The sequence below is a fragment of the Aethalodelphis obliquidens genome, unplaced genomic scaffold, assembly GCF_003676395.1.
Source record: "Aethalodelphis obliquidens isolate GAN/ISIS:26980383/991018 unplaced genomic scaffold, ASM367639v1 scaffold1, whole genome shotgun sequence".
Lineage (NCBI taxonomy): Eukaryota > Metazoa > Chordata > Mammalia > Artiodactyla > Delphinidae > Aethalodelphis > Aethalodelphis obliquidens.
The window spans coordinates 11,556,373-11,700,551 of record NW_020837945.1 but is presented as its reverse complement, the minus strand read 5'-3'; the positions used below and the strand labels follow the sequence as shown (position 1 = coordinate 11,700,551).

Here is a 144,179-nt window from a genome sequence, read left to right as displayed (position 1 = left end):
GAATACCACCATCACTTGGTTTTCTGAAAAGGTAGCTTACTCTGGAAAACAGCTGCAGATGCCAGAAACATGGTATGGTCCTTACAGATTCTCCAGGGGAATTCTATCCGTTTTACCAATTACATTGGCTTCTACATCACAGTTACCTATCCCTTCTACGGTTTAGGATTAAAACCAGATAATCTTTTGCTATATGTCCATGAAGCCTTCCTGATTCAGAACATTGGAACAATAGCTTCTGATTACAGTGCATAATCACTAAAATGACAGAGAAATGGGAAACTATCTGAGTAGATAGCTTACTATTATCTTTTAAGATATGGGAGTATGTGACATTAGTCACAGCGGATGTAAGAAGTCTTGGGACCAGAAAGTGGTACTGAGAGAAGAGACAGAGTAAGAAGTAGAGTCATTCAGTAGGAAAGAAGCAGGTGACTTTAGCGAAAAACAAGAATAATGTGTGTAATCAACTGTTGATGACTAACTTCCTGAGGGCGGTTTGTTTTTGTGGCGTATCTGTATCGTTTCTAACGCCAGGCCAGCTTTTCTACGCCGTCCGGAAGTATTCAGGTACCCCTTCTGCTCAGCCTACATGCACTCAAGAAAATGCAAATTATATGTTACCAAGGTGTGGGAGGAAATGTACCTGGGAAGAAAACCTAATTCTTAAAATATGTAATGCCTTTCAAAGGCATCTATAGCTTATTTTTAAATGATTCGCTATTTGGGATTATTCATGGAGATCCTGCAGAGGAGGGAAGTGTAGGAATTCTGGCGGCCTCTGAGGCCGGGTTCTCAGCTTCAGTCGTTGCAGAAGGACCAGTGAAAGGGAAGGGAGATGGAGCTACCCAGAGCATCACGACAGGCCAGTCTTATTTACACAGTGGTCCGCTGTGGTCTTCTGGGTGGAAGAAAAGGTTGAAAGCAGCTGCCCTGGGAAGGGCTGTGATGCTCAGCACGTCCTCTGCAGAGCACACCGTGTGCTTCCCTGGACCTCGGTCCGGCTCCTAGGGGAGCATACAGTATGGGCCAGGGATCCCCGCCGAGGCAGTTCTCTGCTGCAGAATCCCTACGGGGACCCACGCACACCTTTGATCCTGCTGACCGGAGGCCTTTGGTTCAAAGCAAATCTGGGTTGGCCCTTCGCTTGTGAAGGCCCTGTCAGTGGGAATTTGCCTCTGTAGCGAGGAAGTGAGGAACATGCCAGGACCCTGTCAACCCGGGCTTCCACGCTGTGTCAGTGCGACAGGCCTGGTCAGCACGCGGGCCCGGGATTTACCACAGGAAGAAGGCTGCTTCAGAATGGACATCCCAAAGGGAAGCAGCGCCTTCATGGGATGTGGAAGAGGGAAAACTCGGGCATTAGGATGAAAAGACACCACACAAGTCTCCAGGTCCCTGGATGTGGGAGTCTGTGCGTCTTTGGGGTTTAGGACCCCCTGTGGTTTTCAGCGAACAAGCATCTGAGCAGCAGCGAACAAAAAACCCTCGATTTTTGCCTTGTCTTCTGACCTAAAAATGCAATTCCATCCCCTTCTTCTTTGTGGTCCACACGTAGCTTAATCAGGATGTGCTTGTAAAGGGACAAGTATTTTTTCTGAAGCATAGTTTACTTGGAAATACCATATACTTGGGAGCACCAATAAATTGCCTCAGAACTACAATATTGATAGTTCTTGGAGAAGCTGGGTACAACCTACGCATTTATGTAAAAGATTTGCATCATTACAGCCAGAAATAATGTATTCATACGTAATGTAGATTAACATATACGTAAGTGGTGACACACGTCTGTAAACATACGTGCATACTTATACCTACACGTGCACATGCATGATGTGGGCCATACTCCAGTAGTACAGCCATAAAGACTTAGCATAGCTTCTAGTTAGAAAAGTATAAATGCTGCTCGAGAACCATGAACTAAACAGTCTGACCAGAAATTTGCAACCTATAAAAAAGTTATTTCAAAAATATAATTGAGAGTTTGTATCTTTTTCCCAAACTATGACCTTCAAAGCAGCCTCTGATGGCTCCTAAGAATTTGGAGAGTGTACAGAAACTTTGCCTACCTGCCTGCTCCTCCCCGTAACCCTTTGACTACCTGACATGTTTGTTTCGTGGTGTCTGTCTGCCCTCCAGGGGACTGGAAGCTCTGTGAGAGCAGGAATTTACTTTCACTTATTACTGTATCCCCAGCACCTACCACAGTGCGGTGCCTCACACGGAAAAAGTGCGCAGGAAATCATTGTCAAATGACTGAAATCTAAAATTTGAACCAAATGGGTGTTTCTGACACTGTGTGTCTTGCTGAGTTGTGGAAGGACACAACCATGTCTCCAATGTTTCTATGCAGTGAGCTTTGTATCTTATTTCATTTGTACTTTGTCTTAACCCCCATTGCTGTTTTTTAAACAGTTTGTTAAACAGTTTTCTGTAATAAGCACTGAGGCCAAAAGTCTTGGGTGTTATGGTGGTTCTGCTTGAACTGATTAAACATGCATCACAGGAGTGGCAACTGCTGTCTTCACAAGGTATTCACAACTGAGGGGGCTGGTCCCTGTACCCGGTGTGCGCATGCCCGGTGTTGGTATCCTGAAGGGGGCCCCACTGCCGTCACCGCCCCACGGAGCTCCTGGACAGGGAGCTCTCTTGCTTGCCCTTTGCATTTTCACAGCCTCAACTTTAGACTTGGCCGGAGCACAGCCTTGACCCAGTGAGTCTGCAGTGTGGTGCAGACTCTGCTCCGTCGAACTACACTGCTTCCTTTTACCAACATTTCTTCTCAGGATAAGCTCTTTAAGGAGACTCCCTAGTCCCACATGTAAATTGATCTGCCTTCTAGACACGTTTGAATCTGAAGTTAAACACCACTGTCATTCAGGCTGGGAACCCTTCGTGTGTTTTTAGTAAGCTTCCGCAAATTTTTTTCAAACTGTAGAGGGAAGTAAATATGAGTAAATTCATCTCTGACGCCCGGGAAATGCCTTGTTACTTAACAGTAATGACAAATACCAGTAACATCCAGTTTTTTCACCTGAGTGAAAAAAAGGCAAGAAGAGAGAATTTGATACGTCTTTCATGGAAAGGATATACCTTCCCTTCCCACGTTCTGTCCCCACTAGAACTCATGTTGTAGCAGAAGATACCTTCTGGGCGAAGAAGTAGTAATTGATGCAGACCAAGAAAAGAAAAAGTGGGCAGAGTCGATACGCTGGCTTAGAAAAAGGTCTTGGGAAGAGGGAGGAAATGGAAAAATTCTCTCAGGAGCAGGTTGAAATTAAACATTTCTCCTCACGGTGACTGGCCACTCCTGGTCCTCCATCCCCAAACTTCCTGCATCCATCAGAGAGGAGGAATTGAGGGGAAAGGGAATGACTGAAGAAGAAAAGCATTTTCCTATCTCTCCTATAGAAAGATGGTCCATTTTTTCCAAAAGACTGGAATTAGTCCTTAACTGCATAACAGATAGCAGAGTGCATTTTGTGTACTATTGTCTGTTCCCAGATTTTATAAGGCTTTAATACCCTGGAATTTAACTTTTAAAAAGAGCTGGAGAATTCCCTGGCCGTCCAGTGGTTAGAACTTGGCTCTTTCACTGCAGTGGGCAGGGTTCGAAGCCTGGTCGGAGAACCAAGATCCCGCAAGCCGAACAGCATGGCTGGAAAAAAAAAAAAAAATGATGATTGGGCTTCCCTGGTGGCCCAGTGGTTAAGAATCCGCCTGCCAGTGCAGGGGACACAGGTTCGAGCCCTGGTCCGGGAAGATCCCACATGCCATGGAGCAACTAAGCCTGTGCGCTACTACTGAGCCTGCACTCTGCAGCCCGCAAGCCACAACTACTGAGCCCGCATGCCACAACTACTGAAGCCCACGCGCCTAGAGCCCGTGCTCCACAACAAGAGAAGCCACCGCAATGAGAAGCCCGTGCACGGCAACGAAGAGTAGCCCCCGCTCACCACAACTAGAGAAAGCCTGCACGCAGCAACAAAGACCCGATGCAGCCAAAAATAAATAAGTAAAGAAAGTAAAATTTTTTTAAAAAAAGATGATTATGAGTGTTTCAGAATAAAAGTGCACCATCCACTCTGAAATCTTCCTAGAAGACCTCCACCACGTACACATGTAGAAGTCGCCTTTGTGCCCATCTTACCTTCATGTCTGTCCAGCAGAGACATTGCCCTTGGAGAGACTTTATAGCACTTGCCAACATATGTATCCCCTTCTGCTAGATAACACGCTCCATGAAAGCAAGGACTAGCTTTATTTATTTTTTTAACTTTGTAGCTGACACTTGGTAAGTGTTTAGTAAGTGATTAAGTGGGCATTGAATTACATACATTGACTGGACTCGCCACTAGGGGAAGATAAGTCATCCTATTTAGGTTCACAGCTAGCTGGTATTTTCGAAATAGATTCCTAAACCGCTGTGTCGTGAGGAAACACAAAGAAAGCAATGTGTTGCTGAAGACGGTGTATACCGTTTAGAGTTGCTAGATTTAACAAAAAGACAGGACACCCAGTTAAATTTAAATTGAATTTTAATTTCAGGTAAACAATACATAATTTTTTAGTATATGTCTGTCCCAAATATTGCATGGAACATAAACTGAAAAGTTTTTTGTTATTTGTCTGAAATTACAGATGGGCCACAAAGATGACTTCTACATGTCTATGTGACAGAATTCATTTAGAAGATTTCAAAACTTGTTTTATACTAAAAAATTCATAATCATCTCTATGTAAAATGCTAGAGTATTCAAAGCATTGTACAACAACAAAATTTTTTTAGTAATGTCCCATGCAATATTTGGGACATACACTAAAACATTATTCATCTGCTTATGTGAAAGCATAATTTTAATTGTGTATTTTTATCGGGCAACGCTGAGAATGTTAAGTTTCAAAAATACTACTAGCCCTCCCAACACCTCCCAAACCAATATAAATAATGTTTCGTACAGAAATGTATACTAGCTTCATCACACATAACATGTTTTATTCACAATTTAAAACAATGTTTAAGGGACTTCCCTGGTGGCGCAGTGGTTATGAATCTGCCTGCCAATGCAGGGGACACGGGTTCGATCCTGGTCCAGGAAGATCCCACATGCTGTGGAGCAACTAAGCCCGTGTGCCACAACTACCGAGCCTGCGCTCTGGAGCCTGCGAGCCACGACTACTGAGCCCGCGTGTAGCAGCTACTGAAGCCTGCGCGCCTAGAGCCCGTGCTCTGCAACAAGAGAAGCCACCACAATGAGAAGCCCGCACACTGCAACGAAGAGTAGCCCCCACTAGCTGCAACTAGAGAAAATCAGCACGCAGCAACGAAGACCAAACGCAGCCTAAATAAATAAACAATGTTTAAGACAGTCAACATTGCAAGCATTGCAAGCCGAAAAAATGAATGCTAATCTAATTCTGTCCCAATATGAAGGCGTTGAGGGAGGCAGCTCCGTGGGGTGGGGACCTTCTGAAGAATCTGGCCAGCTACCACCTTCCACTCACTTCTCAGCTGGTTCTGTTCACATGTTCTTTCACATCACAGTTACTCACATGCTTGTCTTTCCTGCCGGACTGTGAGCAACATGAGGTGAAGGGCTATATTCATTTGTCTTTTATTCCTCAGGCCAAATGGTGCCCAACATACCGTGAGTAGTTGCTCAAAAAAGGGATCTGTTGAATTGAAATGAATTCACTGTTTCATTTAGAGTTATTTCTTTCATATCACTCTCTAAGAGTAGGATTACTTGGTCAAAAAGCCAGAATAGGACTTCCCTGGTGGTCCAGTGGTCAAGACTCCACCCTACCTAAGCTGGGACGAAGTGAGAGAGTGGCATGGACATATATGCACTACCAGATGCAAAATAGATAGCTAGTGGGAAGCAGCCACATAGCACAGGGAGAGCAGCACGGTGCTTTGTGACCACCTAGAGGGGTGGGATAGGGAGGGTGGGAGGGAGACACGAGAGGGAGGGGATATGGAGATATATGTATACGTATAGCTGATTCACTTTGTTATACAGCAGAAACTAACACACCATTGTAAAGCAATTATACTCCAATAAAGATGTTAAAAAAAAAAAAAAAAGACTCCACCCTACCAATGTTCCCCTGGTCGGGGAACTAAGATCCCACATGCCACACAGCGTAGCAAAAAAAAAAAAAAGAATATTTTTGCCAGCTGAATTACTACCTTCCATGTATTGGTCTGCCTTTCTTTCTTGCCCACTAGACTGCCTTCCTTCAGGGCAGGGACAGCCTTTTACTCTACTCTTTTCAGCACCTCCATGTACTGACCTCTTCCTAAGAAATCAGTAAACGTAGATGAAGAAATGAACCTCCAGGCTCCCCTCCACTGCACTCTGTGCACGCTCAGGAAATGGATCCATCCTTTTGCTCAGACTGGAAACCCACAAGGTGTCCTTGACCCTTCCTTCCTCCTCACTCCTTATCCAATCCTTCCCCAAGTCCCATTCCTTCCACCTTCTCAGCTGCTCTTGAATCCTTCCGCTTCTGTGTCCGTCACCCCTGCCCTAGTCTACGCCGCCATCTGGTCCCCACACACCACCTCCTAACCGGTCCTGCTCCTCTCTTGTCCTTCTCCAAGTCATTCTCCTCACAGGAGAGAGTGGCCCTTTAAAGACAATATTTGGGACCTATCAGATGCTTTCCCATTGCTCTTAGGTTAAGCCCTGAATCCTTTCCTCGCCTAATGTGGCTCCTTTTTCCAGCCCGACCCTCCCGGCCTTACTCTTGTTCCTTGAGCTGTTACCCTCTGACTAGGCTATGTCCTTCTGTTACAGGCCCCTCAGCACTCCGTACTTCCACATCACCCTAGAAAGAACTCGTATAATGACCTTTCCCCTATTAGACTGCCAGCTCTCTGGAGGCGGGGACAGTGACACTTGCTCACTACAGTGACCCCAGTGCTCAGCATCACACCTGGTACAGGGTGGAGCTTAATACATGTTTTTAAATGAACGAATAAATTACATGCCTTTACTTGTACTCATGAATCGACCAAATGGCCTGGAATAAAAGAAATTAGAAAATCATGGACAAACAGGTCTGGGGAAGGGGCAGGTCTGGGTGTCTGTTACCAGTGCTCACCAGAGAGCTTCCACCATGGGGGAGCCCTGGGCCACTGGGTGGAGAGGCCCACTCATCCTATAGAGGTCAACCAGTCTCCATCTTCAGCCCCCATGGTGTTTGCACAGTGCGCCCAGGACTAGAGCAGCCATGAAAGAAGCTATGCACGGGCCCAACAGCCTGGGCTCCCTGTCACCAAGGCTGGTCGTTCAACCCCACATCAGCCTAGACGGATGCTGAATCCTACACAGTAATAGCCTTCATCCACCCACGCTCCAAGCATCTGACCACTTCCACCTGGAGGGCTAGCAATTCACTTTACTGGGATTAATGCTATTTCTTACATGCCCGGCAGTGCCTTAGTCCCCATCACCATCCAAAGGTCAAAAGACTGGGTGGCATTTTAGTGTCAAAATAGCTATGCAGAAGCTACATTTCCCAGAATTTCCTTCTCTGTATTGTTGCAGGTTAGGAGCCCCCTGGGAAGCAATTTGCCGAAGATGTTTAAGACAGAGGCAAGCATCCATCATGGCATTGGGCAGCTGGGCAGATGGTTGCTGACTTGCTTGTTTGCCTTGCTGGTGTGGGACAGCAGCTGGTCAGTTCACGTTCAGCTTTCCTTCCTGACAGCATAACAGCCAAGGGTCTAATCCCTATAATAAATATCAGTATTAGTTGTCCATTGCTACTCTAACAAATTACCACAAACAGTGGCTGAAAAGAACACAAATTTAGGGACTTCCCTGGTGGCGCAGTGGCTAAGAATCTGCCTGCCAATGCAGGGGACACGGGTTTGATCCCTGGTCCAGGAAGATTCCACATGCCACAGAGCAACAAAGCCCATGCACCACAGCTACTGAACCTGTGCTCTAGAGCCCACGAGCCACAACTACTGAGCCCATGTGCCACAACGACTGAAGCCCATGAGCCTAGAGCTCGTGCTTCGCAACAAAGAGTAGCCCCCCTCGCCGCAACTACAGAAAGCCTGCGCGCAGCAATGAAGACCCAGCACAGAAAAAAATAAATAAATATAAATAAATCAATAAATTTATTTTTTTAAAAAAGAGCCCAAATTTATTTTATGACTGATTTGTAAGTTCTGTGACTCAGAAGTCCAAAATGGGTCTCACTGGGCTGAAATCAAGGTGTCACCAGAGCTGTGTTCCTTTCTGAAAGCTGTAGGGGAGAATCATTTCCTTGATTTTCCAGCTTCTAGAAGTCACCCATATTCCTTGGCTTGTGGTCCCTTCTTCCATCTTCAAAGTCAGTAACAACAGGTCAAGTTCTCACTTGGCATTGCTTGACCTCCTCTTCTGCCTCCCCCTTCCACATTTAAGGACCCTCGTGACTACATTGGGTCTATCCAGATAATCCAATTTTAAGGTCAGCTGATAAGCAACCTCAATTCTATTTGCTACCCTAATTCCCCCTTTGCCACCTAAACTAATGCATTCACAGGTTCCAGGAATTGGGATGTGGACATCTTTTGTGGGGGGCATTATTCTGCCTACAACAATACGTTATTCTACGTAATTCAGGGTGGTTCTGCTTCTCTGGTTGAATCCTGCCACATTGCCTCAGACCAAGGGTTCCATTTTATGTCAAAGTAGGTACAACAATGGGCACATGATCCTGGGATCCGGTGATCCTACTGTATGGAACATCACCTAGAAGCTACCAGTCTGATAAAACATTGGGATGGTCTGAAACACCACAGCTAAGGCACCAGCTGGCAGGTGATTGCTGAGGGATTGAGGGTTTGGTTTCTGATAGGTAGAATTCAAAGAGATGGAAGTCTAGAGGCATCTCTCACCATCACTCCCAGGGTCCCCCTGGGGAATCTTCACTTTAGGTTTGGCTGGACTAGAGGTCTCAGTTTCCTGATGGGGGTAAGGGGGTGTTTTGCAAAAGGATATAAGACTCCACTAAACCTGAGTCTGTGGCTAAAATTTAGTTATTTTGAGCTCCTCATGCCAATAGACCAGAAGACAGAAAAAGGAGATGCTGTAAAGGCAAGCGTAATTCACCCCAATTATTATGAGGTGATAAAACTACATGATGGGACAAGAAGGAGTGGTTCTGAAACACAGGGAATTCCCTGAGGCATGTCTTCATGCTTCCATGCCAAGTCATGACTGGGAATGGACAATTAAAGTAATGGCCTGATAAGGGCACAGTCATGGGGGTACAGATCACTCAGGGATAAAGGTCTGGGTCATCCCATCAGGCAAGCAACCCAGATCAGAAGTGCTGGCTTAGAGTGAGGAGAATCTCAAATCGGTGGGAGAAGAGGGGAAGATGAGTGTCTATTATGGCCTTAAGAACATCTTCAGAAATAGGGACGGTAGCTGTCCCTCTAATCTCCCTATTATGATGATTTTTAAAACTCTTTTTTAATCGTGACCAGCCATCACCTGGAAGAACCAGTTACAGTATAAAGTGAGTTAATGTGGGGCAAAAATTGTTCTGATGGTATAAGGTTTAACTATAGCAGATGCTACTGGTGCCTCCCCATATCTCCTTTGCATTTAATGTTTCCAAGCCTGAGGAACTTCCAAATCTCTAGTTTCCAAAGCGCATTTTACCTGAGGATTGATGAGAGTTGACATCAAGCAGGCAGAGGCCAGAGATGCTGCTAAATATCCTACAATGCACAGGACAGTGAAGAATAAATTTTGGGATCAGCTTTTCAATTTCTGCAAAACAGCCAGCTGAATTTGATAGGAATTGCATTGAGTCTCTAGACCAGTTTAGGGGAATAGTGCCATATTGACAATATTAAATCTTCCAATCCATGAATATGGGATAGCTTTCTGTTTATTTAAGTCACTTTTAATTTCTTTTAATATTTTTTAGTTTTCAGGGTGAAAGCCTTGTACTTCTTTGGTTACATTTATTCCTAACTGTTTTATTCTTTTTGATGCTACTGTAAGTTGAATTGTTTTCTTAATTTAATTGTCAAATTGTTCATTGCTAGTGTATAGAAACAAAATTATTTTTATATTTATCTTGTATCCTGTAACCTCACTGAATTTATTAGCTCTTTGTTCAGCAAGGTTTTTGTTTGTTTGGATGGGTGAGTTTTTTTTCGTGGATTCCTTAGGATTTTCTATGTTCAAGATTACATCATCTGTGAATAGAGATAGTTTTACTTCTTCCTTTCTAATCTGGATGCCTCTTATTTGTTTTTCTTGCCTAATTGCCCCAACTAGAACCTCTAATACAATGTTGAATAGAAGTGAAAGAATGTCCTGTTCCTGACCTTAGTGAGAAAGCATATGGTCTTTTACCATTAACTATGATGTTAGCTGTGGGGTTTTTTATAGATGCCCTTTATCATATTGAAGAAGTTCCCTTCTATTCCTAGTTTGCTTTGTGTTTTTATCATGAACAGGTGTTACATTTTTGTCAAATGCTTCTTCTGTGTCTGCTGAGATCATCTTTTTTTTTCCTTTATACTGTTAAAATGGCACATCACATTGATAAGTATTTTTGTGTTAAACCAACCTGCAATCCTGGGATAAATCTCACTTGATCATGGTGTATAATCCTTTTTACATGTTGCTGGATTCAGTTTGCTAGTATTTTGTTGAGGATTTTTGCATTTATATTCATAAAGGATATTGACTTGTAGTTTTCTTCTGATGCCATTGTCTGGTTTTGGTATCAGGGTAATGCTGGCCTCATGGAATGAGTTGGGAAAGGTTTCCTTCTCTTCTATTTTTTGGAAGAGCTTATGAAGGATTAGTGTTCATTTTTCTTTAAATGTTTTGCAAAATTCAACAGTGAAACCATGCTGATTTGAGCTTTTCTTTGTGGGAAGTTGGATTGTAATTGCCTTCTTTGGCATCTCCTAATATTGACAATTTTTAAATTATAATATTCCTTAAATATGTGTGAATTTAAAACCAAATATAATCTTCAGTTTATAGCTCTCACACAACCACAAAACCAAATCAAATTTATAAATGAATTCTAATCAAAACTGAAAAACAATAAAGTTAAAACAAAAACATTAATTCAGTATTTAAAATAATGTTATTTTGATCGAGTTAAATTGCCACTGTCAGAATGAATCTGGTCAGAGAGAAGGTTCTTCTGAGTTCAGCATGGCTTGTCTCCCATGCACCCTATAATTAACCAATTTAGCCATTGCCTTTTTTTAAGATCAAACTACCATGACTCTCTGATTATACAGTATGGTTAATACCATTTGATTACATTTGGCTGGAATAGAACATATTAAGTCTGTCTCTGTTTAGGTCCCATTATCTGGAAATGATCAAAATAGTGCTAGTACATCTCAAGGAGACCCTAAACAATAGGTTTATTCTGATGATTCCAGAATATGCTTATATTGGTTTTTTAAAGATTACCACCAAAGTGAAGGCAAATTCTTAAATTTCTGGAAGCGAACTAGGATACCCTACAAATAAACCTGTAATTTGAAAAACACTGGCTTAAGACTTTTCTTAAATGGTGTGCCTCAATCCTTTCTAAAGGGCTTCATGGGAATCCTTTGGCACTATTACCCTCAGAAGATAGTTCCTCAAAGTATGGTTACACAGGGAGCTTTGTGAAGTTCTTCTATTTGTGAATGCCTCATCTTGAACAAGGAGGAAAGGAAAGAAAAAGTAAGAATCTTGTGCTGGTCACCACAACCTGCCCCAGAAATGGTTTGGTTGTTGGTTTTACTAAGCAAGATAAAGCAATTGAGCAAGTACGTAGCCACCACCTCCCTTACTACAACCACCTTTGCCTTTTAATAAGTAGGACTTTGTAGTCAATGAATCATTGAGAAGGAAGCCCCACATCCGTAGAAATACCCTTAGAGAGGATGGGAAGAAGTAGGCCCTGCTTCAAAGCTGAGTTGGACCTGAAAGGAGATGGCCCTGGCCCCTCCTGCACACTCTTCTGACTGAGTTGATTCTGACTCATCCTCTTTCACCTCTTGAACAAGCTACTGAAGACAGGGGTGGTACAGAACAGTTGGAGCTATTACCCAAGACAGATAGCTAACACTGTTGCTTCTCCTGCCCCATCACCCCAGGGAGAGGCCAGACCATGCCAGGTACAACTTTGAGGTTATGGGTAGAGTGCAGTTTGGGGACAGAGTTTGGTATCACTCCTTCCTTCTTTGTCTACTGAACCCAATAAAAATTTTGAGTATACATATGCTCAAATGATCTTTGACAAGGGTACCAAGACCATGCAATGGGGAAAGGACAGCAGCCTCTTCAACAAATGGTATTGGGAAAATTGGATACCCACATGCAAACAAATGAAGTTGGACACTTACCTTATACTATCTACTAACTCAAAATGTATTAAAGACCTAATTGTAAGACCTAAAACTATAAAACTCCTAGAAGAAAACATAAGGGAAAAGCTTCATGACATTGAATTTGTCAATGATTTCTTTTTTTGGGGGGTGGAAGTGACACCAAAAGCACAAGCAACCAAAACAAAAATAGACAATGCAGGTAACATAAAACTTTAAAATGGCTGCATATTAAAGAAGAAAATTAACAGAGTGAAAAGGCAGCCTACAGAAAGAAGAAGATATTTGCAAATCACATATCTGTTAAGGGGCTAATGTCCAGAACATATAAGGAACTCCTACAACTCAACAACAAAAAAATCAAATAACCTGATTTAAAATGGACAAAGAAGGGACTTCCCTGGTGGTTCAGTGGTTAAGACTCCACACTTCCACTGCAGGCGGCATGGGTCCAATCCCTGGTTGTGTTAGGGGAACCGCTGACTGAAACCCCCTGCTCTGGCCAGGCAAGATAATAACCACTTGCATGAGTTATCTTACAACAGGAGGTCCTGGTAAGGAATGCAGAACTAACAAGCTACTACCAACTGGAAGAATTCAGGGAAGGTCAAAAAGATAGAGGAGACGCCAGTCCGTATGTCCCGCCAACCTCCCAGAATCCTTCTCACTGGAATCCATCTTGGCTGAGTGATGCGCACGCCACCAGGAAGGATCCTGAGTCAGAATGATTGGCCAGAGACAACCTGGAAACTAACCCTGTTACTGTAAAACCTGAGCCTGTGAGCCCCGTGGCAGAGCAGTGCTGGGTTCCCTCACCCTGCTGCTCTCTGCCCGGGCGCCCCTTCCCAGTAAAATCTCCTGCTTTGTCAGCACGTGTGTCTCCTCGGACAATTAATTTCTGAGTGTTAGACAAGAGCCCACTCTCAGGTCCTGAAGGGGTCCCCCTTCCTGCAACAGCTGGGGAACTAAGATTCTGCATGCCACACAGCATGGTCAAAAATAAAATAAAATTAAAAATAAATAGGACAAAGTATTAGATACTTCAACAAAGATGTACAAATGACCAATAAGCATATGAAAGATGTGCAGGGCTTCCCTGGTGGTGCAGTGGTTAAGAATCTGCCTGCCAATGCAGGGGACACAGGTTTGAGCCCTGGTCCAAGAAGATCCCACATGCCATGGAGCAACTAAGCCCGTGCACCACAACTACTGAAGGCCACACACCTAGAGCCCGTGCTCCACGACAAGAGAAGCCACCGCAATGAGAAGCCTGCATACTGCAACAAAGAGTAGCCCCCGCTTGCTGCAACTAGAAAAAGCCTGCGTGCAGCAACAAAGCCAAAAATAAATAAATTAGTTAATTAATTAATTAATTAATTAAAAAAAAGAAAGGTGCACAACATCACCGATCATTAGGGAAATGCAAATCAAAACCACAATGTGAGGGCTTCCCTGGTGGCGCAGTGGTTAAGAATCCACCTGTCAATGCAGGGGATAGGGGTTTGAGCCCTGGTTTGGGAAGATCTCACATGCCACAGAGCAACTAAACCCGTGCGCCACAACTACTGAGCCTGTGTGCTGCAACTACTGAAGTCTGCGCACCTAGAGCCCGTACTCTGCAACAAAAGAATCCACCGCAATGAGAAGCCCGAGCACCGCAACGAGGAGTAGCCCCATTCACCGCAACTAGAGAAAGCCCGTGCACGGCAACGAAGACACAACACAGCCAAAAAAATAAATCAATAAAATAAATAAATTTTAAAAAAACCCACAATGTGATATCACCTCACAGCCATTAGGATGGCCACTATCAAAAAGCAACAAGAAACAAACAAAACCAGAAAATAGCAAGCGTTGGTGAGAATGTGGAGAAATTGGAACTCTGTGCACTATTTTTGGGAATGTAAAATGGTGCAGCTGCTATGGAAAACAGTATGGATGTTCCTCAAAAAATTAAAAATAGAACTACCATATGATCCAATAATCCCACTTCTGTGTATATATCCAGAAGAACTGAAAGCAGGATCTTGGAGAGAGATTAGCACAACCATGTTCACTGCAGCATTATTCACAACAGCCAAGAGACAGAAGCAACCCAGATGTCCATTGATGAATGGATGGATAAAGAAAATGTATTGAATATTTACATATGATGCACCTCCTGCTGGAGGAGCACGTGACCATCTGTGGACTACTCTAGCCAAAAAAATAAATCTTCATCTAATCCAGCCTTAGGTCCAATTACTAACTTATACGAAGTACAGGGGACAAAGAAACTTCCTATATACAGATGCAATTAGCAAACCCCAGACTCTGATCAAGTCTCCAAGACAAGTTGTCTGGTGTCATTAATAAATCAATGCAAGGAAAAAGAGAGAGTTCATCTATTTTCTATTTTGACTTAAACAAGCAAACTTGAGAGAAATGGGGGGTGGGGGGGAGAGTCATGACACTTATGAGACAATTTAAATAAAAAATTAGCACTAACTGCATTTTTATAATATGAATTATTAATTTAGTTTGGATGAGATAAGGATATCATGGTTTCCTGTATTTCGAAGACAGACTGAAATGTTTATAGATGAAGTTATATGATATCTTGGATTTAATTCAAAATATTACAGGATGAATGGGAGTGAGAGGGGAGTAGAAATGCAGTGCAATGCAAACACTGTAATGTATCAATCAGAAATGAAAAGTTTATTCCCTTACCTCCTACTGTCAGCATTTTCAGGGAGAACCTTGCTGCGGACTGCTGCCTTGCCCTCAGAGAACCCCTGCCTGGGGCAACCCACATCTAGGGTCTTGCCCATGCAGGGCTGCCTCACCTTGAGACACCTCTGAAGGACCATCCCAGCTTCTGCCTCCCTCTTCGCAGCCCTACCTCAGTCTCCTCCCTTGCATAGCGCTGATCCTGAGAGCGCTCTCACTAAGCCTCCTGCAAGTTAACCTTCATCTCAGCCAGCACCTGCTTCCCAGGGAGCTGATTCTGCAACAAGAGGAAACAACTTTGGCCATGAGTTCCTGAAGCTGGATGTGGTGGGCAGAATTCAAAGATCGTTCCCAAGATCCCCACACCTGGTGTAAACACCCTGTATGATCCCCAGCCCTGTGAGGATAATGGATTTTACTCCTATGGTTAGGTTGTATTATAGAGCACAGTTGACATTGAGATAGGGAGATTATCCTGGTGGGCGTGACTTATGAGACCTTTAAAAGCAGAGCGTTTTCTCTGGCTCATCATAGCAGAAGAGGAAGTCAGAAATTTGAAGCACAGAGATTCAACACCCTGTTGCTGGAGGGAAAGAGCCCCATGGCAAGGAATACAGGGGGCCTGTAGCCATTGGCTGGCAGTCAGCATGGAAATACGGTCCAAGTCCTCAGTCCTACAGCTCGAGGACTGGAATTCTGCCAACAAGAAGAACAGGCTTCACGGAGGGTTTTCTCCCCCAGAGCCTCCAGACGAGAACTCAGTCCAGCCAACACCTTGATTTCTACCTTATTATATGTTGAGCAGAGCACTTGGCCATGCCTACTTGCTGTGGTCAACAAACCTGCAGGCTTAGACATTGGGAGAATTCATCTTAAATGACCAATGACTTAAAGGATTTGAGTACATATTTACCCTGAATGAGACGTGTTCATTTGATTTTATTAAAATCATAACCATATGGAAAATAATAGATGTATTTTGATTTTTTTTTTTTAAAGAAAGAGGATTTGGTAAGATGAAGCATTTATCTTGCATATTTGTTTTCCTTGGAAACTATACGGAGGGTGTACCCAAAAGCTTTCTTCTGTAACTGGCCCTGTACTGGCTGGTATCTGCCTCCTGTAACTTACATCTTGATGACGCTGACCATCAAGAATAAATACGTCAGCCGGGCTTCCCTGGTGGCGCAGTGGTTGAGAGTCCGCCTGCCGATGCAGGGGACACAGGTTCGTGTCCCGGTCCGGGAAGATTCCACATGCCGCGGGGCGGCTGGGCCCGTGAGCCATGGCCACCGAGCCTGCGCGTCCAGAGCCTGTGCTCTGCAACGAGAGAGGCCACAACAGTGAGAGGCCCGCGTACCGCAAAAAAAAAAGAATAAATACGTCAGCTGAAGACTGGGTCTTCCTAGTTCTGTTGCTGTCTGTCATTTCAGGGAAAGGAAGTTGAAAATAAAAAGCCAAGAACATTCATTCATCCCACAAACCTCGATTGTGTACTGTATGCCCCCTCACCATGCAGGTCTCTTCATTACCATGTTCAGGGATCATCGACTTAGACTGATTACAAATTAAGATGTATACTGCTTTTGAGTTGTCCATTCAGTTTTAAACAATTATTATGGAGAAGTGTGAATTTCTCTGATTCTTTGTTGGCCTCTTGGGCAATGGCCTGTTAACCCACTTCCTCAAATGTATACTGTCTTTTATTTTGAAAATTTCCCCTTGACTAAGCATGCAGTTATCTAGCTACACTTCCTCTAACGCAGGGAAGCTTATTTTTTCAAGTGTGGATCTCAGGCAAAAACTCAAATGCCCTAAGAACAAATAACTTACTGAGTTCGCTGTTCTCAAGCGTGGGAATGGATAATTCAGAATTACTCTCAAGCACTTCTTTCCGACGGGGCACAACATTCAGTTTTGCAGTTAGGCACCAAATTGTGTGTCAGACGGATAAGAGCTTCAGGGTCCAGCAAACTGGTTCAGATCCCACCTACTGGCTGGATGAACTTGGGCAAACAGCTCCACCTCTGCCTGAAACACGAGAAATGCTCAGTATGTATGAGCGATCATTAATTACAACACAGGTGTAACATAACACATCAGACAGTAATAAACAGAAATTTGGCAGGTGACAGCATGTCACATGGATGTGCTAAGATGAGCAGTTACTGAGCTAAGCAGTGACGGATGTACAGTTTTTAGGACAATTTATGGGTTGCAGGATCGTCTAGAAGATCCTGGAATCATGTGCCTCAGACACAGTATCTCTTTTTTAAAAAGTCTTCTGGGAATTCTCCAGCAGTCCAGGGGTTAAGACTCCATGCTTCCGCTGCAGGGGGGCTCGGGTTCGATCCCCGGTCAGGGAGCTAGGATCCCACATGCCACACGATGCTGCCAAAAAAAATTTTAAAGTCTTGTTATAAAATAAGATATGCTTATGCTGATGTGAAACCAAATCAAACTTCCTGCCCCCCCAGTCTTCCCCTTCACAGTAAATGGCAACTCCCTTCTTTCGTTTTTTTGAAGCCAAAAAGCTTGTGCCACTCTTGACTCCTGTCTCACATTCTATCTGTTGGGAAATCCCACCAAAACATCTCAGTCTGACTACTTTTACCCACTCCGCGGCTACCACCTGGTCTAAGCCATCATTATCTCCTGGTAGATGATTGCATTGCTTCCTAGTTGACCTTCCTTCCTCCTTCAGCCCTTTCCCCTATTCAATGATTTTAGGTGACCATTCAGCATTGTAAGCCAACCACACTACCCATGGACTCCAAACCCTCCCATGGCTCCCTTCTTAAAGCAAAGTCCCAAATCCTTCCAGTGATCTATGGGGCACCTCATCACCCCTGTGGCTTCATCTCCCCCTTTGCTCCCTTCTCTCCAGCCACATTGGCCTCCACTGCTCCTCAGGCACACTGGGCATGTTCCTGCCTCAGGACCTTTGCACTTGCCAATTGCTCTGCCTAGCATGCTTATCCCCATGGCTCACACGTTCACTTCAGGCTTTTTTTTTTTAAATAAATTTTATTTATTTATTTTTTGACTTTTGGCTGCATTGGGTCTTCATTGCTGCGCGCCAGCCTTCTCTAGTTGCAGCGAGAGGAGGGCTACTCTTCATTGCAGTGCCCGGGCTTCTCATTGTGGTGGCTTCTCCTTTTGCAGAGCACGGGCTCTAGGCGCACGGGCTTCAGTAGTTGTGGCCCGCAGGCTCAGTAGTTGTGGCGCATGGGCTTAGTTGCTCCGTGGCATGTGGGATCTCCCCGGACCAGGGCTTGAACCTGTGTCCCCTGCATTGGCAGGCAGATTCTTAAGTACTGTGCCACCGGGGAAGCCCTTCACTTCAGGTTCTGACTTAAATGTTATTTTTTCAGGGAGGCCTGTTCTGCTCAGTCTACTTTAAATTGCACCCCCGCCCCCACACACACACATTTCCTAACCCCCTTCCCTGATTTATTTTTCTCTGTAGGAAAAAAAAAATTATCTTATATCTCTTAAATATTTTCTGTCTCCCCCACTAAAATGTAAGCGGGATAGAATTTTTGGTTTTTTCTTTTAATCTCTTTTGATCACTGCTGTATCCCCGATCTTAGAAATTACCTGGCACATCTACACAGTAGATGCTTACTAATAATTTATGGTTAAGTGATGAATGAACAGATGAATGATCTATTCACTAAATTACAAAGTGTTACGAGAAGCTAAAAGTGTTAAGCCCTATTTGTTGACTTTACTTGGAGGGACGCGTAGGAGGGGAAATCAGACTGGGAGAAATAAAATCTTCTTTACAGAGATTTCAGTTTACTCCACGCCTTTGAAAACTCAAGCAAACACAGGCAGCCACGGCCACAGTCATTCTCCAGACATCATCACTTTGACAAGAATGTTAAGTCAAACCCTTAACGAGCTCACATGATTAAAAATTAAAATTTGACTTTCTAATCTGGGTGCTGTGGACTGAGTATTTGTGTCTCCCCAAAATTCATGCATTGAAACCTCACCCCTCATGACGGTATTAGGAGGTGGATGTTTGGGGAGGTGATTAGGATGAGATGAGGTCACGAGGGTGGAGCTCTCACGAATGGGATTGGTGCCCCTATAAAGGTCACCAGAGAGCTTGCTTCCCCTCTTTGCTCTCCTCCGGGTAAGGACACAAGAAGTCGGCAGTGTGCAACCCGGAAGAGGGCTTCCACCAAAACTCAACCCTGCTTACATCCTGATCTCAGACTTCCAGCCTCCAGAACTGTGAGAAATAAATTTCTGTTTATAAGCTACCCAGTCTATGGTGTTTTGGGTATATCAGCCCAAACTGACTAAGACACTGGGTGAAACTCTTTTTTTCAAGTGAATGTCTCAAGAGGAAAAATGATAAAAGAAATTCAAAGGAAGTTAGCCAAGTAGCCTAGCTTTTCATCTGCTACGGGCTGAATTGTGTCTCTCTCCGTCCCCTAAAAATTTAGATGTTGAGGCCCTAACACCAAGTACCTCAGAATGTGACTGTATTTGGAGACAGAGCCTTTGAAGAGGTAATTCTGGTAAAATAAGGTCATTAGGGTAGACCTTAATCCCATAGGACTGCTGTCTTTATGAGAAGAAGAGATTAGGACACATCTAAAAACTATCTTCACAGAAACATCTAGAATAATGTTTGACCAGATATCTGGGTGTCATAGCCAAGCCAGGTTGACCCATAGAATGAGCCACTATGTTATGCTTGATAAAATTTTGAATAGTTGATTGATTCATTAAAATGAGTTCAATTGGCTTAGTTTAAGCTATTGTCACTGAAAGCAAAAACACTACTTTAAAAGACTTTCAAATTTCTGGGTTTTTAAAAAATAGATATCCATATTTTCTCTAACACTAATTGTACTTAAGGTGTTTTTAAGAGTTAAACAAAAATGAGCAAATATTCTGGACTGCAGTAGTGGTTGTACAACTCTATATAATTACTAAGAATTATTGAATTATACACTTAAGATGGATGTTTTATGGCATATAAATTATACCTTAAAACCTATTTTTTTAAAAATTAACTGGGCAATAAATGAACTGTTAGTCATAAAGCATTTCTATTTCATGAAAAAACATCCAAACAAGAGAATTCCAAGGCTGCAACAAAACTAGATGCCATAGTATTTCAACATAATTAAGATAAAGTCTGGGGACACTTGAAATATAGTACCATGAAGAAAATTCTGACAGGCATAGAAAATAATCATTTAAAAAAACGTTTTTTTCTGTTTACAAAGGAAACAAGTTTTTTTTGTTATAAATTTGTATGACACTGAAAATGTCCACTGCTTTGGGATAAGGGGACTAAAAAGCATCTTTTGGATTTAACCACAAAGAAGTCATGGGTCTCCCGGAAGAGGTTGGGTCTCCCTTCATGCTAGAAGGACATTCACACTGGGCTCCCAGCAGTGTCTGGAGGAAGGAGCTTCCTTCCTGTCTCCTCTGGCAAAACCTTCCAGAAGACTCGGACACTATTGCTCACCTGGCCCCTTGTTTTCTTTCTTTTTTTTTTTTCCATCCTACTGAAATTTCCCACCCTCACGGCACGACTGTGTCTTCCCAGCCTTTTGACATGTGTCAGATGAGACTCAATTGACCAAGGCCACTGCCTGCTCAACTGACCTTCTGAAGGGCCCTGGACTATGTGAGGACACAGACACAGATACCCAGTCACACCTACTGATTCACATGAGGCTCAGGGACCCACCAGATGGCAGCTCCTGGAAGGGAGATGAACTGGAGGAAGAGAAAGCACTGCCCCTTTGAGACATGCTCCATGAATGCAGAGGTCTGGCTGGTGGGCCAGAGTGCCAGAGAGGGTGGCAGATCCCAGAGATTGTGAGGTGCCTTCCTGACCACCCCTTGGGCCAACCTCTCAATCACCTGCTCCCCTCAGTGCCCAGGAGCCATGGGAAGATCAAGGCAGCACCAAGAGAAGCATGGGATCCTCTCTGCAAGGCCTGGCCGGCGGGTGTCAGCAGTACAGTGTGGGGGAGGACTTGGAGGGAGGGCCAACAGCACACAGTAGGGCTCCTCACAGCAGGCACAGCTCTGATGATATATGTGAGCCCTCATTCTCTGCCTCCGCATCTTGTCTGCCCTTTTTGCCCCATCCAGGAGCCCTAGAAGGAATGGCTAGGGAAAAGGAACACTTGAAAAGCCTAGACTCCCAGCAACATGAGCCATGGATTGTTAAGATTCCAGATTTGCTATAAAGGTGACACAATGGACACACACACACAACACACACTGTGTTGAGCCTGGGACATTCCAGAGATGCTGGTATATGGGAAAGTGATTTGTCTTCATATATTTATCATTTATCCAGCCACTTCAGCAAGCTAATAGATACTAGTAAAGCTTTTAACTGAGTCTCTTGAGTGTTCCAGAACAGCTGTTCTCAAAGTATAGTCCCAGAAACACTTTCAGGAGGTCCGCAAGGTCAAAACTATTTTCATAATGATAACCAAGAGGTTATTTGCTTTTTTCACTCATTCTCTCATGGATGTGAAGTGGAATTTCCCACTGACTGCATTACGCATGACAGTGCACCTACTGAGTGCAGAGCAGACATGAGGACCCAGCTGCCTTCCAGCAGGCCTGAGGTTAAAGAGGTGTGTGAATCTACAAAAGAGTAGCACTCTTCTTACCAGATGCTTTTTGTTTGGGAAAATATAATCATTCTTCTTAAGAATTCGTTGCATTAACACGTAATTGGTTTTTTTTACTTCTGAATGGATAAGTAAATATTTTAAAGGTTTTTTCTCAGTCTTAATTTCTAATATGGTAAATATATATATATATCACATTTTTAAAAAGCCATTTTGTAATTTTTAAGAGGGTAAATGTTAAGAAGGTAAAGGGGTTCTGAGGCCAAAAGGAGAACTGCTGTTCTAGAAAAAGTATTATACTACACGCAAATAGTGGTGATTTTGTATTCTTATTTCTAGCAATTATACGTCTTTTTTAGTTTTTATCTTACTTTCTTAGCCAGAACCTTCAGAACCATGATAAATAATGGCCATGAGAGAGTGGGGAGCTAATTCCATTCCTGGATGAAATGAAAAGCCTCCTAATGTTTCCCAAAACCTGGTAGTATTTTCCAAGCCAGGTCCTGTTCTGGGACATGTTGACAGGAGTTCTAAAAGAACAACAGTTTGGTATGCACTGCTCTGGTGTTTTGGAATTGTTTCAAGGGAAAGGTTTTTCTTTTGGTATAAAAAAAAAAAAAGGAGCCTTTGATTGCCAGTTACTGTGTGATTTTGAGCAAATCTTTATACCTACCTGAACCTCGGTATTTCTGCTCTGTAAATGTGGCTATTGGACTGAATCGCTGCTTCTAAACGACGGTTGGTTGACATTAAAATCATCTGTGAGGGCTTCCCTGGTGACGCAGTGGTTGAGAGTCCGCCTGCCGATGCAGGGGACGCGGGTTCGTGCCCCGGTCCGGGAAGATCCCACATGCCGCGGAGCGGCTGGGCCCCGTCAGCCATGGCCGCTGAGCCTGCGCGTCCGGAGCCTGTGCCCCGCGGCAGCAGAGGCCACAACAGTGAGAGGCCCGCGTACCGCAAAAAAAAAAAAAAAAAAAGTCATCTGTGAAACAACAAGGGAAAGCTTTCTTCATAGGAGAATTCCAGACAATAAAGGCAAAATGAGTGAAAGAATCATACAATTAGCATTTTGCAACTCCCAGTGGTGTAACTGACTCGAGAAAGGAACACCAATGCTTGTTAAAACCATTCAGTGAAAAGTTGGGGAGTGGAATGTTTGCACGGTGACAACATACTCCTCCACTGACTGCTTGCTAATTGCAACGGCACAAATGGATCTTTACAGTGGACAGATCTGGCTTGTCATGCCTTAACTGAGTGGTCATTAAAATTGAGACACACAGACATTATGGGAGCACTAATGTGATATATGTGTGAAATATTCTTGCCAAAATGTTAAACTTGAACCTAAGTGAGCCTTTAGACGAGAAGCAGACCCCAAATGTTTTGGGGCATAAAACTCATAGAATCTTGGGAGTCCCTTTTTGAGAAAAAGAATACAAAATTTGGTGCAAAAGTGAACAGCTGTGTAGAATGAGAAAATAAAATGACAATTTACAAATCTCAAAAAGGAATCAAATATCTTGGACATCACAAAACCTAGGAAAATAACACAGTATTTGTATTAATTCACTGCCTGAGACATCTCTGGAATACTTTCTCATTCTGTTTTGCCTGCATGCACTTTGATCTATTCTGTAATATTTTCTGCAGAAGAGGGGTTCTCATCCTGGCTGTACAGTCAAGGTGTGGGTGTTCACCACCCACCGCAACTGACTCAAGAGACTTTGGGTACAATCCTGGGCGTTGCTAGTGTTTACACAGACCCAGGTATTTCTAAAGTGCAGCCAGAACTGAGAGCACTGAGCTGGGCCGTCTCTTGGCCTCCCACACCCCCAGTTATGACTTGTTCTAACTCACACGAAAGGATGGCAAACAGAAGCTTGGCAAGAGACAGGAAACCACAACTTCAGGGCAAAACTCAGCTCTGTGACACAGAAAACCCACATTTGAGCAAAAGAGACTGAGAGCGTCGAGAGCATCTGGGCTGTGTTGTCCTCCCTCCCCATCACCTCCATGCGTCAGAGACTCCTTCACAAAGCGCTGGTCTTGAAGCATAAACAGAGCCCATGGATAATGGGCCCCGCAGAGGTTACACAGCATGACTCTGGGAGGCACACTGGTAGAATGTGTGACCCCCCGAGTTGACCTTCTGTACCCTGCAACTGTCCCTCCCCATCCCCCTCCTCCCATCCACTGGCATCCGTTAATCTATATTCTGTCCATGGATTTCCTTATCTTGTACATTTCATATAAAAAGAATCATACATGTGACCTCTGACTGGTTCCTCTCATTTGGCACAAGGTTTTCATAGCTAATCCACGTTGTAACGTGCACACTTTGGGTTTTTTTTTTTTAGCTGTTTCTTTGGTTTTTGTTTTCTAATTGATCTCTCAAAGAACCAACTTCTGGGTTCATTGACTTTCTCCATTTTTCTTTTCTTTTTTTAAATGTTATTTATTTATTTATTTTTGGCTGCACCAGGTCTTAGTTGTGGCACGCAGGATCTTCGTTGCGGCATGTGGGATCTTTTAGTTGCAGCATGTGGACTTAGTCGCGGCATGAGAACTCTTAATTGCATCATGAGAACTCTTAGCTGTGTCATGCATGTGGGATCTAGTGCCCCAACCAGGGATCGAACCCAGGCCCCCTGCATTGGGAGCGCAGAATGTTACCCACTGGACCACCAGGGAAGTACTTGGGGTTTTTTTTATTTATTGCTGAATAATTTCCGTTATACAGTTAGACCAGTTTCTTTATCCATCCATAAATTGATGGGTATTTGGGTCGTTCCCATTTTGGGGCTGTTACGAAGAGTGCATTAGTGCCTCCTTTTTTAAAATATTTATTTATGGATGTATTTGGTTGCACTGCGTCTTAGTTGCAGCATGTGGGCTCCTTAGTTGCAGCATGTGGGCTCCTTAGTAGCAGCAGGCGGGCTCCTTAGTGTGGCATGCATGTGGGATCTAGTTCCCTGAACCCGGGCCCCCTACATTGGGAGCGCAGAGTCCCATCCGCTGCGCCACCAGGGAAGTCCCAGAGCCCACTTTTGATTCACACACAACCACTTCCCAGAAGGCACCCCACAATGCGCTGGTGGTCGTGTCCCTCATAGGTTGACCCAGACTAACACTCCTCCCCAATGACTTAGGCTCCAAGACCACTGTTCAGATCCCCTCGGTCCTAACCCCTTCACACACCCGGCCCTTAAGGTGAATCAGGACCCCCACTGATCTTTCTTCCATCAGCCTCAGTTAAGCTTCCCCACCCTCCATGCATCAGATGGGCTCCAGTAACACTGAACTTCAAAGCAAAACAGTAGAGTCCCAGTCACTCTCTCTCGGAGCCTCCTTGGCGTCTCAGTAAATCTGCATCTCCCAGGTTGAGGCATCTCCTAATTTCCCCCACTGACTGCATCTAAGCCCCAGGTCCTTGTCCAGCCCTAACGGTCCTGCCAAGGTCCTCTCACTACCATTAGCGTAATCCTCGGGAGTTTGCCTTGCATCTCTGTACCTTGCAACCTGACCTCAAAGTGGACCTCAAAAGAAATTCCAATTTCCACTACAAAAGGAGAAACTGATCCAGCCCCTAATCTAGTGCTGGTTTGGCTTCACTAATCTTAAGATCCAGCCTCCTGCCCTGGCCCACGGGAGCCCTGTCACACATCTGTAATGTGACCCTATGACTTCAAGAGAAGACCATCTCAGGATGAGAGAACCTGGGACTGTCCCCCAAAACTGGAGAGATCTTAGTCTTGACTTCTGCAAATCGTTTGACCAGAGCACAAGATAAGGCAATCACTCATCCCTGTTTACCCGGGACTTTCCCAGTTTCAGCACTTGAACTTCCCTCTTCTGAGGAAATGCCCCATCCCTGACTAACCAGGACGGTGGGTGCCCCTGCAGAGCCTGGTACATTTCAGCCACAACATCGGCTAAAGACTGAGATGCAATGAAGCTTTGGGAAGGGGCACGCAATCCACGCCGTGAGGAGGACAGCAGGAGATCAGCTGGGGTCACGTGGTGCCAGGAGGTTAATTGCCCTAATGCATGTTAGGATCCCTATTTCAGAGACCAGCAAACTGTGGACTGGGCTGACTTGCAAGGCTAGTGAGTAACAAACCCTTGAAGGGAAGAATGCAGAGTCCAGCAATGGGCAGCGCCCAGCATCATTCTGAGCTGTTTTTTGTTTGTTTTTTGTTTGTTTTGGCCGCACTGCACAGCTTATGGGATCTTAGTTCCCCAACCAGGGATTGAACCCAGGTGCTCAGCAGTGAAAGCACGGAGTCCTAACCACTGGACTGCCAGGGAATTCCCTGTTGTTGTTGTTTTTAATTGAGATAAAACTCATATAACATAAAATTAGCCATTTTAAAGTATATTATAATTTCAGTGGCATTTTGTATATTCACAATGTTGTACAACCACCACCTATACCTAATTCCAAAATATTTTCATCACCCCGAAAGGAAACCCCGTACCCGTTAAGCAGTCACACCACACCACTCCTCCCCGAGGTCTCCGGCAACCACCAATCTACATTCTGTGTCTTTGGATTTGCCTGTTCCGGACATTGCATATAAATGGAATCGCACAGTATGTGACCCTTTGTGCCCGGCTTTTTTCACTTAGCATAATGTTTTCAAGGTTCATCCATGTTGTAGCACGTGTCAGTACTTTGTTCCATTTCACAGCTGAACACTATTCCATTATATGCATAGACGTTTATTTATCCATAGTTGTTATGTTGTTATTGAAGGTCTGAGCTGAGCTCAAACTTGCCCTGAGCCCCTCCGGGGAACAAGGTCGACCTCAACAAACACCTGTTCTGGCTGTTGTTTTTAACCTCACAAGTAGGATATTAATAGGTTCTCATTGTAAAGCAAACAAAACTCAAAACAATACTCATTAAGCGATGAAAGACCCGTGCTCTGAATGCCTTCCAGCAGTTATGAAGCGCGGCTAGGTCTGCATACCGGGCACGGAGAGAGCTTGGTGATCACTCTCACGTGTTCGGCATCTTTAATCCCTCCTCCACTGGTTCCTTCTCCACATCTATAAACATCCTCAGGTCTTCCTCTACGTAAGAAAAATGACACAAACTTCCTGCAGCCCCACCACTTCCTGGGCTCACCACCGTACCTCAGCACCACACTTTTCTCGGCTTCCTCACACCCACTCATTGGTGAATCCCTCTCAGTTTGGCTTCCCTGCCTGCTGCTCTCTGAAAGCCACTGCTGTCCCCGGCAACCACACCCCAAGATTTGGTCCAATCTCTCCCATCTTTTTGCTCTGCAGCGGTGGACCCTGTCGACCAGCCCCCTCCTACTAAGAACTCTCTTTGCTTTCCTCCTCCTCTGCCTTATTTGAGTTCCCATCTTATTCTGCTATTTGATTGCAAGATCCTGGAGGCAGAGTCTATGTTATCATTTTACGTCCTTTGGAATGTCACATGCCTAGTCAGTTCATCAGTATTTGTTGATGTGAAGTCGCTTGAGCTGTTTGTTACATCTATTTCCAGAAGGAGACAGAGTCCACCTATCCTTCTCTAAACTACCCTGCATCTCAGCGACATGATTAAAAACCTCTCTATCACTCTTCTATGGGACATTAGAATGTACCAAGTACGTATATACAATGGAAGGGTACTCAACCATAAAAATGAACGAAATAATGCCATTTGCAGCAACATGGTTGCACCTAGAGATTATCAGACTAAGTGAAGTAAGTCAGAAATATGTGGAATCTAAGATATGGCACAAATGAACTTATCTACAAGACAGAAACAGACTCACAGACATAGAGATCATACTTGTGGTTGCCAAGGGGGAGGGGAGGTGGGGGGTATGAATTGGGAGTTTGGGATTAGCAGATGCAAGCCATTACATATAGAATGGATAACCAACAAGGTCCTGCTGTATAGCACAGGGAAATATATTCAATATCCTGGGATAAACCATAATGGAAAAGAATATAAAAGAGAATGTATTTATGTGTATAAATGAGTCACTTTGTTGTACAGCAGAAATTAAAACAACATTGTAAGTCAACTATATTTCAATTTTAAAAATTAAAAAGAAAGAATGTACCAAGGAGACTCGTTCACCAGGGTCTGATTCCTCGGCACCCTGAGAGGGGGTTTCAGCACATGCAAGAGCACATGACCTTGATCTGAGAAGAACGTATTTGATTTTTGTGCAGTACTGGATGTATTCAAAAGGCTTCGAGGAATAGTCTCCTAAGTTTCTTGATGTTTGCCATGCTTACTATTACTTTCACACTTAGCTAAGTAACCTTTGATACTGTGTGGTTATAACATAATAACCACATGTCACTTTGTCTTCTCAATCAACGGTGAAAAATCCGAAGGGCTTTAACCACTGATAAAAGTGTCTTCTCACATCAACCACATAGCAGCACATTGTATGATGTGAACCAGACGGCTATTTTCACTAAGCGAGTTGAGTACAAATTACAAGGCAATTGCAAAATTGCCTGGGCTCCGCTGAGTGTAGGCTAGCCAAAAAACATTGCTCTGGGAAGCTAACTCTCCTCTATCGTCTCTTTTCTGTTATTCTTAAGCAACCCCGGGGCTGATTCCAGGATCTGAATGATGATGCCATTAGGAAAGTCCAATCTGTGTTTACCTAAGCATGTTCAGGGCCTTCCCAGCTGCAATCATGCTTTCTTCCTTTGCCATCTGTCCTTTCCCCAGCTTTAGTGGAACATGCTCCTAGGAGGGCAGGTCCTGCCCAGTGGGCGTGTGGGGCAGGGAACTGGCCACCAGTATCAAGGGTTTGGGCGCACCTCCAGGCCACGACGCTTCTCTCCTCTCCTGGCAGGAGCGCTCCCTGCCCAGAGAGTCTACCTTCCCCAGGGGACCTCAGCCCAGGCCACTTCACCACCCTACAACACCACCTCTGGGAAACTCGCTCTCCTCTCCTTCTGGCCCCCAACGGGGGTGACTCCTCTGAGTGAACTACCAGCTGAGAAACTCGAATCCCCTCCTTCACGAGGCATCTCTCTCATTCGACTCCTCTCCCCTCCTGGGAGAATCGTTGAAATCCTCAATAATTTCCAGGCTTTGCTCTGCCATTGTTGTTGGTGAAACTGACCCCAGAGTTACACTGAGAAATCTGTCCTGGGGGGTCCCCCACGCCAGCCTGGAACCTTGGCATCTTTTCAGGGCCCCCACCCCCTTCCAGGCAACAGCTAGGACTCTTCGGAATCCTACTGCTCACATACCACATCCCTGTGGGGTGGCCCTGCCAGCTCTAAGGGGAGATGCTCTACGTAAACAGTACCATTAACTGGCAACCAAGCCACCCAGTCTAAATCCTGTCCAGGGCCCGGAAGATAGAGGAGCAGCTATCTGCTCAGGGGCAGGCTGGGTAAGAAGGCAAGATCGCGAACGCTGACCGCGCTAAAGCCTTAGCCCGGGTCCACCCACCAACCGAGGTCGTGCCGCTGTTTATAAACACCAAAGCATCATCAGGGTCTGTGCATTTTTAGGTCTCTGGAAACAACACCTCAGAACATGGGCTCCATCTGAATGGTGTGTGATGGCAGGTGAAAGAGGAAGCAAAATCATTCCCATAGAAGATGATGTGAGAGTGAAGGTGAGGAACCGAAGACCATCAGTGGGAAAGGTATTAGAAACAAACAGGGGATTTAATCATGGAACACCTTATGAAAGTAAGCTATACAAAGCAAATTTCCTGCAGAGAAACAAAAACCAGTCCTACAGACATCATGGCTACAATGGAATACTATTCGTCCATTAAAAAGAAGGAGAGCCTGCCACTGATGACAACATAGGTGAACTTTGAGGACATCATGCTAAGTGAGATAAGTCAGAGAGAGAAAGAGAAATACTGTATGATCTCACTCACCAGTAGAATCTAAAAACAAAAAACAATACAAAGAAGAAAAAAGACCTCATAGATACTGAGAGGAGATTGGTGGTTGCCAGAGGCAGGGGGTGTGGCTGGGGGCAAAATGGGTTAAAGGGGATCAAAAGGTACACACTTCCAGGTATAAGAAGAATAAGTCCTGAGGATATAATGTACAGCATGGTAACTATAGTTAACCGTACTGTATTGTACATTTGAATGTTACTAAGAGAGTAACTCTTAAAATTTCTCATCACATACACAAACAAAAATTTGTAACCATGTGTGGTGATGAGTGCTAACTAAGCCTATGGTGGTGACCATTCTGCAATATATACATATAACAAATCATTATGTTATACACCTAAGAGTAACACAATGTTATATGTCAATTATGTCTCAGTTTAAAAAAAATTACTTTCAATACCTATGCCTTCTTTCAGAAGCACAAACACATTCAAAAACACTGCCTATCAGAAAAATAAAATAATATAATGAAAGAAAAGTTCTCTTCTACAATCACGGCAATAACACATCAAAAGATGAGAAGCAGGAACTTCCCTGGTGGCTGAGTGGTTAAGAATCCACCTGCCAATGCAGGGGACATGGGTTCGAGCCCTGGTCTGGGAAGATCCCACATGCTGCGGAGCAACTAAGTCCGTGTGCCACAACTCCTGAGCCCGCATGTCACAGCTACTGAAGCCCGTGCACCTAGAGCCCGTGCTCTGCAACAAGAGAAGCCACAGCAATTAGAAGCCTGCGCACGGCAACCAAGAGTAGCCCCTGCTCGACGCAACTAGAGAAAAGCCCGCGCACAGCAATGAAGACCCAACGCAGCCAAAAATAAATAAATAAATTTTAAAAATTAAAATAAAAAGAAGTTCTTTAAAAAAAGAAAAAGATGAAATGCTGAGGCATAAACTTAGCAAGAACTAGAAGGGATTATTTTGAGGAATATAAAAGAAGATGAATAAATAGATCCACTTGGTTGTAAAATATGTCAATTCTCACCGTGTGATTTTCTAAATTCAGGACTATCCCAATTAAAATGTCAACAGGAAGAAAAGCACTGAGATCCTAACTTTATTCTTTACATAAATATGAATTACAATTAAATAAATATGAAACGAAGTCCTAGAAGAAAACATGAATGGATCTGTTAACAATGTTAAACTACAGATTCTCTTTCTTTCTAAGGAAAAAAAAAATTCAGAAGCAGAAAGGGAAGTAATTATCACTTTAATTACATTAAATAATTGATTAATCGTTTTTTTGGAAGATAACACATCCACAGTTCACAAAATTCAAAAAGAACATTTGTCTTTTTTAAAGGGTATATATACACACAAAAGCAATGCATGTTCATGTATTGAACCATCATTAGTGTTTTCTTGTGTATCTTTACGGAATATAGAGTACATGCACAACCATATTTTTTAAATAAGAACGGGAGTGCACTAAACACACTCTCATGCCCCTAAGATTTTTCACTTGCTCCAAACAAGAGATCAACCTCTATCTGTCAATTTGGTTCTGACTCATTCATTTCCAGTTGTATAATATTTCGTTGTTCTGCATAAAAAGTATGAATTTCTATATGGGAAAAATGACCACAAACCAATTCAAAAAACAAACTATGATCTGGGGGACACACATGACTAAAGAGGGCTAATATCACTAATACAAATCAACTTTAAGAGGGACAATAACCCACCCAAAGAGAGGCTAAAGATGCGATCAGACAGTTCATAGAAAAGGACATTCAAATGTTCTTAAACAAAAGGTAGTCAACCTATTCATGGTCAAAATATACAAATCTCACAAGTTTTTTTTTTCCTACCACATGGGCAAAAATCACCCAGTTTAAAACCTTGGTGCTGGTGAGGCTGTAGGAAAAGAATGTGCCCAGTAGAACCGCCCACAGGTGATGTGAAAACCCTTCCTGTCCATGGGGCCCCCAGGCCTGGTTTCTGGCTCTTCAAGGATTCTGCTTCCTGATACCCTTTCAGACACTTGTTTTCTACTTGAACTAGCTAGGGTGGGTTCTGTTGTTTCCAATTTAGACTCTGACTTCCAATGTAGAGTAAGAAGGTAAGAAGGGGATACCAATTTCCTCTTTACAAGTTGGTTGACAAGATTTCCCAAGATACCAGGTACTGATGTGTGGTCACTGGGAGTGGTTATCAGCACAGAAGCGCAACCTTTTACCTGGAAACCTTGGGCCAGTCATATTTTGCAGTTTGGGGTTTTAGAAAGGTGAGATGCTGCAGGTGATATCATGTAGCCCCTGCGGCAGTGTACGGGCCAGCACCCTGTAATCATACCATTGATCATCCTCAAGGGAAACGTGTAACGTTCGCATTTTATGGCATAATTAAAGGGTATATATAGCTTCATGTTAACTCAGGTCATAAATTACGAAAGCTTGTGATTTTCAGACTCTTTGGATCTTGGAGTTGTGGATTGGAATTGTGCACCTGTATTGTATCTACTATATTTTCCCATGGCCTAATTATTTTGTTCTGTGATACTTGGTTTTTTTAAATCCTTCAACACCAGCCTGAAATATGACACATCCAATTCTCAGTGGAGACAACTCTGGCTTCTTGGCACATTTTCACTTCTTATCAGCCCCAGTGACCTTTGGCCAGGCAGGTGGAGTGAGGCCCAGTTTGCATGTGACATCACTGTGTTGTTGGTATTGCCAAGTCCAAAGTGACACTGGAGTCTCCCCAGTGTGGAACCACCTTAGGAGATCAGAGCCACTAGCATTGAATGGGGATCATTTTCTATATGGGTCCTGGTCTCATTTCCAAGGGAGAAATTCCTAATTCACATTAAGGATGGAATATCTTTACAGTTAAAATTCTCTCTCACTGAGGTTTTCTAAAAGGTAGAATTTGACTCCTGGAATATATAGATTGATCTGATGCCTCGATAATCATCGACTAAGCATTTTGCAACCCTATTTTAAGATCTTAAACATGACATGCAATTTTTTTGTTTCTTTTTTTGCAGCTTGATTGAGGTATAATTGGTATGCTTTTTGCTGTACACATTTGAAATATACCTTTGGATGTGTTTTTACATATGTGAAACCATCACCACAATCAAAATAACGGATATCCATCACCTCCAAAGTTTCTTCATTGTGCACAATTTTTAAGTAAGGCATGTTGAAATTATCAAGAAATTTAAAGTTTTCCCCCTTAGCAAACGCTTGCTTGTAAGGGACAAATCCAGGTGTTTGTCTTTATGATCTAGTTTATTTTCAAAAAGCAAACAAAACTCAAAACGAAAAGTGCCCAGATTTCAATGGTACCAACAAGAAACCATATAACTAACTCTACACTTTTTGTAATCCTATATCTGCCAGTTCAAAACGAATCCAGTGTAATGTAAGGTGGTACCCTGGACTTGACTCCAGGAACAGAAAAAGAACATTAATGTGGAAACTGGAGAAATCCAAATAAAGTCTGGGGTTTAGTTAATATTAAGGTGTCAGTTTGGTTTCTGGGTTTTGACAAATGTAAGATACTAACCTTAGGAGAAACTGAAAACAGGATAAGTGGCATACAGAATACTCTGTACTATCTTTGCATCTTTTCTGTAAATCTAAAATTATCCAAAATATACACTGTATATAAAATGAATCCAGTGATAGTTACTCAAAAACCACGTTTTAAACATAAAAGATTTCATTGTACCTCTTGGACTTTCCTGGTGGCACAGTGGTTAAGAATCTGCCTGCCAATGCAGGGGACACAGGTTCGAGCCCTGGTCCGGGAAGATCCCACATACCGCGGAACAACTAAGCCTGTGCGCCACAACTACTGAGCCTTCATGCCACAACTACTGAAGCCCACACGCCTCAAGCCCGTGCTCTGCAACAAGAGAAGCCACCGCAATGAGAAGCCCGCACACCACAATGAAGAGCAGGCCCCACTCGCTGCAACTAGAGAAAGCCTGTGTGCAGCAAACGAAGACCCAACGCAGCCAAAAACAAATAAATTTATAAAGAAAAAAAAATACTTGCATATGGAGGAGGGATACTTTGGGAGCATGGGATTAACAGATGCACACTACCATATATAAAATAGTATACACCACCATATAGTGTATTTATTATTCTAGGCTGCCTTAAAATTCTACAGAACGAGGTATGGAATTTTTTTTTTCTTATTGAGTTCTAGAAATCAGCTGATGTTTCATAGGTCCTGCCCAAGCTAAGCCAATATGCTGATCCAGGTGACGCATTATTACATCAAACACCAGCTTTTCCTGGAAGTCTCAACTCTGGCACAAGCCTTTTTAAGGGGAATGTGTACCCAGAAAGAATTGTTAGTGTTGAGGAAGGAGATAAATGAAGAAGCCTGTTGTTCCCAGTAACGCTTTCTCTTCCCTACCAGTACAGTAAGTCCCCTACATACGAACGAGTTCCATTCCGAGAGCACATTTTTAAGTCCAATTTGTTCGTAAGTCCAACAAAGTTAGCCTAGGTACCCAAATAACACAGTTGGCTGTATACCCACTGCATTTACTCTTGCTTCCAGACATCCTGGGCTTGAAACAAAGATACTGTACTACTGTACACTATACAGTACTGTAAAGTACACAAAAGCACAACCACTTGTAGAGGAGGCACGCACGTGACAAGGTACACCAGACACATGAACTTACGTGATTGGACATGCGAATGCACATTCGCATCTTTGAAAGTTTGCAACTTGAAGGTCCGTAGGTAGGGGACTTACTGTAGACTTAATGACTGGCCAGCACTACCCACATCATGGCCCAATGAATGCTCTTTTGCAAACAGAAAGTCATAGCCTATTTCACAAATGAGTGTATACAGATTACTGGAGAAATGCAGCCAATCCTCTCCACTCTCACCTGCTGCAACCCCAAGCTCTAGAAAACTAAGTTAATTCTTCTATCCCTTCTTTTTTTTTTTTTTTTTTTGCAGTACGCGGGCCTCTCACTGTTGTGGCCTCTCCCGTTGCGGAGCACAGGCTCCGGACGCGCAGGCTCAGCGGCCATGGCTCACGGGCCCAGCCGCTCCGCGGCATGTGGGATCTTCCCAGACCGGGGCACGAACCCGTGTCCCCTGCATCGGCAGGCGGACTCTCAACCACTGCGCCACCAGGGAAGCCCTATCCCTTCTTTTTTTAAGGTAGGCTTTTACACCCACCAAGTTAACGGTGCACTGAGTTTAACAAGAAGAGGGTGAACGCCAGTCTTAGGAGGCAGAGTCCTGCAAGGTCCACAGCTTTCAGATTTTGAGAGAGAGGGAGTGTGGTGTAGTGGCCAGCCTGGGGATGCCAGGATTTAGAGGTGTGGGTGTGCTAGGTGAGGGGGCGTGCAAGGCTGAATTGGTGCAAGAGCCCAAAGCAGAGGTGCTAAGAGCAGCTACCCACCTGTCTGGTGTCATTCCGTGCAGCTCCTCTGGTGTGTTCAGTAATGGCCCCTGAAAGTGTCCACATTCTAATCCCCACAACCTGTGAATATGTTACCTTACTTGACAAGATGGACTTTGCAGGAGTGATTAGATTAAAGATCTTGAGATGGGGAGATTTTCCCCTGTTATATATGTGGGCCCAACGTAATCATAAGGGTCCTTATAAGGGATAGAGGGGGCAGGAGTGTCAGAAAAGAAGATGTGTCCATTGATGGATGAATGGATAAGGAAAACTGCAGTATATATACAACGGAATATTATTCAGCCATGAAAAAAGAAGGAAATCCTGCCACGTGTGACAAGGATGGGCCTTGAGGGTATGATGTTAAGTGAAATAAGTCAAACAGAGAAAGACAATTACCATATGATCTCACATATATATGGAATCTAAAAAGAAAAAAAAGGAAAAAAGGAAGAAAGAAAGAAAAAGCTGAACTCATAAATACAGAGAACAGATTGGTGGTTTTCAGAGGCAGGGGGTGGGGTGAAATTTGTGAAGGTGGTCAGAAGGTACAAACATCCAGTTATAAAATAATTAAGTCCTGATTATATAATGTACAGCATGGTGACTATAGTTAATAATATTGTATTGCAGACTTGAAAGTTGCTAAGAGAGCAGACCTGAAAACTTCTCATTACAATGAAAACAATTTTGTAACTCTGTGTGGTGACGGATGTTAACTAGACTTACTGTAGAGATCATTTTGCAATATATACCAATATTGAATATTATGTGGTACACCTGAAACTCATATAATGTTATATATCAATTATATCTCAAATTTATTTTTTTATGAAAAAGAAATTTTTTAATTTTTGGCCACACGGCAAGGCTTGCGGGATCTCTCAGTTCCCTGACCAGGGATTGAATCAGGCCCCAGCAGTGAAAGCCCGGAATCCTAAACACTAGACCACCAGGGAACTCCCGCAAATTTTAAAAAAAGAAAAAGAGATGTGATGACAGAAGCAGAGATTGGAGAAAGAAAGGTTGAAGGCACTACATTGTCGGCTTTAAAGAAGAGGAAGCGTCCACAAGTCAAGGAATTCAGGCAGACTCTACAAGCAGGAAAAGGCAAGGACACAGATTCTCCCCTAGAGCCTCCAGAAGTAAGGCAGCCCTGTCAACCTATTTTGGAATTCTGGCCTCTAGACTGTAAGAAAATAAATAAATAAATATATATATATATATATATATATATATTTATATATATATAATTATATATAATATATATATAAATATAATTTTTTTCTTCATTGCTGCATGTGGGTTTTTTTGGTTTTTGAATTTTATTTTATTTTTTTTTATACAGCAGGTTCTTATTAGTTATCCATTTTATACATATTAGTGTATACATGTCAATCCCAATCTCCCAATTCATCACACCACCACCCACCGCCCCACCCCCACTGCTTTCCCCCCTTGGTGTCCATACTTCTGTTCTCTACATCTGTGTCTCAATTTCTGCCCTGCAAACCCGTTCATCTGTACCATTTTTCTAGGTTCCACATATATGCATTAATATACGATATTTGTTTTTCTCTTTCTGACTGACTTACTTCACTCTGTACTACAGTCTCTAGATCCATCCACGTCTCTACAAATGACCCAATTACATTCCTTGTTATGGCTGAGTAATATTCCACTGTATATATGTACCACATCTTCTATATCCATTCATCTGTCGATGGGCATTTAGGTTCCTTCCATGACCTGGCTATTGTAAATAGTGCTGCAATGAACATTGGGGTGCATGTGTCTTTTTTTTTTTTTTTTTGTGGTACACAGCCCTCTCACTGTTGTGGCCTCTCCCATTACGGAGCACAGACTCTGGACGCGCAGGCTCAGCGGTCATGGCTCACGGGCCTAGCCGCTCTGCGGCATGTGGGATCCTCCCAGACCAGGGCACAAAGCTGTGTCCCCTGCATCGGCAGGTGGACTCTCAACCACTGTGCCACCAGGGTAGCCCCATGTGTCTTTTTGAATTATGGTTTTCTCTGGGTATATGCCCAGTAGTGGGATTGCTGGGTCATATGATAATTCTATTTTTAGTTTTTCTGAGGAACCTCCATACTGTTCTCCATAGTGGCTGTATCAATTTACATTCCCACCAACAGTGCAAGAGGGTTCCCTTTTCTTCACACCCTCTCCAGCATTTGTTGTTTGTAGATTTTCTGATGATGCCCATTCTAACTGGTGTGAGGTGATACCTCATTGTACTTTTGATTTGCATTTCTCTAATAATTAGTGATGTTGAGCAGCTTTTCATGTGCTTCTTGGCCATCTGTATGTCTTCTTTGGAGAAATGCCTATTTAGGTCTTCTGCCCATTTTTGGATTGGGTTGTTTGTTTTTTTAATATTGATCTGCATGAGCTGTTTATATATTTTGGAGATTAATCCTTTGTCCGTTGATTCGTTTGCAAATATTTTCTCCCATTCTGAAGGCTGTCTTTTGGTCTTGTTTATGGTTTCCTTTGCAGTGCAAAAGCTTTGAAGTTTCCTTAGGTCCCATTTGTTTATTTTTGGTTTTATTTCCATTACTCTAGGAGGTGGATCAAAAAAGATCTTGCTGTGATTTATGTCAAAGAGTGTTCTTCCTATGTTTTCCTCTAAGAGTTTTATAGTGTCCGGTCTTACATTTAGGTCTCTAATCCATTTGGAGTTTATTTTTGTGTATGGTGTTAGGGAGTGTTCTAATTTCATTCTTTTACATGTAGCTGTCCAGTTTTCCCAGCACCACTAATTGAAGACACTGTCTTTTCTCCATTGTATATCCTTGCCTCCTTTGTCATAGATTAGTTGACCATAGGTGTGTGGGTTTATCTCTGGGCTTTCTCTCCTGTTCCATTGATCTATATTTCTGTTTTTGTGCCAGTACCATATTGTCTTGATTACTGTAGCTTCATAGTATAGTCTGAAGTCAGGGAGTCTGATTCCTCCAGCTCCGTTTTCTTCCCTCAAGACTGCTTTGGCTATTCGGGGTCTTTTGTGTCTCCATACAAATTTTAAGATTTTTTGTTCTAGTTCTGTACAAAATGCCATCGGTAATTTGATAGGGATTGCATTGAATCTGTAGATTTCTTTGGGTAGTATAGTCATTTTCACAATATTGATTCTTTCAATCCAAGAACATGGTATATCTCTCCATCTGTTGGTACCATCTTTAATTTCTTTCATCAGTGTCTTATACTTTTATGCATAAGGTCTTTTGTCTCCCTAGGTAGGTTTATTCCTAGGTATTTTATTCTTCTTGTTGCAATGGTAAATGGGAGTGTTTCCTTAATTTCTCTTTCAGATTTTTCATCATTAGTGTATAGGAATGCAAGAGATTTCTGTGCATTAATTTTGTATCCTGCAACTTTACCAAATTCATTGATTAGCTCTAGTAGTTTTCTGGTAGCATCTTTAGGATTCTCTATTTATAGTATCATGTCATCTGCAAACAGTGACAGTATTACTTCTTCTTTTCCAATTTGGATTCCTTTTATTTCTTTTTCTTCTCTGATTGGCGTGGCTAGGACTTCCAAAGCTATGTTGAATAAAAGCGGTGAGAGTGGGCAGCCTTGTCTTGTTCCTGCTCTCAGAGGAAATGCTTTCAGTTTTTCACCATTGAGAATGATGTTTGCTGTGGGTTTGTCATATATGGCCTTTATGATGTTGAGGTAGGTTCCCTCTATGCCCACTTTCTGGAGAGTTTTTATCATAAATTGGTGTTGAATTTTCTCAAAAGCTTTTTCTGCATCTATTGAGATGATCATATGGTTTTCATTCTTCAATTTGTTAATATGGTGTATCACATTGATTGATTTCCATTTATTGAAGAATCCTTGCATCCCAGGGATAAATCCCACTTGATCATGGTGTATGATACTTTTAATGTGCTGTTGGATTCTGTTTGCTAGTATTTTTTTGAGGATTTTTGCATCTATATTCATCAGTGATATTGGTCTGTAATTTTTTGTGTGTGTGTAGTATCTTTGTCTGGTTTTGGTATCAGGGTGATGGTGGCCTCATAGAATGAGTTTGGGAGTCTTCCTTCCTCTACAATTTTTTGGAAGAATTTGAGAAGGATGGGTGTTAGCTCTTCTCTAAATATTTGATAGAATGCACCTGTGAAGCCATTTGGTCCTGGACTTTTGTTTGTTGGAAGATTTTTTTAATCACAGTTTCAATTTCATTACTTGTGATTGGTCTGTTCATATTTTCTATTTCTTCCTGGTTCAGTCTTGGAGGGCTATACTTTTCTAAGAATTTGTCCCTTTCCTCCAGGTTGTCCATTTTATTGGCATAGAGTTGCTTGTAGTAGTCTCTTAGGATGCTTTGTATTTCTGCGGTGTCTGTTGTAATTTCTCCTTTTTCATTTCTAACTTTATTGACCTGAGTCCTCTACCTCTTTTTCTTGGTGAGTCTGGCTAATGTTTTATTAATTTTGTTTATCTTCTCAAAGAATCAGCTTTCAGTTTTATTGATCTTTGATATTGTTTTCTTTGTTTCTATTTCATTTATTTCTGCTCTGATTTTTATGATTTCTTTCCTTCTGCTAACTTTGGGTTTTGTTTGTTCTTCTTTCTCTAGTTCCTTTAGGTGTAAGTTTAGATTATTTATTTGAGATTTTTCTTGTTTCTTGAGGTAGGCTTGTATTGCTATAGACTTCCCTCTTAGAACTGTTGTTGCTGCATCCCATAGGTTTTGGGTCATCGTGTTTTCATTGTCATTTGTCTCTAGGTATTTTTTTTATTTCCTCTTTGATTTCTTCAGTGATCTCTTGGTTATTTAGTACCGTATTGTTTAGCCTCTATGTGTTTGTGTTTTTTACGTTTTCTTCTTTGTAATTGATTTCTAATCTCATAGCATTGTGGTCAGAAAAGATACTTGATAGGATTTCAATTTTCTTAAATTTACCGAGGCTTGATTTGTGACCCAAGATGTGATCTATCCTGAAGAATGTTCCATGTGCACTTGAGAAGAAAGTGTAATCTGCTGTTTTTGGATGGAATGTCCTATAAATATCAATTAAATCTATCTGGTCTATTGTGTCATATAAAGCTTGTGTTTCCTTATTAATTTTCTGTTTGGAAGATCTGTCCATTGGTGTAAGTGAGGTGTTAAAGTCCCCCACTATTATTGTATTACTGTCGATTTCCTCTTTTATAGCTGTTAACAGTTGTCTTATGTATTGAGGTGCTTCTATGTTGGGTGCATATATATTTATATTGTTATCTCTTCTTCTTGGACTGATCTGTTGATCATTATGTAGTGTCCTTCCTTGCCTCTTGTAACATTCTTTATTTTAAAGTCTATTTTATTTGATATGAGTATTGCTACTCCAGCTTTCTTTTGAATTCCATTTGCATGGAATATCTTTTTCCATCCCCTCACTTTCAGTCTGTATGTGTCCCTAAGTCTGAAGTGGGTCTCTTGTAGACAGCATGGGTCTTGTTTTTGTATCCATTCAGCGAGCCTGTGTCTTTTGGTTGGAGCATTTAATCCATTCATGTTTAAGGTAATTATCAATATGTATGTTTCTATTACCATTTTCTTAATTGTTTTGGGTTTGTTTTTGTAGGTCCTCTTCTTCTCTTGTATTTCCCACTTAGAGAATTTCCTTTAGCAGTTGTTGTAGAGCTGGTTTGGTGGTGCTGAATTCTCTTAGCTTTTGTTTGTCTGTAAAGCTTTTGATTTCTCCATCAAATCTGAATGAGATCCTTGCCAGGTAGAGTCATCTTGGTTGTAGATTCTTCCCTTTCATCACTTTAAGTATATCATGCCACTCCCTTCTAGCTTGTAGAGTTTCTGCTGAGAAATCAGCTCTTAACCTTATGGGAGTTTCCTTGTATGTTATTTGTCATTTTTCCCTTGCTGCTCTCAAGAGTTTTTCTTTAATTTTTGCCAATTTGATTACTATGTGTCTCGCCCTGTTTCTCCTTGGGTTTATCCTGTATGGGATTCTCTGCACTTCCTGGACTTGGGTGGCTATTTCCTTTCCCATGTTACGGAAGTTTTCGACTATAATCTCTTCAAATATTTTCTCGGGTCCTTTCTCTCTCTGTTCTCCTTCTGGGACCCCTATAATGCGAATGTTGTTGCGTTTAATGTTGTCCCAGAGGTCCCTTAGGCTGACTTCATTTCTTTTCATTCTTTTTTCTTTATTCTTTTCCACAGCAGTGAATTCCACCATTCTGTCTTCCAGGTCACTTATCCGTTCTTCTGCCTCAGTTATTCTGCTATTGATTCCTTCTAGTGTATTTTTCATTTCAGTTTTTGTATTGTTCATCTCTGTTTGTTAGTTCTTTAATTCTTCTAGATCTTTGTTAAACATTTCTTGCATCTTCTCGATCTTTGCCTCCATCCTTTTCCTAGGTCCTGGATCATCTTCACTATCATTATTCTGAATTCTTTTTCTGGAAGGTTGCCTATCTCCACTTCATTTAGTTGTTTTTCTGGGGTTTTATCTTGTTCCTTCATCTGGTACATAGCCCTCTCCCTTTTCATCTTGTCTACCTTTCTGTGAATGTGGTTTTTGTTCCACAGGCTGCAGGATTATAGTTCTTGTTGCTTCTGCTCTCTGCCCTCAGGTGGATGAGGCTATCTCCGGGTTTTCTTTAGTTGCAGCAAGCGGGGGCTACTCCTCCTTGCGGTGCACGGGTTTCTCATTGCAGTGGCTTCTCTTGTTGCAGAGCATGGACTCTAGACGTGCAGGCTTCAGTAGCTGTGGCTCACGGGCCCTAGAGCGCAGGCTCAGTAGTTGTGGCGCACAGGCTTAGTTGCTCCATGGCATGTGGGATCTTCCCGGACCAGGGCTCGAACCCATGTCCCCTTCATTGGCTGGCAGATTCTTAACCACTGCACCACCAGGGAAGCCCAAAATAATATATTTTTATTTTAAGCCATAAAGTTTGTGATAATTTGTTACAGCAGCAATGGGAAACTCATGAAGCCCCCAAGAAGAGGGGGTCCCAGGCAGGCCTCCACGGGGCACACGGACAGGAGGGTCCCTTGGTTCAACCATCTGAGAGCTGAGGGTTCCCAGCCTGGGTCTGAGCATCACTGGGAATCTTTGATGGAAGGAATGAAGGCCCCCAGATTTGTCTCAACAATTCACAAAGCCCCAGAGAAGTCGTTAATTTGCTCCCAGTAAGGCTTTTCAGGTGGTTTAAAACATCAAATTTCTTTACTTGTGGGTGGAATTGTACCCCTGCCATGTGGCAATATGGTTCTGCCATCAGCAATGCTGACTAGCAACTTCTGAGTGACCGTAAAACAGGAACTGCATTATCCGGGACTTAGTTATGCGGGGAGATTATGTTCTGACAGTACAAGCACAGACTTTTCAAAATGTGACTCTTGCTATTCCGTAAACAATATCTCCATAAAGTGAGAGGATCATCCCTCAGACTGAGGCCAGGCGACTTATTCAGTTCAGTTCCTAACACCTGTTTTATGAGCTTTCTTATACACATTGTCATAGCCAGAGATCAAGACCCCTTGTCTTAGCTCGGGATGCCATAACAAAATACCATGGACTGGGTGGTTTAAACAACTGAAATTATTTTCTCACAGTTATGGGGCTGGAAGTCTGTGACCAGGGTGCCAGCATGGTCAGGTTCTGGTTAGAGCTCTCTTCCAGGTGTGAAATGTGAAATAACATGGAGTTATTTATGTCAAGGGTTTTTTTTTTTTTTTTTTTGCGGTACACGGGCCGCTCACTGTTGTGGCCTCTCCCGTTGTGTAGCACAGGCTCCGGACGCGCAGGCCCAGCGGCCATAGCTCACGGGCCCAGCCACTCCGCGGCATGTGGGATCTTCCCGGACCGGGGCACGAACCCGTGTCCCCTGCATCGGCAGGCAGACTCTCAACCACTGCGCCACCAGGGAAGCCTGTCAAGGGGTTTTTTAATGGAGGCAGGAGGCCATTAAGGAGGTTGGCCTTTACACACATCCTCACCAGGTGGAACCATAAACTTTTGAATTGGGCAAACAATATAAATATGCTAACGACTCTGCAAGAACACCTGAAACTTGTCACAGTGGAGAACTCTTACTTGTTTAGCCAAGACTAGCTTCTGCCTCCACTTCTAATTAAACTTCTTTGTAATGCAATCTTCCTTCTTTGCCTTTAAAAGTCCTTGACTTTCAGTCTCTAGCGGGAATCTGTATGCTCTGAATTGCCAGTCTTTGATCCCAAATAAACACTTTTTGCTGGATTATTGACTCCTAGGTTTATTTAGGTTGACACTGGCTTGCAGAAAAGTCGCTAATCCCATCAGGGGGGCCATGTCCTCATGACCTCATCTAACCCTAATTAGTTTCCAAAGGCCCCACCTCCAAATTCCATCACAGGGGGCGTGGGGGGGGGGGCGCGTGGGCTAGGGCTTTGACATATGAATTTGGGGAGGACATTCAGTCCATAACACCCCTCCAAACACACACACAGGGAAGGATGATCCTTGTTTCTCCCAGACAAACAAACATACAGTATACATCTGACAAGAGGTTCCAGTACACATGTTCCAAACACAAAGAGTAACAGTAATCAAATTAGAATGATGTTTGAAAAAAAATTCAAGTATATGTTTTAAAACAAGGGAAATCTCAGTAAACAAGGAAAAGAATATATCTGAAAGGATATTCTATAAATGCTTGCAAAGAAAAAGAGTTAGAATAATATGTTCGTTTTGTTTTGTTTTTTTTAGTTTTCATTCTAAAACTTTAGTCAAACACCAGGCAAAATACAAAACTCACTAGTTTATAAATATCAGTTGGAATAAATTGTTTACTCACTCTGAAGTCTTTTATTATTTGTGGAAGTCTTTCAAAATCTGTATTTGCCTTTGGCAAGCAATTTTAAGGAGGCTGTGATTATTAAAATTTGGGCAAAAGAGTCCTTTTAGCAATTTGTGTTTTAAAAGCCTCTTTTCCTTTTTTCTTTTTTTTTAGTTTTTTTTTCCAAAAGATGTATTACAAGGACAATAAGCATTTATGAGTGTGAAATAATGAATTCTAAAATAAGTAAGAATAAAGTAAAGAACAAAACCTTTTGGTGACTCAGTTATAGGCCAGCTAGGTGGAATAATACGTGTTTTTAACTTTTAAGATACGTAACATAAAATTCTTTTGATTATATGGGACTAATTTCCCTCATGAGAAATTACTGAAGAACGGGAGTCTGAGAGGGAACTCCTGGTGGTTCTTGGAGGTGAAATTTTTCATGATTTTTGGCTCAGAGAAGGTGTCTAGTGATGGAGGCTTGACTCAGGCTAAGTAACAGGGCTGTGAGGGAGGCTGGGACCTGGAGTTTTCTGGAAGGGGGAGAACTCATAAGGCTGAGAAGTCCCCAGATATACCAAGGGTGCTCAGAAGGTGCTGAGCAAAACAATCACTGCCCTGACCTCATAGGCTTATAATGAGTTGGAGGGATGACCTAGGGCAGGGTCTCTTACAGGAGGGTGTAGGCTTGACTCCCGCTTTGCTAATGGTGCTTGTGGTGACTCATCAGAAGCTCTGCCTGCCACTTCCCAGCTGCACTGAGCTACTGCCTAGTCTGAGTCTGTCTGTTAATGAACCACTCTTACTCATGTACAACCTGCCAGGTTTTTCCTGGAAGTCTACAGGACCCAGATGGCAAATTTAAACCCAGAAGGATAATGATATGATCTTAATCTCTACAGAAAACAGGACTCCTTTTGAGTTCCTCTGAATTAATCACACAAATCCTGCCCTGAGAACCCGTGAAGACACCTCCCGCCTGCCCCTGGCAGTTCCCACTGGCAGCTTCCTGAAGCCCTGGGCCCCTTCCCTGGAACTCTAGGGGCTTTCCCAGGGGACTCTCCAGGGGCAGGAATATTAAAGCTTTGGTATTTACCTAACATGTAGCCATAGTGTCTGTTTCTATAGGGGTTAAAAGGACCTGTAAATTTCCTTCTCTCTGCCTACTCTCTCTCTTCTCCCTGCCATACTTCTGGATATTAACCATCCCCTGTTTTACAGAGGAATGAAATGCAGAATGTCATGTTTTGAAATAGTTACTCTTGCAAGGGTCCTTCATAGGGAGGACTAGAGGAGAAAATAGTATGATTTTTTGAATGGGGCTTTACGGTGCCCCACTGGGGAAGCACAAATGCAACACTTGCATGGAATTGAAAGGAGGGCGGTATGGCCTGTGATAGACACAGTGAGGAGACAGGACCCTGTCCCTAGAGACCTGCGGTGAATGTGTCCTTTGACTTATATGCCAGTCCCTCCGACCTTGCTGCTCGAATTTCTTAGAACACCCCATCAAGGCCCCACTTAGCAATGCTCAGGGCCTATTTTGGGTTCAGAGCTCTTGCTGCTCTGTTTGAATCGATGGGGGTCACTCATCTACCTACACTTTGGGGGCGCCCATCTCAGCAGAGATCAACGGTGACATGAGATGGTGTTGAACAGCAGAAGATGGTAATCTGGGACAGCGACACAATTCTCAGGAAGTGGAAGTTCAGACAAGAAATGGAGTTTTAGAATTGAGATTGTGGGTTTGGGGAGTGGGGGAGTGGTGAGAGGTGAAGGAAGGAAGAGGGGTATATGGGTGGGGTGAACTGCATCAGAAAAGAACTAGCACATTCATGGCTTTCGTGAAGTACATCTTCAAAGACTCATGGATGGTGGGGGGATAAATTAGGAGAGCGGGATTAACAGATATGCACTACCATACAGACAACAGATAAACAGAAAGGATTTACTGTATAGCACTGAGAACTATATTCGATATCAGATATCTATCTATCTATCTATCTATCTATATATATATATATATATATCTGAATCACTTTGCTGTACACCTGAAACTAACACAATATTGTAAATCAACTATACTTCGATTTAAAAAATCCTTAAAGACTCACAGATGGAACAGCAGGGTCCTGTTGGAGAGCCTCAGAAAGTATGATGGGGCGGGCAAAGCCGGGCCTGATTTTAGGGGGAAACAGAAATGTCAAGATAAGAAGTTTGGCGTGAGTTGCAAGGGGCTTTGGCGCTAGACAGGGCTGGCTAGGAGCTCACCACACCATGTATCAGCTGTGCAGTTTGGGGTATGATCAGTCAGATTTTGATCAGAGAAGCAGAACCACTGTGGAATTTGTGTGTGTGTGTGTGTGTGTGTGTGTGTGTGTGTGTGTGTGTGTGTGTGATAGGGATTTGACCCTAGAAATCATGGGAGTCGGCTACACAGTCTATGTGAGACCCTTTTTTTCTATGGCTGGTGCTGGAGCCTGAAGTTCTCAGGGCAGGAGGTGGGGAAGAGAAGGTGGACGAGCGGAAGAGGATGCAGGGACAAGCCGGAACCGTGAGTCTCTCACCACCTCCAAGCCTCCAGCAGGGTGTCCTGCAGGAAAAGCTGGTGTCCTTTGCCGGGGAGCTAAACATGCACCTGGCCCAGGAGACAGGGAAGCTGTAGCAGAGGATCTGGCAGGTGCTGGAGGAGTCTCAGGCCTGGCTGCTTCCCCGCCCTCCAGGCTGCGAGCAGATAAGCCACAGTGTTGTGAATTGCAGCAATGTCCCACTCCCTGCCCCAGTCTCCCGAGAGTAGAGGAATGTGGCTGCACCTTCACTTCTTTTTTTTTTTTTAATTTCTCTTATTTATTTTTGGCTGCGTTGGGTCTGCTACGTGCAGGCTTTCTCTAGTTGCAGCGAGCTGGGGCTACTCTTCGTTGCGGTGCACGGGCTTCTCATTGCGGTGGCTTCTCTTGTTGCAGAGCACAGGCTCTAGGCACACGGGCTTCAGTAGTTGTGGCACGTAGGCTCAGTAGTTGTGGCACACGGGCTTAGTTGCTCTGCGGCATGTGGGATCTTCCCAGACCAGGGCTTGAACCCGTGTCCCCTGCATTGGCAGGTGGATTCTTAACCACTGTGCCACCAGGGAAGCCCCTGCACCTTCACTTCTACCTTCCAAATCCTGTAAAAAAAAAAAAAACCCTTGGCCCATGCTAACTCAGAACTATGCAAGAAGGGAATTCTAGGAAATGCAGTTATGACTTAGCTAAATTGATACCCTACAAATCCACCGCAGGGCGAGTTACTAAATGCTCTGAGCCTGGGTCTCCTCATCTGTGAAACAGCAGTCATGAGGGCCCTAAGTGTGAGGGCTGAGTGGTGTAACACATGCAGAAGTACCCCTGGCCATCAACCAATGTTGGCTTCTTTCTCCACCCCTCATCCACCCTCCTGAGGAAGGGGAGGGGAGCATCTCTAGATTATTTGCATGAAGATCAACTAGTCAGAAGGCAGCAAATTAACGGAAAGGAATGGGGTGATTCAGGTTTTGTAAGGCTTAAGTTTATGTTTATATAAATTTGTAAAAGACTACACAATTAAGAGCATAAAATTAGATACAAAAGTATTCATTTAGGGCTTCCCTGGTGGCGCAGTGGTTGAGAGTCCGCCTGCCGATGCAGGGGACACAGGTTCGTGCCCCGGTCCGGGAAGATCCCACATGCCGCGGAGCGGCTGGGCCCGTGAGCCATGGCCGCTGAGCCTGTGCGTCTGGAGCCTGTGCTACACAACGGGAGAGGCCACAACAGTGAGAGGCCCACGTACCGCAAAAAAATTAAAAAATAAAAGTATTCACTTAGAATGAGAAAATAAATCACAAGTTACAAATTTTTAAAAGCTGCCCAATACCACTAACATTGCAAAATTCAGAAAAATAAAATATTTGTCTTAGCTCACTGCCTGACAAACCTCTCTAATATTCTTTACCTACATATTTGATTGTGTAATCTTTGCGTCTACATACAACCTTTTCAAATCTGCTCTAGGGAATTCCCTGGCAGGCCAGTGGTTAGGACTCTGTACTTCTGTTGCAGGGGGCATGGGTTTGATCCTTGGTCCAGGAACTAAGGTCTTACAAGCCACTCAGCACAGCCAAGAAAATAAAATAAAATAAAATAATATTAATAAATTTAAAAATACATAAAATATGCTGTAGAGAAAGAATAGAAAGTTAATTCAAACTTTCCTCTAGAATGATTTATCAAAATGTTTCTTCTTATTGACAATTTAGAAAAGTGTCTTTTAACTTCACAGTCTGCTGTTGCTATATCATGTCAAGACATTTCTCGAAAACACCAGAGTCTCCCCAACACAGCCATACAGGAGAAGTGTGTTAAAGGAGAAGTCGAAGAGGAAAGAGACAGAGGTCTGAATGACTGTGGTTAAAATCTCTTACTTGGCAGATTTCACAAAAGCATATGACCATGTGAACACAGTGTGGGGAACCCCTTCCATGGCCGTGGAAGAGGTTGTGTTAAGGAGAGTCCCTTTCACACTTTTACTGAGGTGTAAGCTTTCAGTGGTTTCTCAGTGAATCTGCCTCCAAAGGGGAGCAGTTACAGAAGGGAACCCACTTACAAAGATTATTTGCAATAAACGGAGCTACTGCATGGGCTCTGAGGGGGATAGATGGAACCAGACAAAGGGCAGTGGGTGCTAGACATCCTTCATCAAAAATGCCAGTGAGACTGTCTTCCTGTTCTCTTCAGACTGAGGATTCCGTAGAAAGCAGAGTCATCTATCCACGACTTCACAGTCTCTCAGCCAGGAGGAAGAGGAAAAGGAAAGGCCAACCACAGAGAGAAGTGGCCTTTCTATGGAGAGCTGCCCTGGAATCGGGGGACAGTTACTTGCTTTGGGGATACTCTGCCTGAGGTGACCGCAGGATGCCCACCCAAGTGGCAAACTGGGAAGGGCTCCTTTTAGTACTCTGCCAGGAACTGTAAGGAAAATGTAAACCCCCTACGTTTTAGCAGAGAAGAGCTCTGGAAGGAGATTCTCCAGCTGAGGAGAAATACTCTGGGGGTTTTCAGGTACCCCTCGAGGACCACAGGCTTCATTGCCGCTGCCCCTGAGAATTCTACATCAAGGGAGATCATAAGCCCTCCCTAGCCTGGGCTGAGACACATGAACTTGTGTCCTTTTCTTTAACTTGACTTTTTTTTTTTCCTGATTATAAAAGTAAAATATGCCCATTGGGGGAAAAAGAGACAAGCATTAAACAAACAAACAAACAAAACCTGTTACCATTCATAATCCCACACCCTATTTCACATCGGCGTTTAGGCATATTCCCTCCAGTCTTTCTCAATACGTCATTTTTGCAAGGACTCTGCTTTTTTTCACAACATACAAACATGCCTTTGTCTTAAAAAACTCACTCAAAGTACCATTCAAATACTGCTAGATATTTCATCACATGTGTGAGCAACAGTGGCTGTAGAACTCCAAAGAGTTCTACAGTAAGGAAATAAAATGCAGAAAGTCCAAAAGTAAAGCTGGATGTTGCCAAACACTACGTGGCCAACTAGCCCAGCAGGGCCCCCCAGCGGGACCGACAACCCTCTTCCTTCACTCTTGGTCTCCCCGCCCCGTCCCATCCCCACAACTCCCTCCCTTTTTTGCCCCCCTTCCTTCCCTGCTGAACTTGCTTTATGGCTCATCCTGGGAGAACAGCAGAGACTCAAATCCTTGCTGGCATCAAACTGGAAACAGCGCAGACTCGGCCTGAGGGCAGGCCTCCCACACACACCCCCGCAGCCCCAGCACCTGCGGTTACTTCCTCATACACTCCTTCACAGCCTGAAACTGGGCCAAACCCACAGGCCGTTTTGAAATGTAGGACATTTCTCTCCCCCTCCGCGATACTGGGCGCCCATTAGCCCCGAAGCCCCACTCCTTCCTTCTCGCAGGCTCTTTCAATCCACTATACCCTTAAAACCTATTTTCAAAAAAGGGTTCAAAGCTGAGTAGGTACTTTAGTGACTAATAAGCAAGCAAAAGCTTCAGCTCAAGGGAGGAATGCTCCAACTGTGCAACCCCTGGAATCAGGGAGCAGTGGGAGAAGACGGGGTGGGGTGAGGATGGAGGGCTCCGCGCGAGGCCCACCGAGGGCCTTGGGTTTCGAGGGGGTCGCAAGGCCCCCGAAGGTGGCGTCTGGCAGGGTTCCCTCTCCCCGCCCCCCCCCGCCCCCCCCGCCGTCCTCTGTGCCAGGCCCAGGCCTCGCTTCGGGAGACCCCAGCTCGGGCGGCCGCAGAGGTCGGGATCGGGCCGCGCTGGGCGCTTCGGCCGCGGGTAGACGGGGTGGGGTGGGGGGGGCCGGGAGGCCCCGGGCCGCGGTTCCCGGGAGCGCCGGCGCGAATGGGGGGCGCCGGGAAAATCCCCGCGGCGGGCGGGGCGCAGGAACTTGGCGGCCTCGCTGGGCGGGGCGCGGGCGCCGGGAGGGGCTGGTCTGGGCGCGGCGGCCGAGCCGGGCTCTCCTGCCGCCCGGGACGCGCCGCCGCCGCCGCCGCTCTGGAAGAGGCAGGCCCCAGCGCCCTGCGCTCGCCATGGCCACCTAGGCGGCGACGTGAGCGGCTTGGCGACCCCGCGCCGGGGCCGGGCCGCGCCCAGAGTGCCGCTGAGGCCGCAGCGCCCAGAGCCCCGGGCCATGCGGCCGCCGCCTCTGTTACTGCTGCGGCTGCTGTTACTGCTCAGTAGCTGCGGCGCAGCGACGCCCCCGGCAGGTAAGCGGGGCCTGGGCCCCCCACCCACCCAGAGGCCGGCCGGAACCGTTGTCGCACGGGTGGGTGTCAGCGGGGAGCCCGGAGTAGGTGGGGTGCCCACGGGATCCCCGATAGGTTGGGGGTAAACGGGGGTGTCCCTAGCGGCTGGGATCCGCAGGGAACCTGGATCGGTTGAGGGGCTACAGGGCTGCCCCGATCGGGCGGGGTCCGCGGGGAGCCCGAAGTGGGTGTGGGGTGGTAGGGGAGAATTCCGGGCAGTCTCGGGGCGTGGAGCTGGCGCAGCGGGAGGAGCCGCTGGACGCCGTTCGCCTCTCCCGGCGCCCTGGACATCGCTGGCAGGAAGGAGGGGCCCAAGCTGCCCCTGCCTGAATCTGGACACACTCTAGCTCCTTCTCTCCCACCCCCGCGCCGCCGCCCAAACTCCAGCGCGGCCCGACTCCGAATGTCTCAAAATGAACAAAGGAAAAACCGAATCCAGGGCTCGAGGAAAGGCCGCCTCTGCGGGCCACAGAGTCTTCTCCTGGGCCGCCTGAACGTAGCCCCGTCTGGCACGTCCTCCCCAGTGGCCTGAGCTGGAAGCAGGTCCCAGGCCTGCCTTCCTGGCAGCTGCGTGCCGTGGAGGCCAGCCACCGGCAGGGACCTCCGTCTTGGAGGTTGTGACTGTAACTCAGTCTTACTGTGGCCGGGTGTGTTTGATATCGGTGTGAAACCCCGATGGGGAACGGATAGATGGGGGGGAAGGGGGCGGGGCGGGGCTGCGCTCAGGGCAGGACCCAGAAATGTCGCGTTGCGTGCGGGTAAGGAGGTCGGTCAGCTGAACCAGACTGTTAATCCCAGCTCCGTTCCCATCTGGACGGCCCTTTACCTGAGATCGGCCATCTGCTTACCTCTGACACTAACTGACCATACTTATGAGCGAAAGAGAAAAACTACAAAAAAAAGAGAGAAAGAAAGAGAAAACAATGACAAAGGTGGATGTGTGAGAACATTCTGTGCATGTCCACGTGTTTGTGTTTTGCTGGGTTCTTTCCTGTAGAAAAGCCGGTATCATAGATTGGGTAACACTTAAGAAGTCTCAAGAATTTAGAAATTTCCTCCCACTTGAATTCTCAAGGTGTTGTTTGCGTTTGTTTCTTTTATCAGCATCCCTTGCTAAAGCCCTTAAATGCCGTAGATCCTGGCTGAGGGGAGCCTTGCATATGGGGATGTGTGCTCCTGGTTAAATGGCTGTTTCCCCTGGGAGTCGGACAGATGGGTTTGAATCTCGACTCCGCTCCTCCCCAGCTTCAAGCCTTGAACAACCTATGTCTGCCCCTTCCCTGCTTCCTTCACATGAGATTTGGGCACTCGTAAAATGTTAGTAATTGCCCAAGGTGGTCCTAGGTCCATCTTTCTAGTGATTATCTTTTTTTTTTTTTTTTTTTTTTTTTTTTCGGTACGCGGGCCTCTCACTGGTGTGGCCTCTCCCGTTGTGGCATTGTGGAGCACAGGCTCTGGACGCACAGGCTCAGCGGCCATGGCTCACGGGCCCAGCCGCTCCGCGGCATGCGGGATCTTCCCGCACCAGGGCACGAACCCGCGTCCCCTGCATCGGCAGGCGGACTCTCAACCACTGCACCACCAGGGAAGCCCCCTAGTGATTATCTTTGATTGTATTCTGCAAAAGTTTGGGTCTCTGTGATGCATTGGAAATAAACTGGTCCTTCACCACAGATTCTTTGCAAAGCAGCACCACATTATACTAATCTGTTTTTTGTGACTATTTGAAATTTTGCATAATAAACAATTGAAAACTAACCGGGATATTTTTAAGAGAAACTCTTTGCTGGTCAAAACACAAAGTGAAAAGATTAACGATTATATAGTAAACGGGTAGTAAGTAGAAAAATTTCCAGACTTCTCCATAATTTACAGGTGTCCTTCAGTAGTCACGTAATTGCTTTTATGGTCAGAGGGGGGAAAAATACAAGTACTGGAAACAAAATTTTTAAAGGGGCACTTGCAATATCTACCCCTTCGAGTTGTTAGAAGGATAACATATGTAAAATACCGGACCTGACCCAATCTGTAGTAGGTGGTGCTTTAGATAGAAGCTAATCAAAGCATTAAAGTGCAGTAAGTCAACCCACTCTTTAGTAATTTAATTACCCGAATGTTGAAGAATTAAGGCTTCTATTTGTAATTGTCATAGCTGCTGCTTATTGTCTAGCAGATTGGAATGTCCTTAGGCCACAAAATTTTCTCACCATGACTTGCTGGCTTGAACATCCAAAGCTTCTGAGAGCTTAGAGACCACTGAGAAAAACCATAAATCCCCGACCACATAAAACCCATTGCAGATAAATGTGTATTAAGTAACTCCTGTTTGTCCATAATCTCAACAGTGGAAACTACTATGTAACTGAAATGTTTGGGGGCAAACTCTATAAATGATAGTAATGTCCACCATTTATTGGGCTACTCTTTTAACTCAGACAAGCTGTTAAGTGCTTTCTATGCATGATCTCTCCTAATTTCCTCACCCATATTTTGAAGTGGATAAGAGCCCCATTTTACTCCCTGGGAAACCAAACCATCCTTTATAGGAAGAGACAAATGGTCTAGGTAAATAAGCTGATGTCCAGTATTTACAGACGAGAGCAGCTTCCTGGTTATGGGTGAGGATTCAGGGAATGTCTTTTTGACTTCTCCTCATCTGCAGGGAGGTGAGATCATTGATGTTCATAATAATGACCCATCCATGGGAAGATTCTGAAGGGTGTTCGATTGTCAAGATTAAATGATTAGGGCTTCCCTGGTGGCGCAGTGGTTGAGAGTCCGCCTGCCGATGCAGGGGACGCGGGTTCGTGTCCCGGTCCGGGAAGATCCCACATGCCGCGGAGCGGCTGGGCCCGTGAGCCATGACCGCTGAGCCTGCGCGTCCGGAGCCTGTGCTCCGCAACGGGAGAGGCCACAGCAGTGAGAGGCCCGCGTAACGCAAAAAAAAAAAAAAAAAAGATTAAATGATTAATTTTGATGTTAGCAGTACTTTATTATCTGTGTGTGATGTGTGTTTATCAAACTATGCTGTTAAGACCCAGGAGAGACTATTCTTAAAAATGTATAAAATCTCAAACACCTGGATCCAGGGTGGATCGGAGGTGGCCGGTTGGGGCAGGAAGGTGGAACAGAAGGAGCTGTGGTTGTGAGGTACAGAGGACACACTTGGCACCTCCCTAGGTTATCTCTTCTTACCATTAACAGTTAGTGAACCATTGCCCCAAAGACCGTGGAGAAACAAGTAGAGTGGGGCTTTGTACACGCTACTTAGGACTGTGAGCTTTTATCTTGTAGGAGCTGGGGTGTCATTAAAGGCCTGGTGTCCACCTCCAGGGACTGTATTAGTTTCCTGTTGTTGCTGGAACGAATGACTACCAACTTGGCACCTCAAACATGTTCGTCGCCTAACTAATTGGCCATCAGGCGATTTTGCTGTAAAAGATAAAATAACTGGTTGATAGTTTGGTTTCAAGCGGTTGAAATGTGTCAGCAGCGTTTCTTCCAGTTAGTGATGACTTTATCGAGCTGACCGATGATGATGATTTTGTTTCTGATTTTGAAACACACTACCCTGGAAGAGAAAGAGACCAACGGCCTTAAAGGTGCAGCGTTGAACCAACGTTTCCCATAGAACTAAACGTTTCTCAAGGGACACGTGACAGTATGCCAAGACCACACAATAGCGTAGAGGCTTTCACAACGCAGTACAAAGCTCAGTTACAAACATGCATCCCAGTGTTCAGAAACTGACACCTCATATTGCTTAATGCAATATGAAATCTTAGTGAAAAGGAGAAAGCATGAAACAAGTCAATAGGAAAAAAACAAAACAACGTATAATATGATGAACGAAAGACTTTGAAGACAAGGGCTTTGTAAAGCCCACAAAATAAAATCAGTTGTTTGCGCAGTATTGCCATGCATCTACACACATTTTCAATGGATTCAAATATTTTGTATTTTGCAATAAAGTCTTCTAAGTTTTGTCATCACTTTTCATGTTTCATTATGTCTTATGCACTGTCTCTCTTTTATTTTTCATTATTTTACTTTTTAGAGCTAAATCGCCTGATGGCAAATTAGTTACTTGGCAAAAATGTTTGCAGTGAAAATGCTGTGGCAAAAATGTCTACGGCAAAGAAGCTTATGGTGAAGATGCCTAGAACCAAATTTAGTGTCTTACAGTTCAGGAGGTCAGCAGTCAGGTGCAGCTTTCACTGGGCTAAAATCAAGGTGTTGTAGCGATGTGCTCCTTTCTGCGGGTTCTAGGGGAAGAATCACTTCCTTGCCTTTTCCAGCTTCTAGACAAACATACTTATGGTGACATCGGGTCCACCCAAATACTCCAGGATAATCTGTTTTTAGGTCTTCTGATTTGGACCCTAAATTTCTTTTTTTTTTTTAATTTTTTTAACATCTTTATTGGAGTATAATTGCTTTACAATGGTGCGTTAGTTTCTGCTTTATAACAAAGTGAATCAGCCATACATATACATACATCCCCATATCTCCTCCCTCTTGCGTCTCCCTCCCTCCCACCCTTCCTATCCCACCCCTCTAGGTGGTCACAAAGCACCCAGCTGATCTCCCTGCACTATGCAGCTGCTTCCCACTAGCTATCTATTTTACATTTGGTAGTGTATATATGTCCATGCCACTCTCTCACTTTGTCCCAGCTTACCCTTCCCCCTCCCCGTGTCCTCAAGTCCATTCTCTACATCTGCGTCTTTATTCCTGTCCTGTCCATAGGTTCTTCAGAAACATTTTTTTTTTTTAGATTCCATATATATATATATGTTAGCATATGGTATTTGTTTTTCTCTTTCTGACTTCCTTCACTCTGTATGACAGTCTCTAGGTCCATCCACCTCACTACAAATAACTCAGTTTCGTTTCTTTTTATGGATGAGTAATACTGCATTGTATATATGTGCCACATCTTCTTTATCCATTCATCTGTCGATGGACACTTAGGTTGCTTCCATGTCCTGGCTATTGTAAATAGAGCTGCAGTGAACATTGTGGTACATGACTCTTTTTGAATTATAGTTTTCTTAGGGTATATGCCCAGTAGTGGGATTGCTGGGTCATATGGTAGTTCTATTTTTAGTTTTTTTGAGGAACTTCCATGCTGTTCTCCATAGTGGCTGTATCAGTTTACATTCCCACCAACAGTGCAAGAGGGTTCCCTTTTCTCCACACCCTCTCCAGCATTTATTGTTTGTAGATTTTTTGATGATGGCCATTCTGACCGGTGTGAGGTGATACCTCATTGTAGTTTTGATTTGCATTTCTCTAATGATTAGTGATGTTGAGCATCCTTTCATGTGTTTGTTGGCAATCTGTATATCTTCTTTGGAGAAATGTCTGTTTAGGTCTTCTGCCCATTTTTGGATTGGGTTGTTTGTTTGGGGTTTTTTTAAAACTAAATTTATTTATTTTACTTATTTATTATTTTTTAGCTGTGCTGGGTTTTCGTTGCTTCATGTGGGCTTCCTCTAGTTGCGGTGAGCAGGGGCTACTCTTCGTTGCAGTGTACAGGCTTCTCATTGCGGTGGCTTCTCTTGTTGCAGAGCACAGGCTCTAGGCAGACGGGCTTCAGTAGTTGTGGCACGCAGGCTCTATAGAGCAGGCTCGGTAATTGTGGCACACGGGCTTAGTTGCTCTGCGGCATGTGGGATCTTCCCAGACCAGGGCTCGAACCCGTGTCCCCTGCATTGGCAGGCAGATTCTTAAGCACTGTGCCAACAGGGAAGCCCCGGTTGTTTGATATTGAGCTGCATGAGCTGCTTGTATATTTTGGAGGTTAATCCTTTGTCAGTTGCTTCGTTTGAAAATATTTTCTCCCATTCTGAGGGTTGTCTTTTTGTCTTGTTTATGGTTTCCTTTGCTGTGCAAAAGCTTTTAAGTTTCATTAGGTCCCATTTGTTTATTTTTGTTTTTATTTCCATTTCTCTAGGAGGCGGGTCAAAAAGGATCTTGCTGTGATTTATGTAATAGAGTGTTCTGCCTATGTTTTCCTCTAAGAGTTTTATAGTGTCTGGCCTTACATTTAGGTCTTTAATCCATTTGGAGTTTATTCCTGTGTATGGCATTAGGGAGTGTTCTAATTTCATTCTTTTACATGAAGCTGTCCAGTTTTCCCAGACCCACTTATTGAAGAGACTGTCTTTTCTCCATTGTATATTCTTGCCTCCTTTATCAAAGATAAGGTGACCATATGTGCGTGGCTTTATCTCTGGGCTTTCTCTCCTGTTCCATTGATCTATATTTCTATTTTTGTGCCAGTACCTTATTGTCTTGATTACTGTAGCTTTGTAGTATAGTCTGAAGTCAGGGAGCCTGATTCCTCCAGGTCCGTTTTTCTTTCTCAGGATTGCTTTGGCTACTCGGGGTCTTTTGTGTTTCCATACAAATTGTGAAATTTTTTGTTCTAGTTCTGTGAAAAATGCCATTGGTAGTTTAATAGAGATTGCATTGAATCTGTAGATTTCTTTGGGTAGTATAGTCATCTTCACAATGTTGATTCTTCCAATCCAAGAACATGGTATATCTCTCCATCTGTTTGTATCACCTTTAATTTCTTTCATCAGTGTCTTATAGTTTTCTGCATACAGGTCTTTTGTCTCCTTAGGTAGGTTTATTCCTAGGTATTTTATTCTTTTTGTTGCAGTGGTAAATAGGAGTGTTTCCTTAATTTCTCTTTCAGATTTTTCATCATTAGTGTATAGGAATGCAAGAGATTTCTGTGCATTAATTTTGTATCCTTCTACTTTACCAAATTCATTAATTAGCTCTAGTAGTTTTCTGGTATCATCTTTAGGATTCTCTATGTATAGTATCATGTCATCTGCAAACAGTGACAGTTTTACTTCGAATATGTTGAATAATAGTGGTGAGAGTGGGCAGCCTTGTCTTGTTCCTGATCTTAGTGGAAATGGTTTCAGTTTTTCACCATTGAGAGCAATGTTGACTGTGGGTTTGTCATATATGGCCTTTATTATGTTGAGGTAAGTTCCCTCTATGCCTACTTTCTGGAGGGTTTTTATCATAAATGGGTGTTAAATTTTGTCAAAAGCTTTTTCTGCATCTATTGACATGATCATATGGTTTTTCTCCTTCAATTTGTTAATATGGTTCATCACATTGATTGATTTGCATATATTGAAAAATCCTTGCATTCCTGGGATAAACCCCACTTGATCATGGTGTATGATCCTTTAAATGTGCTGTTGGATACTGTTTGCTAGTATTTTGTTGAGGACTTTTGCATCTATGTTCATCAGTGATATTGGCCTGTAGTTTTCTTTTTTTGTGGCATGTTTGTCTGGTTTGGATATCAGGGTGATGGTGACCTTGTAGAATAAATTTGGGAGTATTTCCTCCCTCTGCTATATTTTGGAAGAGTTTGAGAAGGATAGGTGTTAGCTCTTCTCTAAATGTTTGATAGAATTTGCCTGTGAAGCCATCTGGTCCTGGGCTTTTGTTTGTTGGAAGATTTTTAATCACAGTTTCAATTTCAGTGCTTGTGATTGGTCTGTTTATATTTTCTATTTCTTCCTGGTTCAGGTTGTCCATTTCTTCCAGGTTGTCCATTTTATTGGCATATAGCTGTTTGTAGTAAGCTCTCATGATCCTTTGTATTTTTGCAGTGTCAGTTGTTACTTCCCCTTTTTCATTTCTAATTCTATTGATTTGAGTCTTCTTCCTTTTTTTCTTGATGAGTCTGGCTAATGGTTTATCAATTTCGTTTATCTTCTCAAAGAACCAGCTTTTAGTTTTATTGATCTTTGCTATCATTTCCTTCATTTCGTTTTCACTTCTTTCTGATCTGATCTTTATGATTTCTTTCCTTCTGCTAACTTTGGGGTTTTTTTGTTCTTTCTCTGATTGCTTTAGCTGTAAGTTTACATTGTTTATTTGAGATGTTTCTTGTTTCTTGAGGTAGGATTGTATTGCTATACACTTCCCTCTTAGAACTGCTTTTGCTGCATCTCATAGGTTTTGGGTCATCATGTTTTCATTGTCATTTGTTTCTAGGTATTTTTTGATTTCCTCTTTGATTTCTTCAGTGATCTCTTGTTTATTTAGTAGTGTACTGTTTAGTCTCCATGTGTTTGGTTTTTTTACAGACTTTTTCCTGTAATTGATATCTAGTCTCATAGTGTTGTGGTCAGAAAAGATACTTGATACAATTTCAGTTTTCTTAAATTTTCCAAGGCTTGATTTGTGACCCAAGATATGATCTATCCTGGAGAATGTTCCATGAGCACTTGAGAAGAAAGTGTAATCTGCTGTTTTTGGATAGAATGTCCTATGAATATCAATTAAGTCCATGTTGTTTAATGTATCATTTAAAGCTCGTGTTTCCTTATTTATTTTCATTTTGGATGATCTGTCCATTGGTGAAAGTGGGGTGTTAAAGTCTCCTACTATGATTGTGTTACTGTCAATTTCCTCTTTTATGGCTGTTAGCATTTGCCTTATGTATTATGGTGCTCCTATGTTGGGTGCATAAATATTTACAATTGTTATATCTTCCTCTTGGATTGATCCCTTGATCATTATGTAGTGTCCTTCTTTGTCTCTTGTATTAGTCTTTACTTTAAAGTCTATTTTGTCTGGTATGAGTATTGCTACTCCAGCTTTCTTTTGATTTCCATTTGCGTGGAATATCTTTTTTCCATCCCCTCACCTTCAGTCTGTATGTGTCCCTAGGTCTGAAGTTAGTCTCTTGTAGACAGCATATGTATGGGTCTCGTTTCTGTATCCATTCAGCCAGTCTATGTCTTTTGGTGGGAGCATTTAATCCATTTACATTTAAGGTAGTTATTGATATGAATGTTCCTATTACCATTTTCTTAATTCTTTTGGGCTTGTTATTGTAAGTCTTTTCCTTCTCTTGTGTTTCCTGCCTAGAGAAGTTTCTTTAGCATTTGTTTGTAGAGCTGGTTTGGTGGTGCTGAATTCTCTTCGCTTTTGCTTGTCTGTAAAGATTTTAATTTCTCTATTGAATCTGAATGAGATCCTTGCTGGGTAGAGTAATCTTGGTTGTAGGTTTTTCCCTTTCACCATTTTAAATATGTCCTGTCTCTCCCTTCTGGCTTGCAGAGTTTCTGCTGAAATATCAGCTGTTAACCTTATGGGGATTCCCTTGTATGTTAATTGTTGCTTTTCCCTTGCTGCTTTTAATCTTTTTTCTTTGAATTTAATTTTTGATAATTGTATTAATATGTGTCTTGGTGTGTTTCTCCTTGGATTTATCCTGTATGGGACTCTCTGCATTTCCTGGACTTTATTGACTATTTCCTTACCCATCTTAGGGAAGTTTTCAACTATAATCTCTTCAAATATTTTCTCAGTCCCTTTTTTTTTCTCTTCTTCTTCTGGGACCCCTGTAATTCGAATGTTGGTGCGTTTAATGTTGTCCCAGTGGTCTCTGAAATTGTCCTCAACTCTTTTCATTCTTTTTTCTTTATCCTGCCCTGTGGTAGTCATTTCCAGTATTTTATCTTCCAGGTCACTTATCTGTTCTTCTGCCTCAGTTATTCTGCTATTAATTCCTCCTAGAGAATTTTTAATTTCATTGATTGTGTTGTTCATCATTGTTTGTTTGCTCTTTAGTTCTTCTAGGTCCTTGTTAAATGGTTTTTGTATTTTCTCCATTCTATTTCCAAGATTTTGGATCATCTTTAATATCATTACTGTGAATTCTTTTTCAGGTAGACAGCCTATTTTCTCTTCATTTGTTAGGTCTGGTGGGTTTTTCCCTTGCTTCATCATCTGCTGTGTATTTCTCTGTCTTGTCATTTTGCCTAACTTACTGTGTTTGGGGTCTCCTTTTCACAGGCTGCAGGTTTGTAGTTCCTGTTGTTTTTGGTGTTTGTCCCCAGTGGCTAAGGTTGGTTCAGTGGGTTGTGTAGGCTTCCTGGTGGAGGCGAGTGGCACCTATGTTTTGGTGGATGTGGCTGGATCTTGTCTTTCTGGTGGGCAGGCCCACGTCTGGTTGTGTGTTTTGGGGTGCCTGTGATCCTATTATGATTTTAGGCAGCCTGTCTGCTAATGGGTGGGGTTGTGTTCCTGTCTTGCTAGTTGTTTGGCATGGGGTGTCCAGCACTGTAGCTTGCTAGTCGTTGAGTGGAGCTGGGTCTTAGCGTTGAGATGGAGATCTCTGGGAGAGCTTTCGCTGTTTGATATTACTTGGAGCTGGGAGGTCTCTGGTGAACCAGTGTCCTGAGCTTGGCTCTCCCACCTCAGAGGCTCAGGCCTGACACCTGGCCGAGCACCAAGACCCTGTCAGCCACACGGCTGTGCACGCCCTGTGTCCTCCTCAGAACCCTAAGTTTCATCCCCTCCCAAAGATATCTGTGTCCTGTGAATACATTAGGACACAGACATCTTTGGGAGGGGCCACTGTTCTGCCTACAGCAGGGTCAGACCATTGAATGCAGTGATCAGCATGGGGCTGGGCCCTCTGTTGCTGATCACTGAAGGCAGGGTCTGGGTATCGGGTTGCGGCTCGCCACCTGCAGAAGCAGCCATCCATCAGATCACCCTGAAATGGGCACGTCTTAAAAATCACACTTAGGCAGCAGTGTCTGGTTTGCCTTTCATTCGTGGTCCTGCATTTGCCCCTCACTCCATCTCTGGGAGAGATGGTATCATTTCATTATTCATGGGAAAACTGAGGCTCAGGTGGGGTCGTGGTAGGATCCCATGGCTCTAGGTGGCAGGATCAGGATTCCAGCCAAAGCCCTTTGTCCAGAAATTCTCTTCCCTTCCCACAGAGCCTTTGTCAACACTGTTGACAGAAGGTGCTATGGCCCTAAATATATTGACCCTTTAGAGCCATCCAGATAAGTCCATGGTCCAGAGTTATACCCACTCCCTGCCTCAGCCACTGAGACCAGAGAAAAGGCAGGACTTACACATAAAGCAAGGAAGAGAAAGAGAGACTGAGATTAGCGTGGGTTTCGGGTGGACAAATGCAACCCTGAGGACACAGAAACTGGCTACATAATCCCTGAAGCAACTCAGGCCGCTGGGCTGCAAGCCACTCGCTCCCCAGATCCTGCGTGCCTGGTCCTCCAGGCACTAGGGATGAAACAGCCCCCAAGTGTGGCAACACCCAGCCCTCCTGGAGCTTGCTGCTCTAGTGTTGGGGGAGACTGTCAGTGAGCTGCTAGCAAGGAGGAGAGGAAACGATCACGTGGTGCTCGCACTGTTCTCAGCACCGCATGTGAAATTAACCCACTCATTCCTCATAATAACCCTTTGAAGTCTGCACTGTTTTCGTTTCCATTTCGCAGGGGAGGCAACCAGGCACAGAGAGGGAAATAGCTTGCTCAAGGTCCCGCAAAGCACGCGTGGCTTTGAACCCAGGCAGTCAAGTTCTGGAATCCATGCCTCTCACCACCGGGGTGTAAACAAAGGACTCAGGTGGTGGGAAAGCTAGGAGAAAAGGAAAGCAGGGATCGGGAGTGGCCTGCCCTGGGCTTCGTAGGCAGGAAGCTGCTCTGATAAGGTGGCATCTGAGCAGAGACATGAAGGGAGCGGGGGAGAGAGCCTGGCACAGGGGGAGAGAAGGGCAGCAGCAAGGGCAAGGCGAGGTGGGAGGGTTCCCGGCGCTTCCCAGGAACAAGGAGGAGGCCACGGGAGGCCGTGGAGGGACGGGCCTCCTGAGAGGCGTGCAGGGCCGGGGTTGAAGCTGTAGGTGTTAATGAGTGGGCAGCCTCTGGTACTTCACTGTGAAATCTACAGCCGTAAGACTCATTTTCTTCTCTGAATGTGGTGAGACAGGGGAGTCCAAGAAACTCAAATACGAGAGCAAAACTGCAGGTCCTCTCTCCACACCTCAGTAAAATGAAAGTTGAAGAAAGTGGAAGACTTATCTGGAGACCCCAGCTTTTCCAGAAGCCTTTCTTCTGGTCCACGTGCCAGTTGGGGTGGAAGACTTCACTGGTCCCCTGTCGCTCCCTTTCTCAGCTGAATGCTTAGACGGGGGAGAGCGTGCCAGGAGAAGGGCGGAGGGAGGGGGAACGCCTCTGGCCCCTCCCCAGAGATGGGGAGATGGGGAGGAGCCCTGGGGCAGGCCGAATAAGGGTCCCCAAAGGTGTCCACATCCTCATCCCCGGAACCTGTGACCACGTTATCTTACATGGCAGAAGGGATTTGGCAGACGTGATTAAATTAGGGGTCCTGAGCTGGGGAGATTATCCTGGATTGTCGGGCTCTGTGGGCCCAGTGCAATCACAAGGGTCCTTGGAAGATGGGAGAGGGAGGCAAGAGAGTCAGAACCAAAGAGACGGCAGCACAAGAAAGACTCAGCCCAGCATTGCCGGAGGCAGAGGCCATGAGCCAAAGAATGTGAGCAGCTTCTAGGCAAGGAAAAAGGCAAGCTTCCAGAAGGAACAGAGCCCTGCCGACACCTTGACATGGGCCCAGTGAGACCTACTGCAAACTTCTGACCTCCAGAGCTGTAAGAGCATAAATCTGGGTTGTTTTAAGACACTACATTTGGGGTCATTTCTTTCAACATCAGTAGGAAACTGGGGACTTCCCTGGTGGTGCAGTGGTTAAGAATCCACCTGCCAGTGCAGGGGACACGGGTTTGAGCCCTGGACCGGGAATATCCCACATGCCGCGGAGCAGCTAAGCCCGTGCACCACAACCACTGAGCCTGTGCTCTGGAGCCCGCGAGCCACAACTACTGAGCCTGTGTACTGCAACTACTGAAGCCCGCGCGCCTAGAGCCCTTGCTCCGCAACAAGAGAAGTCACCGCAATGAGAAGCCCACGCACCACAACAAAGAGTAGCCCCAGCTCGCCACAACTAGGAGAAAGCCCGCATGCAATGAAAATCCAATACAGCCAAAAATTAATTAATTAATTAATTATTTAAAACTAGGAAACTAATATAGACAGTAGAAGGTCTCCGGTATGCTCTGATGGGTGCCCAGCCCCAACCAAGCACTCACCCCTGAGACCCTGCACATCCCTCCCTGGAAGCAGAACTTCATTTCTCAGCTCAGCTTTGGCATCCACTGGGCTATAGCAGCCACAGTGAGCGGGATGGGCCTGACCAGGAGACCAGCCTCCCGCCATGCTGCGCCTTTGGCCCAGCTTCCATGAGGCCTGGTATGAGTTGGCAGCAGTGCTGGTGAGCTGCTTGAATTAAGATCTAGAATGGAGGTCAGCCCAAGGTCATAGCTGTGAAGACAGTGGACATTCTGTAAGTAAACAAGTGGCCACAGACTCTAGGTAATGTACCTTTCAGAAGAGAGCAGCGGGCCAGGCTATCAGCTGATCCGGGCATCCTTCTTTAAGCTTGGATGCATTTACTGAAATTGTGTGGTTTGAGTTTCCTGCTTTGAATTCTGGAACGGCATGTTTTTCAAACTTCACTTTCCACCTCTGGGTGTTTCTCATTAATGGTTTTTTTTTTGTTTTTTTTTTTGTCTGCTGCGTCGGGTCTTTGTTGCTGTGCGTGGGCTTTCTCTAGTTGCAGCGAGCGGGGGCTACTCTTTGTTGCACAGGCTTCTCATTGCGGTGGCTTGAGCACGGGCTCTAGGCATGCAGGCTTCAGTAGTTGCAGCACACGGGCCCTACAGCTCACGGGCTTCAGTAGTTGTGGCGTACAGGCTTAGTTGCTCTGTGGCATGTGGGATCCTCCCGGACCGGGGATCGAACCCATGTCCCCTGCGTTGGCAGGCGGATACTTTACCACTGCGCCACCAGGGAAGTCCCCATTAATCTTTAAATCTCAGAGAAAGTCTATCATTACGGTCTGTTTTCTAACTAGAGCAAAGGCTCCCGTGCGGGCAGCCTCTAGCCCAATCCTGTAAAGCACCTGTTTGGAGTTGTGTCTCCCAGGTCACCCCGAAAAGGGGGATTCAGATCTTGGTGGCAGTTCCCTGGGGAATGTGTTATTCTATCGTTTGTAGTTCTCAAACTTCAGTGTGCATGAGAATCAGCTGGGAAGCTTGTTGAAATGCAGAACTCCTGGTCTGGGGCGGAGCCTGGGAATCTGCATTTTAACTTCAGTGCTTGTGATGTTGGGGGGGGTCTTTGAGAAACACAGCAACTCTGATGAAGCTCAGAAGACAAGTCCTCACCCTCCCAGGTGTCTGTGGGCTTTGCACGCCTGGTTTGGGGTATGTTTCTGTGTGTGTGTGTGTGTGTGTGTGTGTGCACGCGCACCCATGTTTGTGGACGTTTACCAGACACTCCTTTGGTATAAGTCTGGGTCTAATGCATGTCAAGTAGTCATCAAGTTAATTTTCTCCACGGCCTTCTGCAGTCTACTGTTACTTATTCCTTACTCCTGACGAAGAAACAGAAGCCCGGGCTGTTAAGTTACCCACACTTACTAAACGTAAAACAGGCATTCTGGTTCAGCCAGACCCCATACCCAGGACCCATTCATAAGGACTGGAACCTGCAAGTGGAAAGGCATCCCCAAGCCCCCCTTTTTCCCACGGTCTGTGTCAGTGGTGCCGTCTTTAGTCAAAGGCTAAAGGAGTAGGGGAGAACGGGTAATACCAAAAACCGAGGCGTAATGGGAAGGAAATCCAAAAGAGGGGATATATGTATATGTATGGCTGATTCATTTTGCTGTTCAGTAGAAACTAACACAGCATTGTAAAGCAACTATACTCCAATAGCAATTAGTTAAAAAAAAAAAAAAAAAACCAAGGTATAGGAATGGTCTGGTAGAGTGCATTGGAATATTTTTGTAATCGATTTTTCTCCTCTTGACCCTCCCTTTCTCTCCCGCCTCTCCTCCCTTCTCTTATTCTCTGTCCCTGTCAAGACACCCCCTTCCAGCTGCCTGCTCCTCGAAACCTGAAGGTTCACCTGTACAACGCCCAGCAGGCTCTGAGCTGGGAGCCCGTGTCCCTGAACAATGACGCAAGGCTGGTGGTCTACCAGGTGCAGTATAAATAGTAAGCGACATTTCTGTTGGCATTCTTACTGGGAGCTGGGGTTGGGAGGTTGTTACGGAACCTGAGGCCAGCTGCCTGTTCTTGCCTCTTGGCAGGATTGTATGCAAATCCATGGGAAGCAGATAGTTCTCTTGTACTTTTTACATCTCCAAGGACAGAGATTTCACAACACCCCATGTATCTGAAGGCTGAAAGGACACTGGCCATCAGAGAACTCAGCTGTCTAACCACATGACTGCTTAGTTTGGTGAAAGTTGATTCATCAGTTTCAAGAGAAGATGTATAAAAAGCCTTCCTATCTTGAAAGGGCAAGAGGCATCGTTTGGTCTTCATCTCTTTCAAGTGTCAAAATCTGGTTTATTTAGGCTTGTGGGCCAAATTTGGTCTAATAAGGAAGTTATTCATCTAATGAACTATTAATTCTCAGTTTCTAAGCTGGTGTTCCATTTTGCATTTTTTTCTGGCCCCTCATTCTGTCTCTCACCTTCTTTTCAAGCTTTTTTACAGTTTGCTATCACTTGATTTGCAGTATAGACACATAGGGGAAGAAGAAAGGCAAAATCCAAGTCCTTGTTTACCCTGTTAAATGAATTAAGTGGAGACTAAGTTAAAATTATTGTGGGAATTCCCTTGCGGTCCAGTGGTTAGGACTCCACTCTTCCAATACACAGGGCGTGAGTTCAATCCCTGGTCGGGGAACAAAGATCCTGCATGCCACACGGTGCACACACACACAAAATTATCGGCTAAGTCATTTTTAGATTACTAAATAAGCAAAATTTTAAAAAATAGGAATGCTAGGGGCTTCCCTGGTGGCGCAGTGGTTGAGAGTCCGCCTGCCGATGCAGGGGACACGGGTTCGTGCCCCGGTCCAGGAAGATCCCACATGCCGCGGAGCGGCTGGTCCCGTGAGCCATGGCCGCTGAGCCTGCGAGTCCGGAGCCTGTGCTCCGCAACGGGAGAGGCCACAATAGTGAGAGGCCCGGGTACCGCAAAAAAAAAAAAAAAAAAAAAAAAAGGAATGCTCAGTGCTTTTGAGAATGTGGCTGGTGGATGCAGTGCTGGATCAGGATCAATTATGAGCACAGCCCCCTTAGAAAATAATTCTACTCTTCACTTACAGTCTTAGGGATGTCCATGTTACTTTCATCCTAGGCAGACAATACGACCCCCCCATCAGGAAAAAAAAACAAACTTTTATTCATGAAGATATACTGATACATTGAAGTGTCTATTCATGTCCATTAGCAGGAAGGTGGCAAACTGTGTCAAGTTTTAACTTATGGATGAACCGTTAGGTGACCAGTAAAAAGGGTAGTTATGTGTCACATGACAGCAGGTGCAACTGTATGCGACATGGAATGAGTCTGTGGTCAAGAGCAGGCAGGCAATGTAGAAAAATTACAGATGGTTAATTTGTTAGAGGAGTAGTTTCCAGATGACTTCGTTTTCATCGTGAACTATCCATTGTAACAATACTTGCTTAACAAAAATAAATTCTGAACTGGGATTTGAGTACTATCTCTGGATTGCATTTATCTATTTCTTAAGTAATTATAAATTATAAACATGATCGTCTGTAATAAAAGGACCAGTCCATGAGGACCGGCTACATAATTTGCAGGGCCCGGTGCAAAATAAAAACATAGGGCCCCTTGTGCAAAAACTATTGGGAATTTCAGGATGGTAAAGCAGAGCTTCAAACCAGGTGCCCTCCTAGGAGTACAGCTTTGTGCCACTGAGCAGGTCACGTGCCCGTGAAGCTGGCCCTGCTCGGCATTGAGTAAATATGGTATCCTAGAGCTACACAGGAAGATTTCAGTAAGGGGAAGTTACAGCTTATCTGTTGACTAGCATTCCTTAGCCTTGACTGGGGAAGTACATTTGTGGGTTGACAGAGCACCTCTAAATATTAGAAGTATTTGTTAAAGCCTTTGACAGTTTCACATCACAGACCAACCTGTTTCACTGTGTTTTCTATTCGGAAAGCATTTTGTAGATATTTTATCAGGTTAGAGGTTGGTTTGGGATGTGATGTGTTGAATGTGAATGTCCCTATTTGTAAAAGCTGAGGGGGTCACTGAAAACTCAAACAGAAGCTAATTTTGTTTTCTTTTCCAATTACAGATTTGATCATGGAAGAGGGCCTTTGCTTTTTTTGTCGGTTTGTTTCTAGGTACTTTCACATGTTTAGGACATTTTAGTTACATTAAATAATTTAATTTTGAGGCTCCTGGGACTTAAAAGTTTCCATTCTGTTTCTCTCCAGTAAAACATCACTATAATTATAAATAAACGTGCCTCTGTTTTTTGACAGTCACAGTAGCAAAGCCAAAATTACATAGAGCACTTTGTGGGCAAATTTTAAGTTTAAATCAGAAGTTGCAGATCATGTGGCCTAAAGTCTGTGTTTGGTCACAGTGTTTAATTTTTTTTTTTTCCAATTAGTGCCAACATTTAAACATCTGGAGAGTTCACTTAAAAAAAAAAAGAACCGAATTTCTGTTTTTTCTTGAAAATAAAAACAGGCAGACAGCAGGGCCCTTTCTAGGTCACACCCCACTTGCCCAGTCTTCCCAATGCATTTTTAAAATTTCATTGTTTTATAATTTTAATAGCAATACATTTTCTTTATAGAAAATGTGGAAAATCCAGAAAAGTAAAAAGAATAAAATTAAAACAACCTGCTGTCCAAGAAAAATCACTATTCTCATTTTAGTGTATTTCTCTCTAGACATTTTTTTCTAAATACATGCAGTTGTTTGCAAATGTGCCAGCATGTGTGTAAGACTGAAACAAAACTGGGGTTATGCTTCTGGGTCCTGTTTCCTTTTTTTCTTTCCTTTTAACTTAATGTAGTTAAGCATGTAGCCACTTTTTTCATACAGTTATTTCTGTGTGAACATTTTTATTCTATGTTCTGTTATATGATGTATCACTCAGGATTTTTTAAACTTTTCCTCACTCATGAGTGGTATAAATAGTTGACAGTTTGTGACTGTTATAAGTAATGTCCTCAAACATAAACTGTGTCGGATTGTTTTCTTACATTTCTGGACAATGACTTGCTGGGTTCAAAGGGAAAAAACTTCATCATTTTTGGAAGTGATGTAACAGAGGCTGGACAGTGAAATCATTGGTTGCCCAGGTGTTTAACAGACATTTAGATGGTGGTTACTAGGCACCAGGCTCTGATCCAGGCACTTTCCTGGTGTCCACTGTTTCAACTGTCAGGACAACCCTGAGAGTCAGATGCTATAGTTCATCCCATCTCATAGATAAGAAGACTGAGGAACAGAGAAGTGAAGTAACTGGGATTTGAACCCAGGTAATCTGGCCCCAGAGTCCATGTGTTTAATCATTATGCTGTTCTCTCTCTCATGATGAGGTTGCTTTCAAAATTAGGTAAAAGGGACAGAGGCCATCCACATGAGTACATTGCCAGGAGTCAGGACTACTTGCTGGGTAAGGCTCAGACTGGCTGATTCAACATAAGCCTGGGCAAGAGGGTGGGAGTCCAGACATGGGGCAGTGCCATGCTCGTGAGGCTGTGTCCATTTCATTATCCATTTAAATGGGGCCCACAGCACCTTATTTTTACCCTTTGCAATTAGATGGGGAGGCCACCTTCCAGAACGCCACTTCCCCCCACCCCCGCAAACTGCTGACCTTCATGTGTCAGCTCTCATTTAAATTTGGATGGCTTGTGCCCTTTTAAACACCTTTTTTGAGAAACACTTTTAAAAAGTAGTTCTGAAATTCAACGGATTTCTGTGTATTGATTTTGTAACCTGCAACTTTACCAAATTCAATGATGAGCTCTAGTAGTTTTCTGGTAGTGTCTTTAGGATTTTCTATGTATAGTATCATGTTATCTGCAAACAGTGACAGTTTAACTTCTTTTCGAATTTGGATTCCTTTTATTTCTTTTTCTTCTCTGATTGGCTAGGACTTCCAAAACTATGTTGAATAAAAGTGGCGAGAGTGGACCTCCTTGCCTTGTTCCTGACCTTAGAGGAAATGCTTTCAGCTTTTTACCCTTGAGTCTGATGTTAGCTGTAGGTTTGTCATATATGGCCTTTATTATGTTGAGGTAGGTTCCCTCTATGCCCACTTTCTGGAGAGTTTTTATCATACATGGGTGTTGAATTTTCTCAAAAGCTTTTTCTACATCTATTGAAATGATCATGTGGTTTTTATTCTTCAATTTGTTGATATGGTGTATCACACTGATTGATTTGCGTATATTGAAAAACCCTTGCATCCCTGGGATAAATCCGAAAGGGGCAAGCTTGGAGGTGAGGGGGGGGGAGATGGAACATGGGTGGTCAGTTCCCTGGCAAATCAGGGAGAGGGCCTTTTGCCCCAGTTCAACAGCTGGGATTGGCAGGGAGAAGGTTATAGTACCTTTAGGTATCTGTATAACTTAAAAAAAAAAAATCACTTACCCCCTTGTGAAGCACAGCACCCCCAGACTGAGAGGGGGTGCCTGTGGTTTGTGGTCCCTTTCCCCATTAGGGCCTGTGGCCCCAGGGCGTGGAGTACGGTGGGCGTCTTCTGTGGAATCCCTGGCCACATGTGGCTTTCATCTGGTCACCCGCCACATTAGCAGAAGATAAGTCTCCAGGCAGGGTCAGAGGTACACTTAGAAGCACACGTGTTGTGTGAGAGCTGGTGGCCGTGACCCCCCAGCCTCATTTCTCCTGTCTCCCCTGGCCTTGCTTTCCAGGCCAGAGTTGCTGTCCATGGCACAGCCTGTCCCTAGAGGGGACAGTGCCTGCTGCCGCACTACTGAGGCTTCTAGAGCTACCTCCCTGCCTTTTCTCAAGTCAGTCACCTAAGGACAGAGCTCAGAGTCAGCGAGTAGAATCCCACGTGGGCAGGTGGCATTGGGACTCTGGGGAATGCATTTTCACTTACAAGGATGCATGGCCTTACATTTGGCAAAGTTTTCATGTGGCCAAGACTCTCTTTAAATGGGCAGCTATGGGGTAAAAACAAACTCTACCCCAGCAGGAAGTATGGGTATGGTTTGTATGAACACAGTATCATACATATAACACCTATAACAGCCTAAGACATAGGCTACAGAGGCTGAGTTTGAAGCATTAAAATCAACTGTAGAACAAAACGGCAGAAAATGTTTGCAAATCATATATCTGATAAGGGACTTGTATCCAGAATGTATAAAGAACTCTTACAACTCAAAATTAAAAGGCAAATAACCCAATTAAAATATAGACAAAGGATTTGAGTAGACAGTTCTCCAAAGAAGATATGCAAATAGCCGATAAGCACGTGAAAAGATACTCAACATCATTAGTCACCAGGGAAAATACAGCCACTTGGATGGCTACAATAAAAAAGGCATGGGCTTCCCTGGTGGTGCTGTGGTTAAGAATCCACCTGCCAATGCAGGGAACACGGGTTCGAGCCCTGGTCCAGGAAGATCCCACATGCCACGGAGCAACTAAGCCTGTGCGCCACAACTACTGAGCCTGCGCTCTAGAGCCTGCAAGCCACAACTACTGAGCCTGTGTACTACAACTACTGAAGCCCACGCGCCTAGAGCCCTTGCTCCGCAACAAGAGAAGCCACCGCAATGAGAAGCCTGCACACCGCGATGAAGAGTAGCCCCTGCTCACCGCAACTAGAGAAAGCCCGTGTGCAGCAATGAAGACCCAATGCAGCCAAAAATAAATAAAATAAATAAATTTATTTAAAAAATAAAATAAAATAAAAAAGGCATAATAACAAGTGTTGGTGACGATAGGAGAAATTGGAACCCTCATACATTGTGGGTGGGAATGTAAAATGGTGCAGCTACTTCGGAAATCAGTTAAAAATAGAGTTACCATATGACCCGGCAAGTCCACTCCTAGGTATACACCCCACAGAACTGAACATAAGTTCACAAAGAAATTTACATGTGAATATTCTTAGCATTATTCACAATAGCCAAAAAGTGGAGACAACCCAGGTGCCCATCAGCAGATCAGTGGATAAACTAAATGTGGTATGTACATACAATGGGACATATCTGGTCATAAGAAGGGATGAAATACTGATACATGCTACAACATGTATCACGCTTGAAAACATACTAAGTAAAACAGGCTAAGTGAAGGGCACTCGTCACAAAAGACCATATAGTTCATGATTGTATTTCTATGAAATGTCCAGAACAGGCAAATCCATAGAGGTAGAAAGTATATCAGTGGTACCGTGCTTGGGGGGTGGAGGAAGTGGAGAGCGACTGCTGTAGGTGCAGGGGTTTTTAGGGGATGATGAATGTGTCCTGAAATGGATTGTGCTGAGGCTGCACACCCGTGTGAATTTACTGAAATCCATTTTAAATGGAGGTAGTGGTACCACTTTAAATGGGGGTAGTGTATGGTATGTGAGCAATGTCTCAATCAAAAACATCGAATTAAAATCTCGTCTCTGGGGCTTCCCTGGTAGCGCAGTGGTTGAGAGTCCGCCTGCCGATGCAGGGGACACGGGTTCGTGCCCCGGTCCGGGAGGATCCCACATGCCGCGGAGCGGCTGGGCCCGTGAGCCGTGGCCGCTGAGCCTGCGCGTCTGGAGCCTGTGCTCCGCAACGGGAGAGGCCACAACAGTGAGAGGCCCGCGTACCGCAAAAAAAAAAAATAATAAAATGTAAATAAATAAAAACTCATCTCTGGGGAAACTGTTAATATGTGATCAAAGAGAGACTTGTGCAAAGTAAAATCCTTCTTCCCTTTGCAGCAGCACGAGTAGTACCTGGTATGACGTCAACAGAAAAGACAGCAGGGTGGATTGTACGAACCTCACCGGGACAGAGTGCAACTTTACCGCAAACAGCCTCTCGGAGGGCTTCCCACGGCATTTCAACATCACTTTACGCCTCCGAGCTAAGCTGGGGGACCTCGTCTCTGCCTGGGTAGAGGCGCCTTGGTTCGAACACTATCGGAATGGTAAGACGACTTGGGTACAAACTTCCTTTAACGTTTGCAGGTTTTCTTCACTTTCCTCTTCGCTGAGCGGTACTGACTCCACGCCCCTCCGTCCTGCCTCTCACCCTAAATAACCAGCACCCAGGTGGGTATGATCGTCAAACCCGAGTACTGACCACGGAAGCTGGGGCTAGGGGAGGGTGATTTGCTAGGCCTGGGAGTTGTCAAACCGCAGCCTGCAGGTCAAAATCCTGCCCACCAACTGGTTTTTGTAAAGTTTTATTGGAAAGAAAATGTGTTATATATGTACAATGGAATGCTACTCAGCCATAAAAAAGAATGAAATAATGCCATTTGCAGCAACATGGTTGGACCTAGAGATTATCATATAAGTGAAGTAAGTCAGAGGAAGAAATATTGTATGATATCACTTACATGGGGAATCTAAAAAAATGATACAAATGAACTTATTTACAAAACAGAAACAGACTCACAGACATAGAGAAAAAACTTATGGTTACCCAAGTGGAAAGGGGGGGAGGGATAAATTTGGAGTATGGGATTAAGATATACACACTACTATATATAAAATAAACAACAGGGACCTACTGTATAGCACAGGGAACTTGTAATAACCTATAATGGAAAAGAATCTGAAAAAGAATACATATGTAACTGAATCACTTTGCTGTACACCTGAAACTAACACAATATTGTAAATCAAGTATACTTCAATTAAAAAAAAGAAGTTTTATCGGAATGCAGTTTCCCCATCTTTTCACATACTATCTATGGCTGCTTCCAAGCTGCAACAGGCGAGCTGAGTAGTCGCAACAGGGGCTGCGTGACCAGTCAGAGCCTCAACTCACTCTGGTGCTTTACTGAGAAAGTTTGCTAACCTCTGTGCTGGAGGGACTACTAGCATATTGGCTTCACTGATCACTGTTACATGGCACAACTTCTTTTACGTTCAGGAAGGATTTTAGTTCAGCCTTGAACAGTACCTGGCACATAGGAGAAAATATCTGTGGAATGATTGAATGAACAGATATGCTCCCAGATGTTGGAAGGGAGCATGAGAGTCGTCAGACACTAGTTTATAGATGTGTTCCTTCAATTATTCATTTTTCACATGGTCAGCCATGCCTAATGTTTCTCCGGTGTCTATGCAAACACAAAGTATGGAACTTCGTGGGATCCTGATTCAAATTAAACAAAGGTGTAAGACAATTGGGGAAATGTGATCACTGTCTAGATCTTTGATGATTTATAAAGCAATTGTTGCTAATAGACTTTAGGTGTTGTAATGGTATTTTGTTATTTTTTTTAAAAAGGCGGGGAGTCTGGTCTTTTCAAGATACATACTGAAGTATTTACAGATGCAATGATGTAATGTCTGAGATTCCTTCAGAATAATCCAGAGTGGGAGGGGCAAGGTAGTCCTTACAAGGTGGATGGGCACAGGAGAAACAAAACTGGTCAGGACTTGATGGTTGCTTTAAAGTTGGGTGATGAGTACATGAGCTTTGTTTACAGTCTTCTCTACTTTCTATATGTTTGAAATTTTCTGTAATAGAAGCTAAGAAAGGGACTTTCCTGGTGGTGCAGTGGTTAAGACTCCACACTCCCAGCGCAGGGGGCCCGGGTTTGATCCCTGGTCAGGGAACTAGATCCTACATGCATGCCGCAACTAAGAGTTCACATACCGCAACTAAGACCCAGCACAACCAAGATAAATAAATAAATTTTTTTAAAATTATTTTTTAAAAAAAGGTTTTTGCTAGCAATTTGAGGATGGTACGAGAAGACAGTGCAGTCCCTGCTGGCTGGTCTTCTGTGGACAAGTTATTTGTCCTTGAGTGGAGAACCATCACACATCTGAGCTATCAAGCATTACCTAAGTGGGAATTAGTGGAGAAAAAAGTAATGGAGGTATCAGAAGCAGGACCTGTCATCAAGTTGCTGGTCCAGAGTCAGCCAGCTGCTGCTCTCTCTCCTCCCGGCCAGAGTTGGGCAGCCATGTCCTCGGTTAGTTACTGGTGGGGAGTCACTGGTAAACTTCAAGACAGTGGTGTTCTCAGAGCCCATCGCTGCTTTCAGCACTTGCGGTCAAGTCAGGATGGGTAACCAACTTGAAGATGCTTTACTGAGGGTAGAGGGATGAGATGGTGCCTGAAGGGGGCAGGCTTTGGCATCACATAAACTTGGGTTCAAATCCCAACACTGCCACTTACCGGCTGTTACTCTGGGCAAGTAATGTCCCTCTGGGCTTCAGTTTCCCCCTCTGGGAAATGGGGATGGCCCTCTGTGGTTGTTACATAGATCTGTGTGGACACGGATATAAAGTCCGTGTTGCCAGGTTTAGAGTGATCGCTCAGTCTGTGGACACTGCTATCAGTAATGATCCATAGATCCACTGAGCCCTCCTTCAGGGCCCAGAGAAAAGGCAGACTGTCTGCCTTCGAGAGACAGACTCATCGCGTTGGTATCAGATTCTCCATCTGGCACGCCCTTCAGAAAGGCAGGTCTTTCGGTGCTGACCTTTCAGCGGTTAAGTGATTAGTCATCCAGGCTCCCATGCCCACTCCGGTGGGTAAGTCACAGAAAAGTCTAGAGAATCTGCTCAGCGGGGTCCTGGGCCTGCAGGTCCACATGTTGTTCCATGCTCCAGTGACTTCGCTTTCAAAAGCGTAGCTTGAAGACGTGAGTGCCAGCATCTGTGAGCGGGTTTAATGAGAGCTTTTTGTTACACACAGCTAATCCACTAACATCGCTGTGGCTTGAGGTGGGCCAGGCCCGACCCTGTATCTTTCTGGACTTAGTTCCTCCACCAGAACAAAGGAGATCAGAGGGCATGAGTGCAAACCCTGCAGGGACCAGTTACTTTTACAGAGAGAGAAAGGTGACCAGAACACATGCCTAACCCTCCCCAACCTGGGAGAGCCCAGGGCGGAGTGTGGAAGCGAGAGAGAGAAATCCAGCCCCACTTTGGTGAACGCAGAACTGGTCACCGTGATATGATCATCTGTGTGTATAGAAGGTGCAGAAACAGGCCTCTTAGAACTTGGAGGACACAACCTGTATTTTGATCTGAGTTCCTCTGGTTAATTATACAATTTAAATGCTCAGCTGATAAATGCCGTAATCTTCCTTCTAAGAGCATATTATGAGCCATAGTCCTTGGCTGTCCTGTGACTTATATGAAAAGCCTTAACAAATAGACGTATGATGGTAATATTTCTCAGTTATTATATTTAATCATTGTATTAGAAAAAGCTAGAAAGATACACGTATTTAAAAGTTTGTAAACACCACTTTTGGTGGGCTAACAAAATCTTTTTCCTCTCTGCATGAAAATTTGACCTTTGGTTAACCTTCCAGCTCTCTGGAAACCTGATAAAGGTGGCATATGAACCACGTTATTTTTTTTTTCTTTTCCTTTTTTTATTGGGGTATAGTTGTTTTACAATGTTGTGTTAGTTTCTACTATACAGCGAAGTGAATTAGAGTTCCCCATGCTATACAGGAGGTTCTTATTTGTTATCTATTTTATACATATTAGTGTATATATGTCAATCCCAATCTCCCAATTCATCACACCATCACCCTGCCACTTCCCCCCTTGGTGTCCATCCGTTTGTTCTCTACATCTGTATTTCTGCCTCGCTAACTGGTTCATCTCTACCATTTTCTAGATTCCACATATATGCGTTAATACACGATATTTGTTTTTCTCTTTTTGACTTACTAGCATTGCTTATGGTCAGAAGGACCTCTGGTTGGTAAATAGCACTTCAACCAGGCCAGTCTTAACCACCTGGTAGGAAACCATGTCTGGGGCATTGCTGAGTGAAGGGGTTCTTGTAACTGGGCATGTCCCTTGTGGGGACTCTGGAAACTCTTCTTGTGGAATTGTGATGAGAAATACTGGCTCCTGTGGTTGAGCCAGGGAGTGCCCTGTACCTGCCCGATCCTTGCACCTGAGCTGTCTCCTGGGGGTGGGCAGGCGCGGCCATGTGGACAACTGTGAGGACCCCTCCTTCCGCGAAGGCCAGAAACCCCTGGGGCCATTCTGTAGCTCCACTGGGCTACCTGCCCCGGAGCCTTCCAAGTAAATCTGGTGCCCAGAACAGCCTCTGGTAGTCTGAATGCAATCTCATGGCATATATAAATATATGCATGTGTGTACCATACTAAATATAATTACATGTACAATATACATATTCTGTATATATATATATGATGTACATGTGTATGTATATATATGTATCTACGTATATACATAGACTGATGGATTGATTTTGTTTGTAATTCTATTTCAGCCACCATCGGGCCTCCAGAAGACATCTGGGTGACCCCAGAAGAAGGTTCCCTTATCATCAGCTTTTCTTCTCCCTTTGAGGTCCCTGCCTCCGTGGCCTTTTTTTGGTATTATGTCTACTACTGGGAAAAGGGAGGAAGCAAACAGGCAAGAGCATTTTTCTTCTTTGTTTTTGATTTTCATTTCTTTGGAGTTTCTGGATAGCAAAAGAAAGTCTACTTTAAAGTGGCCAAGGACACCAGGGTATCCCAGTATCCCCTTAGGGGCTGAGCCTTAGCGGTTTTGATCTTTCCCTTCAGGACCTCTGCTTCTACTCACTGTGCTGAGACTCCCCTCCCACCAGACCCATCTGCAGGGCCCTCTCTGCCTGGTATCACATGGTCCCCATGGTCTGGGTCTGGACTCAGCCGGTGCCCATGGTGCCTTTGCCACACTCCGGAGTTTGGGGAGCTTCTGTGGGCCTGTTGCTACAGCAGTGAACTTACTACTGCAGTCTGCAAGGTTTAACTATATGAATTCTCTGGTTTGCATGGTTTGCAAAGAGGGCAATATGAATAGGTGAAAAGTCTACTGGAAGGAGAGAGAGTGTTCTAGGGAGAAGGGCCAGTAGGTTTGAAAAGGCTCGGCACATTTGGGGAACTGCACGTGCTCGGATCCTTTAGAAATGCAGGCCACGTGAGGGGCTGGGGCAGGGTAGGGTTGACAAAGGTGGGTCAGACCAAAAGGGGTCTGGTCAGCCCTGGGTAGCACAAGAAAAAACTGACGGCCTTTAATCACCTCCAGTATCTGATTATCCAAGCTACATTTTTTTTCCTCTATTTTTTGGCCACGCCGCACGGCATGCGGAATCTTAGTTCCCCAACCAGGGATCGAACCCACACCCCCTGCAGTGGAAGCGTGGAGTCGTAACCACTGGACCACCAGGGAAGTCCCTCCAAGCTACATTTAGTGATGTTTTACTACCTGTGTAAATTCGTGATTTCCTAAGTTCAACATTATAATTTTTTATAAGAATAAGAGCTTATGTTTATCCAGAGCTTTCTTTGTGTCTGGCACCTGGCCCAGGCACTTTAGATACATCATCTCATTTAACCTTTACACCCACCTGTTTCACAGAGAGGGAAAGCAAGTGGTTAAGTAACTAGCCCAAGGCCAGCAACTGACAGCAAAGCAGAGGAGACATCTAGCCTCAGGGTCCATGCTCTTAATTGCTGTTTCTCTCCCACATAGTTGATGTTTGCACTTGCTCTTCATTTCTTTGTGGTGAGTGTAAAAACACCGAGGAAGGCAAAACTCACCGAAGAACAGACTCTTAGCAAATAGGGAAGAAAGAAATAATCGTTTCCAGGGACCGGAAATCCTGAGGTCAAGGTCTGGTCAACTGGAATAGAGAAGCCTGGAAGAATGCAGAAGGGATTCCCCTTTCTCCCTTTCAGCCAGAGCATGTATACTTTGGACTTCCATGAACAAAAGATTCTGGGGCTAAAGTAACTCTGAAAGCCACCTGTACGATCTCCATTCCAGCTGTGAGTCTGTATGTCAGGGGTCCCCAAGTCCAACCCCTAGATTTGCTTGAAGGATGCATGGGACTCAGTGTATAGTTGTACTCGAGGCTGTGATTTATTCCAGAGAAAAGACACAAAACAAACTCAGCAAAGGGAAGAGGCACATGGGGCAAAGTCTAAAGGAATCCAGGCATAGGCTTCCGAGTCTTCCCCTGGAAGTCACCCAGGACACACTTAACAACAAGAGTGATATGACAGCAAGTGTGAAATCTTATCTACCAGAGAAGCTCGTTTAGAGGCTCAGTGCCCAGGGCTTTTATTGGGGGCTGGTCACACAGGCACCCTCTGCCCAACATAGACACCAAAACTCCAGACTCCCAGAGGGAGAGCAGGTGTTCAGCATAAAGAGCATTGTTTATACAGGAAACCACCCTTATCAGTCAGGGAATGGCGGAAACACTGCTCAAATCCAAGTCCCAGATGCCAGCCTTGGGTCAGCCTTGAAAGCAAGCCTTTCTAAGGACAGCGGTCTCAGGCCTGCATGGTAGCTCTTCTCTGCAGTCTGTGATTCTAACTTTTGGAATAGCCAACTGGCTGCCAAAATAAACTACTCAAAAAGAATGTTGTCCTTAAAATTGCTTTCTGTGACATCAGGAGTAAAACTGTTTCTCCTCTGCCATGGCAGTCATCATTTCAAATCGGAGGGAAAAAAATTAAAACTCATCTCTAATCCTACTATTCAAATATAATATGATCATTTTGTATTTTTAAAAATAAGATCATGGGACTTCCCTGGCGGCCCAGTGGTTAAGACTCCGCGCTTCCACTGCACGGGGCGCGGGTTCAATCCCTGGTCGGGGAACTTAGGTCCCGCAGCGTGGCCAAATAAATAAATAAATAATAAGATGATGTTCTATATACTGTTGAAAAATCTGCCTTTTTTCAGTCAACATATGTAAGCAGCTTCACCTCCACGTTCCGGAGTGTGTGTGATATTCCACCATTTCAAATGGCTATAGTATATTCTACTGTAGTATCTCAAAATCAGAAAGCAGTCCTGGGGCTTCCCTGGTGGCGCAGTGGTTGAGAGTCCGCCTGCTGATGCAGGGGACACAGGTTCGTGCCCCGGTCCAGGAAGATCCCACATGCCGCGGAGCGGCTAGGCCCGTGAGCCATGGCCGCTGAACCTGCGCGTCTGGAGCCTGTGCTCCGCAACGGGAGAGGCCACAACAGTGAGAGGCCCGCCTACCGCAAAAAAAAAAAAATCCGCCTGTCAATGCAGAGGACACAGGTTCGATCCCTGGTCCGGGAAGATCCCACATGCATACCTCGGAGCTACAGAGGCCACACACCGCAACTACTGAAGCCCGCACGCCTAGAGCCCACGCTCCGCAACAAGAGAAGCCACCGCAATGAGAAGCCCGCGCACCGCGCAAAGAGTAGACCCCGCCCGCCGCAACTAGAGAAAGCCCGCACGCAGCAACGAAGACCCACAGCAGACAAAAAAAAAAAAAAAAATGAAAGCAGTCCTCTATGAGAAATCCTATATAGCCATAATATAGTGGGTTTTTTTCTCCTTTCCCTGTGGAACAGTGACAGTTTGTCTGAGGTGAGAGTGAGGAACCATTGACTGACCATGTGGAGGTGACAAGACCCGAGGGAGGGTAGCAGCAGGGAGGGAAGGAGGGGACAGAATCCGCTAAGAATTTGGGACCCAACTCTTTCCTGATGACATAAATCACTCAGATCATTTTGACCAAAACTATAAAAGGAGTCAGCACATTTCAGTGAAAACCAGAAGCAGATTGGGAACCAAAGGAACATTATCTCCTAGAATGACTTTTTTCCTTTATTTGTTGACTAACTTCAAGTATCTAGATGAGATTAACCATGAAATACAAAATGTTCATTTGAAAGGAGAAAATTTCGTCCTAGAAACTGGGATTTGCTAAATTCCAGCTTTGGACCCTCCATTGCTGTGATGGGGCTTCGGTTGGGCCCTCGGACCTCACAGCCAGAAACACAGCTCTAATGCCATCAGCATCTTTCTTGACGTTCCTCACCAATTTTCACATATAAAATTTGTCTGCTATAAGCATATGTGATACATATAAAATTGGTATTGTTTGTTTAGAAACAGAATTACCTTCTTCTTTGGTTATTGTGTTCAGTGTGAATTTGAGGAAACATTGGAGAAGATGGAAGGGGCTTGACCATATCTATGTGGGTGATTTTCAGGTGTGGTTCTTGGTGTATTTTACGTAGGTGACACACCGTTTCAGGAGCAACTTCATCACGTTGAATGATTTAAAACCCTTAAGAGTATACTGTTTCCAACTCAAGGCAGAACTGTTTTTGGCAAAAGAAAACATCTCTAGACCTGGGCATTTAAGCAACATATCTTGCTCCGAAACAACAGTGGATGGTAATGTATGCTTTCTTAAGTCCTTTCTGAGATGGGAACAGAACACTCCTAAAATAGTGCAATCAGGGATTCCTTATTAGGTGGAGGGTGGTGAGAGTGCGGAGACCCAGAGAGAAGGGGCTAGGACAGCACTTCACTGTAGACATAACAAGCTCGTGCTGAAGTCTCCAGTAGCAAGAGCTGCCAGACAGCTAACACTTGCTTTGTTTTAGGCTTGCCTTTACTAGCTATTAATTAAAGCATACAGGGCTGGGTGGAGGAGGGGCAGTATCCATCCAGTTTACTGGGACTCTATTTATTGCAGTGGTGGCTGAGAACTCTATTTATTGCAGTGGTGGCTGAGAAATTACCCGATGTTTGTATCGTATGTAGGATGGTCATCTTGTTCACTTTTATGTCACCTGTTTAGCCGCTACCAAGCTTCAACAAGTCATCCTGATCTCTGTGGGAACCTTTTTGTTGCTGTCAGTGCTGGTGGGGGCCTGTCTCTTCCTGGTACTGAAATACAGAGGCCTGGTTAAATACTGGTTTCACTCTGCACCAAGCATCCCGTCACAAATAGAAGAGGTATGTGTGTACACATTTAAAAGGGTGACATGTCAGCCTTTCATGCCCCCCTGGTAACGCCTAAGAGTAGAGCAGTGGACAAAGCCATGACACTGAGATTTGTGTTAAAAGCAGCACTTGGTTCTTTGTACACCCATGTTCATAGCAGCATTATTCACAACGGCCAAAAGGTAGAAACAACCCAAGTGTCCATCGACAGATGAATGTATAAATAAAATGTGGTGGGAGTTCCCTGGCAGTCCAGTGGTTACGACTTGGCGCTTTCACTGCTCTGGCCTCGGGTTCAATCCCTGGTCAGGGAACTACGATCCTGCAAGCCACAGGTGCAGCCAGAAAAACAAGAGAGAGATGTGGTGTATACATATGAATGGAATATTACTCAGCCTTAAAAAGGAAGGGAATTCTGAGACATGCTACAACATGGATGAACCTTGAGGACATTATGATAAGGGAAATAAATTAGTCACAAAAAGACAAATACTACATGATTCCACTTATATGAGGTGCTTAGAGTACTCACATTCACAGAACCAGAATGTAGAATAGTGGTTGCCAGGGTCCGGAGGGAGGGAGGAAATGGGCAGTGAGTGTTTAACGGGGACAGTTTCAGTTTTGCAAAATGAAAAATGTTCTAGGGACTTCCCTGGTGGTCCAGTGGTTAAGACTCCACACTCCCAATGCAGGGGGCCCGGGTTCAATCCCTGGTCAGGGAACTAGATCCCACATGCTGCAACTAAGACCCGGCACAGCCAAATAAATAAATAAATTAATTAAAAAGTTCTAGAGACAGATGGTGGTGATCATTGCCCAACAATGTGAATAGACTTTACACTACTGAGCTGTACACTTAAAAATGGTTAAGATGGTAAATTTTATGTTATGTGTATTTTACCACAATTAAAAAAAAATTGGGGGGCAACTTCCCTGGTGGTCCAGTGGCTAAGACTCGGCACTCCCAATGCAGGGGGTCAGGGTTAAATCCCCCGGGTTCAGGGACCTAGATCCCACATGCCGCCACGAAGATCCCACATGCGGCAACTAAGACCCGGCACAGCATTAATTAATTAATTAATTAATTAGTTAAATAAAGTAAAAATTTTTTTTTTAATTTTTTTAATTGGCACGAGGTTGGCCAAAAGGTGGCCTGGTCTGGCCCGGACAGGAGATCGGCCGCAGTAGGTCCCTCTGGAGACAACACGAGAGTCCCGGGCTTTTGGAGCCTGGCTGGAGGGGACATGGACCAGTGGGGACAGCAGTCAAGAGCATGAGCTTTGGGTCAGACAGTGTGCAGGCAGGAGGATTCTAGAGTAAACACCCAGAGCCGTGAGTTCAAAGCCTTGCACGCCGAGTACACAGGGGATGTTACTAGTATTTTAAAGGATTTAAGAAAGAAAAGTGGAGTGGGTAGGTCTTATGGAAAGTCCTGTTTTCCTGCCCAGCTCCAGCAACCCCCTGAGGCTCTGCGAGGGAACCAGGCCCTCTGAGGAGACAGCCGGGACGTTCTTGGGATCAGAAGCTAGCTGATACAAGCATATTTGGAACCATTTGCTTCTGGGGGTTTATCATTCTGCAGTAAGATCAGGGTCAAAGTACTGGAAACAGAACCTTATGTTGTTGTATCTAGTCTGTAAAGACAGAGTGGTGCTTCTAGAAAGAGCTATAGTCACTTGTTTTCCTTCATCTGTCATGAGGTGTTTAAAGTACACAGACGTTATGCGAAGCACATGTTAAATTCCCTACTGGAACCTCCATACAAATGCTGCAGGATTCCACTTCTATCAAGAATCTAAATAGAATAATAGTCAAACTCATAGAAGCAGAGAGTAGCACAGTGGTTACCAGGGGCCAGGCGGCAGGGGGAGCGGGGAGTTGCTTTCAAATGGTATAAAGTTTCAGTTATGCAAGATGAATAAGTTCTGGTTTCTGCTGTACAACATTATGCCTGTAGGTAGTACTGTGTTGTGCACTTAAAACTGTGTGAAGAAGGTAGAACTCATGTTAGATGTTCTTACCACACACACACACACAAAAAAAAAACCTTCCCTGGTTAATACTGTCACAACGTAACAGGTCTCAACTCAGAATTTTACTTGCATCAATAATTTCTGTCTCGGGACTTTCCTGGTGGTCCAGTGGTTAAGGCTCTGAGCTTCCACTGCAGAGGGCACAGGTTCAATCCCTGGACAGGGAACTAAGATCCCGCATTCCACGTGGCACAGGCAAAAAATTTAAAAAACAAACAAATAACTCTGTCTCACAGAACTAGCAGCAGGACCCTAGTAAGTGAATTTAGTACTAGTTGTTCCTTTGGTGCTTGAATCTAAAACATAAAGTGTTTCGGTTCACTTTTCTGAGAAAGTGTGAAAAGTCTATATCAAAGGTCACTGAAGTTACATGAGAATAATGAATCAGGTTTCACTTATATTTTTGAGGTTTCACAAGTGCGCGTGATTCGTGGTTATTCGTCTTCTCATCAGCCAGCTCTAAGCTGACCGTATTTCAGTATCGTTCAGCATTTCCAAGAGCCAGGCAGTTGGTTCTTGGTAACTTGGTAATTGATGGCTAAGCGCAGAGCCAAGGCAGGAGGGCCAGGGCAAGTTAAGGCCTGTGGACCGGCACTTTGCCTTGAGGACCTGCGCTTTCTGGTTCGCCCAGGGCTGCATAGCACAGATCCTCTGCACCCCGTGTGTTGTGTGAAGTAGAACCAACCAGTGGGTGGAGTGGCTGAGAAAAATGCTTGTGAACTTTCCCTCTTTGCCCCCATGGTAGTTGAACAAGAGGCTCCATTTCCTCCTTCCCTGAAAAGTTAGAATTCCAGAGACATTTTAGGATTGATAATCCACAAGCCCTCATCCAGTGCAGCAAGTCAGAACTTGCTTTTCCTGAGTTACGCTGCCCTTTCGTGCTTTCAGAGTATTCCCTGGGTTGGCCCTTGGATTCGTGTGAGTTATTGAGATGGGGGGTGAACAGGGGTCCGGTTTTAGAAGTTACTTCGTTGGTGGACAGAATTGGAAGTTACACCTGAATGAAATAGGATTATGCCAACTAAAGTATGAAGTTCTGGTATTTGGAACTGCTAAACAAATTATGATAATGGTGTTCAACCTTTTCAAGTATTTAAAGGATCCAGCTCAGCCCATCTTAGACGCCTTGGACAAGGACAGCTCGCCAAAGGATGATGCCTGGGACTCTGTGTCCATCGTGTCGTTTCCAGAGAATAAGCAAGAAGACATTCTCCAAAACACTTTGAACCAAAGCACAGATCCAAGCCACCAGCCCATGGAAGGAGGACCCTGAGACAGTGAAGCTGCGGATGTGCCTGTCAGGACTTGATGGAGCCCACGACTCCTTATTCCTGTCATGAAAAGACCCGGGGGTGCCTGGGGAGAGGTCCTGGGTCCCGTGGGAGAGAAAAACTTACTTTTTTTAAACTAAGAACTTCCTAAATCCTACAAGTTTCTAGACCGATTCTACATACCAAAAAAATTAAGGTTTCTCTTAAACACTAAAAAGGCCCATAATTATTTGTTATCAAAATGGCTGTGGCACCCCTCTGATATTTTGTACATTGTGGGTGGGGCCAGGCGGTCAGGAGACGGGGTCCTCTCCTGGCTATGGCAAGGAGCTTGGGCCCCTTGGGCAGGTCACCTAAGCTGTCCCAGCCTCTCCCTGTAACAAGGGACACTGAGTGTCCTGGCTTAAAATGTGATTAATCCTGTAAATAGTTTCCTATTAATTTAAGGGTCATTTTTTTCTTTTCAAGCTAGAAATAAAAGACTGTATAGTTAACTTTTTAAAAGTCTGTGAAGTTTTTCCTCTTCACCTTCTTTATTTTGGTCTATTTTCTGCAAAGTTTCAACTTTTAAAAATGACTATATCTAAATTTTTGTTTTCTTAAATAACACCCAGCAGAGCTACCCAGAGGCCTCATGGTCACGCAGCAAGAAATTTTGACCTGTGTCACTTGATTCCTTGAAAAGTTAGGAAGGGGATTCTCAGAAGCTGCATCAGCGCTGCATTTGTACGTGATATGTCACATGTGTTGAGCAAGGCATGTAAAGAGAATTAGGCAATGGGCAATAGTGATGGCCACTGGGCCTGCAAGTCTTCTGATGATGCAAGTACTGATGGGTTATTTTGTTCAGAGGATATTAATTAAAAGTCCATTTATATGGGGGCTTCCCTGGTGGTCCAGTGGTTAAGACTCCACGCTCCCAATGCAGGGGGGCCTGGGTTCGATCCCTGGTCAGGGAACTTCATCCCACGTGCCGCAACTAAAAGATCCTGCGTGCCACAACTAAGACCCGGCACAGCCAGATAAATAAATAAAAGGAAATATATTCTAAAAAATAAAATCCATATATATGACTCTTAACGTTTAGGAGATGGACGCGTAGCTTCACTCCTCCCCTCCAACACGCACACAAAGTGACATGTTGCCGCAAGGTTGCCTGAGAAAGAAGCCCCTACTGGCAGCCTAACCTTGACAGTGGGAAGAGGCGATGCTGACAGGAGGTACATGAAGCTTCCAGCACCGGTCGATGGAACCACCTTCTGTGTCTCTGTTGGGGCCCTGTGCCTCTGGTGAGGAATTGGCTCTTGGGCTGACTTTCTAACCGATCATTGTGCACCCTTCCATCCAGGGTGACATGAGAGAAAAGGACACCCACCCACCCCAGGCGAGTCCCCTTGTGAGATGTCTATTGATTAGGTGCACCTTGAGTTGGGACAGGTTTGGAGAAAGAGTTAGTAGAGGGAAATGGTAAAGACCTCCCTCAAATCATTTAGGAAATGGAAGATAGAAGAGCTTCCTCTGTTGGGCCACACGAAGCAGCCCAGCGAGGAGAGGAGGACATGTATACAGCAGGAAGAGAACCGGTTAAGAGTTTGAACCTGGCAGAAAGGGGGACAGATCAGCTCTGTTAGGAATAAGCTCTTCTGTGCCACCCTCCATAAAAGGAGGTGCCAGCTAGTCGGGGGCAAGCAGGCTGGCCGTGGGGACCAGATTCTGATAAGGCTGAACTGGGTTCGGGGTGGAATCAGTCCAGTGTCCTGGGGCAGACTGGGGTTCAGGCTCAGAAAGGCCCTTCTTAATTGCAGGCAGCAGCTTCAGTGAGTGACAGACTCAGAGCCCAAGCCCAGGGCCAGCACTATTTCCAGGTGCCACTCAAGGGCCAAACTCTACAAGGTTATTGCTTTATAGGGGAGGGGCTACAGGGGCCAAACTCTACAAGGTCATTGCTTTATAGGGGAGGGGCTACAGGGGCCAAACTCTACAAGGTTACTGCTTTATAGGGGAGGGGCTACACTGACACCCAACTGGGTTCACCAAGCGTCCAACCGTGCTTCTCCTCTCGGGCCCGCGCCATCCTTCCTCAGTAAGCATCCCCAGGGGGCATGGGGCTGGCCTGTTATCCAGCCCCAGGGAGAAAGGACAGGAATTATTTGAGTAAGTAAGATACTCCTTCTTAATAGTATTTTCCAAAAAGAAACACCTGGTTCTACTTTATCAAATAAATGACTAAGCAATGGGATTAATACTTATTCTAACTTGGGACATTAATTTCTAGTCAAGCTAAGTACATAATCATGTTTGAGCTGGAAAAAGTCTATAAATTACCTGTAACAGGGCAAACTGCCGCCCACATGCCAAATCCAGCCTGCTCCCTGTTTTTGTACAGGCTGTAAGCTAAAAATAGTTTTTACATCTTTAAATGGTTGAAAAAATCAAAAGAAGAATAATATTTCATCACACATGAAAAGTATATGAAATTTACATTTGAGTGTCCATAAGTAAACTTTTATTGGGACCCTATGGCTGCTTTTGCACTGCAAGGCAGAATTGAGTAGTTGCAAGAGACTGTTTGCCTACAAAGCCTAAAATATTTACTACCTGAACGCTTACAGAAAGAGTTTGATGACCCCTGATCTGTACAATGCAGTGTTCATTGTATAGGAGAAAACAGACTCACTTCCATTATTTAGGTTTATACAGTTACAGAAGGTCCCTACAAGACCCCATTTGATACCGAGACTGTTTAATTCAAGGTTCATATATTATACGGGAGGAGGGGTATTTGATTCTTGCATGTATTCTATAAAGCACATTATGGACTATGTACCCTGGATACAATTTAGGAGTATGAAGATCAATGGAGGAAAGTAGGCCCTACATCAATAATAGGTCACCCAGAGATGATGGGTGAGTTGGATCAAGGACGCTGCCATTCCATAATGTACCGTTATGTGAATTAGATAAGACACCCATCTTTCAAGACACTTTGATTTGTGCCACGAATTTTCTTTTTAAGTGAACATGCCATCTCCTGCGCCTCAGTGTGAATAGCGCCCCCTGGGGGTTCTGCAGTGCTCAGCTTGCAGATTGCAGACAACTTCAGTGCCCTGGGACAGGAAGCTGCTGGGTGAAGCCCTCTTGTTCTGGATGGTGCCAAGGCCAGCAGGGCGAGGAGCTGAGGGACATGGCGGTGGAGAGGGGAGGCCCCCAGGGGGGAGTTGGAGGAGGGATAGGGTCAGAGAAGGAAGACTGTCTCCATATCTGTAGGTCACTGGCTGGTGTACTGTAACTGGAGAAACTGCTGCTGCCCTCTCACCAGAAACTACCAGCGTGGAGAACGGCACAGGTCCTAGCCCGTGATTGGGGCATCTGCCTTTGTGACTTTTATTTCATTTACCATCACTTATCTCTGTCCATAGTGTTTTTTAGAAGTCTGCATAGTCACAAGTTATGCTGCTTTCAACTACTGGGAAACAACTGTGTATCCCTAAGGTGCCCCAGGGCCCTCCAAAATAACTTTGCTTTATGCCAGAAAGCCTGTATTTTAGGCGAGAACATCCTAAACCGTCCCAACTGTTTGGTGAGAGTTCGAATCCACACAGGCATCTCCCCGTGGAGCAGTCAGACCTCCCACTCCTCAGTGCTCACAGGCTCTCCTAAGAAGCAACAGCTCTCTGATGGGGATACAGTAAAAGTGACCTCTTCCTCCTTGCTTCCAGCTTGTGGTGAGGGAAGATGGCCAGCTGCCTCGGGAGGGCACAGAAGCTGGTCAGAGTGGATACTTGGAGCAGCACTTGGCTCCGGGGAGGGATCTGGTCAGTGCCATTTGCCGACACTCTAGGAAGACTGAGATGCCACCTAAAATTTCAAACCGATAATGAAATACAGGCAGGAGTGGCTTCTCCAGGCCCCCCATTTATTAAAAAAAGGGGAGAGGCAGACCCCCCCCAGGGTTTCTTTACGTACATACCCCTGGTTAAAACATAATCACTTGCAAAAGACATTAACTACTTTTCCCTTGTAATTAAATAGTGCTGTGAATAACAATTTATAATAAATATGAATTGGACTTGTTTCACTTTTGCATTCAAATGAATAGAACTATTTGATATCGTCCCTGTAGATAATAAGTGTACTTTTTGTAGTTGAGAGAATGAGAGAAGGCCTAAGTCCTCCAAGAGCTGATGAGTCCACACAGGACTCTGAGGCCCTTGCCAATGGGCAAGTAAAGGGCCTGGCATAAAATTCAATTAACCAATTAAACCGATATGCTTCTTTACTAGCTCCTTTCTGAAGTGTTGCTGTGAACCTTAGTATGACTGTGTGTAACTCCAGCTACCCCAAACACTTCTCAAGTGGCCAGCCCCATGCTACAACTAAAAGATGAACACAGCACCAATAGTTAGGGCCATGTGTACGTTTGTATAGGTTGTGCACTGCACAACCCCAGGGGTGCCATTTACATACACAGAATACAAATGTATTTGGTTCCTTTGAGATTTAGAATTTCCTCATGAAAAACTGTCAAAATTAATGGTAAGGGGGCTTCCCTGGTGGCGCGGTGGTTGAGAGTCCGCCTGCCGATGCAGGGGACACGGGTTCTGCCCCGGTCCGGGAAGATGCCACATGCCGCGGAGTGGCTGGGCCCGTGAGCCATGGCCGCTGAGCCTGCGCGTCCGGAGCCTGTGCTCCGCAACGGGAGAGGCCACGGCAGTGAGAGGCCCACGTACCGCAAAAAAAAAAAAAAAAAAAAAAATTAATGTTAAGGTTTCCATGCTAACTTGCAAAATCAGTTTTAAAACTTATTACACACCAAAAAGCCACTAGTAGACTTTAGATGGTAACATGAATTTCTTTTTACTCTGTTTTCCAGCGATTTTCTAGAGAATATTCCTTTTCATAATGAAATAATGGGAATTCCCTGGCAGTCCAGTGGTTAGGACTCCGAGCATCCCCTGCAGGGGGCACGGGTTCGATTGCTGGTCGGGGAACTAAGATCTCGCAAGCCATGCAGGGCAGCCAAAATAAATAAATAAAATAAAATTTGATGAAATAATGTCACAAATTTTGTATAAAATGAAAGCTCAGTGCTCTGGTCCAAGAGACACTGGGATGGAAGAGACTGAAAACAGGCAGATTTCAGGATAAGGTTATATACTCCCCCTCCCCCCACATCTGGGTTTTTCTTCAACCAGACAAGAAGCATTTATATATGTAAAGATTATAATTTGTTACACACAAATTGTATATCTCCTCTGTCATATCACAGGGCCACTTTAGTTCAAGTCTACATACTGCTGTTAGTAAAAATTACAACGAACATGTTCTGTTTGACTTATTAATCAGTCTCTCTCCACACAAGGTACTTTAATAATTATAAAGGAGAAAAATAGCTACTTTACAGTGGAGATACCTGGTGGACACCACCTTGGGCATCAAGGCAGGCAAAGTTAAAATCACCAGTACTGGGACAGATGTGTGCTTGCTTTGATGTCCTGAAAACATAAGCTCTGTGTTATTCCTGCCCAAACTGTATAACCAGAATCTACTCCTGATGGGACATCAGACAAACCAAAATTGAGGGGCGTTCTACACAACAGCTGGTCTGCATTCTTCAAAAATACCTAGTCATGGGCTTCCCTGGTGGCACAGTGGCTAAGAATCCACCTGCCAATGCAGGGGACACAGGTTCGAGCCCTGGTCCAGGAAGATCCCACATGCCACAGAGCAACTAAGCCCGTATGCCACAACTACTGAGCCTGTGCTCTAGAGCTCGCAAGCCACAACTACTGAGTCCACGTGCCACAACTACTGAAGCCCGTGCGCCTAGAGCCCGTGCTCCGCAACAAGAGAAGCCACAACAATGAGAAGCCCACACACTGCAACGAAGAGTAGCCCCTGCTCGCCGCAACTAGAGAAAGTCCACAGCAATGAAGACCCAACACAGCCAAAAATAAAAACAAATAAATAAATGTATTTAAAAAAAAAGAAAAAGAAAACCTAGTCATGAATGACAAAGGTTAAAGTTGTCCAAAGTTAAGAGCCACTAAAGGGCCATGACAACTAAATGCAATGTGTGATCATGGACTGGATTCTAGAACTGAAAATAACTTATTTTTCTTTACTATAAATCATACTAGTGGGGCACTTGGCAAAATTTGAATGAAGTGCTTAGTGCTGTATCAACGTTAACTTCCTGATTTTGGTATTGTACAGCAGTTGTGATTTGGGGAAATATACACGGAACTATTCAAGGGTAAAGAGCCATCCTGTCTGCAGCGTATTGTCGAAGGTCTCAGGAAAAAAATAGACTAAAGCAAGTGCGGTAAAATGTCAACCTTTGGGGAATCTAAAGTTTATACAGGAATTCTCTGAGTTATTTTTGTAACTTTCCTGTAAGTCTGAAGTTATTTCAAAATAAAGTTATTCAATCTCTACGTTGATAACTTTCATAACAGGAAGTAAATACACTTAGCCTCATACTGAATCCCTTTTTGTCACCTGGACAAGGTGCTCCTAAATCAAAGATCTGGTGATCTCTGCCCTGACATTATCCACGGGGCTCTAGAAGGCTTGCCCTGCCACACTGACATGTAGAAATTTAAAATATCCTATTTGCTGCAGCTTAAAGAATTGAAGAGGCATATACTATCATCTAAAAACCCTACGTAGCAGTTTGAATCGTGGCGCGACGAAGCCGTAGGCGGCAGGTTCTCGCTGGGTGTCTGACTAGTACTTTCTCTGCCTTGCTTGTTTGAGCTTCAGCAGAATTCGAAATGGCTGGCGGCAAGGCTGGGAAGGACTCCGGAAAGGCCAAGACAAAGGCGGTTTCCCGCTCGCAGAGAGGAAATACGGTGGGCCGTATTCATGGACACCTGAAATCTAGGGCGACCAGCCATGGACGTGTGAGCGCGACTGCCGCTGTGTACAGCGCAGCCATTCTGGAGTACCTTACTGTGGAGGTACTTGAATTGGCAGGAAATGCATCAAAAGACCAGAAGGTAAAGCGTGTTACCCCTCGTCGCTTGCAACTTGCTATTCGTGGAGATGAAGACTTGGACTCTCTCATCAAGACTACGATTGCTGGTGGTGGTGTCATTCCACACATCCACAAATCTCTGGGAAGAAAGGACAACGGAAGACTGTCTAAAGGATGCCTGGATTCCTTATTATCTCAGGACTCCACATACTCTAACAGCTGTCCAGTGCTGGTGATTCCAGTGGACTGTATCTCTGTGAAAAACACAATTTTGCCTTTTTGTAATTCTGTTTGAGCAAGTTGGAAGTTTAATTAGTTTTCCAATCAACCAAATTTCTGCATTCTAGTCTTAACCATATTTAAGTGTTACTGTGGCTTCAAAGAAGCTATTGATTCTGAAGTAGTGGGTTTTGATTGAGATGACTGTTTTTAAAAAACTGTTTGGATTTTAATTGTGATGTAGAAGTTACAGTAACAAACATTGGGTTTTGTACTGACATTATTTCCACTCTGGTGGATAAGCTCAATAAAGGTCATATCCACCCCCAAAATAAAATAAAACAAAATAAATGTTTAAAAATTAAAAAATTAAGACCCTATGTAAAATGACTTAAGCTGTGTTAAATCTGCTACCAAAAAAAACAAAAGTACTGGCAGGTTCAAAACAAAAACCAACCGACTCCAGATTCTTTTTAAGGTGGCATGCCACCTTGTGACAAAAGGCCAAAAAGCCATCAAATGAGGAAGGAAAAACCACTGCAGGCAAAGCCACCAGGGAAAGAAGGACCCAGCTTTATTGATCACTTACTGTTTCCAGGCACCACGAGGCATTCCCTCATGTTAATTCTCAAACCACACTTACAGAGAGACAAACAGCCTCGGGGGTCACATAGCTAATAAATAGCAGTGGCAGAATTAGGGAAAAGCAAATCAACCTGAATTTATAGTCCCCCAAGAATCCCAGCTCCAACACCAGAAATCTCCAGTAACAATGCAACTGGAAATACTCTTCCTCCTCTCTCCATCCTCATCTTTTCTATTCTGCATGTCAGGCTGGCCACTGGCTTTTCCCAAGATCACAACATCCACACCTAAGTTTCCCTCTCCTTTTAATTCCCTGCATTCTATCTATTCTTCTAAAGTCACCAGAGCAGCAGTTTCCCCAAATTTTATTTCTCAACATGTTCCAGGAGATAAATTTCCAGGACTCAAGGATGGAAAACACCATAGAATTGACACTCCCTTCCTGAAAACATACAAGACATAGTGTATAAAAAGCTCTAAGAAAAAAACTTTACAGGAAAAAAAATGTTTTAATCTAGTCCAGCCAAGGGTCTCCCAAGGTTCTCTGACCAGCGCACACTTTTTCCTAAAGCAACACCAAGGTTCTAGGGCTGCTCGGGAAATGCTGACTGTGAGAAGAGCAGGACTTCGCCCTCAGGAAGAAAGGGCCTGAGCTGTGATTCCGATCCATGGGCAAGTCACTTCACCTCTCCAGATAAAAGCTCCTACATCCAATTGTGAGGATGGAATGAGACAATACACAGCACATAGAAAGTTCTCGATACAAGTTAGCAATCAGCATTGAGCAGAAAAATGACATGATGAAATAGGGCCCTCCAGTGGGAAGATTTAGCTGACGGCAGAGTATTAAATGAGGAAAGAAATGATGGACCATGATAGGAATGATGATGAAAAAATGCTATGCTAAAGGAAGATCAGGTCAATCAGAGTTCTTTATAAACTGCGGTCGAACTTCATTATTTGCAAGTTCACTTACTCGATAAAACATTTATCTGTAACTCCCAAGTCAATACTCGTGGCACGCCCTGGTCATTTTCGGATATGCTTTGAGTGGTAATTGAGGTCGCCTGTCCCACAGATCCCCAGCTGAGGTGGAACGAGATGAAGCTCTGCCTTCTTGTTTCAGCTCTCATGCTGTAATGTGTCCTTTCCACAGCCTATTTTGTGCCACCTTTTTCACATTTTTATGTCTTGTTACTGATTTCACTGTGTAAAATGACCCCCAAGACTGGAATGGGCCTTACGGAAAAAATGCATGAGTTAGAAGCTTCCTTGGGGCATATGTTATAGTGCTGCTTTGAGCTCAAGCTTATGAATCAACTATATTAAACAAGGATTGTTTTTTTCTTTTTACTAGTTATCCAATACACAGTTATATTCAAGTGTCTCCAATTGTTCCAATAATATCCTTTGCAGTTTGGGGGGGTTTCTTGTTTTGGTTTTTTTTTTTTTAATACATCTTTATTGGAGTATAATTGCTTCACAATACCGAGTTAGTTTCTGTTGCACAACAAAGCGAATCAGCCATATGCACACACATGTCCCCATATCCCCTGCCTCTCGAGCCTCCCTCCCACCCTCCCTATCCCACCCCTCTAGGTCATCGCAAAGCACAGACCAGATCTCCCTGTGCTATGCTGCTGCTTCCCACAAGCCAACTATTTTACATTCAGTAGTGTGTATGTCAATGCTACCCTCACTTCACCTCAGCCTCGCCCTCCCACCCCATATCATCAAGTCCATTCTCTATGTCTACCTCTTTATTCCTGCCCTGCAACTAGGTTCAGCAGTACCATTTTTTTTTAAGATTCCATATATATGCGTTAGCATACGGTATTTGTTTTTCTCTTTCTGACTTACTTCACTCTGTATGAGTCTCTAGGTCCATCTACCTCACTACAAATTTTGTTGCTTTTTATGGCTGAGTAATATTCCATTGTATAAATGTGCCACATCTTCTTTAACCATTCATCTGTTGATGGACATTTAGGTTGGTTCCATGACCTGGCTATTGTAAATAGTGCTGCAATGAACATTGTGGTGCATGTCTCTTTTTGAATTATGGTTTTCTAACGGTATATGCCAGGTAGTGGGATTGCTGGGCCATATGGTAATTCTATTTTTATAATTCTATTTTATGAAATTTCTCTCATCAATGTTTTATAGTTTTCTGAGTACAAGTCTTTTGCCTCCTTAGGCAGGTTTATTCCTAGGTATTTTATTCTTTTTGTTCCAATGGTAAATGGGAGTGTTTCCTTAATTTCTATTTCTGATTTTTTGTTGTTGGTGTATAGGAATGCCAGAGATTTCTGTGCATTGATCTTGTATCCTGCAACCTTACCAAATTCATTGATTAGTTCTAGTAGTTTTCTGGTGGCACCTTTAGGATTTTCTATGTATATTATCATGTCATTGGCAAATAATGAGTTTTACTACTTCTCTTCCAATTTGTATTCCTTTTACTTCTGTTTCTTCTCTGATTGCCATGGCTAGGACTTCCAAAAGTATGTTGAATAAGAGTAGCGAGAGTGGACATCCTTGTCTTGCTCCTGATCTTAGAGGAAATGCTTTCAGTTTTTTGCCATTGAGTATGATGCTTGCTGTGGGTTTGTCATATATGGCCTTTATTATGTTGAGGGAGGTTCCCTCTATGCCCATTTTCTGGAGAGTTTTTATCATAAATGGGTGTTGAGTTTTGTCAAAAGCTTTTTCTGCATCTACTGAGATGATCATATGGTTTTTATTCCTTAATTTGTTACTGTGGTGTATCACATTGATTGATTTGAGTATACTTAAGAATCCTTGCATCCCGGGGATAAATCCCACTAGAGATCATGGTGTATGATCCTTTTAATGTGCTGTTGGATTCTGTTTGCTAGTTCAGGATTTTGTTCAGGATTTTTGCATCTATGTTCAGCAGTGGTATTGGTCTATAATTTTCTTTTTTTGTGGTATCTTTTTCTGGTTTTGGTATCAGGGTGATGGTGGCTTCGTAGAATGAATTTGGGAGTGTTTCTCCCTCTGCAATTTTTTGGAAGAGTTTGAGAAGGACTGGTGTTAGCTCTTCTCTAAATGTTTGATAGAATTCGCCTGTGAAACCATGTGGTCCTGGACTTTTGTTTGTTGGAAGATTTTTAATTATGGTTTCAATTTCATTACTTGTGATAGGCCTGTTTATATTTTCTAATTCTTCCTGGTTCAGTCTTGGAACATTGTACCTTTCCAAGAATTTGTCCATTTCTTTGTGGCTGTCCATTTTATTGGCATATAGTTGTTTGTAGTAGTCTCTTATCATCCATTGTATTTCTGCAATGTCAGTTGTGATTTCTCCTTTTTCATTTCTAATTTTCTTGATTTGCATCCTCTCCCTTTTTTTCTTGATGAGTCTGGCTAAGGGTTTATCAATTTTGCTTATCTTCTCAAAGAACCAGCTTTTAGTTTTATTAATCTTTGCTGTTTTCTTCATTTCTATTTCATTTATTTCTGCTCTGATCTTTATGATTTCTTTCCCTCTAATGACTTTGGGTTTTCTTTGTTCTTCTTTCTCTAGTTGTTTTAAGTGTAGAGTTGGATTGTTTATTTGAGATTTTTCTTGTTTCTTGCGGTGAGATTGAATTGCTATAAACTTCCCTCTTAGAACTGCTTTTGCTGCTTCCCATAGGTTTTGGGTCATCGTGTTTTCATTGTCATTTGTTTCTATGTATTTTTTAATTTCTTCTTTGATTTCTTCAGTGATCTCTTGGTTATTCAGTAGTGCACTGTTTAGCCTCCATGTATTGTTTTTTACAGTTTTTTTCCTGTAATTGATTTCCAGTCACATAGCGTTGTGGTCAGAAAAGATGCTTAATACAATTACAATTTTCTTAAATTTTCTGAGGCTTGATTTGTGACCCAAGATATGATCTATCCTGGAGAATGTTCCGTGTGCACTTGAGAAGAAAGTGTATTCTGCCACTTTTCGGTGGAATATTCTACAAATACCAATTAGATCTGGTCTATTGTGTCATTTAAAGCTTGTGTTTCCTTATTTATTTTCTGTTTGGATGATCTATTTGGTGTAAGTGGTTTCATGGCTGTTAGCACTTGCCTTACGTATTGAGGTGCTCCTATGTTGGGTGCATAAACATTTATAATTGTTATATCTTCTTCTTGGATTGATCCTTTGATCATTATGTAGTGTCCCTCCTTATCTCTTGTAACAGTCTTTATTTTAAAGTCTATTTTATCTGATACAAGTATTGCTACTCCAACTTTCTTTTTATTTCCATTTGCATGGAATATCTTTTTCCGTCCCTTCACTTTCAGTCTATATGTGTCCCTAGGTCTGAAGTGGGTCTCTTGTAGACAGCATATATATGGGTCTTGTTTTTGTATCCATTCAGCCAGTCTGTCTTTTGGTTGGGGCATTTATCCACTTACATTCAAAGTTATTATCAATATGTATGTTCCTATTACTATTTTCTTAATTGTTTTGGGTTTGTTTTTGTGGGTCTTTTTCTTCTCTTGTGTTTCCCGCTTAGAGAAATTTCTTTAGCATTTGTTGTAAAGTTGTTTGGTGGTGCTGAATTCTCTTAGCTTTTCTTTGAAAAGCTTTTGACTTCTCTGTTGAATCTGAATGAGATCCTTGCTGGGTAGAGTAATCTTGGTTGTAGGTTTTTCTCTTTCATCACTTTAAGTATATCCTGCCACTCCCTTCTGGCCTGCAGAGTTTCCACTGAAAAATCAGCTGATAACCTTATGGGGATTCCTTTGTGTGTTATTTTTTGTTTTTCCCTTGCTGCTTTTAATATAGTTTCTTTGAATTTAATTTTTGTTAGTTTGATTAACATGTGTCTTGGTGTGTTTTTCCTGGGGTTTATCCTGTATGGGACTCTTTGTGCTTCCTGGACTTGGGTATTTCCTTACCCATATTAGGGAAGTTTTCCACTATAATCTCTTCAAATATTTTCTCAGACCCTTTCTTTTTCTCTTCTTCTTCTGGGACCCCTATAATTCGAATGTTGGTGCATTTAGTGTTGTCCCAGAGGTCTCTGAGATTGTCTTCAATTCTTTTCATTCTTTTTGATTTTTCTCCTCAGCAGTTATTTCCACCACTTTGTCTTCCAGCTCACTTATTCGTTCTGCCTCCGTTATTCTGTTATTGATTCCTTCTAGTGTATTTTTCATTTCAGTTATTGTGTTGTTCACCTCTGTTTGTTTGTTCTTTAGTTCTTCTAGATCTTTGTTAAACATTTCTTTTATTTTCTCAATCCACACTTCCATTCTATTTCCAAGATTCTGGATCATCTTTACTATCATTACTCTGAATTCTTTTTCAGGTAGATTGACTATTTCCTCTTCATTTATTTGGTCTTGTAGGTTTTTACCTTGCTCCTTCATCTGTGACACTTTTGCCATCTCAATTTATTTATTTATTTTTTTAAAGATGTTGGGGGTAGGAGTTTATTAATTTTTTTGCTGCGTTGGGTCCCCGTTTCTGTGTGAGGGCTTTCTCTAGTTGTGGCAAGCGGGCGCCACTCTTCATCGCGGTGCACGGGCCTCTCACTATCGCAGCCTCTCTTGTTGAGAAGCACGGGCTCCAGACGCGCAGGCTCAGTAGTTGTGGCTCACGGGCCTAGTTGCTCCACGGCACGTGGGATCTTCCCAGACCAGGGCTCGAACCGTGTCCCCGTGCATTAGCAGGCAGATTCTCAACCACTGCACCACCAGGGAAGCCCTCAATTTTTTTTTTTAATGTGTGGGATTGTGTTCCTGTCTTACTGGTTGTTTGGCCTGAGGCTTCCAACACTGGGGATTGTAGGCTATTGGGTAGAGCTGGGTCTTGGTGCTGAGATGAGGAACTCCATGAGACCTCACTCCAATGAATATTCCCTCGGGACTGAGGTTCTCTGTTAGTCCAGTGGTTTGGACTCGGAGCTCCCACTGCAGGAGCTTAGGCCTGACCCTGGGCTCGTGAACCAATATCCTGCAAGCCACCTGGGGCAGCAAAAAAAAAAATGAAGTAAAAAATAAAATAGACTAGGAAACTAACAGATATTTTAGGAAGAATATAAAAATAAAAATATAGACGAATCAACAACCGGAAGGTATATCAGTACTACAATAGTAAAAAAGAGGAGGAGGGAAAAGAAAAAAAAAAACAAACAAAACGGGGTAAAGGCCTTGGCTGTGGAGGGCAGGGTGTAAGCAAGGGTGAGGTTTCGGCGGTGGCAGGGCCAATGCTCAGGACCCACAGGGCTGGAAAAGGCCCTGGGGGCTGGGGGTGGGGTGGGGCTTAGGCTCAAGGAACAGAAGGGGCCCAGGCGTGCCCCCCACCCCTGGTCTCAGATGACGGGAGACCTTACCTGGGAGCCCAGCAAGCTTTCTGAGCCCGAGTGGGCAGGGCAATCGCCCTCTGCTCCTCTCCTGCTCCTCCTGGAGCGCCCCTCCTCCCGCCTCTCCTTAACTCCCCTCAGCCTCCTTCCTATGCCCCCAGGACCAATGTGGCCAGGGGGAGCGGCGGTGGGGGGGGGCTTGGAGGGCAGGGGACCAGCCTGGGAGCTCATCAGGCTCCCCGGACCTGAGTGGGTGGGGAAAACACCCTCCGCTCCTCTCCTGGTCCTCCTGGAGGGACCCTCCCACCTGCCTCTCCTGATCTCCCCAGCCTCCTTCCTATGCTCCCAGGACCAATGTGGCAGGGGAGTGGAGGGGGCCTTGGAGGGCAGGGGACTGGCCTGGGAGCTCAGCGGGCTCCCAGGGCCTGAGTGGGTGGGGCAAATGCCCTCCACTCCTCCCAGAGGGTCCCTCCTGCCTACCTCTCCTGAACTCCCCGGCCTCAGGGGCGTGGATGCTGTCTGGCCTCCACTTCTCCTCCCCGTTCTGCCCCCACCACGTCCCTATCGGTTCACTTGGGGGTTCCTCCCATCTCCTTGGGCATCAGGGTCCCCCATCAGCGGCCAGCAGGCACCCTAGTTGTGGGGAGACGCTAATTCGGCATCTTCCCACACTGCCATCTTGACTCTGCCCCAGGAGACCTTTATATTAAGGGAATCACATGTATCTTTAAATGGTTACAAAGGACCCTATTCTAACTCACAATGTCTGATAGGAGTGGATACTAACATTATCTTTTTTTTTTTTAATGAGGAAACAAACAGGGAAATTAAGTGATTTGCTCACAATTAAAACAAATTCATGACAGAGTCAAAAACAGAAAAAACTGCCACTAGGCCTTCTGGATGGCCTTCATTAGCCTTCACATTAGCATTTCACAAATCTGAGTATAATATAGTTCTCCTGGAAATTTCCTGCTGGTCCAGTGGTTAGGACTCTGTGCTTTCACTGCCAAGGGCCCAGGTTCGATCCTTGGTCAGGGAGCTAGGATCCCACAAGCCGCATGGCATGCTCCACCGCCCCCCCCCAAAAAAAATATATATATATATATTTCTCTTTATTTTATAAAAGGAAACTGCTTCTTTGACCAGGTCCACTTGAGTAACTGCAAAATGAACAGCCAACCCACTTTTATAGTTCATTTTCTCCAACAGATTTAACAATACTAGAATGTGTGAGAAGTAATATTTATTGCAAGAGGTTAGAAGGGAGTGGAAACAAGTAATCAGTCTTAAAATTTGTTGGAAGCAAGACACAGGTTTTTTTTGAGGAAAAACAACAAAGAAAGAAGTAATTAAACAAGATGGTATCTAGACAAAGGCACAGCATTCCACAACTGCTTCATGCTCTGTGCACAGTAAATCCTCAGAGAGGAGAGACATTAAGCAAAATAAGGCTTATATTAGAAGCTGCATATAATACCACTGATATTATTCTGTCTTACAACAAAAGGCTCTAGAAAAATCCCTCTGGAGGAAAAAAGTACAACACAAAACCTGTATAACAAAGGAAAGCAAAAGTAGAAATGAAGACCCAACTATCCCTCTGAAATCTCTCACAGGAATACACTCAGTGCAAATACAGTATTTCAAACTCAGCAAAAGAAGTTTTTGACTGGAGTAAGAACTTGCAGGTTAAAGATGTATTCTGCAGGAAGAGTTCACCTAAAGCTTGAGAGCTAGAGCAAAAAGACACTTGCAGTCAGTAACTGAGTGGATGAAATGCCTAATTTTTCACTAGGTCATAATAATCCCCTTTGGGAAGAAGTGCTTTATCTTGAAACTAATTGTTCCACTTTTTGTTACATGGTTCATGCTTTTAAGCTGCAGTTGTCTCAAACTTGCTTGATATAGAATTTTGTAATGTCAGATAATAGTAGGCTGTCAAAAGAGAACCATTTAAGCTGCTTTTGTAAGAAGCACGTTGCTGAGCTGCCTTACAGTCGTTTTACATCAACCATATAAAACTGAGCTTATCTGATCACGTATTAACCCTTCTCAAATAAAGTCATGTGAGAGGAATTGTTTTTAAAAGAGGCTTTCAAACTAGTCCTTCAGGCATTTTTAAAAATCTTCATATAAAAGTCCACTTTATACATAAGAACAAACATTTTTCCTTTAAAAAAAAATCTCATTTTTAAGCCAAAATAAATTACAACTTGCTGAAATACCTTTTTTAATGGCTCAGCGCTTATTTCAGGTATATGGAGCTGTATTTTTTGCACATTTTGAAAATTAGAGATACTGAGACAAAGTAGTTAACTCTATAATTAGATGATGATACAACCCTGGCTCAGGGAACAGATTAAGCTTTAAGTCTTCAAGAATAAAAAAACCAACACAGATCATCTCATCTATATAGTCTTATACTATGTACATATTAACAATCTATTCAATGAAAAAAAAAGGACAGAAATTTCATAAAACTATTTCAAAACTCAGAGCATAAAAGTGTAAAGAAACAAAACATTTAATGTACAATCTATTCCATTTGGCAATGTGTAAATTATATTGAGAGATAAAAACTTATCTACAAATAGAATATAACAAAAGGAGAATGTGATTTGAGAAGTGATCTCAGGTCCATAGCTCTTCAGTTCTTCCAAATTTATAGATCAGAGTGCTAGAAAGATATTAAAATAAATCATGAGGTAAAATCACATAGAAACGCAAAAGAGAATTTATTTTCTAAATATGCTTTGATGGTACCTCACTGATCCCTTTGTATCAATTTCTAAAATTAAAGATTGTGGTGGTGTTGGTCTGAATTCGCTTGTTTTATAAAGCAGTTTGTTGACCTTGATGGTTGAGCTTAATTGAATATCTTTTCTTAAAGCCTGAAGTTACTAGATAGGTCACTTGTAAGGAAAGGGGGCATTTCTCATAGTAGCCGGCATGAGGGCCACTCACATCTCTACGATCCTACAATGTCTGAGCTACAAACACTGAAGCATCCTAACAGACCATGTTGAAATTCTTCATTCATTTAACAAATAATTACTGTACAGAGTACTGGCTGGGCACCAGGCACCTAGCTAAGCACTGGGAATGTGACTGTGAGTCAAAACAAGACAAATGTGCTCACTAATGGGAGACAATCAAATTCCAACTCAATGACACACATGGTACCAAGAGAGGGAAATACAAGGATCTGATCTAGTTAGAGGTCAAGAAGGTTTTCCTGAGGAAGTAGTGACTGAACTGAGATCTAAAAGAAGAGTGGGAATTATCTCAGCAAGGTAAAAGGGAAGGAGCGGGGCAGAGAGATGGGACACTCTGGCAACGTGAGTTTGAGCTGTGGGTATGCTGGAGGTGGTAGATTTGAAATGTCAGCCACCCAAGAGGGGATAAGTAAGAATCTGGATATGTGGTTTAGACATGGAGATAGACAGCTGTGACTCACTGGCATATAGGCAATAACTGAAGTCCCAAGCAAAAAGGACCTCACCTAGAGAAAGAACGAGTTGAGAAGAGGCTTAGAACAGAACCTTAAGAAGCTTCAAAAGTTAGCGGCCAGAGGGTGGAGGATCAGCCTGCAAAGGAAACAGAGGAAGAGTGGCCAGAGAAGTAGGAGTGCACTCTGGTGCTTAGAAAAGGCCTGGCACACAGGAAGCACACAGCTGGCTGGATAACTTGCCAGCCTCTGGGTATAGCGCATCGCTGATGCAGTGGTCACTGCCCACATAAGCACAGGCCTTTACACATACAAGGTTTCTGTTCATCCAACTGTCATTTATATAGACTCCTCTACCACTACAAATGGCTGAATCTGAATTTAAATTTGATCTCTCAACAGTGCCTAAGGTGCCTTCATGAAAATTCACTGTATTCCCAGAAGGCTGTCAGTCACATGCCAAGAAATACAATCACAAGGCAGCAGAAACTGTCGAACATCTTTAAAAACCAAGAGTGTCCAAGGCCACAGTGCAATAAGAGGGAACCCAGGCAGGGCACAGTGGTCTCCCGGAGTTGAGGAAACAGAGTTGAGAGTTCAGGGAGGCCAAGCGGCTGGAGTGTGCAAGGCGGGATATAGAGAACTAGAGAGGGGGAGCCCAGGAGATGGGTAGGGGGTTCCCTTTGAGGCTTCTGCCAAGTACTGACAGCAGATGCATGTGAGGAAACTACCCAAGAAAAGGGCAGGAATCACTGGAAAGAACAATTCCCAAAGCTCCCACAGGGCTGGGAAGACTTCAGAATCTCATAGCAGAGTGGAAAACCTCAGACTACATGGAGAATCAGGAAGAATACTCAAAAGTGTACTGCCTTAGTAAGGGGGACATATTAATCCCAGACTAAAGCTGCTTTGGTCCTGCCTAACGAAGCTTAAAAGCAAAACTTGAAAGGACTGAACTGTTTCCAAGTGACTGAGCTGCATCCAGAACAAAGCTCAAAAGCATTTAAAGGAATACCACAAAGTCCAGCCCCCAATCAGCTTCATGCAAAGAAGCAAACAGGGGAAAAGAGATCCAGAATGAAAAAAATAAATAGAAATAATCAATAGGAACAGACTAAGAATTGACACAATTAGACAAGGACACTGAAATAGTTATAAACATACTTCATATGTTCAAGAAGGCAGAGGAAAGCATAAGTATGTTAGGGAGATACATGGAAATTGTTTTAAAAAAATCAAGCTAATAGAGATGAAAAATACAATGTCTAAGATGAAAAACATACCAGATGGGAGTCATAGCAGATTAGACATGACAGAGGTAGAGATTAGTGAACTTAAAGATATAACAATCTTTAACTATCCCAAATGAAATACAGAGAGAAAACAAGAAAAGAGAATACTTGATGGAGTGATGGGGTAAGAGTAGGGGTGGAGAGGTAGGGCAAAAAAAACCATGAAAAGAACTAAGCACCAGTGAGCTGTGGGATGACTTCCCACAGCCTAATATACATGTAATTGGAAGCCAGAAGGGCAGGGTGGACAGAAAAAAAAATCTGAAGAAATAATGTCTGAAAAGATTCCCAATTTGATGAAAACTATAAATCCACAGATCCAAGCAACTCAATGAACCCCAAACAGAAGAAATATGAAGAAAACGACACCACAGCACACCATAATCAAATTGCTAAAAATCAATGACAAAAACAAATTTCTTCAAGGCTTAGATCTTAATGCTTTTGTGAGAGGGATATGGGGTAAGGGATATAATTTTATAAATGACGCCTAAAATACCTATCTTTACACTAAAAGACATTTCATTCTGGAAAGCAAAGGCTACAGGGCCTCATTTTGGAAGCTTTTTAGAAGATTGCCCCTAAAAAATACTTTTGATATTCTTTTATTTTTATACTTACTTTAAATTACCTTAAAAACTTAATACAAAACCCAATTCACCAACCAGGTTTTGTATACGACATGCATAGTGTGTATTAATTCTAATTTCTTTTTTTCTTATTTTATTAAAGGTACATGATATGGTTTCTTAACAAAACACAGGCTATGGAAGCAGCAGTCTGGGTTCAAATCCCCGTTCTGCGTTTGCTAGCTAAGCGGCCTTAAGTAACCTCTGAGTCTTATTTCCTCATGTATAAAATGGGAGCACCACCTGTTTTACATACTTAAGATAATTAAGTGGGAATTTAAAAGGTAACATATATAAAGCATCTAGCTGAGGTCTTGGCACATAGCAGGGCCCCTAATTAAATGGCTTGTGTATGCTTTTATGCAATAGTAGAATTTTCACCTTTTAAAAGAAGTTCTATACATTGCAACTAATCCAAGAGATATATACATGTTCCAGTCCCTATGCTGCTCTTATAATAAAGATGATGTTTCTATAAATGTTACAGGTGTATAGTTAAAAAATTAGGCAACTTACCTAAAAAATATAAGTGCATTTTGAAAAAACACAGCTAGTCCTGGATAAACATCAGTATCTGCACACACAAAGTAAAACAGATCAGATAATTACAAAAGGCAAACGGCAGTAACTAAGTATTCATGCCATTCATAATGACATGCTCTGTATATTATAAAACACTACTATTATTCATTAACTCTAAGAAATCCACAATGAAATTGAAGTAAGAAAATGACAATCTCATTCTCCCAATACAAAGGATTACTCTCACTCTGGATAAAAGACAATGAAATTATTAGGTTTTCTTTTTGTCTAAAGTAGTTGCTATGGTTCTAGCTGCATCGGAACTGCCGAGGAAGCAGCAGCTCACCCCTTCACTTCCTATGGCCAATACAGAAACACACAATGTTGGAAAGATACAAATTAAATTTTTGATGATGTAACAGTCTGTTCATTTTATTTTCTTTCATGAATTCAGGAGCTTTATTGCACAAATCTGACATATATGAAAAGAATCATTATAATTCATCATCATATTCTCCTGGAGAAAACAGTCCCTATCTTCATAGGAAGGAAAAAGAAAAATTTGGAAATTACTCAAATTTTTGTGGATATTTGACTTTTATAAAACTATCAATGTTGATTAAAAATACTAGTTGGGATGAAGAAATATTCAATTTGTAGCCTTTGATATCATAGCAAACAATATAGATGCATGGTTAAAAGCCCCAAGTTTGAGCAATACCCCTGGATTTGAATCCTAACTCTACCACTGACCATGGGCAAATTATTTAACCTCATTATGCCTTACTTTCCTCATCTGTAAAATGGGCATTGTAACAGCACCTGCCCCACAGAGTGTGAGATGTGGACTATGCATAGTGCTCAGAACAGTTCCTGGCTCATAAAGTGCTATATAAATGTTAGCTGCTGCTATGATTATTAGTTCCAGAAAAATCTGTACAGTAAAAGATTTGAAATATGTGTTAGAAATGCTCTCTGAAGTCAGTTTACAAACTAAAAAGTATATATAATGAGCAACGCTGTAGAAATATGAAGGTGAGATCCATAAATGAGAAATTTCTCAGTATGTACTAGTTCTTTAAAGATTAAGATATGACCACTGAGGGAATTCCGTGGGTCCAGTGGTTAGGACTCTGCACTCTCACTACCAAGGGCACGGGTTCCATCCCTTGTTGGGGAACCAAGATCCCCCAAGCTGCGTGGCACAGCCCCCAGAAAAAAGAAAGAAAGTAAAAAAAGTACTTTCCCTCAAATAAGTTTCATGCTAGAACTGTGTGCTCCAGGGTATTTTTAATTAACTAAAATAACACATTTTAGAGTAGTATTAATTAAACATTAGACAACCACTGTCCTCTTGTACTGACTTATTTTGTGCAAAATGAAAGACAAAGGTATTCCCAAATCTTATACTGATCAATCTATGATACTTAAGGGATCCTATCAAGATATTAAAAGGTCAGTTGTGGGTCAGGACAAGATGTGACAGTTAAGCAGAGTGACAAAGAGATTCCAAAGACAGAGGCATCAGAAGATGAATAAACTGTTATCTGAAACTTATTCCTGTCTTTGGAGTGAAGGGAGAGAGCCAGTGAAAGAGGTTCTTCTGATGCTTCCAGAAGCACATGCTGAGACTGGGTCCTGCTTTTCAAAACCTCTCGCCATCCCCGTGATGAAAAGCTATGGTGAGTGGAACAGTCACAAAACTCAGAATGGTATACTAAGAGCTCACTCCATTGCATCACCAGTTTCAACATGAAGGCTACACACGTCTTCAGTCTTGCACTTAAAAAACTCCCCTTGTGAACTGACAGTGCTTCTCAGCACCTCTGCCCCCTAAAAAACAAAAAACAAAAAAAACCCTCCCCTTGTACCTATGAATGAAAAATTAGAGGTTGGGGTTGGAGAGAAGACATATCAGTGGACAGAAAGATACTGGGGTCCACAACGCCTTACCTTGAAAACCTTGGGGCAAGGTATGTTTTGGAACTCAGGATTTTTCAGATTTAAAAATGGTAACACAGGGGGACTTCCCTGGTGGCTCAGTGGTTAAGAATCCACCTGCCAATGCAGGGGACACAGGTTTGAGCCCTGGTCCAGGAAGATCCCACATGCCACGGAGCAACTAAGCCCGTGCACCACAACTACTGAGCCTGAGCTCTAGAGCCCGCGAGCCACAACTACTGAGCCCACGTGCCACAATTACAGAAGCCCACGCACCTAGAGCCCATGCTCTGCAACAAGAGAAGCCACAGCAATGAGAAGCCTGTGCACCGCAACGAAGAGTAGCCCCCGCACCCTGCAACTAGAGGAAGCCCATGCGCAGCAACAAAGACCCAACGCAGCCAAAAATAAATAAATAAATAAATTTATTAAAAAAAAGAAAAACGGTAACACAGGGCATAGTATTACATAGCACCCCCAACTATGTTTGGACCAGCATCCCACAATCAAATACAACCACATTCCTCTAATAAAACATTTGAATACTTATTAAATGAAATAAAGACTATAATGAGCCCTGGATCATTAGGTCAGGTTTTGCTGCCAAACTGGTTATGAAAAACCTGACCTTCAGCACTTTTGTGGATTTTAGAATTGTGTATAAGGGGCTGTAGCCCTGTACAGATTTCTCACTTTTACCACTACAACATTCAGTAAAAGGCCTCTGGTATAGAGCCTGGCTATCTGGGGTAAGGAAGGAAATCAGAACCTCTAGAGACAGCTGCGAGTTACCTGGTCTTGTCAGTGGCTTGGTTTTCCTAACGAGGCTATCCCACTGCACTAAATGACCCCACTGAGAAGTTTTATTAAATAATTTATATCTTCAAACAGAGTCTTACCTTCAAGCTAACTGAATTATTAAACTAAATTTTACTCCACGGGGAGCTGACAGACTAAGCCAAATATAAAGGACATATCTGAATCTTTCCTATGAAATAAAAGAGGAATAAATACTTACTTTGGGTAACATATGCACCAAAAAGAATCCACATAGAAGCAATAAGTGACCCAAACATCAACATGAAACCAATGAAGAGCCAAACTCGAGCACCTGTGTGAAAAATAGGCTTTATGATTTTGCTCATTTCTACAGCTCTATGCCTTAGGAATACATAACACTAGAACACTGCTCATCTAATATATGCTATGCCTATCAAAGACAGTCACGTATTTATATACACCTGCTAAAGCATTTAACTGAATGAAGATTGAAAAAAAGAAACTAAAACTAAAAGGTGTTAAGCGATACTTGGAAAGGGAAAAAGAGTAAGTTACCATTCTACTGGCTAGAGAAACTAACAGCTGAGTTAACTAAAGTAGGAAAGCTTCAGAAGTAATTATTTGACTAAACTGATTAATTAAACCCTAACTGAGGGCTTCCCTGGTGGCGCAGTGGTTGAGAGTCCTCCTGCCAATGCAGGGGACATGGGTTCGTGCCCCGGTCCGGGAGGATCCCACTATGCCACGGAGTGGCTGGGCCCGTGAGCCATGGCCGCTGAGCCTGCGCGTCCAGAGCCTGTGCTCCGCAACGGGAGAGGCCACAACAGTGAGACGCCCGCGTACCGCAAAAAAAAAAAAAAAAACCCTAACTGAAAAATTACCGTGTTGTATATATTATCAAAGTAATTGCTCTATTAGAAGTAGCAAATGTATTTCAGATAGCCATTACCACACAGGAATGAGAGAATGCAAATGAATAAGGACCATATGACCTCTTTTCATCAACGTTAATATCATGGTACTACTCAACATGGTACTAACAGCAACCATCTATTCAATCTCTCTTATTCAGCCAAACTGTACCACATACCCTTGAAAAGTTCAAGGACAAAAGTATCTCTTCAACCCCCTACTGTATAGAATTTTAGAAGTTATACAACAGAATCTCAATAAAGTGATCATCTGGACACCTGAGTAGATTCAATACATTTTCAGGAAAGCAAGTTAGCATTTGTGCCAGACCCTGATCACAGGTATATTGACGGCCTGTCACCCTATGGAAGGGGAATATAGCTCCCCTGAAGTGAAAATAAAATCCAAGCCAATTTCCATAATAGAAAGCTAAATTTGCCTCAATTTCAGATATTCTGTTACTAACTGAACAGAAATTCATATATTTTAGACACCAGATATACAGGAAGCTCAAAGCTCAGAATGAGTAGAACAGCTGATATTTGAGAGAAATGGGTCCCTAGGTTATCTAAGTTTTATTATAATACTAAGCAGATCTCCAGAAATATACAACAATGTTTACTTCCTTGGAAAAAAACATCCTCCAAATTCAATCATAGCTTTTACCTAAAGTGAATGAAAGGAAGTATCAAAAATCCTTGTAATTATTTTCCTTCATGTCCTTTATATATGACCACACAAAAATTTTTTAACAAAACTGAACAAGAAAAAAACTTCCCTTGAAAAATGAGTACACTTTTGTTTAGCAAAAAATAAAAAACTGTAACATTTTCCCTTTTTTGCTTTGACTACCAGGAAGCTCAGAGTCAAGGTTAATAATTAAGAGTATCCATTTTGTCCTAGAGTCTAAGTATCAATACATGGTCTTCTTTCTACCTAGTTCCTGTTCCTTCTTATTTAACAGTTCCATTTGTAGTATATCTATTACATTAATAACACTTTCCTACACATTCCTCTGGGAATTAAATGGGAATAAATTACACACAAACCATTTAAGTAGTATGAAAGCTTAGTGTGGCAAGAGCTGAGCATGCCTACAAGATAGTTTGCCCTGAATTTTTGAAGCACTAGACAGAACTTGCACTAAAGGTACCACGTATAAATGTAAACTGACGTAAACTGACTGTGAATTTTAACTGGGTAAGAAATAATCGTGGAATAAAATGTTATAGTCACTACTGAGAGTAAAAAGTATGGGCTTTGGAACCAGACAGATCCAAGGCACATACAAGTTCTACCTTTAAGCTAAAAAGTTTTGGGTAAGTTACAATGAAATTTTCTACAGAAAATAGATAATAGTAACATAATCCACAGCAAAGCCTGTGGAATATTTTTAAAGAAAAATGATCAAATACGTTAATGTGTGCTCTATGCACAACATCACTTGCTAATACATGCTTTTTTATTCTTTATTCTCACTCATTCCTGACATTACCTGCTGAAGCTGGGACACAAGGCATGCATGTGTGTGTAAACATGCATGCACAGACACACACAATGCACTTTTAACTTAGGTTCATCTGTCATTTATCACTATTTCCATCCTCTCCAATTCTTCAAGGATCACAATGGAAGTGAAATTTTAAAATGTGCATCAGCATTTAAAGCATCAGGTACAAAAGAAAGCTAATTTGTCCCCCTGTAACTGGCTTACTTCACTTAGCATAATGTCCTCCAGGTTCACCTCTGTTGTCACATATGGCAGGATTTCCTTCTTTTTTAAGGCCCATTCCCCTTATGCGAGGTATCTAAGAGAGTCAAATTCATAGAAACAGAGGGTACAGTAGTGGTTGCCAGGAGCTAGGAGAGGGGGAAGTGGGAGTTGCTGTTCAACGAGTATAAAGTTTCAGCTACACAAGATGAATAAGCTCTAGAGAGCTGCTGTACGACACTGTGCCTATAGTTAGCAATATGGTATTGTGCATTTAAAATTGTGTTGAGAGGAGATCTCATGTTTAGTGTTCTTACAAAAAAAATAATTTTTTTTTAAAGCTAAGCTCGTCAGTTCCTTGATTTGGTTTAATGTCTTATGATACTTTATGATTCCATTTATATGAGATTCTAGAAAAGGCAAAACTACAGTGATAGAAAGCAGATCAGTGGTGGCCAGGAGGTGGGGGAAAGGGGATTAACTACAAAGAGATATGAGGGAACTTTCCGGAGTAATGGAAATATTCTATATCATGATTGTAGGGGCAGTTACACAACTGTATACATTTGTCAAAACTCATCGACCTGTACGCTTTAAATTGAATTTTATTTTATATAAGTTATCCTCAAATACACTGACATATATATATATATATATATATATATATATATATATGATACTGTAGACAAAGAGACTAAATGATTCTCGACTGGATACAAACATAGCATGGTGGCCAAGAGCATGGGCTCTGGAACCAGATTGTCAGTGTTCAAATCCTGGTCCCACCACTTACTTGCTTTATGACTTTGGACAAGTTACTTAAGCTCTCTGTGCCTTAGTTCCTTCATCTAAAACTGAGGACAAGAGTGGTTACCTTATAGGACTATTGTGACAATTAATTGAGTTAATATGTGTAGAGCATTCAGGACAGTCTTTGGTACACACTAAGTATTCTACAAGTACTTGCTATTATTATTAACCATCCTTCAAACTTCCTCCCCCACCTACTCCAAATTCCTGCTATAACCACAAGTCACCCCTCCTAGTCCTTAAAGGCTGGAAATAGAATGTCTAGTCCTGAGCTTTTTATATACAGCATGGAAATTCCACTAAAAACAAACCCCTGGATTCTAATAGAATGTGTTATAATCTGAACAAAAGAAAAATACTGTTGGATGACAAACCAAAAAAAATTCAAACTCAAAAAAATATGTATATGTAAACAAACAGCATGTTTCTTCGAAATACTTCTGTTGTAGCCTATGGGTGGTTACTCAGGTGATCAGAACTGAATGTGAAAAACACTGTAGTCCTAGGTTTGATCTCTTAATGTGTCCATACTTTGCTGTTCAGTAATCACAGTCAGCCATCTTGTAAGTAATATTATTGGTCAACATTTGGGATAAGAATAAATCCATCATTAACACAGGAACAGTCAAGATCCATTGATTTTGCATGGTTACATTTTATCTATATACTATGGGCAATATAACATGACAAAAACCAGTAACCTCTGGCAGTAACTTTAACTTTCTTAAAGTTTTAAATAACACAGGAACTTTTTTTAAAAGTAAATTTTTTAAAATCCTACATAATCATTAATCATCCCTAAATAAAGACTCACTAGAGGCTTTGTTTTTTCTGCTGATAAATCCCTCTTTTGCCAGCATACATTAACAACTCAAAGTGCCCTTACCTGTTCTTCCTAAACAGCCGCTTTCATAGCTGTCACCTCTCACCTGAGCGTTGGACACGGCATTTATCCTAGAACAATACAAAATCATCTAATAAGCTTTCATGCTGCTAAAATATTCAGAGATATTTATATATCATTTAGAAGGGAAGCATTTCCTATCTAAAGCCAGTATCTGCATAACTGAACATTATCTTTTAATTTAAATATCCTAGTGGATTGAAATACTATGCTAGTCTTATTTTCCTGAAGTACACCCAGAAAACATACTTAATTTTTTTAAAATATCAATGTTTTCTATATATTGGTAATAAATATGTTGAAAACAAAATTAAGAAAACATTTCCATTTATAATAACATCAAACAAAAACATACTTAATTTTAAGGGATTACTATCACTTGTCTCCAAAGATTATGAAAGAGACCAATTTTCTGAGTTCTTTGTCTATTTTATTTTATATTTATACATGAATGACCCACCATGAGTTACCCCATTTTAAGGTTCTCATTATAACCAAGAGTTCAAAAGTTTCTCTTTGTGTTAAAAGTCAAGTGATTTTCTCTCATCCATTTCTCAAATTCAGAGAACATTTGGTATAATAAATAGGCCTACTTTATTCAGCTTCTCTTTCCATTCTTGTTAGAGCGGGTATATTTGTAGCAGGAATTGTCTTTTCTAAGCATCCTGAATGAATATAAGTAGTTCCATCTTCTACAATTTACCTTTTTGAAGCTCCTGACAGTATAAGAAAATTACGTAACCTTAATGTTTAACGTATTTTTTAAAATTATTAAAAGACATCCATGAAAAGCTTCCAAACTCTTTTATGAAGTGAGATAATGGCTAAACCTAAATATGATTTAATAAAAAAGGAAAGCCATAGATCAATCTCATTTAAGGCCAGTCCTGCCCTCCCTCCAATACTGGCAAATACAGTTAAGTGACACACTTAAAAAAAATAATACTCCATGGTAAAAGTTGAATGTATTAGATACTCAGTGCTCCGTGGTGACCTAAATGAGAAGGAAATCTGGAAAAGAGAGGATATATGTATATGTATAGCTGATTCACTTTGCTGTACAATATAAACTAACCCAATATTGTAAAGCAACTATACTCCAATAAAAATAATAAATTTTAAAAAGGATTAAAAAAAAGTTGAATGTATTAGAGTATTCAAGGATGACTTCCTACTAAAAAATCTAGAAATATAACATACTTCATTAAACCTAAGATGTCAATGATTTTTAAGATGCACCATTATTTTTTTATACTGCCAAGAAGGAAAAAATATTATGAATTATAAGATACCAATGACTACAAGAAGCACACTGATATTCAAAGATATTAAAATACAAAAAAATCTTAAGATCTATAAAACATAGTAATTTGTCAGTTTAACAAATATAAGAACAAAAATCACATGATAATCTTTATAAAGTATAATAAAATTATCTGACTAAATTTAACACTTTTTAAAAAAAAATTTTTATTGGAGTATAGTTGATTTACAATGTTGCGTTAGTTTCAGGTGTACAGCAAAATGAATCTGTTATACATATACATATATCCACTCTTTTTTTTTTTAGATTCTTTTCCCATATAGGCCATTACAGAGTACTGAGTAGAGTTCCCTACGCTATACAGCAAGTTCTTATTAGTTATCTATATTATATATAGTAGTGTGTATATGTCAGTCTCAATCTCCCAATTAATCTCTCCCCCCCAAATTCAACACTCATTCTTGATTTTAAAAATCTTAATAAAATGGCAATATAGATATACACACATATATTTATCATGTTAAAGAAGAATCAATCAATGAAATTAAAAAGTTATTCCAGATAGCATTAAACTTTGAGGAAAAAATGTTTTTAGAAAAATAATCTTGAATTGAGAATTACCTTCATACTTACATGAAGAAAGCCAATGTGGAAAATACACCACATGTGTGAAAGGCATGGTTCAGCTGTTCTGGCTTAGGATATACCACGGCTGCATCAATCATTATCCACCAACCTGTAAAAAACTTGAGAAAGAACCCATGTCATTAAAATAACACTAATACTTTGGCTTAGCATGATACTGTTCCTTAACATTCCATGTTTTCTATGGACCATATAATTGAAACATAAAATATGTCTACTTTGAGGTTTAGATGTTGAACTATAAAAAACAAGAATTCCTTGTTTACTTATTCTTTATAGCATATGAGGTGAATCTAATCAAATCCGTGTAAGATTCAAGTTCTGCTCTTAATGCAAGATGAAAAATTTATTACCTAGGAATGAATTTTCTGCTTCTTTTATCCACTATAAAATTATATACAACCAAAGCTCTCTTAACTAACCTCCAACTAACCAGCTCCCTGATTACCTGATGTGTTTCACTCTCTCGTTCATATTAAAAAGAATGTGGAACATTCTTTTTTAATATGCCCAAGCACTTTTGCTTCCACAAATGAGCTCCCATGTCTCCAAAAAATATCTACGCTTGCTATAATTTTAATTATGTAATTTGATTAAATACTGCAAAACTGACTAAACATGAGTTTGCAAAATGTAATGTTTCTATGTAAACTAAGCTGAATAGAACTAAAGTAGACAAGTTACTAAGGAATTTCATAGACAAATTAAGTGCAGGCGAGGTGACCACAGAGAGCAAGAAAAACTTGGAAACACCTAAAAGAATTCTGCATGCATATTGCTTCACAATTCTAAGATGTTATGGAAAAACTTGAACAAACTTTTTGGCCACCCCAATATCTTTAGCTCCTGCTCCACTTTATTTCTTTATTTATCTTTTCTATTGAACTTCAGGTATAGAACTATATACTGGAAAAGATTAATTTAAATTAAGTGAAACATATACTGAAATTTGCTTCAAAAAGTGCAGTGGGGGCAGGGAGTGCTTGATGGAATGCTAAAGCAAGATTGGTCATGATCTGACTTTTTTTTGAAGCTCAATGATAAGTACAGGGGGTGAGAGAGGACTCTATACCATTCTCTCTATTTTTGTGTATACTATTGATATTTTCAATAATAAAAAGTTTTTTAAAAAATATTGGAAAGAAAATTAAGCAGTAGTTTCCTCCACAAATTTCTTCCTCTCGCTTCCTGCCTGTGCTGCAGCTGGGGTATGAAGATGGCAACCCTTCCCTAAAGGGCTGCAGGGCTTCAGTTCTAATGCAGCCTAAGGTTGTTACTACTGTCTGCACATCCTGAATTTCGATGAGTCACAACAATATTATTAGTTACATCAAATTCTGAGCCTTTGAGGATCCTAAAGGAATGACACATATTACATAATTTACTTAAAAAACTACTGCCTTCAAAAACTGTATTATCATGGGTATTCACAGTTCAAAGGAATCAAGATTAATTTTCGGGGCAAAAAGTGAGGTATAAATGTCACCAACCAGGCTTTTTCACTTACCAATATACCTGCTACTACAGAAGCCACTGCATTTCTTCTCTCACTCCAGTCGATACATTCACATTCTGGCCAACGGAAATTATCTAGGAAGCCTGCCATTTTCACCACTTAAGCATGGACTTTTCATTAAATACTATATTCTACAAATAAAAAGACAAAAAAAATCGATCTAAGGAAATGTTTTTAAGAAGTGAAATATCTTACTCCTTTCTTAAAGCTTTAAACACAAATTTAACTTTAGGTCTAAATCTACTATAGTTAAGAAGAAAAATTCAATACTACAATGAATATCTATTGAGATATACATAAGACTGTCCTAGGACACAGAAGGAGCTTACTATTTGTTAAATGAGCATGGAGATTTTAAAACATGTCTGTCATAGAGAATGGACTTGAGGACATGGGGCGGGGTGGGGGGAACCTGGGATGAAGTGAGAGTAGCATCAACATATATATACTACCAAATGTAAAATAGATAGCTAGTGGGAAGCAGCAGCACAGCACAGGGAAATCAGCTTGGTGCTTTGCGACAAGCTAGAGTGGTGGGATGGGGGGGAGGGAGGCTCAAGAGGGAGGGGATATAGGAATATATGTATGCATATGGTTGATTCTCTTTGTTGTACAACAGAAACTAACACAGCATTGTAAAGCAATTATACTCCAATAAAGACGTATTAAAAAAGTAAAGTGTCTGCAAAGCCTTTGACACTTCTCCAATTGAGAGGTGGATCTATGTCCCTACCTTTGAATTTAGGTCAACAAAAAAGGCTGGTTCACGGATAAAGTAGAGAAAGTGATGCTATGTAACTCTGCCATACAACTTCTCAGACTAGATCATAAAAGACAATGCAGCTTGCAGGTGGTTCTCTGGAACACTAACACTAGAGCCCTGAGTTGCTTTGTAAAAAATCCAAGGCCACAGTGCTGTGAGGAGACCACGTAGAGGTGTTCTGGCCCACGGTTCCAGGTGGCGGCCCAGCCGCCACCTGCCAGATGTGACTGCTGCTCCGGTTATTAGCATTACTCCCACATTTTAAGACTTCCCTGATGAGGCCCCAGATATACGGAGCAGACACATGTCATCCTGGCTATGCCCTTTCAAATTCCTGACCCACAGGAACTGTAAGCATAATAAAATGGCTGTTTTAAACTACTAAGTTCTAGAGTTATCTGCATGCAGCAATAGATAACTGGAAGGAGAAAAATCACATGCATAAAAAACTATATAAGGGTACAGCATGCTGTGCAAATTTTCAAAACAAAGAGAGTATGTTCAGATGTGATGATTCAGGAACACCTTAAGTTCCAGAAAGAAAAGGGGAAAAAAAAAACTATTTTAAAGCACTAAAGAGTGCTGAAAAGCAGGCAGAAACTGGAGGTCATTTACCCCTTGAAAGAAAACACAATGAGCAAGATCCACTTTAATACAGCTTTTCCCCCTGAAGAATCCCCTAACCTCTCACTCCCAGCCAAGTGAGTCCCTGTGGTGCAGAATAGCTAAAACTTGAGCAAAAAATCAGTCTTTCTGGCTTCAGGTATCAGTGGATGAAGTTCAGGATGACAAGAGCAGCTGGAAATTGAAGGGGAAATCTTGGAATGGGGTAAGTCACAAGAGGGAGCCCCAAACACTAATATAAACTCTCTTAAATCCTGACTAATCCCTGAACAGCACATGCATGAAGGAGATTCCAAGGACCTCAGCAGAAAAAAATATCTGGAAGGCTAAAAGTACTAAACAGATTTCAGCTGCTATCCCCTGCAAGGCATTTTGGAATTTGAGTTCCACCAGGTCAGAGATTAGTAAACACCTTGGGATTTCCACACACTCCAACAAAGTATAAAACCAAATCTCCACAATTTCAGGGTGATCAGTCAGTATTTTAATTGCCTGTTAGAACAAAAAGTAACACTCTTTAGATGAAGATAACTGATCCAGAGTGTCTATAATGTATCATCCACAATGTCCAATATACAGTTGACCCCTGAACAACACAGGTTTGAACTATGCAGATGCACGTATATGTGGATTTTTTTCACTAAATACATACTACAGTACTACACAATCCATGGTTGGTTGAACCCACAGATGCAGAACTGCAGATACGGAGGACCAATGTATAGTTAAACATGAATTTCTGACTGCACAGAAGGTCAGCACCCCTAACCCCTGTTTTGTTCAAGGGTCAACTGTATAGTTAAAAAAAAAAAAATTACTTGACTTTTACAGAAGCAGAAAAAATGTGGTTTATCAAAAAAGCAGTCAATAGAAACAGACCCCCCCATAATTCAGATATTGAAAATTAGCAGACAATGACTTTAAAGCAGCCAGTATAAACACATCAAAGACAAAGGAACATGGTCAAAATAACTGAGTTAATGGAGAATCTCAGTAGAGGAACTTTAAAATGTAAATTTTATGACTGAAAATTATAATATTTAAAATTAACTAGATGGGCTCAGTAGGAGATCAGAGACAGTAGAAGAAAAGTACAGTAAGCTTGAAGAAAGATCAAAAGAAATTATCCTATCTAGAGAACAGGTTTTTTTTCGTTTTAATTAGGGGGAAAAAATGAATAAAGCTTCAGGAAACTTAGGAACACTAATAACTGGTCTAACATATGTTTAATTGGGTCCCAGAAAAATAAAAGAATCAGGAAGAAAAAATATTTAAAGAAATAATGGCTGATAATTTCCCAAATTTGGTGAAAAATAATAATTTGCAAATCCAGGAAGCTCAGCAAACTCCAAGGAGGACAAACACAAGGAAAACATCATAATAAAACTGCTGAAAACCAGAGATAAAAAGAAACAAAGCAACATCAGGGGGAAAAAATAATCAACACATTACATACACAGGTAGTAGAACAATATGTATGATGGCTGACTTCTCATCAAAAACAATGGAGGCCAGAAGAAAATGGAAGGACATTTTTTGACGTGCTTTTAAGAAAAGCAATCATGAGAATTCCCTGGCGGTCCAGTGGTTAGGACTCCATGCTCTCACTGCCGAGGGCCCGGGTTCAATCCCTTGCCAAGGAACTAAACTCCCACAAGCCACTCAGCACAGCCCAAAATCAATCTCAAATGCTATATCTAGCAAAAGTATTCCTCAAAAGTGAGGGTGATGAAAGTTCTACCCCTATCTATCTACCCAAGAGAAATGAAAACATATGTCTACACAAAAACTTGTACACAAATGTTCATAGCAGCATTACTCATAATAACTAAGCAGTGCAGCAACCCAACATATGTCAATTAATGAATGAATAAATAAAATGTGGGATACCATACAATGGAATACAAATTCAGCAATAAAAAGGAAATACCGATACATGATACAACACAGATGAACCTCATAAACATTATGCTAAGTGAAAGACAACCACGTATGGTATATTCCATTTATATAAAATGTCCAGATGAGGCAAATCTATACACAGAAAGTAAATCAGCTGTTGCCTAGTGATGGGCAGGGGAGAGAGGAGTGTAATAGGGAGTGAGTACTCATAGGCATAAGGTTATAAAATTAGACTGTGGCGATTACTGCACATAAATATACTAAAAATCACTGAACTGTACACTTAAAACAGGTGACTGTTATCATATCTTTATTGTATCTCAAAAAAGCTTTTTTTAAATGAGGATAAAATAAAAATATTTTCAGGTAAACAAAAACTAAGATAATTCATCATCAAATCTGCACTAAACAATGCTAAAGGAAATTCTTCAGGTTAAAGGGAGATGACACCAGATTAATCTCAGATCTATAGGAAGGAATGAAGAATACCAGAAATAATCAATATGTGGGTAAATATAAAAGACTATTTTTTATTCCTTCTCTTTATTTAAGACAACTAACTATTTAAAGCAAAAATTATAACATTGTAAAGGATATCCACAAAGATAAACTTTCTAAATAGCATGTCAGTTACATTTTCAAATAATATGCTTAAATATGGATTTAAGTGAAATACCTCTAAATTTAAAGTAATGGGTCTAATTGTTAATCTGAAAAGAAGTACTATAAATATACTACAGAAGGTCCAAACACTGGAAACACAGACTGGGAGACAATATTTGCAAAACAAGTATCTGACAAAGGATTTGAACGTACAATATAGAAAGAACTCTTAAAGATTAATAATAAAAAAAAAACAAAATATAGGCAATAAAAAGTGTGCACGAGAGTTGAACAGACTTGAAATGGGCAAAGGACTTAAAAAGACAATGACCAAAAAGCATCTAAATAGGTATTCAACATCATTAGTCATCAGGGAAATACAAATTAAAGAAATATCATCACATCCACTAGAATGGCTAAGATTAAAAAGACTGACTGTTGGAAGCAGAACAACTGGAAATCTCATACATTTCTGGTTGCGGTTTCTTACAAAGTTAAAAATAATCCTCCCTATAACCCAGCAACTCCATCCCTAAGTATTTACCAAGGGAAGTAAAAACATATGTCCACACACAAAAAGACTTTTACAAGAAAGTTTATAGCAGGTTTATTCATATTAATAGCAAACTGAAACAACCAAAATATTCATCAACAGAAGAATGGATAAATTATGATGGATTCATACAATGGAATACTATTCAGCAACAAAAAATGATGAACGATATATATAACCACACAGAAAAAAATATCTCAAAAACCTGATTTATGTGAAAGAAGGCAAACACAAAGTAGTATATACTGTATGATGCCATTTAAAATGAAGCTTAGGAAGAGGCAAAACTAATCAATAGTCCCAGAGATCAGAACAGTGGTTGCCAATAGGGGCTGAGGACTGACTACAAGGGAACTTTTTTGGGGTGATAATAATGTTCTATATCTTGGATGGGATAGTGATTATGCAGGTACATTTATTTATCAAAAGTTACTGAAGTGTACACTTAAGATCTGTGTATTTTACAGTATGTAAATTTTACCCACAAAAAAGATTTAAAAATTTTATCACTTAGATATGCTTCAGCTGCACTAAAGCCTTACTATGTACGCATTATGGGCACATTTTATCAAGATAGCCTGCAGACACAGAGATGAACTGTTATCAAAGATTAAATATTAACTGGTTAAAAACAAGTTTAGGGAAGGTCGCCATGAATTTAAGACAATGTCTGAAGGTTAAAACGAAAGTCATGGGACTTCCCTGGTGGCACAGTGCTTAAGAATCCACCTGCCAATGCAGGGGACACGGGTTTGAGCCCTGGTCTGAGAAGATCCCACATGCCGCGGAACAACTAAGCCCGCACACTACAACCACTAAGCCTACGTTCTAGAGCCCACGAGCCACAACTACTGAAGCCTGCGCACCTAGAGCCCATGCACGGAAACAAAGAGAAGCCACCGCAGTGAGAAGCCCACGTACTGCAACGAAGAGTAGCCCCCGGCTTGCCACAACTAGAGAAAGCCCGTGAACAGCAACGAAGACCCAACGCAGCCAAAGATAAATAAATAAATTTATTTTTTTAAAAGTGACATTATAAAAACAAAAGTCATGTTTCCTATTATAAAAGTCATTTTGCATATATTAACCTACTTATAAATAGTTCTGTAAGCATAAAACATACAGTTGTCCCTCAGTATGTACAGGGGATTGGTTCCAGGACCCCCCTCGGATACCAAAATCTGTGGATGCTTAAGTCCCTTATATAAAATAGCATACTATTTGCATATAACCTCCTTTATATACTTTAATATCATCTCCAGATTACTTATAATACTTAATACAATGTAAATACTATGTAAATAGTTATAAATACAATGTAAATGCCCTGTAAATAGCTGCCAGCACTCAGCAAACTCAAGTTTTGCTTTTTGGAACATTCTGGAATTTTTTTTTCCTGAGTATTTTTGATCCCCGGTTGGTTGAAGCCGTGGATGTGTAACCCAAGGATACAGAGGGCTATTTCCACACACTAATTTCTGAAATGTCATGGTCTTCTCCCTCCTGGAGCTTAAATTGGAGGGTCAGGGGTTTGGGTGGGACAGAGAAACATCAAAATAATACAAACAGTTACTACGAAGGAAATGCACATGATCCTGATACAAAATAAGGGAGACCTATTTGAGAATGGTCAGGGAATGCCTCTCTAAAGAGGCAACACGTGCTAAAATTTTAAAACACCCTGAAATTTAAAAGCTGAGTAAAGTTAATTAGATTAAGGAAAAGCAAAAGAGGCAGAGTAGAGAGAGGGAAGATTACATACAAAAGCCACTAAGTCCCTTTGATACTAGCAAGGAAGAATTAGCTGGTACCAAAGAGAATAAGAATATAGTAAGTTAGGGGAGGAAGTGGCTTGGAATAAATATGGAGAGAGACAGGTAAGTACCAGATCACCTTGCAGATTAATGTGGACTTCATGATGGATTTGGGGTTTCACCAAGTGCAACGGGAAACCAAGTGAAGAACGTTAGGATAAAAGGAGCAAAGGCACCAAGATGGTCACTATGGTAAACATTTAGGAGAGGGCTAGTATATTAAGAACTAACACTCTGAACTGAGAAGACTGACTTTCATATGGGTTTTCTTATTGATATTTACCAAAAAATAAGCACATTTTATCATGACAGTCTTGATTTAATAACAGCAATCGACAATACTAACACTGATCCCCTGGCTTAAAGTGGAGATAAGTATACAATATTTAACTTAAGATAATAGGCCTTTGGAGACTTAATGAAGGCAAAGACTACTTAGAGGAAATCTAAATGTTCAATAATAGAATAAATGTTTAAGTAAAATAGTTTACTTAATGCAGACATTTAAAAATCTATTTTTGAGGGACTTCCCTGGTGATCCAGTGGTTAAGACTCCATGCTTCCAATGCAGGGGGTGCGGGTTCAATCCCTGGTCGAGGAACTAAGATCCCACATGCCATGGGGTGTGGCCACAAAAAAAATTTTTTTTTTAATCTATTTTTGAAAAACATTTAATGGCATGAGTAAATGGTAATGACTAATACCAAGTGAAAAAAACAGGTTATTAAAACTGTATCTAGGGCTTCCCTGGTGGCGTAGTGGTTAAGAATCTGCCTGCCAATGCAGGGGACACGGGTTCGAGCCCTGGTCCAGGAAGATCCCACATGCTGCAGAACAACTAAGCCCATGCGCCACAACTACTGAGCCTGTGCTCTAGAGCCCGCGAGCCCCAACTGCTGAGCCTGTGTGCCACAACTACTGAAGCCCGCGCGCCTAGAGCCCGTGCTCTGCAACAAGAGAAGCCACCACGATAAGAAGCCTGTGCACCACAACAAAGAGTAGCCCCTGATCTCCACAACCAGAGAAAACCCGCACGCAGCAACGAAGACCCAACACAGACAAAAATAAATAAATAAATAAAATAAAATAAAATTTTTAATGTATCTATAGCATTATTTCCTTTTTAGAAAAAAGAATTAATAGTGTATATATATATATATATATATATATATAAACACATACATGCATAAAAATACTGGAAGGACGAACACCAGTACTTTCATAATATTATTTTATATATGGGTCACAGGATGGTGTGTTTGTTTTGCTTTCTATTTTCAAAGTTTGCTGTACTGAGCATGAATTACATTTTTTTTAATGCAAAGTGATTTTAAAAGTTATTGTAATTAACACAATGAATTGTTGATTCGTGCCTGTTGAGAAACGTCTTATATAATGTACTATGTCTGTAACTATTTTAAATAAACTTAAACTTTTTTGAGATCAAGGAAATTACTGGTATGTTCTCCCCCAAAACTGACCCAGGTACCAATTTTTAAAAAAACAAGATTATTGAACTGAAATAATGGACCCACAAGTCTTATAATACATTAGATAGCAATTATTCCTATTACTAGAGAGGCAACTCTTTATAAAAGGAAATGAGTCCTTTTTAGAGAGCATTTTAAGTGATTCAACTGTGAAAATTTCAAACACTCAGTTTAGGAAACCAAAGGATAGCTGCAAAAAGCAAGAGGAGAAAACAACTACACACTTTAACATATAAACATGGTCTGAGTGATTTCCATATGCATCAAAGTCCAAATAACATACCTAATTCAAAATTTTTTCTTTTGACCAAACTTTCATGTTACCATCTGTTTGTTCATCCAGCTCTTCACTAGTTGTTAAATGCTACAAATGTTAGGCTCTGTGTATACAAAAATGATTAAGACAATCAATGTAGAAAACAGTCTAGTTAGGGACATTGTCAGAAGAATAAATAACTGCATTATAAAATGTGCTATACTATACATACACAAAAGGGCTATAATAGAAATATGAAAAGTGTTATAGGACACTACTTCCCAGGAAGAGTTGAGGAAAGTTTGATAAAGGAAGAATAAACTTGGCTGGGTTTTAAAGCAAGAGGAGGAGTTTGACAGATGAAAAAGAAGGAATAAAATATGCGAAATTATGTAGGGCCACAAGAGAACAGGGTAGAGTTTAAGGTATTTCAAAGAGTGATGCGATTAACATGTTTGGGACAAGATCATCAAGGATTTTTCAGCCTACGCAAATCTGACCTCTAATCTCTAAGCCAAGGGATTAGCAAACTTCTGGAAAGAACCAGATAGTGTACATCTTTAGTTTTGCAGGCCAAACAATCTCTGTCACGACTACTCAACTCTGCTGTTATAGCATAAAAGCAGCCATAAACAATATGTGACCAAATGAGCATGGCTGTATTCCAATAAAACTTAAATTTACAAAACAGGCAGCAGACCACCAGACTTGGTCCACAGCTCGTAGTCTGCAGGCCCCTGCTCTAAGCACTAGGAAACTACCAGAGGCTTGTAAGCAGGGAAGTGACAAAATCAGCTCTGCGATTTAGAAAGACAATTCTGGTGGCAGCAGTATGGAGGAGGACTGAAGGAAAATGTTAAAGACACCCTCTAGAAAGGAAGAGAATAAGGATGTAAACTGAGGCCATACTCATACAGGCTAAAGAAAAGGTTTTTATTTGAGAAATATTGATGTGGTATTATCAACAAGCAAGGAAGAGCTAAGAATGACTGTTTGGGTACCCAACGGCTGGAAAGACACCATTAACCAAAATAGGGAGGGGAGCAAGGGAGAGTTTGAGCATAATGTGTTTGATATGACTGAAGGACATCCAGGTGGAAATGTATGTAAGACAGATGTACAGAAACCACTGAAAGAGTGGTTTAAAGCAGAAATACAGATTACAGGCTGATAGTAATTAAGTGGTAACTGAAGTCACAGGGGCAGCTAGGGTATCTCAAGGAGAAAATATGGAAGAGGGCTGAGGACTGATTCAGTGTTCATCTCTGACTCACTCTCTTCCTTCCTTGCATTACTGTCTGTCAGGCATTACAGCAGACTTACATATACAATGGTATTTAATCAGCACAAAACTCTTCTAGATCATGAATGAAATATTTACAGAACATGTCCTACAAGCAAGGCACTGTGGGGAAAATAAAGAAGAATAAAACTTGGCCCTCATCATCAGGAGATTTACAAACTGGCAGAGAAATCAATTAACACCTTTTAAAATTAAATTACAATTTGTATCATTAAAAAATCTGGGGGAATTCCCTGACGGGTCAGTGGTTAGGACTCCCAAGGTTCCACTGCAGGGGGCACGGGTTTGATCCCTGATCGGGGAACTAAGATCCTGCATGCCACATGCTGCAGCCAATAAATAAATAAGTTAGCAAAAAAATCCAGAAATTAAATTTAAATATCGTGCAAGGTATTAGGTCTACATAGCCAGAGCAAAACAGCTGACTCAAATTAAACAAAAATAAAATCGACATCTTCCCTACTACTACTACTACTATTACTATTACTAGTGGCTCTTAGCTATAGGGTGCTTACAGGTGACAGGCAACTCTACTCCATCCTCAGAAAAATTCTTTTCATAGAGGATTCCCTTGAATCCTCACAAATACTCTAAGGCAGTTACTATTATTATCTCGTATTACTAAAAAGGTTTACAGAGTAACTAGCCCACGGTCACACAGCTAGCAAGAAGGAAAGCCAGGATTCCACTGAAGTTCACATCTGATTCCAAACCTGTGCTCATGACCAATACACTGTACTGCTGCCAGACAGTTTCACAGCATTTCTCTCATTTCCATTTCGTGAGGAGAAAGTTACTATTCTACTGCCTGCGGTGAAGAAAGCAAGAAGAACGAGATGGAAGAGAAAGAGCCCCAATTTAGATGAATACTGTGATCACCTGGAAACAGAAGACAGCAGTCCAGTGAGGTCTACAATGACAGTGGTGATTACTATTGATTCACAACTTGACAAAGCAGTCTGGAGAATACAGTTTTTCTTCTTAGGCTGCTATAAGCCTGGTGTCTAGGTAGTCACAGTGTGAATATTTTATAGGCCTTAAAATCCAATAGTATGATTATTCAGAGAGCTAAGCATTTTTGGAAAGACATTTTACATAATCTCAGGATGCTTATTTGCCTTCTGACTTGTAAATCATCTATAACAAGAATAAAATTTAGTAGGTACCACCAATTTTCATAAAAGATTTAAATCTAAAAACCAAAGTAAAAGACAGGGAGCACAGGGGGTTTCTTTTCTTTAATATTTATTTATTTATTTTGGCTGCATTGGGTCTTCGTTGCTGCGCACGGGCTTTCTCTAGTTATGGCGAGCGGGGGCTACTCTTCCTTGCAGTGCGCAGGTTTCTCATTGCAGTGGCTTCTCTTGTTGCGAGCGTGGGCTCTAGGCGTGTGGGCTTCAGTAGTTGTGGCACAAGGGCTCAGTAGTTGTGGCTCACGGGCTCTAGAGTGCAGGCTCAGTAGTTGTGGTGCAGGTTGTTGAAAGGATGATATTGTTGAAAGTGAAGGATGATATGGGGACCTCCCTGGCTGTCTAGTGGTTAAGACTCCACGCTTCCACTTCAGGGGGCACAGGTTCGACCCCTGGAAGGGGAACTAAGATCCCACATCCCTCATGCCTCATGGCACAGCCACCAAAAATATAAATAAATAAAATAAAATTTAAAAAGATATGACTTGGGCTTCCCTGGTGGCGCAGTGGTTGAGAGTCCGCCTGCCGATGCAGGGCACACGGGTTCGTGCCCCGGTCCGGGAGGATCCCACATGCCGCGGAGCAGCTGGGCCCGTGAGCCATGGCCGCTGAGCCTGCACGTCCAGAGCCTGTGCTCCGCAACGGGAGAGGCCACAACAGTGAGAGGCCCGCGTACCGCAAAAAAATAAATAAATAATAAAAAGATATGACTTCCATGGCCTCCTGACTCCACGGCCAGATCTAATCCCCTTAGTACTTCATTATTAATCTTGTTATTTGATTAATACATACCTTCCCCTGAAGAGAGTAAAATCCACAAAGGACATTCCATGCCCATTTTTGCTCAATGTAGTTCTCCCAGAGCCTAGCACAGTGGCCTGGCATATAATAGGCACTCAAATACTTGTTGAATGACTGACTCTATTTTGTCTTTCAAATTTTGAAATGCAATACCTGTCTCATTATCCTGTCACAAAAAAAAAAAAGTCTACTTCTTTATATCTAGGTTTATTTAAACTGATAATCTGTAGACGCTGGTAAAAAGAAGCATCATTTCAATGAGGGAAATAATCTTGCCAGGACAATATATTAAAACATATTATTTCTTTTTTTTGGCCGCACCGCATGGCATGCAGAACTTCCCCGACCAGGGATCAAACCCATGCCCCCTGCAGTGGAAGCGCAGAGTCTTAACCACTGGACTATCAGAGAAGTCCCTAAAACATATTATTTCTTAAAACCATTCTTCCTGCTTCCTCAAGTCCAGATCCTGCCAGAATTTTCTAAAACTCAGACCGGATCGTGCCTTTCATCAAAAACTTCCAACAGCCTGAGATAAAGTCCAAAAGATACAGGGTACTTACAGTCTCCCCTATTATAGCTTTCTTATCTCCTACTATCTTGATGTACTCTTTACTCCAGCCACAAAGAAATAAAAGGGAGAAGGTAGCCAGTACTTATTGAATACTTACTGTTAGGAAAACTGCTAAATAATTTTAATATATTTATTTACATATTTCTATATCTATTTCTATATGTCTATCTATGTCCTTGGAATGCCCCTTTCATCTCTTTGTCTACAGACAAACTCCCAATTCAACCTTCAGGACACACATCAGCCAAGTCTGGAAATAACTGAACCAGGTTACATCAAGGATCCCTTCCGTTGCTAAGATTCTGAGAACCATGACCCTTCTAGTAATGAAGCAGTCTCCAAGAGCGATATGAACTAGAAAGTTCAAAAGATTTCATCATTAATTTCATCTACGTCAAAACATACAATTAACAAACCAAGTGAAATGTGTAAACCTTTACTGATCCTGGTTTCCAAAAAAAAAATTTTTTTAAGGCAGTCTGGGCCAACTGGGTAAATCTGAATACAGGTCAGACAGAGAATATTACAGAATTATTTTCCCAGATGTGATAATGATAGTATTGTGGTTACGTAAAGATTAGGAGATGCATTCTTACATATTTAGGGGTGAGGTGTCGATGTCAGCAACATATGATCAAATGGTTAAGGAAAAAAAAAGTAAAGCAAATATGGCAAAATGTTAAAATGTTGAATGCACTGTTCAATTTTTCTGTATGTTTAAAATTTTTTTATAATAAAAAGTTGAAAAAATAGAAAGCCGTACTATCATGAATTGCCACCTAAAAAAGATGAGTGCTACACAATCCCAGAGCTGATCCAGCCATGGCAAAACTTCACTCACTCTCTGAGGCCATCTTTACCTAGGTTTCCCAGAAGAAGCCATGCTTAGGCATCTTTGCATCCTCTGGGATTGCTCAGAAAATGCCCTACTCCCCAGTTCAGAGACACTGGCTCCAGGGTCACAGCTTTGAACCACACAGGTGAAAGGGAACCCACCTGGCAAGCAGTACTGCGATGCCAAAGGCCTAGAGTAAGAATATTTCTAAGGGGCTCAAAGGAAGTGGATGCCTTGAAGTACCAATTATCCTCCTCCAGCATTAGCCACCATGCAGGCAGCTAACAGTACAGGCTTTGGAGTTAGCACTGGCCTGGGCCCTCTCCTACCTTCAGCCTCTTCCCAGCTGTGCCTACTTGGCCATGTTCATTTATCCATTCCACTTTTAAAGGAAGAGTCGCTGTGTGACAGGCACTGTTCAAGCTTTAAATGTCCTTGGGCTATGGTCCTCTGAGGTGTAAACTGGGGATATGACAGCACATCCCTCAGTAAGTGAGAAATAATAAGAAAAGCAGTGTCCAGCACATGTGATCACTCAATGCTATCAACCACTACCTACCAAGAAGATGGTTCACATACATACGACTGCTTTTGTAGAGGGCACTCTGCTCCTGGCAGTACTGCCATTACTATTTGGAAGAGAAAAACGATTACTATCTCTGGGTGATGATGGCAGATGTACATAGCACCTCATTCTGCTCCCTCTTGAAACTTCACGAAAACTGCAATCAATAAAAGGAGTTTTTAAAAAGTCATAAACTCCTAACGATAGGGAGAACAGAAGATGAAACAATAGCAATAAAATTTTGAAAGCTGGAAAGCAGATGGACATGGTAACTGACTTAGCACACCCAAGAAAGCCGAATTCCCAAGCCAGTGGTGGGGAAAGCTGAGAACCAACACAGTGACAACTTGGGAGGAAGCAGGAAGAAAAGTCAGATCCCAGAACCTGTCCCTTTTCTCGTCATGGTACTGGCAACTGCTTCTTCCATATCCTGGCAGAAATCTGAGGCTTTTTCCCCCCTATGTCTTGTGTTCTGGACTGGGGGATACCGGGCACAACAGAAGATGCAGGTATCATACTGAAAACTGGACAGAAGGGACCTCTGTTCCTCTGTTCTGGTGCAGAAGACTAGCAGCCAGATCCTTTCCTTCCAGATAAGAATCTGGAAAGCTATGCAGAGAAAGAAAACAAAATCACTATAACCTCAGAGATAAGAGAACATATTGCATTTTAAAGCAAGAATAGGATCCTATCATAAGAAACATTCAGAGACTAAAAAATAGCTTTGAAAAATAAAAACATAACTGTGGAATTTTTTTTTAATCCAAATACAAAGGTTGAGAAATAAAAGTTAAGAAAAGCTAGCAGTGCGAATTCCCCGGTGGTCCAGTGGTTAAGACTCTGCTCCTTTATTGCCGAGGGCATGGGTTTGATTCCTGGTCGGGGAACTAAGATCTCACAAGCCACGTGGTGCCCCCAACCCCCAGCCCCCCAAAATCTAGCAGTAAGTAGGTGGAAAACAGAAGAAAAAAGGTAAGAAAATTAGAAGACCTTTAAAAGGTTCACATCTAAATAAGAGGTGTTTCAGGAGACACTATAGAGAATACAAGGGAGAAAAATAACAAAATATTCAGGAAAATCTCTCCAGAATAGAAAGTACTGTATTTCCAGATTTAAAGGGCCCATCAGATACTCAACCTAATGGATGAAAATAGACCCACGCTAAGACAGGCCATTTTAAATTTCAAACCACTGGAGTCTAAGCAGAAATTAGTCTGCAGAAATTAAAAACAAAACAAAACAAAAACAAATAGCAGAAACTAACACAACATTGTAAAGCAGTTATACGCCAATAAAAATTAATTTAAAAAAAACAGGTCAAATACAAAGGATCAGGAATCATAATACTTTGGAATTCTCAGCAACAGGAGAAGCAAGATGACAATGGACCAATTACTTCAAAATTCTGAAAGAAAATTACTTCCAACTAAAATTCTATTACCAGCCAAAATATCAGTCAAGTATGAGGATAGAATCAAAACATATTCAGACAGGCAACGTCTCCAAGAAAACGTAACTCTTCTTGTCAAGAAGCTACTGGAGTTTGAGTGCCACCGGAGAGAGTAAATCAACGAAAGAGAATACAGGAAAGATCCCCACACAGGAGAGGTAAAGAGGATCCAGCTATGCCCCAGACGAGGAGGACAACCAGGCCAGACTGAAGCAGTGTAACCAGGTACTATGCCAGCTTTTTTTTTTTTTTTAAGTTTTTATTTATTTATGGCATGCAGGATCTTAGTTCCCCAACCAGGGATCAAACCCGTGGCCCCTGCAGTGGAAGTGCAGTCTTTTTTTTGTTTTTAATACATCTTTATTGGAGTATAATTGCTTCACAATACCGTGTTAGTTTCTGTTGTACAGCAAAGTGAATCAGCCATATGCATACATATATCCCCATATCCCCTCCCTCTTGAGCCTCCCTCCCACCCTCCGATCTCACCCCTCTAGGTCGTCGCAAAGCACTGAGCTGATCTATCTCCCTGTGCTATGCGGCTGCTTCCCACTAGCTATTTTACATTTGGTAGTGTATATATGTCCATGCTACTCTCCCGCCACCCCACCTTCGTGTCCTCAAGTCCATTCTCTATGTCTAAGTCTTCATTCCTGCCCTGCCACTAGGTTCATCAGTACCGTTTTCTTTTTTTAGATTCCATACATATGTGTTAGCATATGGTATTTGTTTTTCTCTTTCTGACTTACTTCGCTCTGCATGACAGACTCTAGGTCCATCCACCTCACTACAAAAAACTCAATTTCATTTCATTTTATGGTTGAATAGTATTCCATTGTATATATGTGCCACATCTTCTTTATCTATTCATCTGTCAATGGACATTTAGTCTGGGAAGTGCAGAGTCTTAACCACTGGACTACCAGGGAAGTCCCTATCCAGCTTTTTAACCTGAGGACTGAATGCCCCATGAACCTGACCCAGATTCCTATCTGTACTCAGCTGTGCTTGGCTTGATCTTGATCATATGCTGGTGCAGTTCCTGCTTTCCTTCTGAACCCTGCAGCCTGCATCAGCAAAGGACATTCACTTCCCTCACAGAAGGTTCTACTTTGACCTACACTGATCACTGCATGCAGGCCACGGTGAGCAGCCCACTCCCTCAGTCTGTATTTCTGCCATCTTTCCAGTATTTGGTGCACACTAGAGCCCTCTGATGCCCTGACTGGAGTGAACACCGTAGCCAAGACTCCCTCGTAACACTGCCCACTGACCTCCTGAGAAAGGGCCCCTGTCAGGGAAACAGGGAAGCTGAAGCCATTCTGTCCTGCTCATCTTTCCTGGAAGCTTTCACCTAAAAGTGACAATATTGTCCTTTCCTTACACAGTCAGGTTTGTGCTTACAATTATGGAACAAATTTTTAATCTCAAATTGAGAAAGCGCTAGCATTTTCTAATAAGCCTGTTTGGTCCTCATTTGTGCTCTGAGGAAAATAACTTTGTTATCACAGTTTATTTAATGAACAACCCGCTGTTAATAAAGACACAGTTTATAGTCCTGTAAGGTTTCAGTTTAACTGCAGAAATTAATAAGGTGTAATGATTTTATAGTCTGGTAGAAATGATTAATCACAAGGTATAATGATTTTGTTGCCCTCTGGAACATTAACCAATTATATCTAACTCAGCAATTTTATTGAGACATTCCTTTCCCTATGGACTACACAGATATCTATTTCTTAAATCCTCTTAAAACCAGTTTTTTGTGGGACTTCCCTGGTGGTCTAGTGGTTAAGAACCCACCTTCCAATGCAGGGGACTCGGGTTCGATCCTGACTGGGGAACTAAGATCCCACATGCCGCAGGGCAACTAAGCCTGTGCGGCAACTAGTGAGAAACCCTAAACAAAGAGCCCTGTGCACTGCAATGAAGATCCAGTGCAGCCAAAAAAAAAAAAAAAAAAAAACAGTTCTTGTGGCACTCTCAATAACTATAAAATAAAACTTTGAAACATGCTATGTGTATGAGAATTTTGTTTTGTTTTTAACACCTCACTCAAAACTAAATATACTGTTTATGTGTAAATATTTATATACGTGTGCATATATGTACATGTGTATATTTATGTATTTATGTGTAAAGCTTATTTAAAATTTATTTATTTTCTTTTTCGCTGCGTTGGGTCTTTATTGTTGCTCTCGGGCTTTCTCTAGTTGCAGCGAGCGGGGGCTACTCTTCGTTGTGGTGCGTGGGCTTCTCACTGCGGTGGCTTCTCTTGTTGCGGAGCACAGGCTTTAGGCGCACGGGCTTCAGTAGTTGTGGCACGTGGGCTCAGTAGTCGTGGCTCGCAGGCTCTAGAGTACAGGCTCAGTAGTTGTGGCTCGCGGGCTCTAGAGAGCAGGCTCAGTAATTGTGGTGCACAGGTTTAGCTGCTCCGCGACATATGGGATCTTCCTGGACCAGGGCTCGAACCTGTGTCCCCTGCACTGGCAGGCAGATTCTTAACCACTGTGCCAGCATGCAGGCCCTGTAAAGCTTATTTTAAAAAGCAAGGGAAAGACTGGAATTCCCTGGCGGTCCAGTGGTTGGGACTCGGTGCTTTCAGTACCAAGGGCCCGGGTTCGATCCCTGATCGGGGAGCTAAAGTCCCACAAGCTGCGCGGCATGGCCAAAAAACAAAACAAAATGAAAGCAAGAAAAAGATTAATTTAAAAAATCAGGGTAGAGGCCACCTCTGGAAGAAAGATGTAAATGTTTCATTTCTTAATTTGGTTGTAGATACAATGTTGATCATTGCAATAGTATTATTTAAATTATATATTTATATATATTCTGTACACATTTTTTGGTACCTGAGATACATTTTGCAACAAAAGAACATCTGTTACTGTTGGATATTCAAGGGGATTACCACAGGAGGGTATTACACGGCCTCTGTTCAAATTTTCTCTTCCTTAAGGCCTTCTCTATTCATTCCTGCCAAGCTAATCAAATGAGTCAATATAACCTTAAAGTCAACACCATTAAGTGGTAACAAGGTTAATAAATTAACCATTATTTAACCTGGTCCTCAAAATGTTTTTGATCCAGTCTCTAAATATAAAAAGACACACAGATTCTAAGAAATGCATTTAAATCAAGCAAATTAACTACTGCTTTTAAATTATAAAATCCTTCAAGTTACAAAAAAAGATTCCTGGTAAAAAGAGCACTACCTGAAACTTAACCAACAATACCCAAAAGATTTTCTTGCAGTAAGTCTTTTAATGGCTAAAACCCAGAAACAACCAAACGTCCATCATTAAGGGACCAATAAAATATATTAGAGTATATCTAAACAGCTGCGTACTGTACAGCACTTTAAAAATGAGGTAGGTGCACACTAATATGGAGACGTGTCCTTATATTAAGTCAGTTGCCCAACAGTATCACGGTACTAACCCCTCCTAGGGACTGGAATTCAGGATGCAAAGTAAAGAAACAAGGAATTCTAACTTTTCACTTGATATACTTCTGTGCTGTTTCAATTTTTACTTGATATTATTCTGTAACATTACAAAAAGAGTTTACAACCTGGATATATTACCGTAATCATTTAAAAAGGGCAGATATGGATAAACTAATAAGATAAATTCTTTACCTCGGACTCCAGAAGTGAATTCAGAAATGACCAGCCAGTAATGGGCCAAGGAGGATGGGGGAGGGGAAGGCGTGTCTCCGGAAGAGGAACACTGCATCCTCTCCGTGCTCTCATTAACCCAGCTTTTCCTGTCGGGTCGATATTCAAGATAACTTTTGATGTTCATTTTAAGGACGAAGAGGCTTGCAACACTATTATCGGCAAAAAAATGTCTAACGTTTGTTCTACGTCTGAAAACTACGTTTGTCTGAAGATGATGGAAAAGAAGTGTAACAATCCTGGGAGTAAGAGGCTTGGTAATTGTTAAGGAAAGGGATTTATAGCGCAGGTAGGTGAACAGTTTGAGAGAAGAGGTGGGACACTCCGAAGAGAAATTCCAACACACACAAACACACACACACGCGCGCCGCGCCAGCAGCGGGGAGGGAGCGAGCACAGTCGATCTCAGCACTTCTTGGGCTTCAAAAGGTCATATATTTACCTTTCAAACTAAGCACCTTCCATTGATTAACTCGGAAGCCAATTTATTGGTTAAAAACCAAAATGGTCTTCCCCAGCACAACTACCTTTGCTACATGGGCAACTCTCTGCTGCTCTTTATCTAAAAGGGCACGAACACTTTATGATTAATACGCGAAAGAAGGTTGACCCTCTTCCATTTCCATTTCACACCTCTGTACCTGACTCTCCTACGGAGAGACTCGGAAAAGAGCGCCGAACACTGAAAACATTCCCAGCCATGGTTCAGAGCAAACGGGAGGGGCGACGAAGCACCTGAGTGGCCCCCTGACGCCCCGTGCGGGCCGCACATCGTCTCCCCACCGCCCGTCGCCCCGGGAAGCTGACAGGCTCAAGACGGAAACCTTTCCAGACCTTCCAGGGAAGCAATTCGATGGTGAGACAACGTGGCGTGGGGCCCGCTCCGGCCGAGCGCCCGCCACGCTCGCCCGAGGGGACGCGGGCTAGTGCGGAGGGGGCGGCGGCGGCCCCCGCCCCGCAGAACGCCCGGACGCCCCGCGGACCCGCTCCGCCCGGCGGCGCCTCTCACCGGAGAGGCCGGGCCGGGCATCGCCGCACCTCGCAGGCCGGGCCGGACGAACCGGGGGTGCCTTCCTACGCGCGGGCGGCAAGCGCCAGCCCCTCGCACGCCCCAAACCGGCCTCCCGCACTCACCCGGCTTACCCGACGTCCAAGCCGACACCAGGCGCGAGCGCAGAGGAGGAGGCGGCTAAGCCGCGGCAAAGCCGGGGTCCACGGCTCCACCTCAGCCCCCGGGAGCCGGTAGCAGTCCGCGGGCGAAAGGCGAGGGCGCCGGCGGGGCGGGGCGCGGCGCCGTGCGCACCGCAGCAGCCAATCCGCGCGCAGCAAGTGGCCGGCCGGGGCGGGGCGGGGCTCTAGGGGCGGGGCGAGGACGCCACGGGGCGGAGCGAGGGCTCCCGGGTTTTGCCGGCTCTCCGGGAGCTGCCGGCCAGGTTTGGCGTCTGTAAATTAGCGGACGCGTATACCTGGCCACTCATGTTGTCTTCTGGATGGCAGCACAGCTGCGTTCCTGCTCAGGGACTTCAAGTGCAGCATCCGTGAGATCACGTGCAGGGGGAGCCCAAGACCCAGGGGCAGGGGCTCTCTTTGCCTACAGGCCCAGCGGCGTTGACCACCAGCTGCCCAGTGTAGGGCACGTGCTCCAAGAGGGTTCTCAGGAACTGAAGGTCTGTAAAGATGTCCTTTTCTAATCCCCGCCACTCAGAAATGGAGGCCTAGAAAGGTGAAGTTACTTGTCCAAGGCTACCAACTAGTACTGTAACCCGAGGTTACCAACACAACTAACTAGTCTTCTGATTCTGTCCTGAAGCTTTTCCCGGCCATCCACCAGATTTTTGTTTTTCTTATTGTCAGGTCTCTTCCTACTGTATCCTTTAAAGACGCTACATCTTGAATTTTCAATGTAACTTCAACAGCCTTTGCAAGCCCTGTCTGTCTAAATTTCCTACGGAATATAAAATGTCATTTAGTTGCTTGGGGGAAAGGCATTGTGTAAGTCCAGTTATTATCAATAGAAATCTAAAAAAGCTTTTACCTGAAGTATAATAAAATAAAAGGTTTTGTGTCCCAAGTTATCACAAAAGGCCATCCTCTTCTACTCCTGTTACTCCTATAACTCTTATACGTGTAAGAGGAACAATCCCTAGTTTTTGATATTTTTTCCACTATCTCTCAGTTCTCATTTTCATGGATACTATTTTTCTATCTTTTATATTTTATATACACTTGCAGTTACATTACCCATCATTCTGATAACATGTGCTAGGATCTAGGTGCCCAATAAATATTTGTTGAATAAATTACTTTTAAAATATGTGCAACCTTAAAATTAGTTAAATTGCTGACCTATGAAAGTTGACTTTTTAAAATAAGTTTTTAGGGACTTCCCTGGCTGTCCAGAGGTTGGAACTCTGTGCTTCCACTGCGAGGGATGCAGATTCGATCCCTGGTCGGGGAACTAGGGTCCCGCAGGCCACAGTGTGGCCAAAAAGTAAGTAAATAAATAGAAGTTTTCAAAATCTATCTTCTTGCGGAGCATAGGCTCCGGACGCGCAGGCTCAGTGGCCATGGCTCACGGCCTAGGCACTACGCGGCATGTGGGATCTTCCCGGACCGGGGCACAAACCTGCATCCCCTGCATCGGCAGGCGGACTCTCAACCACTGTGCCACCAGGGAGGCCCTTCTTTTTTGATTATTGTATTAGGGTTAGGTTCGGCTGCATGAAGCAGGGGAAGACAACCAGAAAATAAGAGTGGCTTAAACAAAAATTGGTATTTCCCTCTCAAGTTTTAGAAGTCCAAAGTTAGCCTAGAGCTGGCCTGGCACTTCATGGAGACAGATGCAGCATCCTTGTTGCAGCCAAGAAAGTCACACATGTATTTATTTATGCTTTCAAATATACTTGTATTTGGAAGATATCAGCCTCCATTCCCAATGTCACTTCATGGTCTAAGAGAGCTGCTGGAGCTCTAGCCATTATACTTGCATTCCAACCAGAAGGTGAGAGGACAAAGGGAACATGCCCTCTCTTTAAGAACCTTTCCCTGGACTTCCCTGGTGGTCCAGTGGTTAAGAATCCACCTGCCAATGCAGGGGACGAAGGTTTGATCCCTGGTCAGGAAACTAAGATCCCACATGCCACAGCTACAGAGCCCTCACGCCTCAAGGAAAGGTCCCGCATGCTACAACTAAGACCCGACGCAGCCATAAATAAATAAATAAAGTGGTTGTACTATTTTAAAAAAAAGAACCTTTCCCAAAGTTCGCATATACCATTTCTGCTTTCATTCTGCTGGCAAAAACTTAGTCACTTGGCTACACTAAACTGGAAGGGAGGCTAGAAAATGCAGTTTCAGTACTGAGGAAGAAAGGAAGAATAGATACTGGGGGACAAGTAGAAGTTTCTACCATAGTCTCAAATCTCATCACTGTTTAAAACATTAAGTATTTTAAGATTCTACTAGATGTTTTACCTTTATTACAGAAGACTATCTGAGAACAAATGCTCACCCCCATTTATGAAGAAGGATGTTACTGTTGACCTGCCATTAGGATGCACGTGCTTTGAGTTGCCTTCCCAGACGTGAGGGGGGCCTTGCACTAATGCAGCTTGTTTCTCTATCATTCTGTAAGCCTCTCCTTCACAGAGAGTCAAACATGTATGTAGCTATGCTTTCAAAAATATGGGCATTTGAAAGATATTGGGATTAAGTTGCTGATGTCAACATTTCAGTGTCAGCATTTCAAATGTGCTGATTTGAGTCTTTAGTAAACTTGCCGATCAGCTTTAAAAAAACTCCACATATGCCCTCATTCAGTTGGTATTCGATTATCTCTCTACCTAAGCGTGTTTTCTTAAATTCCTATTACCTCCTAGATTCTGGAGTCTTTGTGACTTTAGGACCATTTTCAGGTTTGGGCCAGGACAGGTTCTAAAAGACCTACTTCACCTAAAACTGGACAGGTAGAATCCAGTCCAGTTGGTTCAAACCTACTAAGAGAAAGGAACAATCCAGGCTGTCCTTCACACCAGGTCCCACAGGTTCTGGTTTGTTCTTACTTTCTTGAGGCTGCTTCATGAACTTACTCTAATGGATGGCATTCATGTCCCATCTTTTAAGTACACCAAAGTATACTGCAGGAGCTATGTTATGTAAAGCATATTGTGTAACCATGTACTTCCCAAAATACTGTCTTTCTCTGTAAGCTTATTGGGTTGTGAAACAAAAAGACTTCCTGTTAGTAAGTCCGTTAGAACTGTTGTATTTGGATGAAGTTGACTTAAGACTAAGATTACATTCCTTTGGATCTTAAATGACCCTCTCCTAAAAGGATGGATATTCAGTATCAGTCATCTAGGTAAAAGATGGTCTTTTAGAGGGAAAACAGGATACCAAAGCTTGGAAGATCATTTGATTTAGGCAGAAGAGGAAACACTTCTTTCTGGAGTCTAGACTCTGATGACAGTGGATACATTTATCATTTGGTTTCTTTCAGTTACAAATAACATAAAAAAACAGTCTCAAACTGGCTTTTTAGAATAGTAAAAACAAACAAACAAAAAACCTAGTTTTAGAACAGAAAAAGGGGGACATAATCTCAGTTTAAATAGAGATACATACAGAGAAAATGAGAAGTATGATACTCTCACAAATGAGTCAGGATTTTTTATGTGTCATGTTAAAATAACCATCTATGTTGTGATACAGGAAGAGGTGGTGATGAAATATTACAAGTACTGTATGTCAAGGATATATTCAGACACCAGTGTTTAAAAGACTGATACGGAGACAAATTCTTCAGTGGGTAACAGGGAACAGAGGATGGGTCAGAAAAATATACAGTAGTATAGTAGTATAAGAAGCCATAAAGGGACTTCCCTGGTGGCGCAGTGGTTAAGAATCTACTTGCCACAGGTTCAGTCCCTGGTCCAGGAAGATCCCACATGCACCACAACTACTGAAGCCCAGGCACTCAAGGGCCCACATGCCACAACTACTGAGCCCACGTGCTGCAGCTACTGAAGCCGGCACGCCTAGAGCCTGTGCTCCACAACAAGAGAAGCCACCGCAATGAGAAGCCCACGCACTGCAACAAAGAGTAGACCCCACTCGCCACAACTAGAGAAAGCCTGCATGCCACAACTAGAGAAAGCCCGCATGCAGCAACAAAGACCCAATGCAGCCAAAAATAAATAAAATTTTTTAAAAAGAAGCCCTAAAGAAGTTAGATGGAAGGTCTCTGGGGACAGTATAAGACAGAAATACAATAGGTGACCCCAAAATTAATAAATCATTTCAACACGTAATTTTTATAATATAGATTGACTTTAATTATACTAGAAGGGTAACACATATGAAATGTTTTTTAAACAATGCTTATTGATGAAATTAATGAGATTACTGAGTTTCATGCATGTCTTCTGTATTAGTTATCTATTGCTATCTAACAAATTATCCCAAAACATCAGCAACTTGAAACATCAACTATTTATCTATAATCTTGTACAATTTCTGAGGGTCAGGAACCTGAGAGCAGCTTAGTTGAGTTGTTCTGGCTCAGGATTCCTCATGAGCTTATAATAAAACTGTCAGCTGGGGCTGCAAACATCTGAAGACTTGCCTGAGGATCTGCTTCCCATAAAGCTTACTTACATGGCTGTTGGCTGGAGACCTTGGTTCCTGAGTACATGTGCCTCTCCACAAGGCTGCCTCAAGATATGGCAACTGACTTCACTCAGAGTGACTGATCTGAGAGAGCGTGAGAGCAGGAAGCTTCTAGCCTCAGAAGAGATATACCACCACGTTTGCTATATTCTGTTGGTCACACAGAGCATACCATCATGTTTGCTCTATTGTGGGAGAGCGCTACACAAAAAAATGTGAATATCAGAAAGGGGATTTTTAGGGGCCGTCTTGGACACTAGCTATGACCTCCACTAATTTAATAACACTTGCTTCTAAATTAAAAGGGATCTCTGATCTCCTCTGGTACATATTTGCCTTCAGCACTGCAAATGCAAACTCCAGTAGGCATGTAGTACTGGTAATTCTAATGCCGTAAGCCATGGTGCCATGTTTTTCTAAAATGAGGTACAACTCTTGGTAATATTCCCAAGAAAATGAAGTACAATTTTCACAGTAGTTGTATTTATGGGAAAAAATGAGTGTATTTAAAATCATGCAAAATTATGTCATATTTGTATGTAAAATATAATCCCATTCTAGGCTTAGATGACTATAAACAGAGTATTCACTCACATGAATGTCTGGTGGGACATTTGAATGTTGAGCAGGACACGGAACAATTCCTCATTTTGGTCAACCACCTGTACATTGCAAAACACCCAACATCCCTGGCCTCACCTCCTGAATGCCTGTGGTCAGGGGTGATATTTGAAATACTTAACAACTAGGGACTTCCCTGGTGGCACAGTGGTTAAGAATCCGCCTGCCAATGCAGGGGACATGGGTTCAAGCCCTGGTCTGTGAAGATTCCACGTGCCGCAGAGAAACTAAGCCCACGCACCACAACTACTGAGCCTGCGCTCTAGAGCCCGCGAGCCACAATTACTGAGCCCACGTGCCACAACTACTGAAGCCTGCGCACCTGGAGCCTGTGTTCCGCAACAAGAGAAGCCACTGCAATGAGAAGTCCATGCACCGCAATGAAGAGTAGCCCCTACTCGCTGCAACTAGAGAAAGCCCATGCAACACAACAAAGACCCAACGCAGCCAAAAAAAATAAAAGAAGAAGAAGAAAAAAAAGAAATACTCAACAACTAGGATTCACAGAGATAGCAAACAAATGTATGGCTACCAAGGGGGAAAGGGGGAGGGAGAAAGGGGGAGGGGGAAAGGGGAGGGGGAGAGGGAGAGGGGGAGGAATTGGGAGATAAGGATTGATACATAAACACTACTGATACTATGTATAAAATAGATAACTAATGAGAACATATTGTATAGCACAAGGAGCTCTACTTAATGCACTGTGGTGACCTGAATGGGAAGGAAGTCCAAAAGGGAGGGGATACATGTATATGTATGGCTGATTCATTTTGCTGTACAGTAGAAACTGACACAGCATTGTAAAGCAGCTATACTCCAATAAAAATTAATAAAAATAAATCTAGGATTCCATGGACTTACCAACCAATCAGAATAGGTGCCAGCCAGCATGACATACTGGTCCAAATGGGCTAAACAGAAGCTCGGCCAGTAGTGCCCCTCTAATCACCTTGTCAACTGAAAATTCTCCCACAAATTTCCAAAACGTCCTCTCGTCCAGGGAAAACCCTGGATCTGAGTTCAAGTCTCTCAAGCTCTGAAGCCCATTCATTTCCTCTCCCCTACATCACATTTCCTCTTGCTCGTCGGTGTTACAGTTAGTCAGGGAGGCAGGGACCTCGAGGGAAATAAAGGACAAGAATAATAATCCAGCTAGAAAACACACTGAATCCTACCTACTATACAGCACAGGGAGCTCTACTCCATACATATAGTAATGACCTATATGGAGAAGGAAGTTTTAAAAAGAGGTGGATATATGTGTATGCATAACTGATTCACTTTGCTGTACACCTGAAACTAACATAACATTGTAAATCAACTATACTCCAATAAAAATTAAAATAAAAAAAAAACCACACACTGAATGCAAAGCAGCCCCAGGAACCTCAGTGTCTGGAGTTCTGGAATCTTCACTCAGTAATGTGATCTGCTCCAGTTTCCTCTCTGCTAACGCCATAGCTTTGTGTGTGGGTAACAACAGGGATCTGGAATCAGAACAACTATAGTCAGTCTGGATTCAAATCCCAACTCTGCCACTTCCTAGCTGCATGCCAAGTTATTTCATCTGTGCCTTAGTTTCTCCGTCTCTCAGAAACAGTTAATAATAATACCTATGTCACAGGATTGTTGTGAAGATTAAGTTAGTTAACGTAAGGAAGATGTTCAACAAGTGTGGGCTTTTGTCGCCTTCTCTGTATCTCATACCTCATGGCTCGTTATTACGCCCTATCACCTTCCTGATTCATGATGACTTCAGCTTGCGTTTGCCCTCTCGATGCCTTGTCATCTGTCTTTGTGTAAACTTGCACTGCTATTTATTTCATTTGCTCCGTATTGGTTAGTTCTACTTTCCATGAGAGCATACAACAATCTCATGCTGGTTTAACAGATAATGAGATAGAGCTATATGTGTTGAATTGGAAAAATCTTGAAGCTATATTAATAGGCAGGTGAAGAAAAACATAAGAATATGTATAGTGTGCTCACATTTGTGTATTTTTGTGAAAGCAATGGAGAGACAGTGTGGGTCTATAAATCACATACAGTTGACCCTTCAACAACTCAGGCGTTAGGGGTGCTGTGCAGTCAAAAATCCACGGATAACTTGGATTTGGTTTCACATCCCAGATTCAGCCAACTGTGAATCGTGCAGTACTGTAGTACGCATTTATTGAAAAAAAATCCACATATAAGTGAACCTGCATAGTTCAAACCTGTGTTGTTTGAGGGTCAGCTGTGCAGAAATTTTTGAAAGGATGTTGTGGTATCAGGATAATGGCCCCCCCAAATATGTCCTAATCCCAGAATCTCTGAATATGTTATGTTACATAGCAAAGGGAAATTAAATTTGCAAATGGAATTAATGTTGCTAATCAACTTTTTTTTCATTTTTCATTTAATTTTTGTTTTGTATTGGAGTATAGTTGACTTACAATGTTGTGTTAGTTTCAGGCGTACAGCAAAGTGGTTCAATTATACATATACATACACCCACTCCTTTTTAGATTCTTTTCCCATATAGGTTATTACAGAATATTGAGTAGAGTTCCATGTGCTATACAGTAGGTCCTTGTTGATTATCTATTTTATACATAGTAGCATGTATATTCAACTGACTTTATTTTATTTAATTAATTAATTTATTTATTTTTGGCTGCTTTGGGTCTTTGTTGCTGTGCACGGGCTATCTCTAGTTGCGACGAGTGGGGCTACTCTTCGTTGAGGTGCACGGGCTTCTTGTCGTGGTGGCCTCTCGTTGCAGAGCGCAGGCTCCAGGCATGCAGGCTTCAGTAGTTGTGGCACGTGGGCTCAGTAGTTGTGGCTCACGGGCTCTAGAGTGCAGGCTCAGTAGTTGTGGCGCACAGGCTTAGTTGCTCCGCAGCACGTGGGATCCTCCCGGACCAAGGCTTGAACCCATGTCCCCTGCACTGGCAGGCGGATTCTTAACCACTGTGCCACCACGGAAGCCCCTCAACTGACTTTAAAATAGGGAGATTATGCTGGGTGATCTGGATAGGCCCAGTGTCACCACAAAAGTCCTTAAAAGTGAGAGAGGGAGGCAGGATAGTCAGAATCGTGTGACATGAGAAGGACTCCACCTGCTGTTGCTGGCTTTGAAGACATAAGAAGGGGCTACAAGCCAAGGACACAGGCAGCCTCTAGAAGCTGAAACAGCAAGGAATCAGATACTTCTCTAGAGCCTCCAGAAGGAATGAAGCCCTGCCAGCACTTTGATTTTAGCCCAGTAAGATCCACCTTGGACTTCTGGCCTCTAGAACTGTAAGATTATAAATTTGTGTTGTTTAGGCCTCTAAGTTTGCAGTCATTTGTTACAGCACCCATAATACAGATAAGCAAGAAATTGTTGATGAGGATTAGATCTGGGAAGTAGGCTCAGGAGGTCTGGATCTGGGGGAGTCTGGGGTAAAGAGGAACTCACTTGTTTATTGCCTATCCTTTTTCATTGATTGGATTTTTTACTATATACATAAAAATTTTTTAAATAATCTTTTTCCCCCAAATAAAGAACCTTACCTATTGAACTATGTAACACCTCATCATCCAGTTGATGATGATTGGCCCTGTCCTTAGGCCAATGGCTTTGGCCACTGTGGGACTGTGGGCAGGCAGGCACTGTAATCGATACATTTAGAATGAGTATCTTCCAAACCTCTCAGGATACTCAAGTCCATAAACGTGGGACCCAGAGGCATGCACACGTGCTCTGCCTTCCTCTGCCAGCTCCCTGTGTCCAGAAGGCCATGGAATCATGACTTCTTAGGATGCTTTTTCTTAGGGTTGGAGAAAAGAAAGAGAAGAGAGGGCAGGTAGGTTCCCTAGACCTCAGTTTCCCCACAGGCTGTGGGCAACAGGATGTGTAACAGGAAACAATGGGAATTGACATCACAACTACTGCTTGATCACCTGCTGAGTTTTAAAGTAAAAAGTCTGTATATGTAATTAAAGACCACTCTCTCTCAGTCATTTTCACAAAATGTGCATTTGTTTTTATCTAGTTTTTCTCCACATTGTGGATCCTTGTTTAGGTAAGGCCACTGCTCATTTTGGTAAGAGTAGCTATCTGTTGTAAGAAAGACACAGTAACAAAGGCCTGGGAATACTAGCAAAGTTTCGTGGGGTTTTGGCAGAAATTGGTAAGTAATAATCAATTTTTGCTGCAGCCATAAAAGCATCTAAAATAAAATTCTTAAAACATTGGCAGTCATTTCTTTGCTTAACACAATTTAAAATAGTTCTCGGGGTGTGTGTGTATGTGTGTGTGTGTGTGATGAATTGGGAGATTGGGATTGACATATATACACTAATATGTATAAAGTGGATAACTAATAAGAACCTGCTGTATAAAAAAATCAAGAAAATTTAAAACTT

General features: G+C 42.6%; 3 protein-coding genes, 1 long non-coding RNA gene and 1 pseudogene across 9 annotated transcripts in view; 4 read left to right on the top strand and 1 right to left on the bottom strand.

Moving 5' to 3' along the window:
• The window catches only part of IFNAR1 (interferon alpha and beta receptor subunit 1), a 27,864-nt gene extending 25,346 nt beyond the window's left edge, over window positions 1–2,518 (top strand). The window contains exon 11 of the mRNA XM_027101231.1: window positions 1–2,518. This exon is cut by the window's left edge and continues 740 nt beyond it. The gene's annotated coding sequence lies outside the window, so the exon portion shown is untranslated.
• A 47,791-nt stretch (window positions 2,519–50,309) lies between these two features.
• On the top strand, window positions 50,310–85,148 carry IFNGR2 (interferon gamma receptor 2). 3 transcript variants are annotated; one of them, XR_003431714.1, is made up of 8 exons: window positions 50,310–50,589; window positions 65,440–65,572; window positions 72,323–72,531; window positions 76,833–76,978; window positions 80,602–80,761; window positions 81,171–81,328; window positions 82,768–82,900; window positions 84,443–84,550. XR_003431714.1 is itself a non-coding variant. In XM_027101205.1 (7 exons), the coding sequence occupies exons 1-7, from the start codon at window positions 50,514–50,516 to the stop codon at window positions 84,623–84,625; spliced, it is 1,065 nt and encodes a 354-aa protein (XP_026957006.1). In that variant the 5' UTR covers window positions 50,310–50,513; the 3' UTR covers window positions 84,626–85,148. The 3 variants fall into 3 exon arrangements, 2 of the variants coding, with proteins under 2 accessions (XP_026957006.1, XP_026957016.1); XM_027101205.1 differs by lacking the exon at window positions 82,768–82,900 and having other exon boundaries at window positions 84,443–85,148; XM_027101215.1 differs by lacking the exons at window positions 80,602–80,761; window positions 81,171–81,328; window positions 82,768–82,900 and having other exon boundaries at window positions 84,443–85,148.
• Window positions 85,149–85,594: 446 nt separating this feature from the next.
• On the top strand, window positions 85,595–88,701 carry LOC113617612 (uncharacterized). Its single transcript, XR_003431717.1, has 2 exons — window positions 85,595–86,516; window positions 86,609–88,701. It is a non-coding gene; the product is annotated as an uncharacterized LOC113617612 (long non-coding RNA).
• A 1,839-nt stretch (window positions 88,702–90,540) lies between these two features.
• Window positions 90,541–91,882, top strand: LOC113617592 (histone H2A.Z pseudogene; annotated as a pseudogene).
• Window positions 91,883–99,951: 8,069 nt separating this feature from the next.
• On the bottom strand, window positions 99,952–134,763 carry TMEM50B (transmembrane protein 50B). Of its 4 annotated transcripts, XM_027101182.1 has the most exons (8): window positions 128,365–128,379; window positions 123,130–123,226; window positions 115,089–115,228; window positions 113,570–113,682; window positions 111,655–111,722; window positions 107,574–107,666; window positions 104,609–104,666; window positions 99,952–101,400 (listed from the first exon to the last, which is right to left on the bottom strand). In XM_027101182.1, exons 3-8 carry the CDS (start codon window positions 115,185–115,187, stop codon window positions 101,355–101,357), a joined length of 477 nt encoding a protein of 158 aa, XP_026956983.1. In that variant the 5' UTR covers window positions 115,188–115,228; window positions 123,130–123,226; window positions 128,365–128,379; the 3' UTR covers window positions 99,952–101,354. The 4 variants fall into 4 exon arrangements, with proteins under 4 accessions (XP_026956983.1, XP_026956965.1, XP_026956973.1 ...); XM_027101164.1 differs by lacking the exons at window positions 123,130–123,226; window positions 128,365–128,379 and adding an exon at window positions 134,643–134,763; XM_027101172.1 differs by lacking the exons at window positions 123,130–123,226; window positions 128,365–128,379 and adding an exon at window positions 134,634–134,744.
• Between the last annotated feature and the right edge of the window lie 9,416 nt (window positions 134,764–144,179).

Coding starts and splice junctions, on each gene's coding strand:
- TMEM50B (XM_027101164.1), bottom strand. CDS start 115,187: ATGGCAGGCTTCCTAGATAATTTCCGTTGGCCAGAATGTGAATGTATC. Junction 107,667..111,654: donor CGGCTGTTTAGGAAGAACAG/GTAAGGGCACTT, acceptor TTTTTCACACAG/GTGCTCGAGTTTGGCTCTTC. Junction 101,401..104,608: donor AATGCACTTATATTTTTTAG/GTAAGTTGCCTA, acceptor ATATCTTTCTAG/CACTCTGATCTATAAATTTG.
- IFNGR2 (XM_027101205.1), top strand. CDS start 50,514: ATGCGGCCGCCGCCTCTGTTACTGCTGCGGCTGCTGTTACTGCTCAGT. Junction 76,979..80,601: donor AAAAGGGAGGAAGCAAACAG/GCAAGAGCATTT, acceptor TATTTTACGTAG/GTGACACACCGTTTCAGGAG. Junction 81,329..84,442: donor TCCCGTCACAAATAGAAGAG/GTATGTGTGTAC, acceptor AACCTTTTCAAG/TATTTAAAGGATCCAGCTCA.